The sequence below is a fragment of the Wyeomyia smithii genome, chromosome 1 (assembly GCF_029784165.1).
Source record: "Wyeomyia smithii strain HCP4-BCI-WySm-NY-G18 chromosome 1, ASM2978416v1, whole genome shotgun sequence".
In the NCBI taxonomy this organism is placed as follows: Eukaryota; Metazoa; Arthropoda; class Insecta; order Diptera; family Culicidae; genus Wyeomyia; species Wyeomyia smithii.
In genome coordinates, this window is record NC_073694.1 from 131,981,824 (window position 1) to 132,126,002 (window position 144,179).

The 144,179-nt window shown below is 38.2% G+C and overlaps 7 protein-coding genes across 35 annotated transcripts in view; 4 read left to right on the forward strand and 3 right to left on the reverse strand.

Annotated features, from left to right (window-relative positions):
- Nucleotides 1-269: 269 nt before the first annotated feature.
- On the forward strand, nt 270-1,879 carry LOC129718655 (electron transfer flavoprotein subunit alpha, mitochondrial). The gene is made up of 3 exons (XM_055669651.1): nt 270-461; nt 632-1,037; nt 1,155-1,879. The coding sequence occupies exons 1-3, from the start codon at nt 420-422 to the stop codon at nt 1,694-1,696; spliced, it is 990 nt and encodes a 329-aa protein (XP_055525626.1). The 5' UTR covers nt 270-419; the 3' UTR covers nt 1,697-1,879.
- Nucleotides 1,782-5,156, reverse strand: LOC129718656 (putative inner dynein arm light chain, axonemal). Its single transcript, XM_055669652.1, has 2 exons — nt 2,999-5,156; nt 1,782-1,929 (listed from the first exon to the last, which is right to left on the reverse strand). The coding sequence occupies exons 1-2, from the start codon at nt 3,710-3,712 to the stop codon at nt 1,894-1,896; spliced, it is 750 nt and encodes a 249-aa protein (XP_055525627.1). The 5' UTR covers nt 3,713-5,156; the 3' UTR covers nt 1,782-1,893.
- LOC129718651 (RNA helicase aquarius) lies at nt 1,782-67,514 on the reverse strand. Of its 3 annotated transcripts, XR_008726987.1 has the most exons (8): nt 67,275-67,514; nt 66,398-67,216; nt 9,035-9,575; nt 8,022-8,979; nt 6,129-7,875; nt 5,572-6,070; nt 5,171-5,288; nt 1,782-1,929 (listed from the first exon to the last, which is right to left on the reverse strand). XR_008726987.1 is itself a non-coding variant. In XM_055669639.1 (6 exons), exons 1-6 carry the CDS (start codon nt 67,365-67,367, stop codon nt 5,633-5,635), a joined length of 4,596 nt encoding a protein of 1,531 aa, XP_055525614.1. In that variant the 5' UTR covers nt 67,368-67,514; the 3' UTR covers nt 5,413-5,632. The 3 variants fall into 3 exon arrangements, 1 of the variants encoding a protein (XP_055525614.1); XR_008726988.1 differs by lacking the exon at nt 5,171-5,288; XM_055669639.1 differs by lacking the exons at nt 1,782-1,929; nt 5,171-5,288 and having other exon boundaries at nt 5,413-6,070.
- On the forward strand, nt 12,197-39,866 carry LOC129718654 (probable G-protein coupled receptor Mth-like 11). Of its 4 annotated transcripts, none has more exons than XM_055669647.1 (9): nt 12,197-12,347; nt 34,541-35,098; nt 35,222-35,520; nt 37,771-37,849; nt 38,190-38,335; nt 38,745-38,889; nt 39,053-39,157; nt 39,323-39,495; nt 39,553-39,866. In XM_055669647.1, exons 2-9 carry the CDS (start codon nt 34,782-34,784, stop codon nt 39,588-39,590), a joined length of 1,302 nt encoding a protein of 433 aa, XP_055525622.1. In that variant the 5' UTR covers nt 12,197-12,347; nt 34,541-34,781; the 3' UTR covers nt 39,591-39,866. The 4 variants fall into 4 exon arrangements, with proteins under 4 accessions (XP_055525622.1, XP_055525625.1, XP_055525624.1 ...); XM_055669650.1 differs by lacking the exon at nt 12,197-12,347 and adding an exon at nt 12,373-12,394; XM_055669649.1 differs by lacking the exon at nt 12,197-12,347 and adding an exon at nt 12,416-12,559.
- LOC129718653 (probable G-protein coupled receptor Mth-like 5) lies at nt 47,597-55,899 on the forward strand. 6 transcript variants are annotated; one of them, XM_055669641.1, is made up of 6 exons: nt 47,597-48,672; nt 53,329-53,843; nt 53,983-54,110; nt 54,172-54,527; nt 54,744-55,247; nt 55,311-55,899. In XM_055669641.1, the coding sequence occupies exons 2-6, from the start codon at nt 53,633-53,635 to the stop codon at nt 55,567-55,569; spliced, it is 1,458 nt and encodes a 485-aa protein (XP_055525616.1). In that variant the 5' UTR covers nt 47,597-48,672; nt 53,329-53,632; the 3' UTR covers nt 55,570-55,899. The 6 variants fall into 6 exon arrangements, with proteins under 6 accessions (XP_055525616.1, XP_055525617.1, XP_055525618.1 ...); XM_055669642.1 differs by having other exon boundaries at nt 47,597-48,517; XM_055669643.1 differs by having other exon boundaries at nt 47,597-48,341.
- A 42-nt stretch (nt 67,515-67,556) lies between the features above and the next one.
- LOC129718363 (E3 SUMO-protein ligase ZBED1-like) lies at nt 67,557-72,238 on the forward strand. 3 transcript variants are annotated; one of them, XM_055669078.1, is made up of 7 exons: nt 67,557-68,128; nt 68,218-68,448; nt 68,570-68,872; nt 69,143-69,395; nt 70,416-71,131; nt 71,323-71,498; nt 71,555-72,238. In XM_055669078.1, exons 1-5 carry the CDS (start codon nt 68,115-68,117, stop codon nt 70,710-70,712), a joined length of 1,098 nt encoding a protein of 365 aa, XP_055525053.1. In that variant the 5' UTR covers nt 67,557-68,114; the 3' UTR covers nt 70,713-71,131; nt 71,323-71,498; nt 71,555-72,238. The 3 variants fall into 3 exon arrangements, with proteins under 3 accessions (XP_055525053.1, XP_055525052.1, XP_055525054.1); XM_055669077.1 differs by having other exon boundaries at nt 71,558-72,238; XM_055669079.1 differs by lacking the exon at nt 70,416-71,131 and having other exon boundaries at nt 71,558-72,238.
- Nucleotides 72,239-95,612: 23,374 nt separating this feature from the next.
- Nucleotides 95,613-144,179, reverse strand: part of LOC129720631 (ras-related and estrogen-regulated growth inhibitor-like protein) — an 80,016-nt gene continuing 31,449 nt past the window's right edge. For 10 of the 17 annotated variants that reach the window (XM_055672204.1, XM_055672159.1, XM_055672148.1 and 7 more), the window contains 6 exons: nt 98,413-98,499; nt 98,093-98,351; nt 96,979-97,035; nt 96,827-96,903; nt 96,582-96,763; nt 95,613-96,525 (listed from right to left, as the gene is read on the reverse strand). In XM_055672204.1, the coding sequence (XP_055528179.1) occupies nt 96,267-96,525; nt 96,582-96,763; nt 96,827-96,903; nt 96,979-97,035; nt 98,093-98,153 (636 nt within the window). In that variant the 5' untranslated portion in view covers nt 98,154-98,351; nt 98,413-98,499 and the 3' untranslated portion in view covers nt 95,613-96,266. Of the gene's footprint in view, nt 96,526-96,581; nt 96,764-96,826; nt 96,904-96,978; nt 97,036-98,092; nt 98,352-98,412; nt 98,500-98,758; nt 98,959-137,009; nt 137,033-144,179 lie in introns of those variants that run through there. The other 7 variants (XM_055672243.1, XM_055672253.1, XM_055672224.1 and 4 more) reach the window with 4 other exon arrangements.

Here is a 144,179-nt window from a genome sequence, read left to right on the forward strand (position 1 = left end):
AGACCATATAGATTAGTCTGTTAAAAACACCGCACAAATCTGACCAAGCCTAAAAAGATAGCAATTACCTTAATATTTTTCTGTGTGTGCTCATTAAATGTAGTTCACCCAATCGCCATCATACTCGGAGGGGCGCCACATTTTTGCAGCCCGTATTGTTGGTTGAGTTGGATATCTATGTTTCAAAATTCTAAGGTTCCAGGTTGCTTTAAAAGGCTTTAAACACCCGCCGCTAGGTCCGGAGCGCTGCAAGCATAAAAATGAGTCGCCTAAGAAAATGTCAGTCATTCAAACGCTGCAAGACTAAAAAGTGGTATTGTGGTTGATTCGTTTTTTGGAAATCACGTCCGCAACACCGCAACACTTTCATTTATTTCAATTTAGTTAGCTTTAATTGATTGTTGTATTTACTGATCGAAATGTTTGCCAGATATTCAACTAGCATTGCACGCTCTGCAAAGGTAAGTAGTGCTGTCATGAACAATAGTTAGAACTTGCCATTATCAAGGTCAGATTTATTACGTTATCGGGAAAACAGATTACTGATAAGAGTTATTTTTTCTTCGAGTCTTCCTAGTCATTAGTTTTGCATATTGAAACAAACTGTTATATAAGTTTTTTTTTGCTTTAGTTATGCCGGTTCCAAAGTACACTGGTACTAGCCGAACATAATAACGAGGCTTTAAATCCAATAACATCTAACGCTGTAACAGCGGCTAAGAAGTTGGGCGGTGAAGTTACGGTCCTAGTAGCTGGTACGAAAGTGGGAAGCATTGCAGAAGCTGCTGCCAAATTAGATGGAGTTAGTAAAGTCTTGGTTGCTGAAGGAGATGCCTTTAAAGGTCTACTGGCGGAGTCGGTAACGCCATTGGTGTTGGCCACTCAAGAAAAGTTAAAATTCACGCACATTGTCGCGGGGGCTTCCGCTTTCGGTAAAGCGGTTTTGCCACGGATCGCCGCTAAACTGGATGTATCTCCAATTTCGGAAATTATCGAAGTTAAATCAGCGGATACGTTTGTTAGGACAATCTATGCTGGTGAGTGAAGATAAAATTTTGTTTTATGAATGTTGAAGTTTTGGCATCTTGTTCTAGTCAAATGTAACTTTAATATAGGGTTTTTGCTTTAATCAACTTTTAAAATGTCTATTCTAGGTAACGCAATTCAAACTATTAAATCTAAAGATGCTGTAAAAGTTATCACTGTTCGAGGCACAAACTTTGAAGCAGCTGGTTCCACAGGAAGTGGCACAGTAGAAAAAGTAGCCGAGAGTGATTTTAAAAATAGTTTGACCGAATTCGTGAGCCAAGAACTAACTAAATCAGACCGCCCTTCATTGACTGCAGCTAAAATTGTGATCTCTGGCGGACGCGGCATGAAATCCGGTGATAACTTTAAAATGCTCTATGATCTGGCTGACAAATGGGGCGCTGCTGTAGGAGCTTCCCGTGCTGCCGTCGACGCTGGCTTTGTTCCAAACGATTTACAAATTGGACAAACGGGAAAAATAGTTGCGCCCGAGTTGTATATCGCAGTCGGTATTTCTGGTGCTATTCAACATTTAGCGGGTATGAAGGACTCGAAAACTATTGTAGCAATCAACAAGGATCCAGAGGCTCCAATTTTCCAAGTGGCAGATTATGGCTTAGTAGCTGATTTATTCAAGGCAGTACCAGAGATTAATGAAAAATGTTAATCACTATTGCACAATACAGTTGTTACTAACACTGACTCTACTAGCAATGGGCAATTCGGAACATGCAATTGAATGGAAAAAATCGTCAGAAATAAAAATATTTTTTAAAACGAATGCATTTCCTTAGATTATTTTTGAAATAAAATGAAATTTTGTAGCGCTAAAGACTTCTCGTTACCTAAAGTGTTTTGCAGTAATTATTTCTTTGGTGCGATGATACCTTCCAGTTGAGCCTGCAAAACAAGACATGAATCAGTCTAGTATATTAATCTTATAATGAAGTCATGAAGTTTATCGGTTTCTTCTATTTTATTGGTTCATATGTTTTTCCAAAGAAAGTCATGCGATTAAATAAATTATACATACTTCCAATTTACAATATTAAGTGTTTATTGAAATCGTTTTAGTTATTTTTGTTTCATTCATTCGCACTGGTTTCATGCGGAAAAGCCAAGTTAGTTCAATAAATTGCGTAGAAATAATTGATTCTATCTCGTATTGTTTGATGTACTGGGCCATCAAAGAAAAAGGTTTACCCAGTGCCGCCTTTAGGCGGTCTTCAGTTAAACCTCTAAAAAGCTTCAAAAAATACTTAAAAATGTTTATAATGATTCAGTTTTTTTTTAAATAAATAATGAGTATGTGTGTCCAATTACAAATGGTGACTTCTCAATACTGTTAGAAAAATTGTAATTTGAATTGTTAGGATTTGTTTGCTTTCGCAATTCATTTGTAGGGATTTAAACCTACTTGTCTATAATGATTCATAGTGATTTTTTCGAAAGCCGTCTAAAAATAATTTGTGAACTAGGGGATTAAGCATTGACTTTCAGCTATGTTTCAGTGACATTTACTGTAGAAAAATACTTTTTTCAATCGAATGCGGCGGAAAATATGCTGCGCTGGATAACCCGCGAGCACGGCATGTTTTCTAATATTTCTAATATTTTACAAAAAAAAAAAAAAAAGATATTAAAAATCATATTGTTGTGCTATCATAACAAAAATTTCAACGAACTTAGAGAATTAAAGAAAAGTACCTATGAAATAATAAAAACATGTCGTAGCACTTATTAATACAACGAAGCGGATGAAAAATCATTTTATTCCGTGAATTGTTGCGAAATAAGTTTAAAAGCACAATTATAAGAAGGTAGGCTTTAAGGGTATAAGATTTACTGTATTATTTAGTAACGCGGTAAATTTGGCTATTTATGTAATGGTCGGTTGCATAGAAGTTTATCAAAATCGAAATAATTGAAAAACACATTTGCAACCAATCAATATCTTGCTCATGTTTACCTTCAACTGTGAGTTGGTTTTTTTCAGGAATGCAATCTCTTCGGCATGTTTTTTCTCCTCGGAAGCCCTAAGTTCTGCATTCCTTCTCTCTGCTTGATCACCTTTTATCTTCATGTCACTGATAGAGTTTTCTAAAGTTTCTTTTTCTTTCTCCAGCAGTATGATCCTTTCCTGCAGTTTTTCCTTGCCCTCCTGGGCTTGCAAAGCCTTTCGAATACCAAACGAAACCGAACTACAATAAAGAGTCTCGTATGCTTCCATTGACATGGCTATCTCATCTCGCACTCTTAGCAATAACAAGCCTCGTTCTGTGCAATTGATCGTAACCTGCCTGATCAGCTCATCGAAGCATTGCGTATATAACTCCCTGCGAACGGGACAAATGCCTGTCTCACGAGCTTGCGTTTGCTGGAGCCTGGTATCTAGCATTTCTTGGAGATTGATAACATCCTGTCGGGTGGCAGGTGTGCTAGAAACCGTTTGTGTCCACAGTTGTCCATCCTCTTCCCATGTTTTAGGAGGAAGAATACAGTTGAGTATTTCTTCTGTCTCGCGCGGACTGTCCACGATAACAGCTCCGCCGGATCCGGGACGACCAGTTTGCTCCTTTGACACATCAGGCGGACTTTCTTTCTTTTCGACATGTTTGACCACCAGCACGGGATTGTTGTAACGAACTAGTGTGGTTTGAAGCTCGAGGTTTCGTTCAGCCATTCGAATCTTAATGAAGGATTACAAGTAAATGTAAAGGAAATTCCTTTATCGTGCACGATATTCTTCACGGAAAGGCAAGAAAGCAAACAAACAATTTACTTCTTTCCATCACTTCGGTTACCGAACGATTTCTGGTTGCTAGGATGAAAAGCCATTAGTGAAAGTCGCATAAATGCAAACAAAATAGCAACACGTGTGCAGAAAGGAAAATTAATGCCGAAAAGTTTTAATGGAATGCACTTCTGTATAAGTTACCCCTTCACAGGAATTTGATAACGCTTCTGTTTGACCTAGATACGGTTGATTGTGTCAGCAACGATCAATGTTGTCAGGTTCAATGAACTTTGGTGGTACGTGTGGTAGTCGTACAGTTCTTCATACTGGTAAGACAAAATTGCAGTGGATGAGAAACTGTTAAAATTAATGTTAGTCATATGATAAACTATCGTTATATATGAAAACTTGGGAATTTATGAAATGAGCTAGAAATAACGAAATAGAACGATGTTCAGTTATAGAAATTAATTATTGAAGTAGTTAAGTTATGAAAATGAGCATGTATTGATAGTAATTTTAAAAAGTTTTGCTGATTTCTGCTGAATTTTTATATCTGCAGCAAGAACATTAATTGTTTACTCTGCGGCATGTTGTCAATGATTTGTCAAGTGCAAACAAATGTCACGGTACCTCTGGCGGAGAATCTCATACAAAAAAAAGTAACGCTTCAACACTCGTCATTCGGAAGCTTAAGGTGTCGTATTCAACCCTGGAGAGATAATCTGCATCAATTTGACTCCTCGCTTTCAGCAAAAGTCTCCAGTCGATTTGACGCATGGTTATCCTTTTACGGATATTAAAATATGATTAAGATAATCAGGGTTAAAACGCTACCAAAATTAAAATGTTCTATCGGCGGGTCTGGAGCAATTTTTTTTTCAGACATTTTTTGTAATTGAGAAGCTAGTGAAATGGGAACAAATAATGTTTCAGTACTACGAAGAGTTATCAGGGTTCTCCGATCGTACTGAAACGCTCAGGGTTTGTTTATTTGTATAGCAAAATTTTGCATTATATCAGATTTTTTGAAAAATCCCTTCAATACTTGGAGTCTAAAACCTGCAGAAAACAAACTTAATTGTTTTTTTTTTTTAATTGACACGGTAATTTTATTGTAATTGTCCTCAGACTATTCGTACGTTTTAGACAAAGTCGATGAAAATAAGAGAATAATGAGTCTAAAGGAAAAAAATCAGGCTACGAATGAACCCACTAACTCAAACACGTATCAGGTGTCTTTACACACACTTTTGAATACTTTGTTTTAAGAAATTGTTAAAATAAAAGTAAGTCGGTTTGTACCATAGCAAAAATGAAAGTAAGTTGCTCCCATATAAAACGTCATCGCAAGTCATTCCCACAGCCACAACCAATAATAATTATAAAACATGTGATATTTACCACAGTTTATGGTCTTCTGGTTTAGAATTACTCCTGCCCATGTGATATTTGATAGGTAGTTCGATTGAATTTTTCTCCAGTTAAACATTAAAAATGAGAAAAATTAAAAAGGCACCTCCTATAAGAGAAAACGAACTTTTAGAATCATTTGATATCACTAGTTGTTGTGTCGTTGTGTTGTGCAAAACGCTCAAGAGGGAATGTATTTCACAATAAAGTATATTAAAAACTAATAACTCGAATGATTTTCGGACAAGTGTTTCTTGCCATTGTTCTTGCCTCTTGTAAATTTTTAATTTAAGAGATATTTGAATTAATATATAATTGACAAGCACTGAAGTTTCTAGTACAAGAATGCTAAACTGGAGGTACAAAATTGAATAAAGAATCAGTAATAATACCTGTAGCGAAAATATTACTTCTAACAATTGTATTATCCGTCGATATTTTCTGTTTTCATTTCTAATTTGCCTCGTCGTTTTCCTCCACTTCCATCTGTTTAGATTCTGCTGTCAGTTCTTCCAGATTCTCCTGGTTCTCCGTAATCGTTTGCCCAACTGATGCCTGTACAGATTTAGAAATATCTTCTTCTGTTTGTTCAACCTCCATTGGCTTAGATTGTACTAGCTGCTTATGTTCTTCCTGTTGATTTGCTTCAAGATTCGGTTTTTCGTGTTTCGGAGGAGCATGTTTTTTACTTCGTCTAGGAAGCTCATGGGATTCATCGACATCAACTTCATTACATATTAAAGCTGGTACGAATTCTTTCGACTGCTCATTATTTTGTTCGACTGCGGTGCGTTTCCGTTCGGCATCTTTTTCGATTTCAGTTCTCGTAGATTCAGATTCATTATCAGCCTGTTGTGATTGCTGATGTCTATAAAGCTCTTTCATTTTTTCCTACAATAAAAGAAAGATTAATTTTGTTACGAAAATCGCAATCCGAAGCGAATCTCACCATTTCTTCTCGAATTACGTTCACCTTTTCCATATAATAATTGTACACATACTGTGCCATCTCAGTCATATCTTTCATAACGATTGGGTTGTTTTTGATACTGTCATCTACCTTCCTCACCCCGGGATATAACTCCTCCGCAACAAGGTGCAATTGTAGAGGACGTTTTGTCAGCAGTTTAAAGGCCGGTTGTAATTCCACGCAGTTTTTGAAAAGTGAAACGCGCCCGAAAATGTAAAGCCCTAGACGTGCACGACTCATAGCCACTACCAGTCGACGTACATCTCTTATGTGTCCAATGGCCTTAGTGCGAACCAATGACAGAAGAATGTAATCATTTTGCTGACCTTGATACTTGTCAACTGTAGTGACTTTGTGTGGTTTTCCCACAAAAGAGTTTTCCGCGCAGCGTGCTTCTATTACGTCCCGAATTAAATGCTTTTGGCCGTTATAAGTTGTTAAAATAGAAATTTTTTCTGCTGGATATCCAATCAAACGCATGTACATAAAAACTGCTACCACATATTCGGCTTCGGCAAGGTTTTGATAGAAATATGGATTTGGCTCCGATTCCCCGACTCCGTTGAAATCTTCCACATTTATCAATTGATAATCATATGCAAAACCTGGATTACAATTAATGTATTCAGTATATTTAGTGATATGTTCCAAATCGCCTAGTTTGGAATAGCGCCACTTATAAAGTTCACAAATACTAGATCTTGCACGTCCTTGACCATCCAAATCGATTGTAGGGACTCCCAGACGAACTAATCTCGTGAAAAGTGATTGTTCCATATTGGAATACTTTTGAAAAGCCATATTTTTGATAACTGGAGGCAACTGATGATGGTCACCAATCATGATCCACCGTTTTAGGCGATTGTAACCATCCATCGGGTTTTGAAGCAGTAAAGGAATAAAAGTCTCTATTTCCAAAATTTGTGCCGATTCTTCCATCAGAATGTTATCGTACTTGAAACCCATATTAACTAACTCCTTTCGTTTCAAAGCGGCATGAGTACAGGTCATAGCAATAACTTTGGCTTCTTTCACCAGTAAATATTTAGAACGATCTAGACCACTTCTCAAGAGCTCGAAGGCTCTAAACTCTTCTAGTTCAGTAAAAATATGCGTAATGTACCGATAGCAACTCTTAGCTATTTCCATGTTTTCCTCGAATGTACTTCCATAAAAGAGCGGTTGTGGGGCATCGTGGAAAAATTTAGTAAAGGGAAATTCTTCTTCATAAGCTGTCGCATTCTTGTATTCTTTACTAGCATTAAAATCGTTCAAAAATTTTTCCCATCGGGCAATAATTTGATACAAATAGAAATGTCCAGCCGTTTCGCAAGTGTACGCTACATCGCCTGCAACACCGAGCGAGTCCTGTAGACGTTGAACTTGCTCCAATAAATCAATACGTTTAGACAGAACGTAGTTAACCCGTCCGTATCGGCTGTAATCTTTTTCAGTTTCCAGTGATTCCTCACCGTGACCCAAACGTAACAAATGACGTTCGTCTATATCGAGTGCCATTATCTTTTCAAACAGCTGATTCAACGCTTGATTGGAATGTGTCACGATCAAAGTACGCTGCTGAGGATGATTGTGATATAGATTGGAAATAATTTGGACAGCCACGTCAGTTTTGCCCGTGCCCGGGGGACCTACAACCAGTGTTAAACCAGGCTGCATCCCAGCTCGGATCGCTTCAACTTGGGTTGGAGTAAAGCGAATCGTGTTTCTGAAAACATAGAAATCGATATTGTACCAGGTTCGAGTTTTTATGAAAATTGTATTTATAATAGAAAGTTGCACGCAAAAGTGTTAATTCTATTATAAAATTCCAGAAATCAGTCACGCAATTATATTTGTCCTCCTATTACTTACTTTTTTGGCTCATTATACTTATACGGGCCTCGCTTAGGGATAACATACGGCTCGATAACAATTCTTTTCGGTAGTTTTGTCTTTTTATCCTCACTACTATCCTCGTCATCATCACCGGTGTCAATTTGAACAGGAACATCTTCGAATGTTAATCGGAAGGGGCGTATAAGTTTCGCTGGTTCCGATTCTTTGATCACTATTTCGTATTCAGGAAAACTGGTCTTTGCATGGTTTATATCTAAAAATGTGTCGTTGAAGTCCAATACGCGTGCTTGCTCAGACATCCGGCTGTAATGAGCTGCGCCCGGATCGCCGTATCCCAGCAAAATATCGTGGAGCCACGGAGGAACCACGCATTCTGTATTCATCAAATGACGAATCGTTTCTAAAACTGCCTTGAAATTGTTTTCTTTTGGCTTACGGCGCATAATAATGTTGAAACCTTCATATACGTCATCACCGCCTGTCTGAAGGCCGTCCATATCAACTCGGTACTGATTCGAGTCCAACCACACCCTGTAAGTACGTTGTTCACCAATTAGTTGCGGCCTCTGTTCGATTCCATCTTCAATCACTCGTCCATTAGCGTCTAACATTCCCTCAATTTCACATCCGCGTACATGAACTAATCCAACTTGTGGGATGAAGTGCTCTTTATAGTCATATTTTGTTCCGATAGGCTGCGTTGGCTTAACGGTGATTAAAAAACAAACATCGTGTTTGCGCAAATTTTCCCATTCGTCCTGTATTTCCTTTCGAATATTAAGTGTTACGCTAACATCTGCTCGTACACGTGATGGTTTCTTCTCCCCTATATGTGGTTTAGATACTTCAACTACCGCAAATGACTGAATCGGTAGCGCCATTCTGGCCCATCCTCCGAAAACTACATCACCTTCTTCTGACTCCCAAGGTAGCATCCGACTAACTGCATCCTCGATATCCTGCCGTATTTCGTCTAAAATATAAATAACATTAGTGTAGAGTTTCCAAAGATCGATATTGATACTTACAAGTAGATTCCAGTCGAAATAGGTTGAAGTTCCTAAGAAGATAATCATGTAGAGTCAAAAACTGCAAATTCAATTTTGGCAATGCCAAGCAACCATCACCGGAGTAGTACTCTGTGGGAACAATATTTTCATTCCAGATAATCTCTTCGGTTGGATACAAAGGCATCTCGTTCAATGATTCTAACTGTGAGACTCGGCGCTCGTGCCTTGATATTAACAACTCTCGAAGAAATGGTTCATCCAACCTATGCCAATGAAACTGTGGTGTTAGCTCTTCTGGGACCAGGTTGAGGTAGCAGGCAATGTCTTTTAAACTTTTTTCATCGAGGGCACCGAAATGTTTTTCAAGTGACTCCCGCGTATCCACATTAGCCACATTAGAGAGTGCGAAAAGACGTAGGTCCGGAAATTTGGCAAATGCTGCCTTCTGCAGGGCCTTAATTTTCGAATAGTGTAGCTGAGTCATGTCATGATCAGTCAACGGGTCACCAGTCTCGTCGTTGATCTCGAAACGAGCATAGAACTTTAGCATATCCAGCAACTGAAACGAGAATAAGTGAATTGCAATAAAGAACAATTAACAATTGCGGGTCTTGTACATATAGTTGAAGTTGAAACGTTGTTGCTGTTACATATTCCTAACCAGGAATGTGCTGATGTTTCTTACCTTGATCTATGCACGATTGCTGAGTCTAAAGCCGAATAGTGATTCGAAGGAAAACTCAACAACAAATACTGTATGGACCGTAATTTATCCCAGTATCGCAAGCTTATTCGAGTTTTCGAGGGTAACAGAATTTGTTGAAATTAACTAATCAGTTTATTTGTTTAGTGGAGAAATAAATAAGGCATGCCGAACCACATTATCCGTTTTCTTATTCTGTTCATTTGTAAAAGTTTACTTGCAAATATGCAATTTTCAAGCTGCCCAGATCAAACTTATAATGCGGGAATAGTCATGTAAATTGCGACATACTGTAGAGAAGTAATAAAAGATATCCTCCCTTAGCTACTCCACTGGATACTCCTACAATTTCTTGGCATTGGCAAATATATTAAAAACATTGGAATAATCGTTCTTTTGCGAACTGTGTATAACGAACAGTAACTGATCTTTTCTAAAATTTGCTCACTGCAAACAACGCAGTAGACGATAATACTATTTGATTTAATTCGACTCAATTCGTCGCAATCAGACGTTTGTACGGGTTCGACTGTAATGCATTTCATGATTGTAATGCTAATGTGTTATTTAATTTATGCGTGCTCTGGCAACCAGTAAACACGCGCCTGTAAAACCTCGTGGCGTTGTTTGGAAACAACATTTTTACCTCTCACTCGCAATGTTACGCGACGCATGAGAGAGTTTGACTATACCCAAGAACCGCAATGCACTAAAAGAGAGTCTCTCGGTACACTGCATACTGCCGGCCGCAAGTATCTAAAGCTGCATAAGAGTATCGGTTTGCGTAGAGTATCGGTGCCTAGATTGGTGTAGGTGTTTATTATCGAAACATCGCCCGCGCTCTTGTAAATGGGTAATAAAATTGAATAAAAGAAAGTTGAAAAGAAAAATATTACCAGAAAAATACTAATTAGGAAAAATATTAAATGATAAATATTAGGAATGCAAATGAGCTATCGGAAATAAACGCACAAAAAACTTCTCAACACTTTTAGAAATTTGTTATTTTAAATATTGGGATTTGTTTGTTTTCGCAATTAGGACTTATCATTCGTAGGAATTATAAACTACTTGTCAAATAGGGGAAATAAACTTACAACTAACTTAATTCCTAACCCATTGGCTATAAAGAAAGCTTATCGTAGCAATTGAGGATTGCAACGATTTTTGTCGAAAATTGGTGATAATTTTATTTGACATAGCTTCTAATGTTTCAATACCAGTAAGTCCATGTAAATCTTGTGTACCAAACCAAGGAGGACGTTCCTTGTTAAACAACAACTTGACCGGATTGGTACAGCTTGAATTTCTTTTTTATTTAATTATAGTGACTGTACTGCCGGTAACCGCAAGTCAGTCCCATCTTTAATTTTGTCAATTTTGAGTTACCAACGGATTTTGGCCTATCTTTGAGTGTATTTTCAGGTGTACCGATAAAAAATAGTGTAGTGTTCAACAAAAGTGGAAATCAATACCAAGTCGAATGGTCCCTTTATGAAAAGTAACCGCAAGTAACCAGCGAAAAATAACCGAAAGTCAGTCCCAATTGAAAAAAGGCATAAATCAATAAAATAGATGAGAAGTGGATAAGAGAAGTTTGATATGACCGTTTATATGAAAATAAGTTATCTAGTAATAATAATCAATTATTGGAATTATTTTTTAGTTTGAATTGGTGATGAATTTATGTGCAGCAATTTCCTGCTAATACAAATTCAAGTCCATTTTATTTTTTGGTTCGATTCTTCGTGGATCTATCTGGAAAGTCTTCAGTATTGAAAAAACTTCCATCAGAATCCAGGGAATCATTCCAAGATATCTCCAAAGGTGATGCTCGAACCTCAAATAGATTTTGATCATTTTGAAATTTGTTGTCGGATGAACCAATTGCAGTTTCGGCTTCAGTTTCTTCATTCGAATCCTCACCGGATGAGCTTTCCTCGGTTCCGTACATCATGAGATTTTCCAACGCCAACATTTTTTAAACTGTTCTCATGGACATACACTTCCGAACTGCGAACGAATAACAGCATGTTAACACGCACTATAGCATCAACATAGCATCAACACTTGCGGTTACTTTTCTCTTCGATGTAGAATGTAACGGCAAGTCAGTCACACTCAAGGTTTTTATCATGAAATCAATGATTCCAGTGGTTTTTACAACGTAATTAGTGCAGGCTAATATGCAAACTATATCTTAGCATAAATATTGTTCAAATAATTCATTTTAAATAAGTAACTGAGTGTGAATAAAATATCTTTCGAGACTGTTTTCCCGATTTCATATTTTTACAGATGGGACTGACTTGCGGTTACCGCCAATGTAGCACTGTGTCAATTGTCACTAGCCTACCATATTGCCAACAATGTCAAAACGAGAAATCAGAAGAAATAAATCACTCTTACTCCGAAACTGGTGCACGGCTTTGCATACCAAAACACCGCTGCTCAGCTATACGAAAAACCCTCCAGCACCAGTACACGCTTGTGTGGAAATGGAAACAGAATGAAACGCGTTTGTTTTTCTCAGTTTAGAAACAACGATCGAAGTGTATGGTTCGTTTTTTTGCGAAGCGCGCGCGGATGAACTTGTTGACTTGTTGGTTGTTATCTTCGGAACACGTGGTCAGTAGATAATCATTTTACCGCCAGTCATTAGAACGGCATTTCGGGTGCGTGGTGTATGCATCTGGAATAGCGAGATGCTATTGTTTTAGGAAATGATTGTTCCCCTGTGTGAATCTGAACATACTGAAAAGAGTGGCAATACTACGGGAGCGCGTTGTGCATTTGTTTGCTTGTTTCCGTTTGTGGGCAAAGTTTAATCTTATCTGCAGGTATTTTTGGATAGCTGAGGAAGGATTGCGACAAAATACGCACAACAGACAAGAGCTGTTTACTTTGTGCATAGCGAAATATAATGGAAACAAGGGCTACAGTAGAAATTCCAGGCCGAGCCTGTCAAGTGCACGATGTATTGGATAAAACATATTTGCTGATAATGATAAAAGAATTAGTTCATGGCTGCTGTGATGTGGAATAACAGGAGCGAAATGTATAAAGTTTGTTTTTCAGGTTAAAAGTTTTAGAATAAAAAACAACCATCCGACAAACATTTACAAACACTGATGAATCTAGAAAACTGAAAGACAGCAAAAATTCGTGAAGAACACCAATATTTGGTATTGACTTACTAACATGGATTTAAGATCATACTGTTTCGGTACATTGACCAATTCAATACAACAAGCACAAATTAGATGTATCGTGGTTCAACTGAGTAATTTGCTTCAATTTCATTTTGCGTTGATCAGTAACTGTAATAGTATGCATTATTTACATTTCAAACGGATATTACGTACTTGTATGAATCTAACGAAGCCAAAAACATTGCCTTAGTAAATACTCATGAAACAGTGTCTAGTCGCCAGATGAGTCTAAATTTAGATGGACTCACTTCACTAAAAGAAGACTTCACAAACCTATTTTACGACTGGCGTCGAGCGAAATGTTTTCTTTTTCTAATTCAAGACCATAATAAATCAACACAGTTACGGAGAAATTCGATACATGATTTGAAGTACTTTCGAGATTATCGACTGGTAATCATTTTTGAAACAGAAGGAAACTGCTATGTGAAGTGGGAGTCAAGCTAATAAATAGAAACACTATTACACAAACAATCGTGCCTTGTCAAATAAACTATTTAAACTAACTATTACACAAACAGCCAAACGAATAAAACAAAGTACCTTTTTGGTATCCAAGTAATGACGAAGTTTTTCCAAATAACGCGTTTTTTAACACGATTTTACGTAGAATCGTGTAAAAAATACTTCACTGTAGTGTTAGAATTTCTTGTAAAATATACTTGAGAATATAAAAATGTAATCGGGAGAAAATCCACAAAAACATTTACGGTAAAGAAAACTGCAAAAGTTTAGCAAAAAATGGAGTGATGTGATAATTAAGATAAAGAGCAAAAATTTTTAAAACGAAATTTAAAATACATATTCATGTCTTAAATAATCATGCCTGCAGGGACTAGGTATGCTAATAATTGCAAATCCTTTGAAAAGTTATGCCATCAATCATTTAGCGTCTACTGGGAATTTTTTTTCCATAGTTTTAATCTTCGTTCATAGTTTGACCTGCCAAAACTGTTTTACAAACTTCTGAGACCAGTCTGCCCACAAATGTACAAGACATAACTGCGAAACATAGAAGCAGATATTTTCGTTGAGATAACTTTTAAAGTAATAATCAAATTTTGAGATCGTATGTTAAATAGATTTGTAAGATGATGAGAAATTTTAAAAATAAAAAAATATCAAACTTATTAGAAAAAAGCAAAAAATCATTTGCAAAACGTGACAGTACGACATACTACACTTTTATATCTTTAAAATATTTAAATACGTTGCACTGGCCTACAAATCATATATTGACTGTACTGATAAAGTATTCCGGTTAGGGGAGGCGTTTTGAACGCTATTATCTATAACAGCAACTATTCAGCTCCAATATTATTGCAGCTAAGAGACCCTTATATACAACAATCAGCGGTTAGGATACAACTCGAAATCAACGTAAAAAATGTAATCATTGTTATACATGACCTGAAGTCTATAGAAAATACTATTCTCATTTGTGACGCATTTTATCACAACCAAGCTCAGAATAAAAACGTCACAAGTGGAATGGCATGGTGATAAAGAACGAATGATGATAAATGAATCATGAATCTTGATCGCGAGAGGCTTGAGAATGTTAACGGCGATTGTTTCTGGCGTTTAATGAATGACGCCATTGTTCTGAAGAACCAGTGTTGTTTTTTCTATCTTCATCATATTCATTCCGGTATTTCTGTATGTATTCCAATTAGTCACAGAGGATACAAACTGCTCTGCATTCAGATCCCGCGGATAGCGAATGCTACGACTGGCAATGCGCATTGTCCGCATAAGCCGCACTGTTGAGTAAACAAGGCAAGGTTCCGTATAAAATACAAATTAGTTATTGCGAAAATAATAGTCGCTTGTAAATACAAAGCAATTAGACATATCGAGATTTATTAAAAAAATACGTAATAGTTAGTCATATTCTTACTATTTTGAATAACTATAATGTTATGTTGGGTTCTTGTTGAAAATGTCAGTAGGTTATTCGAAAAATAAAATAAAATTTAACTCTGTGTGAAAATAGAGTTTAAAAAGCTACTTAACTGTGGTATCGATGAATGGTGATATAATTAGCAAATTTTATTTGTTTGTGTCCTTGGTACAATACATGCAGAAAAACGACAGCGATTTCGGAGTTATAACATGTTTGTTGTTTTGCTCTCTATTATCAAAACCATGAAGCAACGTCAATCGTTTGTGCCAGCGAACCAATTTGCATTATTGCATTTGCAAATGATAATAAATTTGTCAATGTCATCACAATATTTGACACCTTCCATATTGCGAATGAAATTTTCTTCCTTGCACGCTAGAACACTAGAGTAACAGTCGGTGCTTGTCCTCTATACAGCGTGTCATACATACAATATGTATAGTAATTGATTGTTTTTGTGTGCCATTACGACAGGTTTCAAAATAGAAAATATTTTGCAGAAAAATTTATCAATGCTAGATTTTCAAAACGATATTCTGTAATTGAGCAATAACTCAAGAGACGAAGCAATCGATGAAATTAAAATTTCAGTTTTGAGTGATACTGACCATGATGTATAGAGACATGCTTTACCAATATGTCAAAAGCAGAATCTTTTCAACATGACGAATTCTGCTTTGATTGCTGACAAGTTTGTTCATAAACAGGCACTGAAAAACAAATTTTCGAATCGTCACATATATCATTTCAATGCAGTCACATTTTATATCTGGCAATGCCTACTTTCATTATTCATCCTTCTAAAATGCGCCTCACAAGTTAAACACTGAAAATTGAGATATCATGATACTGATGATTTTGGTCAAAGCCGTTTGTGCAGTTTTGTGATGAAATGTGACGAGGGGGAGGGGGTCATGCCAAGCTACGCAGCAAATATGAAACTAAGAGTTCTTGCTGATACCGTAATTGATTTGTTCTAGTTGTTTTTTTTTATTGTTTTGTCTGTTTTGGGTCGTTTTCAATACTAACTTGTCATTTCTTGTTCATTGATGATGTTTTTGATAGAATTAGCAAAAAAAAAACTTGTCATGGGGGGGTTGTTGTAAAGCTACGTTATTGATTAGGGGGGCCGGAACTTTGTGACGAGCTGCTACGATGGGGAAGGGGTGGGGGGTCTTAATTTTCTAAAAGAATAATGTTAAACTTAAATTCGACAAAATCAGCTATTTCGAAAATACTCACAAATTAATTTGTTTTTGTTATTTGCTAAACATATTAGTTGTTTTCAAAATTCACAAAAAGAATCGCGAAGCCCAAAAGATCATGAAAGGGTATATTACAATAACTTATAATAATTTGGTGCATATCTCTCAAGAAAAAAAGTTCTTTCTGGGAGACTATAACATTTTAAGCAATTTTTCAATAAAATCATCGTTCGGTTGATAACAATAGTTTACGCAAGTGACACTAGCACCATCTGCTACACGCTCGTGAAAAGTAACACAGCGAATGAATTAGTTTTGATTCAATTTCATAAGTTGCATGGAAACGTCAAAAAATGAATACCGCATTTGGTGATTCTGTGTAATTTTTACACTGATTTTAGATTAATCTAGAATAACTCATTTTTGAATTTACCACTATAACTCAATTTTGAGTAGCAAGCATGAAAAAACGACACCATTATTTGACACGAGTGAAAAGGCGGCACCATGATTCAACATTTGTGCGCCATTATTTAGCCTTTGCGGCCGTGTTATCTATTCTTGTGGCTATTTGAGTGATTCCAAAATATGAGAAAATCGCTGGGAAGGTGGTCACGGACATTTTAAAAAGCTTTAAGGTACACATATAAACTTTTTTCATTATTTGTTCTAAAGAACCAAAAGTTTTCAGGTTGTTCGTGTCATCAGGAAAATTGTGGGAGAGTAAAATATCAAGTGATTATGCATCACAAAAAAAAGAGCAAAATATACTTAAAAAATAAATATAATTAGACACCGTTCAGATTTTGTTTGTTTTGTTCTGACTGTTACCGGCACAAACCTCCCTCTCTACGCTAACATCGCATTTCAAACTGAGTGGTTTTCAATTCTTAAACTGAGTATTTTTAAATTCTGAAAATGGTTAGTTTTAAATTCAAAAATAAATATTTCTATATTCAAAAATTTGATAGTTTCAAAATCTAAATCTGTGTAGGTTTTAATTTTAAAACTGAGTAGTTTTAAATTCAATAAATGGATAATTTTGTACACATAAACTGATATTTTTTAAGAACTAAATGAGTTTTATTAAACACAAAAAATGAGTTCAATTGTATACATCATTCTGAATAATAAATACACAGTATTTGCCCATACTATGGTTACACAATTTTGAATAACAACAGAGTTACTCAATTTTCGTGTTGTTTCACTTTTTATGAAAATGAATTGTTTTCTAATCATTTTTGAATTCATTTTAGGGAGCGTGTACCCTGTTCCCGCTTCGTCTTGTATTTCGACAGTAGCGCTAGCGTACCTGGTGGTGTCGAGCGACGACTGTTATTTGACTAGAAATTTGAAATGATCGTTTTTTGTGGCGATGGAGTTGATTTCAATGTTACGTCTGTGAGTTTGTTTATATAGTTTAACAGTGATAGTTGTTAAATAAACTCATGGCATAAGCATCGGTAATGTAACTTAAGAAATTGCCAGAAAACATAAAAGGCGCAAATCACCTCATTTTTTTAGGGCAGAATCGTGAAGTACTTCCGTTTCAAATAAAAAATCAACTTATATTTTTGAGTTTTCGATGTTATTCACACTCAAAATTTAACAAGCATATGAATATAAACTCACAAAACTTCGATTATTAGACAGCTTTACCTATAATAGTGAAAGTAGACGATTTAATGTCTGTGATTTTCAACATAATACGTTTATCTGTAAAAAATTAACCGAATTTCTCCGAAGACTTCGAGCAAATCATCATTGATAAAAACAAAATACTTCAACCAACGCTATACACAATATTCGACATTGACTAATGGTATTCACAAAATAAAGCCAACATGACATAACCAGAGTGATTTAAACAGAAACAGACTCAAAAATCGATATTTTTTACGTACAATAATGATAGACAGTAGGCATACGGACACGAGGCATATGGACAGCCTCTGTTTGTAACATGTCTCAATTCTCAATTGAAAAGTAAGCCACAGACTAGCAGACATAACACTTTGAACAAAATATCAATAAAATCATCGTACGGATAATACCAGTACTTTACAGTACTTTACACTAGCACCACCTGCTGTCGTATTTGCGCTGCGTTGTGTATTTCAACATCAGCGCTAGCGTACGTGCATGCACCAAATTTGGAACTACAAAATATGTAAGTGATTACTTGACAGCGCCCCATCGTGATCGTTTTATGTGTGCGATGGAGCTAGGTTCCAGTGTTACGTCTGTTAGTCTGTGGTAAGACACTAGCGGCCTTTGGCCTTCTTTATGACTAAACTAAGCGAAAGAAAATATGTTTGAGTAGATCTAGCAAATCAGTAGAACAGTCATTGGTGTGCGAGAGGCCGCCGCTTCCAACGGCGGGTCAGCGGCTGACTCAGATTGCGGAAACTACTATGCCCTAAACCCAAACTCTATCACTTAAACTACATACGCCGAGTATAATTCATTGAATAACGCTTTTGTTAATCATCAAACGTGCAACATATTTTTCAATAGACATTCTGACGCAAAACAGATGTGCAAATCCGGAATATATAGTCACGATACTTAGATCTCAGCCAATTGTATAGTATCGGATTCGACCTCGCGTATTTTCGGCTTTGTGTCCCTTCAGGCTCGCGTCTATTCGGTCCCGCGTCCGTTATGCCTTGTGGCAGCATGCCTCGTATCCATTATGCTTCACGTCTGTTATGCCTCCCATCCGCATGTCTGGCATATTGTGCCAAACATCTATGTGCCTCGTATCCCGTCCCCGCGCAAAATACAAATGTTTAAAACTAACCGTCTGCTGCGCAGATAGAATTAAGTACAGTCACTCCACAATTATGAGTCTCTTTTACGGATATATAGGATGGAGCAATTTTTATTAGTCGTTGCATTTTTCATAACTCAGTTGTACCCAGAGCCTGACCAAGTCATTTTCAAATCTCCGGTTTTAGTAAGGCTGTGGCCTGTCGCTTTCAATTGAGAAACATTTGTTCGATTTTCGAGCACTTTCTGATTCAAATGAAAACTACTCGCATGCTCTTGCTTTGATTTTTGATTGAAAGGGGAGACCAGCGTCACTGTCATTTAACGATTGTCATTTGGAAATGAAAATCAGAGCTGATGGAGACAGGGGGCTTCCATACAGTACTTTACGCATATAGAAAAAGGGAGAAAAAAAATCGTAACGATATGAAACGGAGCAAACCAAAACCTCCGAAATATTGATCGGAGCTTGCGTGACGTATTTATTTGATGCTATTACCGTTCCAACTGCGTCTTGCGGTGTCATCAAATGACATGATGCGGTGCTAATTTCAAATGACACTGGAGGGAGAGAAAGTGTCAAAAAAGCGTCAGTGTAACCGTCAATTGAGACCAGGGGGATGGCAACATGCTATCTCTTTCTATGTTGAATGAGTGAAGAGTCTTCGTGACTAAAGTGATAAGTATGTGAAACTTTTGCTGGGCGCCTGCCTCGTGCTTTATTTTTAAATAAAGCCCCGATACGTTGCCTACTGTTAAACGTATCAATATCGAAATAAAAATGGACAGAGTCTCCTCGTCCCAATAGGTCAATTTGTTTTTGCTTCCATGAGCTTAGACTAATATAATGTCTCGAAGGTAAAAATTCATTCCATTCTTGAACAATTTCTGAACCTGCTTTCAGAACCTAATAAAAACTGATGTCTCGAAAGAAAACATGCCTGTAAAAGCAACAGTACCAGTGGAGTAAAGAACCGCAGGTCTCTCGTCGTCTATGATTGCAGACTCTTCTATTCGTACATTTCAGCGGTACACTTCTATTCGTACTGCAGCGGTACTATTCGTAATGCAGTGGTACACTTTTGTTCGTACATTTGTATTCGTGTGCAATCGAGGAAAAACTGCAATGCTGCTGCTGATGGTATTTGAAAGTTTATCTCATAAATATGATAACCATAAATTACTCAACAAGAATTGTAAATTTTTGCAACGGATATTTATTAATTTTTTTCTTCGACATTCACTAAATAATCGTGACCGGATAGTATCGGAGGAGTAAATTCCCAAATATATACATTCATAGAAGAGTAAGAGCCTGCGAATGCTTGTGAATTTTTTGTTTATTTACTAAGATTCATTCAGAATCTCTTTTTACATTTCAAAACTGTTAGATGATATATTATTATTCTATGCTTTACCATAATAAACGTATATTAGCTGTCTTCGTAATACAGCGAGTGTAGTTGTAGGCAAATGAAAAAAAATTGTCAAGCAAAAAACAAAAATGGAATTGTTGATTGCTAGGATTTTTTGCTGGAACATGTTATTAATTTTGTTTAACATATCTTCTTATGTTTGACAATTAAGGAACTTTTGTAAGGGCTTCCATATTATTTTGAAAGTAAGATCCATATTATAGATTTGTTTTAATCAGAGTTAAATAAGACAAAACCATTCATTATGATAACGTTAGTGTTATTGGATTTGATTTCTGAGGATATAGAGTTAATTCTGACTTTGACGCATTGCGAGAAATTCATGGTGCTTCTTCAACAAGCACGATATGCTTGTGCCTTGTCAAATACATGTTGTTTGCACAAAAAAAAATACTACAGGCATAATACTGCCAAATATAAACGATATTCTTTCGAGTGTTGTTGAATATACTTCAATAATTGATTTCCAGGGGAGGCTGAAAATAAAAATACGTACAGTCGCTGAGCAAACACATTGATTCTGTCTGCAGACTCTGTATATTTTGTAACAACAGTATTTAGTCCCACGTCACCATTTCATACAACCCTAGGGCTGTATACCTTGTAGTATTTCTTCATCTAAAGACGACAAAATCTTGATTGAAAAAAAAATCTTGATAAAGTAACCCAAAATTATGACAATCAATAATTATGAATGAAACTGTTGGCCAGTCAATATTTTGGCAATATTGATACTTGCGCAAGGAAAACTGAATGAAACAACTTATTTCCATGTTGTCACAACAACAAATAATTGTTATGTAATGAATATTGATAATTTAGATTATAGACTTTACATACTATATTGTCTTCTGCTGTGCTGAATTACGAATCGTTTTACATAAATATGGACATTGAACATTTTTTCAATTTTGAGACTTCGCGTTACCTGACCTATAATTGTATAGAGAGACTGTGAATCTTGTTATATTTCTTAGTCAGCAACGGCAGAAACTACATCAGATTGCCGTGCTGATGGAAGGCATATGACTGGCTTGAATAATATGTTTAAAATATTCCTTTGTTTGTACAGAAATGAGCAATGGTCCGTCGTACCCGCTCCGTTCATATTGCCTACTGTTCCCCTACACATACCGGTTGTGCTTCGAAATAAAATCGGGAACTTTTCTTTTCGACCGGACTTCTGGTGGGACTTTTTCAAGTCTATTGTTTGAAACTGAGATCAAAACGTTTATGGCCAACAAAATGAATCATTCGGTTTTGTTTTTCACTGTAATATTTAGTAAAACTAATATGAGTTAAGAAAGTTATGATCCAAAAAGGTAACATTTCACTTCGAAGGTCGGCGCTGAAATAAAATAAATAAATTTCACACTACTAAATCGAACATGTCATTTCTATGCCCTCGACCTTTATTGAGAAGATATTGAAACCAACAATATTCAATAACCAATACAGGATTTACGCTGACACTAGTTATTATGAATTACACAGTTCGCTCAACTTAGTAAAAATCTCACACGGTAGAGCAAACGGTCAAGGACGGCAGACAGTATTGTATAATTTTTTCTTGCTGGTTCGCTCGCCTATGCACATTTGTCGATGTATTTCTTCCTGTCTAGTTATTTCGCAAATAAAAAGAAACGATAAAAAAACAACTAGCATGCCGCCAACGGCATGTTGTACAATGCACTATGCTCATTCGTATATGTATATGGATACATGTTGCATGGTTGTTTCTTTGCCATCAAAGTTCTTTTGATTCCAATTCAATTTCCGAATCTGTGTTACCACATAAAATACAAATCGAAGAACACCGTAAGCAGCCCGACCATGAATTATTTTGTTTTTGATTTCGATGGATTTACTTTATATAGCGAAAAATGCCTTTTTTATATTACTCGCTGGAATTCGCTCAACGCAGCTACGCGTTTAAATCTGTCATCAAAAGCGAGTAAAGTTTATGACGGTATAAAAACAAATAGAACGAGTTTAGTTAGTCCATCAATAACGACTCGATTACACTTCCGATGAGTGTAATAAGCCAATAATTCCATTTTGTATTTCAGACGCCCGTGCGGCGCAGTGGATCGAATTGAGTACCTAACAAACTCCAATGAGTTAGGTTGGATTTATTACATTTAAAACATACATATTTTAAGTCACGTGAAATAGCTGATACTAGACATACTGTATAACAGAAATATAGACAACAGCTACACTGAATGATATATGGGAAGATAAAAACTATTATAGACATAACGGGTGACAACTAAAAATTTAGATATTTTTAGAGGCTTTTTTACTTCATTACAAACACGCTCAGAGAGAAATGAGAATATGTAGATGTTTATGCTAGTATTTTTTATTTTGTTTATGCATGCTCAGTTCTGTTATGAAGGCGTCGAAACAAGGAGCATCCCACTTCTTGGGGCGGGGGCCTTACGTGGTTGGTAACGTATTCGCCAACCACGCTCAACACCTGGGTTCGAATCCCACCGCCGACATAGGTGTCGATGGTTGTGGGATGGCGTGATCCACTCACAACCAACCCAACTGGTCTAGATTCAATCCTAGTCGACACCGGGAGATTTTCTGAGGTGAAAATTCTCTGGGCTCACGCCTTCCATCTCATGAGGAAGTAAAGCTGTTGGCGCCGGTCCGTTAATCAACGGGGGTCGTAGGTTGGGGTCCTGGGTGGAGTCGCCTCCTCGGGCGTCGGTGTTTGGCACAACAACAGTGACGAAACTAGACCGACGGAAAATAAGCGAGAATAAAAAAGGAGCATCCCGCAAGCGCATTGTACAGTTTGCTCTGAATTGCACAACAATTTTGGCAAAAGGTTCACGGTAAACCATTTTGAAAGCGAAAATCTTCCAGTTTCTATTGTGTATGACTTCCTGCATATACCATCAACTATAACCCGCCAGAAGGGTGGGTGACCGACCAGAGTAGTAGACAGAAAAGGACTTTTTCCTTTTCGTTTAAATTATGGTTAAAGTCTAGTGGTTTGGCTATCAATCATAATGTATACCAGAACGAATGTTTAAACAATATTAAGATTCCATTTCTCCCGAAACATTATACCGATGAAAAGTATGTGTTTGGCCAGATAAAATATCATCACATTACGTCCAAAAACACAAACGTTTCTGAATAACCACTCGACTCCATTTGTATCCCAAATACTTAAATCAACGAATCTACCGCAGTGTCGTCCAATCGCAAATTTCTTTGAGATTTGGAGCTCCTTTGGTGCAAAAATAACGAGATTAACTGCCATGTCTGCCTTTTCTGAGAAAAAGAAAACTTCAAAAATACTTGCCTACAAGCAGAGTAGGCAGTGTGACTTTGCACTCGTATCCAAGTGAGTTTTAAAACTTGCTTGCACATTTATTTTCGGTTTGCACGTAAACCCTACTAACAGTGCATTACACTTGAGTTAGATTTGAGTTTGAATCCTGCATAACAACAATTGCATAAAAATCGAATTGCGATGGAATTCGCGCCGCGTCTGCTGCAACAGTTTGTTGCATTGTCCTTTGAAAACATAAATTCGATCTAAAAACAAAACTCATCGCGTCACATTAACGCCTGCATCGTCAGATACATCGTGCACTGCACGCATTGCACGCATTTAAACTCAATCGATCAGAGTGTGCGGTGCAAAAAAACTCAAACTATCGAGAGGAAGCAGATTCAAGTTGGATTCAAATCTGGAAAAGTGTTACTCAGTCCAACTTTGCACGAGTTCATGCCATCACTGCCTACAAGCGTACAAGAATAAATTGTTTTTAAAGGACAAAACCAACTCAAGGTATGTTGCACACCATTTGGCCAGAAGTTTCGAAGACATCAACTTAAACTTCATTTTTTTAAATTTTTATGTCGATTTTGTTAAAACTATCTTAAAAATATATCTTTTTTTGTATATTGCTTGTTTTTGATATCAGAAAACCTAGAAAACCTCTTACACATAGCCCAGCAACGTGGCATTGCCCCTTATTCCATTATTTTGGCCTATTCAATAACGCGAGTATGAACAGTCGAATTGTTTTGATGAATCAACAATTCTTTCTTTTTCGCCAAACGACCTTGATTCCGTCCCCGGTTTTGAATCGATGTAACCATTCATGTCTACGAAACCCTGTCAAACACTAATGAAAACATTCTCATCATGCTATTTCTGAACCAAAGTGAGCACGCGCGACGTGTCCAAATTTTCAATCAATACGAGATCCACACAACACTTTACTGTTTGCCTATAGGTGAGCTAGCTCGTGCACTGTCAATCGACAAGCATCAAACATCATTTTGTGATTTTCTTCACCACTCCTGATGTGGTCACCTCATCTGGTCCTTCATTGCGAGATTCGCTATCACGACATGACTCTCGCGGCCTCGTTTAGGTTTAGCACTCAATATTTCACCGTTTCTAGCGAAGAACCAAACTTTTTGAATCACATGACGAAAAAAATGTAAACAAACACTATTAATGGCTGTCAAATGTTTAGTAATCGTCGAAGCATCTTCAAACTTAAGCTTCCGAAGGTTGCTACTTTCAAGTAACCAACAAGTTGTCAAACAACCGTCATAGCTTTTGTGAACACCCTCATCAGTGGATTGTTCTTGACAACTGATATACGAAGTTATAGCATCATGAACCCTTATCGTGAGTGAAATAACTGCATTCCAAATTCGGACGTTGCTACCAAAAATTGTACTCCAAAAACATTCACGTTAGGTCGGATAAACCACCCTGATGTTTTTTCATGAAAAGCTATAATTTTTCATTTTTTCTTAGTTTGACCTTCGAGGCAACATTTGTGTTGACCAGTGTAATCGGACTTTTATTTTATCCATTACAAGGTTACACGACTTGTTAAAAGAAAACAGGTGTCGCAAATTCGGATTTCAAAATGAAGTATGAAGTTGATTCCTGGTCTTTGAGCATCATCCCGGGTACTAGAAAACTCACATTGTGTAATTGGTTTGTCTCTTTTAGACTGATAGAAACCGGAGGCTACTGTCTAGAAATTTAAAATGCCGTCTGAAGATAATTTCTGGCCTCAGTGTATCATACCGCTTCCCCAAATCGTATTGGATGATATTTGTCACTTCAGGCTGTTGATCGGAAACTGTCGCCATCTTCGCCATAGAAATACCCAGATTAGGCAGTTCGGCAATTTTATGATGGATTTTATGATTTTTGATTATCAGGCAACCAGAAGTGGTCATCTGGATTGAAAATTGGGTTTTAGGTCGGATTCTGGCCACTGGGTTTCAGGTTTCAAGAACCCATATTGATTGGTATTTGGCCATTCATTGGATGCCTCTCAGAAACGATCAGTAATATCAACTGCGTAAGAATTTCAATTTCACTGATAAGATCATTCAAATTATTGTATAAGGAACAACATTTAATTATACATTATTTGAAATCTACTGATTAACGTTGAATTAAAGAATCTGAATATTTATAGGTAGTATATGAGTACAGATCGATTATACCACAATCAAAAACAAAATCGCATCATATAGTTCAAAGAATTTAATGTTATTTTCATGTATATGTGTTGATTTATATTCATATCGTCGGTTTCGTGCAACACTGGCACAACTCTAAAAACATAGTTTCAAGAAAAACGCGTTTGAAAATTTGCGTCAAAAATTTATTTTTCGATTTTCAAGAAAACTTTGAAGTTTAAGATTACCAATCCTTATTAAACATCTTTGGGTCTTTTATGCACATATGACGTGCTCACGTTGTCCAAGTTAAAACCTTATTTTTACTAACTTTATAGAGAAATTTCGATTTGTGCAGCAAAGGCTCTTCTAATCATAACTCTGGAATTTTTGTGATTTTTTAAATGGGATTTCGTGTGATGAAACTTAACAGTATTTGGCATCGTTTGCCATCAAAAACTCAAATATGCAAAATTTTGAGTTGTGCCAGTGTTGCACGAAGCCGATGATATGTTAAATTTTAAATGTTCGGTATAGTTGTGCTGTTGGCTACCAAAAATTTGTTGTTTAGAATGAATAACAAATCCGGCAGAAATAATCAAGGTGTATTTTTTAAGTGTTGGAGTAAATCTATTATAACAAATTATAAGTTCGAAGGAGAAAGGCTGGGTCTCACCGCTAGGTGGATTAATTTAGGTTTTTTTATAAATATCAAAAATATGTTGTTACGAAAACAGATGAAAAGTTCCTAATTATCCTTATTTTAAATAATGGTGGCCCCTCAGAGCTCTGAAATGCCAGTTTCGCTTTGTTCAGAATATGCAACAGTTTTTAAATACTCCTAGTTCTAATCCATTTATAAATGAAGCTTATTCTTGTCTGAGGATTGTGTGAAGGGCACTCACTTCCGCTTACTAGTTGCAAGTAAACATTGTAAGAAGTCTATCTCACTCACAACCTTGCATAAATCCTCGGTGTATCTTTTTGGCACTGCTTCACATTTGTAGGGGCGTAAGATGTTTTTCAACATACCCAAGAGAAGCACAACATAGTAAATTAGTCTGGCGACTATTGGGCGGCGAAACGGAATCTACCTGTTGGGTTGGGCATGATGTAAGACATTCTGATGGGGAAACCCGAAACAGAAACCTTACGTAAGAATGAATGTGTAATTTCACAGAGCAAATACAGAATTCACTGGGGTCTTTTTTTACGCGGTTGGTTGTACCGCGTTGAAAAAATTCGCGTAAAAAAAACCGCGTTATTTTAAAAAATCGCGTTAAAAAAAACTTTATTTAATGAGAAGACTCGATTGAAAATAATGGCATGTAAGTAAATTTAAACTTGGAGAATGATATAAAAGTGGTAACAAAACAAACAAAAAGAGTTTATAGTGCTTCTAAAATGAAAATTCATCGAAGAACATTCCATATTTTTAAGCTTTCGTTGCTTAATCGAAAGTTAATCGCAGCAACCCTGACTCGTATCGTTATACAATGTTTAATTTATTTTTGTTTCTTTTTCCCGAATCAAAGGAAATTGCCAAAAATTTGATAATAACAGCAAATAGATTGAACATATGCATTATTTAGATTAATAAAACTGAAAATCTTACTGTCATGGACCATACGATTGATTTTTTACTTAATTAAATTTACATATGCTAAACATATTTAACACCGCGTAAAAATAATCTTCCAAATCGCGTAAAAATAATCCGCGTTATTTAAAAAAATCGCGTAAAAATAATCCGCGTTATTGTAAAAAAATCGCGTAAAAAAGCCGCGTATAAAAAATCCGCATAAAAATAACCCGCGTAAAAAAAGACCCTAGTGTACAACACACTATGCCATCGTAACATATTTATTAGGGATCTCAAATTCAAAACTTGTTTTCAATTACGTTTGTTACATAACTTACATCATTGTAATTCTACTCATTGCTAAAGTATAAATGCAATTGCGGTACTGACTAAAACATTATTCTTTGTTCATTGCATTCGGAACCAAATCAACAGAATAGGTCCCAAAAAAAACGGGCAACCATTTCAAGCAATCATTTTTTATCTGACTGACACTTTGCACAGATGTTCCAATCGAATAAACATGCTATTTTGTGTTATAGGTTTTTTTTTTAATTACGACATATTTTTGAGAAAGGCTTATGTAAAAAAGATTTCTGTGTGGCGACTTTAGTAAAGTTGTGGATAATATTTTTTTCTTTTCGAAGAAATACCTATATGTAATTTTTTTTCCTTTTTAAAGAAAAATAGATGAAAAAGAGAACAACACATTTGAAAAAAAAAACATTTTTTAAGAAAACTACATAAGGTTAACTAAATTTTCAATTTCAATTTTTTTTGTATGCCTGCAGGGCCAAAACACCTTGCCGGAGACCAGAGGCGTCTCGTCCACCTGTTCAACCTGTTCATAGGACAGGTAGACAATTTCAGAACAATTACTCGAATTATTTCTCATTTGTAGCATGGATCTGACATCATTAAGTTTTCTTGTAACCTTAATGTTATTTCGAACATTCGAACATTTTTTTGATTTTCAATTTATTTCCACCAATTTCAATTTCTATTTATTTCTCCACCGTGAAGAATATAACCTGGCTAAACTCACTCTACACTACTCAACCCACCCGCAACACAGCTCACCCGTAATACAACACAACACAACGAGATAAGCAGTAATGACTACCGTTTGTTCAAATCATTTATCTGAACTAGCATTCATTCAAACACTCCTCTGCATTTTCAAGTACTATAGCGTACGCAGCTAGTTATGTACATAAAGCGTGCACCACTACTAATGCGCAGCCTTGCGTAAAAATGACATTTGCGGTTCAAAAATTATGTTGAACCAAGCCGATGGAAACGATACCGCCGACGCCGACCCCCACGCCCACCATTCTTTGATGTTCGTTCATTGAAATTTGAGAGAGGCCGCGAGAGTACACAGCTCTCAACGCTCAAGAGAGCGTCAGGTCGATGCAAAGGCGAGAGTGCAGCGAAGGGTTTTCATGTATTTCCTCATTGGTGACATTATTCTTCACGTGAGAAAAAAAGTGTCGCGCAGCGCTGAGTGCGATACAAATGAAAAATCGAACAAATTCATTCATGGTTATTGTAGATGTAGTGGTGTTTTTTCGTTGATGTGTGGTTTCGATTCAAGCCATTTTTCTCGATGTTGTTCATTCAATAACTTGAACCATAGTATGGTAACTAGAATGGTATAGTACATGTTTGACTGCTCACGTTACGGTTGCTTTTGATTTGTTTGTGACGGCTAAGACTACCATTGCTCCATCTTTCAAATTTCTGTTGCTTTCTTGTGTGAAATTTCAATCTCGTTTAAGGAACGATACGTGGTGAGTAAAGTTTAATTACTTCATATATTTCAATTAATCATCAAAACTACCATATACCTACTGGAGATTGTTTGCGTGGATTTCCAGATGGACAACGTTATGGATCATTGCATTATTGAGCAAATGCTAAAGCGCCCGTTTGCCGCCAGAACCATGGAAGAAAAAGTTAAAGTTATTGGACGTCCGGTTCCTCGTCCACCTTTCAATCACCTTTCTGCGTCAATTAAAACGCATTCGAGCTCTAAAGATCACATAAATAATTCACTTGCCTTATCGATGTTCGGGCAAATGAGGATAGACGAAGCACTTGACCATAGCCGGCAGATCACCCGCAATAAGCATAACGAAGAAAACGAAAAACCGGAAGGGTATGCGAACTTTAATTGAGATCACCTGTTTCCTTGGCACTCACGGTCTCGCCTTTCGCGGACATTATGAATGTTCCGATTCCACGAACAGAGGAAATTATAAGGACCTCTGCACGTTGATCGCCGCCAGGGATCCAGCATTCCAGGACTTTATAAATAATAAAGTTTTCAGCGGAACGTCGGGAGGAATCCAGAACGAGCTTATAGAATGCATTGAAAGCTACATGCTTCAAACAATTAAAAGAGAAGTTCTTGATGCTGAGTTCGTGTCCATTATGAGGATGAATCAACAGATACGGCTCGGTTATCGCAACTATCTTGTACTCTGCGCTACTTACGGCCCGATGGTAAGAAATATTCATAAAATATATTTTGCAAATATGTTAACAAATAGTTGATTTTTTTTCAATTCAACGAGGCTCAAACATTTTTTTGTTCATTAAAATTTTAGGAACACCAGTTGAAAGGCTCGTTAGATTGGCAGACGTTAGCAGTGACAAAACCGCCGCTGCGTTGGCCGGACACGTTGATGAAATAGCAGCGTATTTTGGTCTTGATGGTGACAAAGTTGTAGCTCAGAGCTATGATGGAGCTGCTGTAATGTCCGGGGACAAATCTGGAGTGCAAACATTGGTGAAGCAACGGTTTCCAAAAGCTGGATATATCCACTGCCGCGCACATGTGCTTAATTTGGTGCTACTTCACTCGTGCACAAATAACAAGAAATCAGCAAGGTTTTTCAACACGATCTCATCACTCGCGGCATTTTTCTCGCAGTCACCTAAACGCAGCGAGACATTAAAGCAATTTATGGAGACCCACATACCAAATGTTTGCAAGACCAAATGGTCGTATAATTCGCGTATGATCAAAATAATTGATTCGAATTATGCAGCGATTAATGAATGTTTAGGTGAGATTTATCTTAGCTACAGTGTCTTTGATGCTGAAACTTGTACTACAGCCAGAGGTCTTCACGCATTCATGCTTGAATTCAATACCGTATTCTTGCTCAAACTTTTTGCTAATATTTTTGCACATACAGATGTTCTGTATCAAATTTTGCAAACAAAAGAATTGGACGTAGTAGAATGTTTACGTAACGTCAAGGCTTGCCTCGCTTCTATCGGAGAGCTCAAAGCAGAGCATCATTTCTACAGAACGCTTAATGATGCAATTGATGTTTCTGGCGAAACGGTCACTGATAGCAACGGTATCAATTATCGTCCCATAAATATATTGTATTTAATTTCGTTTATCCTTGGACAAAACCTGCATCAAACTTTCTCCGAAACGCTTCGGCTGGCCAGAATGATACTGACATTGCCTATCACAACGGCGTCCATCGAACGAACGTTTTCGGTTCTCCGACGGATCAAAAATTATTTGCGCTCTAAATCGGGCCAGAATCGATTATTTGGTATTATGATGATGGCTGTGGAGAAAGATTTACTCCATGAGATGATGCTGACGCCATTATTTTACGACGATATTATCGACAAGTTTGCGTTAAAAGTAAACCGAAGGATTCCTTTGTTATATAAATAAATGTTGATAAATAGAACTTTAAAAATCTGTTATCGCAATACTGTTGTTTTAATGTTGCAAATGTCGATTGAACAGGTGGCCCACTTGGTCACGCGTCGCCTCTGCCGGAGACAACGGAGATTGCGGGTTCGGGTCCCGTCTGGACGAGGGAAAATTTTTTCTAATTCTAGTCACACCTTCTATTCCCGTTCATCTTCGCATTCCCGCGAAACTACATACATTGCCCGCTTTACTAAACGTAAAATGTGAGTCAATATGACAAAAAATGAAATTAGTTCGTAAAGTAATGCGACCGTCTTGTTGATTACAGTGGTCAAGACAGGTGCACTTCAAATTATAGCTATTTAACCATTCCTGTGAATTTTGGTGTCCCTAGCCACTAACTTTTTTTCAAAGACTTAAATGAGTTCTCTCGTAGACATAACATTGAACCGACGAACCCGGCGAGCAATTACTATGCGAACTCTCACGTAAGTTGACGCGTTTTGGTAATGGCTAGGGGCACCAAAATTCATAGGAATGCTTGAATAGCTATAATCTTTAATTTTTTTTTCTGTTTCAGCTTTTGGAGTGATTTTTTTCCATTTTGTCGACCAGTGTTATATTTTGTGGTTGGCCCCGATTAATGTACACAAATTACGAGGTACCCGTACTCATTGGTGGAGCAGGGTCGGTTGGTAGTGACCGAGAAGGCTCTTGGTTATAGCAGGGTTTGAAGGGATAAACTGCTTAACTTGTCTGCAGCCCTGAGTGTTATTACATCGATTAGCTATTTCTAGCGTTTCCCATGTTTGAAGTTCGCGCTTGACAGCGAATTTGGAAGTACCCAGAAATGGCTCAGGGCCAATGAATGGCTGTGCTGATCCTTGTCTTGCGAGGTAGTCAGCACTTTCATGCTGCAAGCACAATTGGCCGTTGTAGCTTTTTTGACTGCGTAGTCAATTTAGGCCGTCCAAATTCAGCTTACTTTTTTATTCTCGCTTCTTTTCCATCGGTCTAGTTCCACCAAGGTTGTGGTGTCAATCACCGACACCCGAGGAGGAGACTCCACCCAGGATTCTTCATTACGACCCGTTGATTAACGGATGGAATTGATGATTAATGGAATGATTAATGGATGCGATGGAAGGCGCTATCTCAGAGATTTTTCGCCTCAGAAAATCTCCCGGTGTCGGCTAGAGTTAAATCTAGACCAAATAGGTTGCGGGTTGATCACGCCACCCCACAACCATGGCGGCGTTGCGATTCGAACCCAGGTCACCGGAGTGGTTGGCAGAAATATTACCAACTACGCTAGGCCCCCGCCTAATTTACCTTACTGTTCCGAATAATACCCAGGTATTTAACTTCTTTACAGAAGCTCGGTAAGCACCCATTCAATGAAGGAGGAGACAAAGTGTGTTTCCTCCGTTTGATGAAGGGTACAATAACTGTTTTAGCGGGATTTATGTTCATCCCCTCTTGAGTGCACCAACTCAGCGAAATGTTTAGTGCCGTCTGAAGGCGGTTCGACATTGTTGCGTCACATTTCCCGCGAACTAAGAGGACTACCTCATCGGCATAGACAACAATCTCATAGCCATATATCCATAAACTCTCTTGTTTTTTCTAAGACCCTCCAGTCCAGCGGAGTAATAAAAAATCTTTGAGACAACTAAAAATTGATCAGGATTCTAAGAATGTGTTGCCAATCTAATAAACCAGGTAATATTGGTCACTATTTACACAGAGATCAATTTACGTATGTTCTGTAACGATCCAAACGATCTGAACAAGATGGTCAGTTGAAAACTCACTAATGGAATAATCATAATAAACCAATTAATTTTATATGGTGCATATTTGACCCAAGCAGTGTTTTATTGACACCGTCCCTGAGTTAAACAGATTAAGCGGGTACATTTGTCTGTTGTTGATGCATATGTAAAAAAACAATCTAGGATAAGACATGGCGAGTAGGAACCAAGTCAACAGGGAATTCTTAAATGTATCTACGCACAAACGCTGATTGCGCTGTGTTACCACAAACCGCAGTTTTATTTGTAAAACTCTTTCTCAAAAAAACAGTAATTAAGCACTGAAGAATAATGGTAATTGATTCCCCCTATTCTTTACTCAACACCCACAACACAACTCAACTGAATTTCGAGACCAAAGGATTATTCATCGCTGATTTAGGTTCAAGCGAATAGTAATTGATGGTGTCAAAAGAATGAAATCAATCGGCCAATATTGTTAGTCGTTTTCAAGCAACCAACCATGGTGGCAAATTAACCATACAATTTCCCATTTGAAATACGCGTCAATACGTTTCCATTGAAATACGATGTGCGGCATGAATTATAGAAGAGTGATGAGGAATAAATGAATTGAAATTATAATAATCATAAAACAAATCATGTGCTTAAAAGTGTGTTCATGCGTTGATCGTATGCAAAGTTAATACGACGCAATTATGTATTTGTTTACAATATAAACTGTTTTGTTGGGCGGAAAATATAACCACAAACGCGTTGCGTCGAGCGTTAAGTGGATATCCTAATTCTGATTGTAGTGACTACACAAACAAGAAGCATGTAGAGGACCTAGCGTGCTTGCAACACAAAATGTGTTTAATAACCATTTTAGCTGACAGCTCGATTCGGTTTTATGACTTATCGCCTGCCGCTCGTAACGCAAATCGATGAGACTATGGCCAAAAGGCGTTTATTTTTTCTTTCATATCTTTTACCCGAATGTATTTTTTTAAATAATGAAAAAAAAAATTGAACAGAATGAGTAAAAAATACAACAAAAATAATTCACTTTACCAATGAGTTGTTCACGGTCGACGCTTTGGTTGAAAGAAAATCAAAATAATAATTGCCGGGCAGCTGGCCCTCGGTTAGGGGCCATCCACATACCACGTGGACAGCTTTGGGGGGGGGGGGGGGGGTTGGCTAATGTCCACGGTCCATACAATTTTTTTAGAATTTATATGGGCAGTTGTCCACGGAGGGGGAGGGGGGGGGGTCAAAATCATTAAAAATCTGTCCACGTGGTATGTGGATGGCCCCTTAACACTTTAGTTTTTTGCGATGCACAATACAACACAACGAAGCGTACTGCGCTGTTTTAGTTTGCTGGGAGGTGAATGATATATAATGATGCGGTTTATATTTGAACCAGATATGAAAGTGAAAAGCTTAGGTGTATAGATAGAAAAATAAACAAAAACCTTATCACACCAACGTGGAACGAGTGCTTTGAAGACTGATAAAAAATAGTATTATGACTCACGACAATAAGGTTATCATATCGTCCCACTAGAATACATACCCCCGTTACCTCTTTTGACTAAAAATTGAATCAACAATGATGGTCCTATCATTATGCTTTTTTATGATCAGTAACGTTTGCCTAATAAAGTAGGAAGCAAAGCACCATGCTGTAAATCATGCACCATTCCGTTACTGCAAAACCGTTCCGTCAGCCAACACTTGGACGTAATCAAAAAGATATAAATAATAATTTACTTTTTCTATACATAGCCTAATCGAAGCAAAACGAACACCTCGTAACACCAGTTGCGATGTTTGGCAAGCGTGAGCGATAGCATTGTGCAAAATGTGAATCTGCAAAATATGTAGGATACGGTTACATTTTTAAAAATACGTTACACCTACGAAGGCAGCATTCTATATGACAATTGAGCAAGAATTTTTTTTCGTGAATCGGACTCAGTGCAAACAAACAGTGCCAACACAAGATTAAGGATAGTCAGGAATCAACATGAAGTACAAATTTTGCTACCGAAGCAACCATTTGGTTGTGTTTATTGGTTGCGTTTTAGCAACCATAGTTAGGGCGGATATGACCTCCGAAAACATCCCGACAGCCCTCACGGTGAAGGAGCAAGCCTGTTGCCTAGACACAGATGTACTATCTACAGCTCATCATGGTTGTTTCAATCAAACGGCAGACGTTTCCTATAAGGTGGTGCTCAACTGCACGCAGCACTACCTGATATATCAGGAATTGGAAGTAGAGGTGCATGTAAACCCTAAAGGTGCACTAGTCGACGGAAACTACGAAGTTGAATGGTCAGAGTGAGTAGAAAAGAAACATTGTTGGTGGTATTATTTAACAACAATATATGAGTCTATAGATCAATCGACAGATCATATTAACTATTTATCGTTATATTACAATTATCTTATCATTAAATTTAGCTACTGCACGGCCACTCTGCTGGATGGAGACGAGAAACAACCGGTGTTTATGGTGTGTTTCAATAATGATGGCTACGCTTCGAGCATATCGTTCTACTTTAGTAAAGGGATTATGATGCTAATATCGGTATTCTTCCTTGCTTCAACGCTCTACATCTACTACCTGATTCCGGATCTGCGGGAGACCCAGGATAAGGTTACATCGATTGCAGTCACCTGTCTGATGATGTTCATGCTGCTATTGAGTGTGGTTCAGCTGCGAACATCCATTACCTACAGCTCTCTATGCACGGTGATAGGTGAGTGTAAAGAATTATGTAGGTATGCATTGCGTTCTACTATATAACAAGACCATCGAATAACGCTGTTATCAACACACGGGACCCGCGATTGTTGGGCGCTTTCGCATGGTTGAATGGTTGCTCTGTAACAAAGGTTATGAAACGGGTCGAAAACTAGCAAACCAATCCAAGTCTTATGCACCATTGAAGTTAGACAAACTTTGCAATGCGTATGTGAGAAGTGTATATACTTCCCAGTTTACTGTAACTGTACCATGGAACGGGGTGAAATTGATCAAATATTATAACAATTTTCAATTAACTAGCTTCATGTACATTTTTCCCGAAATAGTATAATCTTAAAACAAGTACTGGTATGTGCTCCAGTAAACCTCTATGGCTATTGGTGAAATTTCTATCGTCTACTTCATGAAATAAATTCGATAATCCTTTAAGGTACTAGAAGGGTAAATTGGGGTGAAATTGATCACCATTGAAATCCATACATTCTTTTGGCAATGTGCTTTTTTTTGATATGCTAAAGATAAAAAAAATATCATTTACAGCTAGTTTGGAAACGAAAATAACGATATTTCAGGTTAAAATTTGTTTATTTTGGTTCACGAGCTGCTTGTTGCTAAATTTGCCCTTATTTGATCGTCGTTAGATCAATTTCAATTCGGTTTGTTGCAAAAGCTCAAAAACTGGCACTGAAATTAAAACCTTTGTGGTTTCCTGCGAATTCATCAGTATTTATTGAATGGTATGGAATGATCATTGTTGAAAATTACATTTTTTGAGCTTTTGACAAACTTTACTCACTTCTCCAAATTTAACGTAATTAACCCTCAACTAAGATTACTTTAAGTTTGATCAAATTCGACTGAGTTTTGACTGAGTTAGAAGAATTTTTCAAAAATATAAAAAATTCCACCGGGCATGCACAGTGTTTTATTTTGCTGATTTCGTGCGCAAAATTAATAGCGTCTTAATCACTAAATCGTACATTCTAAAAGAAGCACAATAAAATACATGGAAACTTTTCCGAATGAAGTATATCACTAAGATCAAATTTGAAGACGCTATTTATTTTGCGCACGAAATCAGCAAAATAAAACACTGTGGCATGCAAGGGTTAACTTTGACAGGTATGTGAATCATGCAAAAGTTGCGCTTAAGGACACGTTAACATTGCCTAGTATTGTAAAAGCAATATCTTTTGATTAGTATTTTTTATCACGAATTTTCAGGTGATTAATTTCACCCCACTGATCAATTTCACCCCATTCCACGGTACGATGATTGCCTAACAAAATAGTCTGCAGGATCGTAATGCTAATCCTGCCAATAGTTTACCACAATACAGATGATTACAGCTAGAGCTAGGCCCATCGATATGCTTCTAGCATCGGTTTCATAACAAGCATCCATTCAGATTCCGATAAAACTTTGGGTAAGGGTTTTATCTTATCAAACTGATTTGCAAACTTTGCTTTTCCCAAGAATCTCCCAGCTGGTCTCGAGGTAAGATGCTGGCCTATCAAGCCAGTCGTCGTATGTTCGAGTCCCGGCTCGGGAGAGACTGTTAGTGTCAGTAGGATCGTAGCGCTAGCCCCGCAATTGTCCTGTACACTTAACAGTCGGCTGCGAAGTCTGTGTATAGTAAACCAGAAGGTCGATTTCCGATACGGAATGTAGCACCAAGGCTTTGCTTTTTGCTTTTCCCAAATCAATCGAAACTAAAAACTAATGAGCCAAGTTTTTCTTCAATATCAATATCGCACGCTAGCCTGGGGGGCCAATGCGGTCTCGATCAACTAGATTTGTTGAGGGAATTCGTTATCGATATTGTTTCCGGCACATTTTGTATGTTGTAGGATAAGTACAACGATACACCGTGCCCCAGTACTGAGTCGAGAAAATTTCCAGCTCGAAAAGATCCTCGACCTGATCGGCAATCGAGCCCGATATCACAACCGTGTGTGAGAGCTAGCCGACCGACATCGCTAACCACATAACTACGGGGATAACATTTGCCTTTTTTACGAAAAAAAAGCACATTAATTATCTATGATGAATAGGACCTTCTCGGCCTAACGCTTCGTTAACTTGTATGCAAAAAAGTTACAGTATTTGCAGAGATTCCTAAAATGGCGAAATAAAAATATCAATTTTAAAACTGATTTTCAAGTGTTGACTTATAGAGCTAGAGCTAGAACGTACCTATAGAATAGTATATAATTGCTGTTTAAAAATTCTACTTCGCAGCGTTCCTGATGTATTTCTTTCTGATCAGCTATTTTGCCTGGCTCAACACCGTGATGGCTAACGTGTGGAAGTTGACAGTGTGAGTAATAGCCAATGTGCGCAATTAAGTTGTTAAAAAATGATGATCTATTCAATCTGGATCAACTGCGGTGATGACTGGTCATCAGGCAAGCCACAAACAGTATCAATGACGTCTTTTGTAGTAATTCACAGTATAACTACGGGAAATCACAGACTGACGCATAATTCTTTAGTATTCACACGCATTTCCTTCTATCATGATAGAAAAAGCAACGTGATTCTCTAAAATAAACGGGAGATGCCATAAACTGCGATTTTCTCATATGAGGATCATAGCTTTGCATCGTGAAGCCAGCATTCCAGTTCGCTTAGCCATTTCTTTTTTATTTTATTTGCAGAGCACGACAGTGGAAAATTAAAGAGCGTGCTTGGTATATCCTCAACCACATTTATGCTAATACGGTAGCGCTCACGTTGACAGGAATGGTGTATGTTTACCATATGAGAAATGCTACCTTTGGAGAAATATCCTGCTGGTTCAGAAGTATGTAAAAGATATTATAATATGAAGCAGCTGGCCGATGCCGCGTGAAAAAGGAGCTTAAGAATTAACCATAGCGATTGTTGTAGAAAAATTGGTAAAATGCTGAGTCTGAAGCTGCAAATTAACTAATTTCTAGAACTAGTTCAAATTAACTATACAATCGGAGAAACACACCAATGCATATACCTACATGACAATTTAAAACGAAAGTATAATCAAATTTTCCAAACGCAAATGGCCTAGCATTAAAAATAAGAAACTGATATCATATTTAAACCGTGATACATTCTATTCAAAATAGCCGATCACCAGCAAAGGCCAGCAATAACTTTTTCACAAGACAGGCATTTTTTATTGAAGCAATAATATTTCTTTTTTGAACATGTGTTTATTTTCGTGCGTTTTGCAGCCGAACGAGAGCAATCGTACTTCGTCTATCTACCGTTAAGTGTGATGTTGAGCATTAATATTTTCCTATTCGTATGGACTAGTTACCATCTGCATTCCAGCGGAGACGATATTAGTCCCGATCGGAAAAAGGCACTACGATACAAGTAAGAAGGCTGCTTTTAATAAGACAACAATCAGAACTTTTCTAGCGTTCGTGGCAGAAGATTATAGATATATCATGCAACTGATTGTCGGAAAATCTCTCAAGCATACCTAAAGCACAAGCTATCATTCATAATGCTCTGTATTTTGATTCGTTATTTCCAGATGCATGCTTTATTTGAAACTGTTCTTACTAGCCGGCCTAATCTGGATATTCGAAATTATCTCGTTTCACGTGGGGGATGGCCATCTAGGCCGCTCCTGGTTCTGGTGAGTATATGCTGCTCGGATTTTGTGCCGACACAAGCATAATTGATACATTGAGTGAAACTAATAAATTATTTCGTAATGGCTACTACATCCGTGGAATTGGAAACGATCGTTCTACTTTTATGTGCATTTTCATTTTCACCACTTGAAAATCCACTTCACTAGGATCTTCATCGATTCGATAAACTGCCTGCACGGGGTGTTGATCTTTTTCGTTTTGATCGTCTGGCGGCAGCGTATTAAGAGGGAACTTTCCGGCCGGCGGATATTATGTTTCCGGGGCCCGGCAAGCTGGTCCCAGTTGAAAGACGACGAACAGGAACAGTTAGCAGACGAAGGTAAGATTGCATGGTGTCGGGTTATATATTTTTTTGGTTACATCTGTTATATTTCAGATCGAGAATACGGGAAGTATGACTTAATAATCAAGTAAACAGGAAACTAACTGACAATATGCAGATCGAGATCACATTTTTTTCGGATGCAACGCGATAAGAATTCATCAGAACAAATGATTAACATTGGCGCAGTGACTTATTTAGCAATAGCTTTACATCAACATGGAGTGAATTGTTACGCATTCACATAGAAAACATCAGCAGGTGTTTTAAGGCTTGAAATTTGAATTTTAAAAAACGTTACAGTTAAGAAATCGTTGAAGAATTTGTTATTTTTCAAGACAGTACAGATATAGTTATGCGGTGTTCAAGTATAAACGGGTTCTACATATTTGATGACATGCCAATAAGTACAATAAGTACACAGCACTTGATAAAATATTATCTCTTTTTTACAACAATTTTTTCAGACAGACTGACAAGGATAAAATTATTTTATTAATTCATTTAATTAAACGGTATTATTATTATTCAATGACTTGTTCGAATTCTGCCTCCTTGATAAAATACAGCCTAATGAGCGTTTAAAGAGCAAAAGAGCGAAACCAAGCATGCTAAAAGGTTCACAAAAAAAGTTTACATCATATTTGAACATTAACTTTGTTAGTGATACCAACATAGGTAAAATGCTATTTTTGTGTAAAAGATTTTTGGAGAAATGATAGACGGGCAGTGAGTGTGCTTGAAAGTGTTGCAGCATAAACGCTGTACGTGGTTATTATTAGGAAGGGATGTCTGTTCTGCACTGGAGTTGTTGATATTATATCGATACAAATCGATACCAATGCTTCGAAATGTGGTATTAGCAAAGTCAAGTTCAAATACTAACATCCCGCTGTTGGGACACGACCTTTCTGTTTATTGGCACATACCTTGCAGTCATCTATTAGTACTCAGAAAAATTGTCAGGATATGATTTCTATGTAATAGTTCTATGAGATTTGAGGAGCAATTTTGAAAAGTATGAGCTATATGGTTATACAGTCCGCGAAATAAATATACCGTACATGCGAAAATTTTAAATATTTTTACTTTTGGAGTGAAACCATACAAAACATAATATGAAAGCGGTTCTCCACACTAAAATACAAGCACAGAAAGTTATTTTTCTTTATTCCAATTTCAGTATGCTATTTAATTTCAGTTTTTCGTAATCAATCCATACGAAATAAATAAACCGTACAATTCAATTTGACTGCGTTTCCTCTACTACTCATTCGTAAAACAAGCGTTAATATTTTGTACGTCTACCTCTGACTTTAATAACATCTGCCAAACGTAGGGGCATAGAAACAATCAATGATTGAAGAGAAGTAATATCGATATTGCCCATTCTTCTTGACTAGCAGTCTTCAATTGTCCAAGTGATTCATACTGACGTCCATGTGCATAAGCTCACTGTGAAAAGATCCTCCAAAGATATTCGATCGGGTTTAAATCGTGGCTTATAGCAGGCCATTTCAAAACAGTAATGTTTTGGATGTTAGAGATGATGTTGTAAATTTTGAACAGTGGATCGCCGCGTTGTACTGCTGGAAAATCAAATTTTCACCCCACAAACTATCACCAAAATTGATTAAAACATTGCCCAGCAGATCAACATGCTTCTCCGAATTCATTTTATGAGAAACAAAACAAATTGGTGTCTTTCCGAAATGCCCGAATGCGGCACACACCTTGACTGAACCTCCCTGAAAGTTTTTGGAATGACGAGTTTCGTGTTCTCGGCGAATATCCCTCCAATACATTTGGCAACCATCAGGACCATCCAGGCTAAGCTTCTTCTCATCGGAGAAGAAGCTTAGCCTGGATGGTCCCGTTCCGCAAACTCAAATCTCGCAGTTCTGTGTTGGGGTAGAAGCCTCGGTGTTTTTAAACGTTGCTGGTATTGAATGTGAGAATTTTCTTTCAAAATCTGTAGTATTCTTCTCGTAGACATTGAAAGAGACATTTAAGTCTTAATCTGGCTTGTACTCTAGTTTTTATCAACAGTCAGGCGAGATATTTGTCGTTTATCTCGAAGATTCGAAGTAGGTGGACGCCCGGATCGTTTGTTGACACCATAGTTTTCAGGATCTTTGAGATGATTCACTATGGTACCTTTATCACGGTTCAATTTCTGAGCTATTTTGCGAATATTTAGTCCACATTCTCTGAAAGCCGTGATTTTCGCTCGCTCTTCCAAAGATAATGATTTTCCTCTCGGCATTTCCAGCAAATAAAACGAACAGCGATACAGGAATTTATGAAAACTATTTCCCATAGATGAGAAAGATTAATTTCAAAGACGGCTATCATTATATACCATGCAAACATACTTATTTTTATACTTTGCATGGGTTAAAGATGATTAAGGCACATGTATTTATTTCCTTCTACAAATTAAATTTATTTTAATTCACCTTAAAATTCACCAAGTACAAACAAGTAAACAAACATTGCTATTGTTTGTTATTCGCGCAATCCACTACTGTACCGAATACCATAAAATGTTGATAGAAATAACCTTGTGCATTATTGTAATAATACATGATAGTTTTGTACGGTATAATTTTTTCTCGCACTGTAGAAGCGAGATGAAACTTCATGACGATAAAGTCGATCAACATATATTAATTTTTATGCTAGAGTTTTCACACAGTAACAATATTTGTTCTATGTTATAACTGCTGAACTATAGCCATGCTCTATAACGTTCTAGCTTAGTTTTCTATTGAAAAATTTAGACACCTTATTAGTATGAAAAATGCCAAAAATACTCTAATTTTAAAGCCTTCATAAACTCGAGCTTTCTCCGATTGATAAACTGTTCGAGAGATCTATTCTAAACGAAATGATATCACACATCAATAATAGGTCAATTTTTCAGATGAACAGCTTCTATTTCGCCATAGGCTTTCCACAACTTTTTAATCGCTCAGAGTCAAGGTAAAGGGAGTATTTTGGTCCACCCGGGAACATTTTAGGCATTTTATCTATAAATTCAATGAATATTAGAAAAATATGTATGCATCATTGAAATTTCATACCTAAAAATCATACTACATTATAGTTTTCTGCAAAATACTGACTCTAGGTATCATTATTTTGAAATTAGTTCACACTTATTTAAAATTATGCCAGCGTCAACCCAAAGTCATGAGGAAGCGGTAATATTTAAGCCAACTGTCAAAAGTTTTGTAACATTGTTCATTCAATTACCACAACTTAATAAACACCTTTTCCGGCACGTTATTTGCACAAGTTGATAGCGGAGGGATCACTCTAGCCTTCTGAACGAAAACCACACTTGGGAGAGTTACTAAAGCTGAGCCATTGCCAAAATGAAATTACGCTTCGGAAAACGATGAAAGCAGATAGGACCTTTTGAAATGTTTGTCGAGAAATATGTACGCTTTTAAAACAATTTATTCTTGTAGTAACATCAATAAAATACCATTGAAACAGTTTGTACACTCCTACAAGTTGGAAAAAGTTAAAGGCATGGCCGAAATATGTTTGTCTCTGTCTAGAGCAAACATATTTTTACCTTGCCAAGTTTTGACAGCTCTTCGTTAACCATTCTGCCGTTGTGCGCTAAACGGAGAAGCCGCTTGTAGCAATTTACAGATAATAATTCCTTAATTTATAACATTCAACGATATATTCAAAAGCAAAAGGATGTCCACCCCAAATCTGATAGTTCTACGCTAAAAAGATTGGCGATGACCCAAAATATCATTAGTCCGAAATATTTCCACACACGGTTCTGAAGAAAGAGGTGGACCAAAATAGAGACTTGGTGGTCCAGAATATGTTTTAGTACTTCGCAGAAATTTTTATATTTATTTTGGATAATATTCAATAAATTGCATTGTTGAAAAATGTCTGTCATTGTTGAAAAATGTCCGCAATGGACATTTTGGACACAACTCATCTGATAAACTCAAAATGAATGGAAATCAACTCCTGGAGTGATTTCATGAATTTTTATGCCAATGTTGTTCGGGTTTATTGACAATTGTACTAATTTGTCTCACCGGAACATAGTCTCACAGGAATCAGATGTGGTCTCAGATTCCTGTCTTCCCCGGATTCTAGAAATAGACAGATTTTCCAATCGTTCGACAGGCCAAGATCGAAAATCGATCAAAAATTGAAAAAGTAAGAGGCATTACATTTTGCGGGTAAAACATCGAAGCCACAAGACCAACACTGTTTCATGCGCTAGTCCAGCTGTTGTTTAAAAAAGAGAGAAATGCCTGCTGAAATTATATTCTGAACATGATTTTGAAGCACTCTGCTTAGTAACTAAGTCAAATTATCACCATTTTTCAACAAAAAACGTTTACAATCGATAAAATGCTACTCAGAAAACGAAATGAGTGTGGGAAAACAAACATTTAAACAAAATAAACTGAGTGAATTTCTTTCCCCTAAAAAGTTTTTACAGCGTTTTTAATGTTTGTTATGCAGAGGTCTTCATTGAACTATGTTAGTCCCGAATATTGAGTAAAAAAATAGTATGGTGTTTAACGTAAGAACGTGTAAAAAGGAAACTCAGTGACTTTCGGGTTGAAGGGTGTCTCAGGTAAAACAGTACTCAAGGAGCCGCTTTGAAACGTGTTTTGTGGTTTTTTTTTTTCAAATCAAATTATCTATGAATTATTATGAATATTGAAAAAATTACATTACTTTAAAAAGTGAATTCTTTATACTTGAGCGAAGATAAGTGCAGCAATATTCAAAAAATTTATACAGATTTGAAAGTTAAAAAGGCTAATAAACTAATGTTTTCAATGGATGAGACTGTTTTTGACTGAGAACAGGGCTTGACACTTTTGAATGAATTCTCTTTTTTTCTCTTATTTGAGGAGATTTTCAGTCTTCGGAAATGATTTCTCTGAACAATTTGTTATCCTGTAAAATATAAACAAATTTTGTTGAATAATTATTCTTATCATCCATCATGCATTTTTTGCTGGAGTTTTTGGTGAATTTTTTATTTTTAAATTTTTAGTTGAAAATTACTAGTTTTAATGTTAATTAAATTGCTCCTTTGTGTAAATACATATTATAAAAATTGACAGTACACTGGTGTCTTTTTCTACGCGGTTGATTGTACCGCGTTGAAAAACTCCGCGTATAAAAAACGCGTAAATTGAAAAAATCGCGGAAAATAAAACTCCATTCAATATACAGATCCGATTAAAAATAATAATACGTAAGTGCATAGGTGCTGGATAAATGATATGAAAATGGGAACAAAACCCACAAAATATTTTTATAGTGCATCCAAAATGAAAATTCATTGAAAATCAGGTTAATAACTTTTTCATAATGATTTTGCTTTAACATTCGTTCCTTAATCGAAAGTTAATCGTAACAACCTTGACTCGTATCGGTATACAATTATGAATGTTTTTTTTTTCACGAATCAACGAAAATTGCCTATAATTCGATAATAACAGCAATTTTGAAACAAACATATTAAAAATATTCATAAATTACATAGAATCAAAAGAAAATCTAATTTTCATGCACCATGCGATTTTTACTTTATTTTACTTCTACTAAACTCAGGGCCGGATTTAGACGGTGGGGGCCCGGGGCAAATTTGTTTGTGAGGTCCTCTTTTCTAAAAACATTTAGAGGTAACGTTCTGAAAGGTGACGAGCAAAAAAAAAAAAAGGTCGCCCAAGGACTAGGGGGGCCCCATGAATCGGGAGGCCCGGGGCATTTGCCCCCTTTGCCCCCCCCCTCAAATCCGGGCCTGACTAAACTTCTACTTCTAATTTACTTCTACTAAACTTCTTTGATACCGCGTAAAAATAATGTTCCAAACCGTGCAAAAATAATCCACGTTATTCTAAAATATGGCGTAAAAGGAATCCGTAAAAAGAAAACCTCATGAAAAAACACGTAACAGAATCCGAAGGAAAGCATGCCCACAACAGCATTGCGAGCGTGGGCTGAGGTGTTAAAACATCAATTTTGATTCCGTTGAATGCATTAGGGAGTCTCCTCATCCGCAGATTTCAAAAAAGGCAGTTTCTTCTTTTTTTTTTTTTGAGTTTGAAAATGCGATACAGGGCAATGCACTCATCTACAAGTAAGTTTCGGCAAGAGAAAAAAAATGAAGAAAAACACAAAATGGCAGATTTATCTCGAATCTCGTTAATTTTCCCGATTTACCCAAACATCATTCCTACGCGAATTCATAACTCCTACACCTGAAATCGCAGAAAAGCAGTTTTAAGCAAGTGGCAATTGTAATATTTCTTACACATATTTTAAAATTTTTTCGTAAGAATTTTCCTATAGGCTAAAGACGTCATTTTGTACCATTTAGAAACATTCCATTGAAAATAAATATAAAAGAATTTTGTTTTTCAGAATGTCATGCCCGATTTCACTAAAATTTTTCTCAGTTGTTCCTTTTCGATAAAGAAGTCATTATATGATATCAGTTCTTCGTGTAGACTCACGAATGTTGTATTGAAGGGGCCTATGTGACTGATGAATAAAAATTTCTATATCAGAAAAACGGCTTGTTTGATTGAAATGGTGTCTCTTAGCAAATTTCGACTTTTTCACTTATTATTTCTCTAGATTTGAACAATCATCAATGTTTAGCTTATATTTTGTAATTTTCAAAAGAGAATAGATTCTTGAAAAGTGCGCTTTTTGAGAGGAATTGCTCAGAATCAACATTAGTATAGGGTATCGACTCTATCACGGGCGACTCGTCCATAAGTGAAACCTGTGCATTGCACACGGGAACGCCATGCAAAAAATATATTTCAATCGCAAATTTATATTATTATTTAATTGGTTTTTAGTTTCACTTTCAAATAGTAACAAATAGAATAGACTTGCGAGATTACGCGGACATGATTGTGATTACTTCCTCAAACTGCGATTTTCAAAATTTGTAGTTGATCAGGTAGGTTCAAAAGCCACGAGTCGCCCCTGGACTCTATTATCGTCTGGTTTGTCCTATTATTGTCCGAAGGGTTAATGAAATCAAAGAGAACTAATCTTTTGCAGGAAGATGCTCTGCGATATGAAGAACCGTTATTCAAGTATCTAACGCTCTAGGACATGACGATTATAAGACAAATCTGTCGATAATAAAGCCGATACCTCATATGATTTTTCCAGTACATTTTCTGCGACTTTTAAGTGGATGATTTCATTTAAATTTGCTGTAAATATTCTACTAATTACGGTTTATTAGTTAATTTTTTGTTTTCATTTTCGATTAATATCCGAATAAATCTGAAAAAAAAATCAATTCTTTTTCGAGCTTTTATTTTGTTCGCAGAACTATAAACTCTACTTGCAAAGAAAATAAATACTAAAATAGTTCTGCGACCCTTTGCACCATTATATACAATTATACAAAAAAGGCCATATGCAATCCATCTAAAACTTTTAGAAAAGTGCAGAAGTTTTGTGCTAAACCGAGAATCTTCAAAATATTAACTATGGAAAACTGGCAGATGTATCATTCTGTCAACAATGTAGGAAAATGTTTGGCGAACATCGGAACACCCCCAGAGCGAATCTAAACTCTCTTTTCAGCTCTCGGTCACCTTGCTACCGGCACCGTCTGTCGTAGCTAGTTTCGTGTAAACTATTACTGCCTGCCCGCAGCGTTGCCAGGTATCCAGATTAAGCTGGATTATCCAGATTTTTAAACATGTATCCAGGTAAACAGCTTTGATGTCCAATTATCCAGATTTTTCATGGATGATCCAGATTTTATTTTCTCTGTTCCGCAAAAAGGTCATCACCTCAATTTTGGCGCGAAATTTTGCAATTTTGTCACCTCAAATTTTGCGTACCCCAAAACTTTTATCCGAAAAATTAACCTTTCACCCCACGAAATGACTGCCAGATTTTTTCCAGATTTTTATTTTGCCTTTTCCACAGTTTTAAAAAAATGACCTGGCAACGCTGCCTGCCCGGCAGACCAGCAGTGAGGCACCATGAGTTAAGGTATTCAATCTTGATGAGTCGAGCACGACTGAAGCAGGCAGGGAGAAATAGAGAAGGGACGAACGCCGTCAACCGGTCCCATTCCATTCAGTTCGAGTCTGTCGGTTGTTCGGGGCACTCATTTTGAATTTGTGTTGTATTTTGCAGCGTTATGTTTCTACTCATCTAGGACTAAATTCTCTGATTAACACTTTTTGATTGAACCATTATTTCGAGAAGATAACTCACAAGTGGACAGTACAAAAGTTACGCGCATATATGTGTAGTTAAGTCAAATGTTTCGTAGTTGGAGAACATTGGCTAAAAAATGGCAGGACTCTTATGAGAATTATTGCCGGATCACAACTGTGATTGTCGCATTCACGGTTGATTGATCGAAGTTACACTAATGCTAAATCCACGAAAATCAATTTATGGAAACGACGAGTGAATGAGTATTCGACAGTTATAATAGCGTGTTCAGTGTACTAGATATGCGTGAAAACATCAATTGAAATAAATTGATTGTTTATATTAAACATAACGCATTCTAAAATATCGGTGTCGTAAGCGGTGCGGTACGTGAAACTCGATCTTCAATGTTCCAGTAGGGTTATGTGGACTTCTAGAGCAAAAGAATAACGCAGCATAATATTATCTAGAATCACACTGACACAAAACAGAGGAAGCAGTCAGCAGAATACAACAAAATGTGAGAACGGAAACTTTGATTGTGTTGTGTGGTAACCGAATAATCTCATGCCGTTTGTGGTTGTGGCAGCTAAGAACCCTCTGCGAGGAACTTAAAAACGAATAATCGTAGAGTAAGACTGCGCATACAGCACTTCTGCATACCGTGTAGTTAAAAAAATTAAATTTGTGTACCGAAAATCGGCAAGAGAAATAGAACATTTGTCAAGTGGCCAATCATTATTATTAAAGCTGGTATTTTAATAAATTACAGTTTGGAAACGGTTTCCAAACCTTTATAATATCTGTGGTACGGTTCGTTACAAAAACATAACATGTCTAAGGTTAACGCATCACTAAAAACAACCAGTTTTAGACTGTTTATTTAGCTTGCGCATGATTGTGTGTCTAGTGAGGATGTTATTCTAAGAGATATCCATGGTACCTCCGAATAAATCTAAATCGGTAATCTTAATTTTCTGCAACGTTATCGTAAATAAAGTAAGCCACAAAACATTGACACTAGTCGTGTTAAACTCATACAGATGAGTCTGTACCTTACTGTCAATATAAGAATGATCGTGATCTTTGCAATGAATCACTATCTGTATTGGGAACCTCAATGTGACAAAACTTCTAAGAAAAAAAAAATCATCGAAGATATCTCATATGTTGAAAAGCCCAGAACAGTTCGTATTATTTTAAAGAATTTAATATATACTTAAAAAAACGGCTCTAATGAGTCTCTAATAGTCTCTCGTTTGCGCTGTTCGATGTCCCGACTTTCTGCAATCTGGATATGCCAAAAGCTAACACAGACAACCCGGAAATGATGCCATTCTCGATTACAGATATCATATTTTGTAAGCCGCAAAGCACATTTTGAATATATTGCTGATATGGTCGTAGATTTGGCAGTTTCATCCAAAATAAACCTTTAGGATATTTTATGCCACTGAATTGTGTCAAAGTTATTTTTTATCGTTCATAGATATCTTTTAATACAAAATACGATGAAATATGAATACACCACTAGCGTGATTAGACAAATCTATTACTCATTCTTGAATCATACCATCGCTAATCAGTCCATGGCGTCTCACACATTGTACAAAAACATATATCGTGCTTAGATAAATTTTCACATAGTATCGATGCATTGATGAACAGCTTTCATTGAAGAAAAATTGGACGTTTATTTTTTAACAGTTGCGTTAAATTCCTAAATAAAAATGAATATCGGTACTGCTCTACGCGCTACAGTGAAAAATATGCATCCCTGCTAAAATTACAGCCATTTGTTCTATTTAAGAGCTTCATCAATGAATCGCTCCTGGTTTGCAGAATTACCGTCGACAAATCTGAGGTAAATTCAGCGTTTTTACGAAACAAAATCTGCAGCATGAACTGCCAAACAAATTTAATTGCGTAAAGCTCCGCTGACAGCAGCCGGATATAGGAACTTAAAAACAACTAGTGGCAGAACCAGTTCATTTAACGGACGATCACTATTGCGCAACAGTAACTGTATAAACATATCGCAGTAGGACAGTAGCAAGATGCCACAGCTCACGTGCCACGAAAAATCATTTTGATTTTTATGTTGCCGTGAAAGTTGAAAACTTCGCACATATAATGATGCAATCGGTACTATCAGCGGAAGAAAGTGGCTGCTCTTCGGCGTCGTCGGTAGATGATTGCCACCGGCACAATTTAAAGTAATATTTCACTACTTTCCAAAGGTGTGCAACCGTTAGTCAGTATTTTAACAGAAAAATAAGTTACCGATTAACAGAGGCGACTTATGGCTCCAGAACCTACCTGTTCAAATATAAATTCTTAAAATCACAATTTGGAAAATCACAACCATATTGCGAAAAAACTAAAAATTATTGAAATAAGAATATAAATTTTGGATTTGCCTGACGTCCCCGTCTGCAATGCACAGGTGCATTTTTTTACTCAAAGCTTCTTTTTGTTTTAAATTAAATTTGAACATTCATACTCTTGCCTCACCCCTGTATATTAAAATTAACTATTTTTTATCAACACATTTTTCAATTGACCTGTTTTTCGTTAAAGGCAGTATTTGTATTTGCCATTAATAATTTATAATCTTTGGACATCTGGGTCTTCATGAAATAATCTTATTCTAACTGAAAGTAACATGGTATCAAAAGCTGACGAAAAGCAACAGTTGACGAGTTAAAATTAAACAAATCTTATTCCTTCTGAAATCTTATAGCTCATCTTATACTTATAGCTTTGATGGGATCATTTGAGCCGTATCCCGTATTCTTGGTTGTGGCCAATGTTGCCAGTATGCCAGATAAATCTGGATTTTGCCAGATTTCTGTTAGCACGCCAGACAAACAGATAAACCTCAAAATATGCCAGATTTTGTAAATGAGCCATATATTCACCAATTTCATCCGCGTCGTCTCGCATTATTGCGAGATGGGCCGTGGCTGGCCTTTATTTACCTACACACGGCAAGAGATTTTTGCCAGACTTTTTATTTTCGTTTTGCCAGATTTTAATTAAAATTCATTGGCAACGCTGGTTGTGGCTTGAATGCGTTGCCTAAGCCGAATAACACGTGTGGGTGCATAATGTCGCATACGACTCAACAATCCAGCACTGTCCAAAAACTGCTTGACTGATTACACGTCTGCTATGAAGTGGTTCGATACCGAGCAATGCACACCGACTTTCATATGGCGGGAGAATTCAAAAATCACACCAGGTTACGAATCATCATCAAGTTACGAAGAGCACTTATGTTGCACCGACTCAATTCGCGCATTCCAAACCGCTTCGTAGGGACACCACACAATAGCTGCATATTCCAGGATTGGTCTCACTAAAGAGCAAAATCAAGCTCGCAAACATGTGGGATCGTTGAAATATTTGGCAAATTTTCATAATGAATCCCAACTGCCGATTAGCTTCGTCAATCATTGCCAAATAGTGGGACTTGAAAGAGAGCTGCTAATCCAACAATTGTTCACTTTGAATCGTATAGTTAAATGTAAAGGGTTGTTTACACATAACATTACGCAACACTCAATTTAAAAAAAATTAACCAATGCTCAATACGATCTTTTAGTTTCTACATTGCTGTGCATTGCTTCATCTTCAAATCATCGGCATAGATGAATATACCACAATTTTGCAGAAGAGTGTAAACAACAGGGGTCCTAAGTTGCTTCCTTGGGGTAAACTAGAATATGGTGAAAAAGGAGCTGATTTTCTCTGACCAGTTTTTACGCATAGAAATCTATCGCTCAGATATGAACGAAGCCAGTTGGACATCTTATAATAAATTCCTAGCCGATACAGTTTATGAAAAAGTATATGATGATTCACAGTGTCGAATGCAGCCTTAATGTCGGTGTACACAACACCGTTATTCATAGCTACGATACAAGTCGTTGTGAATTCGCATAAATTACTTTCAACTGATCACTTTGGGAAGAATTCGTGCTGGGATGGACAAATGGGCGTATATTAACAGTCGGTGGCACACTATGTGACGAATAAACAGCAAGTTCATGTCCGGAGGCGAAACACCCAGTTTTTATTTTTAAATTCATTTCATTTTTAGAAGCTTACTAAAAAAGCGGTGCAATCAAACTGTTTAGTGTAATATATACAAATAAAAAGCAGCTAGATAAAAATACTCGAATTTATATAGTAAAATTGCTGATGCTTTATAATAATGAGTAATCGATAAACGATCTATGCTTAAAGCTTGTTTAGTTCCCAATCATTCTTCTGTTTTTTTTTGCCTCATAACCGTTTTAATTATTCACCGCCATATGTTCATGTCAATGTAGACATACTTTTAAGGATGTCTCATATAACGCTATTAACATTGTTATCGTTAATAACTGAAGTTTTCAAACAGAATAATAGAAATAAATTGTACATATGTTCTCTTCTGTGCTGTGCTGTGAAATTTTTCCTCTATTATTCTACTATTATTTAGATAACTTTTCTTTTTTGAGGTTCATGATCTCGAATCAAGTCAATAATATTAATTGATAAACTTAGAAGTTATTAATCCTTCTATGTATCTCCACATTATCCATTTTCTAAACATTGTTGATGACAAGAGTCTAACTCATCTTGTGTTTTTGTTATTTGTGTTGTTATTGAGTTTCGATGGAAAGCAAACTGGTCTAAAAAAGCATAAGCCTGGACCTGATACTACTAAGAAAACTGAAAATTCAATGTGAAATCAATGAAACTGTAACACACTAGAAATATTTCAGATGATAACTCATTCAAATAAAAGTTTGACAATGTAACCTACATCACAAGAGAAAGTAATTTTTAAACATGAAGAATTGCCACAAATTTAAAAGCTTTTATTAGTAAACATCACCATAACATTTCCATCAATACTGTAATAAAAAATCAAATTCCGATCTAATGGAAAATTATTTTTTTATTTTTGTTTTTTTTGTGCTCTTTAAGCCAAAGAAATCCGCAACAAAGGGTGATTAGACAAAAAGATCTAAAATATTTTATCGATGATGCTACGCAAACAAAACCTTAGCGTATTGGCGCGCTGAATTTTCAAAAACAGCATTGATTCTTGCTTTGTCCGAAGGAAATTCAAACAATGTTTACTAGGTCATCAACTTTGCTATGCCAATTTAACCCAGTAGTGCACGGCTATAAAAGGCTAAGTATCGGAAGCTATTTTACCACTATTTGAAATAATTAACTCATTACCCGAATATGAACATTAAGAATTGTTGCATAGCAAAATCATTATTATGCGACGATAATTCGAAATGGCAATTTTACATTAGTTTATTTTTCCATACCAAAACTCATTGTCTCACTTTAGCGATACGTCCACTGCATCGTCGCATTCATTACATTTCGTAGCTTCACTGCTCTCAACGAAGGATGCTAGACTGGAATTAATTAAAATTTCACTGCTCTGTCATATTGAAACCACTTTCCATTATTAAAGTTTTAAGGTAGAACTCAATTTCGGTTACCTTTTCAATGGGTTTGGCAATTAGAACTGGAAGTGCATAAACTCGTTCGAAGTTTAATTTGCAATGAAGAATTCAATTATGTACTCTCTCTGTTACATTTCAGATACCAAACTATTGCTGAATACGCTAAACGCCAATCTTAAAAGTTTATCTACATCTAGCTCTACATAGCTTTGTCAAACAACTTCTTTCATCAAATGAAATCGCACAAGCTGGAAGGAGTGGCAGATATAGGCAAAGGATACAGTCCAAGCAGTCAAATTTACCACAAGCCTCCTCAACCTTCTCCAACCTACCGTCAACTATCCCAATTGCTCCGAGTAGAAAAGTTTTACGATTCGATTTCGTCTGCGACCCATTGTTGACCGCATCAAACCACGGACCAGTGAGCAAAAAAAAGAAGAATCATGCTGCAAACGGTACTGGGTTCGTCATCGTCGGGAAGAAGACTAATTCCGGTTTTGATGTTCGAGTTAGCCACACTAGCCGTTGGATATGTCTCATCGGAACCCTCCCCATCAAAATATAATCCCGAAGTGGTGCGAATTAACAAATGCTGTGAAAAGTTTGAGGTAATGCTAGATGGAAAGTGCACCGTGGCAGAGAGTATAAATGCAAGTGAGTATTCTCAAATACACCTGACGCACAACTGATAAACTTGATTTCAAAAGTTATTTTTGTTGCCTGCTTGAAAACAAGATTGTACTTTGTATATTTGCATTATGGGTAGTAATTTTTTTGTTCATTCCAATTTTAGCTGCGTGGAAGCCAGAGTTTACCGGTCGTAATGGGGAACAAAACGTCCGAGTAGATACATTCAAGTATATCGTTGGGGCACCGGACTGTGGTACTATGCAGAAGTGGCCTATTTTCCACTATGAAAAAGTAAATTTAATCACGTTGAAAAACTGGAGTCCTAGTTTGGTAACAATTTTTTATTTGTTAGAGCGAAGATAAACTAATTCTGTTTCCCGATGGAAAAGTGCGACATTTAATACTCGACCCACACGCTCGAAATGAGCCAGAAGATGAATGGGACCATATCTACGCGGCTAACACTAGAATGGAAGCTCCTTTTCAGTACGACTATGAACAGGGCCAGTATTGTTTGGATAAGGCACTCAGTAGCAACGAAAAACAGCCGGAGGGTATCTTCGCAACTGTCTGCTCACCGGAAAAGGCGAATCGTTGGACTGATAGTGATTTTCTGTTGCGCAAAATAATCAACCCCATCTGCCATGGAATTGCAATGATTATTTTACTAGTGGTGGCGATAGTATATTTTGTATTACCTACACTAAGGTAAGAACAAGTTTCCTATTGCAGTTACTAATAAGTTAAAGTCGTTAAAGTAGAGAGTAAATTTTGTGATTCGGATAAACGTTTGCGCTCGTAAATAGATCTTTTCAATGTCCAAACTTTGTCCAAATTTCAGCTTAACTGGAGTAGAACGTTCACATGAAAATGATTATACATAATATACATGCACTTTGTGTTAAAAATAACCCTTCTTTGCAGAGACCTTGTTGGCAATATTGTCACTTCTATCACCGTGTGCCTTATCATCAGCCAAGCAGCTGACCTGGTTCGAATATTCACTGAATTCAGCAACCACGTGAGTTTTATAATCGCCGACTCGTTCTTCTACATTAGTCTGCTAGCAGCATTCTTCTGGCTCAACAGTATGGGTTACTACATATGGAAAATGTTTCGAGCTAGAAACGTTTTCCTTAGAGTAACTGATGGTCGCAAGTACTGTTGGTACTCAGGATACGCCTGGGGTGCAACAGCAACCATGGCAGGAGTGGCGATCTTCTCTCATTTTTTCTTAGATGAAGCAAATGGAAAAAAAAGCTCAAGTATTTTTGAAAATCAAGAAACTATTGGATGGCTTGGAATTGCCGTTTTCTTCACTCCAATTGCATTCATTATTATTACTAACATGTTTTTCTACGTCACAACATTAAAGTTCATTAACCGGATGAACACTTATGGACGAATACATCATAAACTCAAGTGCAAGTGAGTGGTGCCTCCTGATTCGTAAAATAATCAAACATAAAAGTTTTATTTCTTTTCTTATAGCTTCATCATGTTTACTCTAATATTCCTCATCATGAGTACTTCTTGGCTTTTCTTAGTTCTCTCATGGCTTCACTATGATGCATTGCTCTACATGCACATTGTTGTAAATGCACTACAGGCTCCATGCATCTTGTACGTATGCGTTCTGCGGCAAAAACATGTAACATTCTTACTAAAAAAGTCCTGCTGTTACAATGAACCTCCACAGACATCTGATTGGGGTGACGAAATGACGTACATGAATGGAGGGGACTACTGACCTCACTATCGGATAGAACTAATAAATAAGTTAGGAATTCATAATAACGAATCTCAAAGGTAAAACCGTGGTCTTCCACGGCAAATCCCTGCCGGGCAGCAGAAATGTTAACATTCCTGAATCTATAAGATTCGTAGCTAACAAAAACTTAAAACCACGTTCGAAGCATTATTTTCGACATCAACTCAACAGAAAACGTCCAGTTGTATTTATTAGGCTACTGAATGAATAATAAATTATTAACATTAGTTTATAAGTGCACTTCTAATGTACGCATACTGTTTTAGAACATTGTCAAGGACACAAAGTAAAAGAGATTTTGAATATCAATACGGTGTTATTCTTTTTGAACTGGAATTTTGCATGGCTTGAAGGTAGAGCATTACTATTGGTCAAACTTAGAATAAAACAAAGGAGAGGCTGATTAGATTTATTTGGAATATAGAACCCCCAAAGTTTAATGCTTCAGATTATCTATGTGAAGTCTATTCTTTGAAAGCATTTCTTTCTGAATGTAAATTCATTTGAGATTGGGGATTTTCACTACATATGATACTTATCAAGGGAGTCACTTCACGGTGAAATCAAACCTAGATGGCTTGTTTAAACCGACCGAAGGTTGCAAAAATTACCGGCAAATCGACTGTTGAGCAAAAAAAAGGTCAGCACTTATGCAAAATGCGGATCATAATCACCAGTTTTTGAATGTCTTCACATATTTTTCAATGTCTTCCATTTGTCTTCACAAACAAGGATGTCTTCACCGCACCGCGGTAAATGTCTTCGATTTGAAGACATCCCTTACTAACACGCAGAGAATCCTGAATAAGAATCCCCAGGATACCGATTAACACGGTGACGGAATCGTAAAAGGAATCGCAAACACGATCCGGAGGATTCCCACTCATGATTCTTATTCAAGAATCCTAGAGCCATATACAGGGCATTCCTGAGGATTCTTTTTTCAGGAATCCTTTTCAAGGACGCTCACGAATTCAATGTGAGGAATCCTAGAGAATCTATGCGAATCGTATGTGTTCGTCCGGGATGTCTTCCAATCTGACATCGCTGCTCGCGTAAGTGAGAAAAACGTCGCAAAGTGACATCTGCCGTGAAATCTGGATTATTATAAGTGTCACATCACTGGAGGGAAAATGGAATAAGGGAACATTCATAAATGACGTAGCATTTGAGGGGAGAGGGGGGGGGGTTTGCAGTTTTGTGACGGAATGTGACGAGGGGGAGGGTGGGGGTTCAAGCCAAGCTACGTAGCAAACATGAAACTAAGAAAAAAAATAGGATTTTTTCTAAATGTTCTTTTTTATCACTGTTTTGTCTGCTTAGGGTCATTTTTATTCCTTCCTTGTCTTTTCTTGTTCATTAATGACTCAAGGAATGTTTTGGATAATAAAATTTGCACAAAAAATTATGTGGGGTGGGGGGGTTGTTATAAGCTACGTAATTATCTAGAGGGGGTCCTGAATTTGTGACGAAATGCTACGATGGGGGAGGAGGGGGTTTAAAAAACCCTAAAAAAAAGCTACGTCATTTATGGATGTTCCCTAAGCGACTTTTCGCGTGGAATTAATTCACGATCATTTTGAACGGTGTAATGATTCCACGAAGATGGAATAAGGCTTGAGAAGTGATTGATTTGTGATTTAGTGATAAATATTGGATTTATCTTCCAGCAACGAAACGAATAAGAATTCGATCCATGTCTAAAGCGGTCAAGTTTTTACTTTTTGACCGATGAAAAAAATGCACACTAATTCATGAACTTTTCGATACCGAAAAAAAAAATTTTTTTTATGCCAAATGAGAAGTTAAGTGAAAATGAGAATAGGACAGGTGAAATGAGGGAGTCCCAGAAAGTCGATTGATTTGAAAATGTGTATGAGGACATTTTTCGAGAAGACGAAACTTTTGCGCTCTAGCGCCAAACGCAATTCGAAGGTCAATTTTTTCCTTTACGTTCAATTGGTCGCAGCTCAAAACTTTGTGAGTCCCAGAGAGTCGAAACGTCACATTCTCCGTTTTCACTTTAGTGATATGACACTCATAATACCCCGATTTCACGGCAGATACAGCATAACCACGTGAAGGATAACGAAAATCAATATGTTGTTGAATTGATGAATATTGTAATACGCTAGTTATCATTATTATTTCATTGCACAGCGGTAAAAATTGATAAAAAGTTTCTAGAGTGAATTTACGCGAACAACGAACAATCTTCAAAATCGTTAAAAAACTATCCACGAGGTATGTGGATGGCCCCTTACAGTAGACATGAAGTAGAGCGCCGCCAGTTTATCATTGCAGTACACGATTTCTACTCGTGTGCAATCAAGGAAAAACTACAATGCTGATGGATTAACAGTTTATCTCATAAAAATGGTTAGCATAAAAACCATACATTACATAACAAGAATTGGACATTTTGCAACGGGTTTCAGTTATTTTTATTCATGTTATCTTCGGTGTTCACTAAATAATCGTGACCGGCATAATATCGAAAGAGTAAATTTCTAAGAAGTAAATATACAAATTTTTAGAAGAGTCAGAATCCACGAACGCTTGTGATTTTTTGGTCCATTTACTAATTCAATAGTAAATTAGTAAATTTATCAGTAATTATTATTTATTCAAAACCTTTTTTTTACATTTCAACATTGTTAGATGATAGTTTTTATTTTTAACTTAACAAAAAATGTTCATATTATTAACTGTCTTCGTACAAACAGCAAAATGAATCTTTTTAAACTTCAACTTCGTTATATTGATTATTGATTGCTACGATTTTGTTGATTTATTTTGAGTGACATATCGTCTTTGCTATGATTTTGTTGATAATTTTGTGTGACATATCGTCTAATGTTTGAGCCTGCTTGTAACGGCTTCGAAATTATTTTAAGATTCATATAAAAAATTTGATTTAATCAGCACGAGATAAAACAAAACTATTTATTATGATAACGTTGGATTTGAGAGATTTAGTTGGATTTGGTTTTTAGGGAAATAGAATGAATTCTGATTTAGACGCATTAGGAAAAAATCTTGGTGCTTATTCAACAGCGATGCGCTTTAACCGTGTTGAATGTTGTACAAACTAAAAACACTGCAGGCACAAAATCGCCAGGTATTGTTGAATATATTTAAAAAAAAAAAAGGAAAAGGTTGAGAATAAAAATGCGTATGTCACTGAACAAACGAATTTATTCTGTTTGCGGACTCAGTAACCTTTGGAACTGAAAATTGCAGTGATTAGTCCCATGTCATTATATCATTCAATCCCTAGGCCTGTATACCTTCTAATATTTACTTTAGAAGCACAAAGTGTTCCGACATATGAGGCCCCCGCCTTGTTGAATGTTCAAGAATTGCCAAATGAGCCGTTGAGAGCAAAAGTGGTACATGTGCCATAAAAGTAAATTTTTCAGGAGACGCGATAAACGAAAACACTCAGATAGTAAACTATTTTCAACAATTTTTTCCAACATAACTGCACTAAATCATTGCTGGAAAGGTTTCAAAAGACGGTACATGAAAGCATGACGAGTTCTGGTTGAGAAACTTACACAAACTTCGATGGAAAAACATGTACCACTTTTGTTCTATGGGAAAAATAATGACAACCAGAAAACGTTGAGAGCAAAAGTAGTACATGTCCAGTATGAGCATGAAGGATGCATTATAGCTCTCTAATCTTAGGACATAAAACATTCATGTCTTCAGCAGAGTTGTCCAAGTGATTGAGTACTATAGAATGATGATCTGTTTGTTGAGCAATTCTGTCTCTTCGTGGCGCTGGTGTATATGTATTTGGTAACAGCATACGAGTTGATACTGAAATAGGTAAAATGCTTTCTGTTACAAAATAGTCACGGGTACACTAGCACCACGTAGTGAGAAAATTCCAAACCAGACAGCATAGGCGTAGCCAGAGGGGGGGCAAAGGAGGGGTGTCACCCCCCCCCCCCCCTAATTGTTGGCATTGGTGCAGAATTTGGTTTTCAATAACTCTAATAACGTTTGCGCTAAGAAAATGGACAAAAATTGCCATTTTTCATGGGTTTACCTTTACATACACTGACGAAGCGACGCATGCAGCATCAATCATATTAACCGATGAGTCATCAGAAAAAATTTGATTTGCCTGTTTAAATAACGGTGCCCACGCCGCGTCGAAAACAGACATCGTGCGGCAGTTCGTGGACACCTGATTCGCCCGTTCCGGCATCAACAACATCTTGGCACTATTGAACAGCAGAGCATTGAAAGAAAGCCCGGTTTCGGACGGCCGACCCTGAGCGACAAGAAGCTCGAAAGGATGCTGAAGAGGACCGAGGGAAAAGTGGCTACATCGCTGCCTGCGCTTGGCCTGGAGGTCGGTGCAACCGACCAAACAGTGCTTGACGAATATGGGCATACACGTCAGGAAGCACTCCCGTTCACTAGTCTCGGAGCTGCAAGCATTGACGCAGCGGCAGCGCCTGAATAAGATGGTTAAATCGATTTTCCCGGCAATTCACGACGTGGCGGTGGTGATGGGCGACGAGACCTGTCTCACTCTGGATGGCAACGACTGGTAAGGCACTTTGTATTTTCCTTCCCCCACGAAAGAAGTAAGCACTAAGGTGAAATTTTTTTCACACATCAAGTTTCCCAAGACGGTGTTGCTGTGGCTGACAATCAGCGAGAAAGGGATGTCAATGCTGCTCTTCTTTCACTCCGGACAGGCCGTGAACGGGGGAATTTATAGTACGATGAACCTGCCGGAAGTTGCGTCGTTCACCAAAAAATACCATAATGCCGAAGACACGGTGTTTTGGCCGGATCTGGAGTCGGCTCACTATTCGAGGCGACCCACAGTGGGGAATCGCTGGCCATCGACCCAAAAATGAAAATACGAATTTGATTTCAATTGTATTTTTCCTATAGTTGTACACTATTGAAGTGTCAGAATCCAAATTTTTAGAGCATTACGACAAACTTTTTTCACTTTTCACTTTAGTGATATGACACTCATAATACCCCGATTTCACGGCAGATACAGCATAACCACGTGAAGGATAACGAAAATCAATATGTTGTTGAATTGATGAATATTGTAATACGCTAGTTATCATTATTATTTCATTGCACAGCGGTAAAAATTGATAAAAAGTTTCTAGAGTGAATTTACGCGAACAATGAACAATCTTCAAAATCGTTAAAAAACTATCCACGAGGTATGTGGATGGCCCCTTACAGTAGCAATGAAGTAGAGCGCCGCCAGTTTATCATTGCAGTACACGATTTCTACTCGTGTGCAATCAAGGAAAAACTACAATGCTGATGGATTAACAGTTTATCTCATAAAAATGGTTAGCATAAAAACCATACATTACATAACAAGAATTGGACATTTTGCAACGGGTTTCAGTTATTTTTATTCATGTTATCTTCGGTGTTCACTAAATAATCGTGACCGGCATAATATCGAAAGAGTAAATTTCTAAGAAGTAAATATACAAATTTTTAGAAGAGTCAGAATCCACGAACGCTTGTGATTTTTTGGTCCATTTACTAATTCAATAGTAAATTAGTAAATTTATCAGTAATTATTATTTATTCAAAACCTTTTTTTTACATGTCAACATTGTTAGATGATAGTTTTTATTTTTAACTTAACAAAAAATGTTCACATTATTAACTGTCTTCGTACAAACAGCAAAATGAATCTTTTTAAACTTCAACTTCGTTATATTGATTATTGATTGCTACGATTTTGTTGATTTATTTTGAGTGACATATCGTCTTTGCTATGATTTTGTTGATAATTTTGTGTGACATATCGTCTAATGTTTGAGCCTGCTTGTAACGGCTTCGAAATTATTTTAAGATTCATATAAAAAATTTGATTTAATCAGCACGAGATAAAACAAAACTATTTATTATGATAACGTTGGATTTGAGAGATTTAGTTGGATTTGGTTTTTAGGGAAATAGAATGAATTCTGATTTAGACGCATTAGGAAAAAATCTGGTGCTTATTAAATAATGACAACCAGAAAACGTTGAGAGCAAAAGTAGTACATGTCCAGTATGAGCATGAAGGATGCATTATAGCTCTCTAATCTTAGGACATAGAACATTCATGTCTTCAGCAGAGTTGTCCAAGTGATTGAGTACTATAGAAAGATGATCTGTTTGTTGAGCAATTCTGTCTCTTCGTGGCGCTGGTGTATATGTATTTGGTAACAGCATACGAGTTGATACTGAAATAGGTAAAATGCTTTCTGTTACAAAATAGTCACGGGTACACTAGCACCACGTAGTGAGAAAATTCCAAACCAGACAGCATAGGCGTAGCCAGAGGGGGGGCAAAGGAGGGGTGTCACCCCCCCCCCCCCCCCCCTAATTGTTGGCATTGGTGCAGAATTTGGTTTTCAATAGCTCTAATATCGTTTGCGCTAAGAAAATGGACAAAAATTGCCATTTTTCATGGGTTTACCTTTACATACACTGACGAAGCGACGCATGCAGCATCAATCATATTAACCGATGAGTCATCAGAAAAAATTTGATTTGCCTGTTTTAATAACGGTGCCCACGCCGCGTCGAAAACAGACATCGTGCGGCAGTTCGTGGACACCTGATTCGCCCGTTCCGGCATCAACAACATCTTGGCACTATTGAACAGCAGAGCATTGAAAGAAAGCCCGGTTTCGGACGGCCGACCCTGAGCGACAAGAAGCTCGAAAGGATGCTGAAGAGGACCGAGGAAAAAGTGGCTACATCGCTGCCTGCGCTTGGCCTGGAGGTCGGTGCAACCGACCAAACAGTGCTTGACGAATATGGGCATACACGTCAGGAAGCACTCCCGTTCACTAGTCTCGGAGCTGCAAGCATTGACGCAGCGGCAGCGCCTGAATAAGATGGTTAAATCGATTTTCCCGGCAATTCACGACGTGGCGGTGGTGATGGGCGACGAGACCTGTCTCACTCTGGATGGCAACGACTGGTAAGGCACTTTGTATTTTCCTTCCCCCACGAAAGAAGTAAGCACTAAGGTGAAATTTTTTTCACACGTCAAGTTTCCCAAGACGGTGTTGCTGTGGCTGACAATCAGCGAGAAAGGGATGTCAATGCTGCTCTTCTTTCACTCCGGACAGGCCGTGAACGGGGGAATTTATAGTACGATGAACCTGCCGGAAGTTGCGTCGTTCACCAAAAAATACCATAATGCCGAAGACACGGTGTTTTGGCCGGATCTGGAGTCGGCTCACTATTCGAGGCGACCCACAGTGGGGAATCGCTGGCCATCGACCCAAAAATGAAAATACGAATTTGATTTCAATTGTATTTTTCCTATAGTTGTACACTATTGAAGTGTCAGAATCCAAATTTTTAGAGCATTACGACAAAATTTGAATTTTCTATGATTTTTCAAAGTGTACTGAGTCAGCGTTTTTTAGCGTTTTTCTTGAAAAAAATGCAATGTTGCGAAATTTGCTGGAGCCTAAAGGGTAACTTGTATCTTGATGACGTCTAAGGAAAAGTTGTCTGTAAAATAGTGGAGAATAAATCCTCATCATTGGATAATGTATAATCTTATTGAAATACTCAAAAAAATTAGGCGGAATTAAAAAATTACGTATTTTTTGCATAAAACAGCATTTTAAGTTTAGACGGCAAGGTTTGGCACTATTGGCACTAGTTTTAAACGATAGCTTGGAAAAAATGCTTTCGAAAGCATCTAGTCCGATCCTGCGCAGAGTTGCGCAGAGTACCCTTCTTTCGAAGAGAAACAACAAGTGTTCAGCACATATCGGATTTTAAAAATGTAAATTTGAATTGCACACTGCAAACAGTCAACAGAATAACGAATGGCTCGTATAAGTCTGATAATAACAGCGTTTTCAAACATGTTTCAGTATGATTAATCACACTGTTTTCATATTAACAAGTTTAACCCATCCATATTCCGATATTTAACGCAGTATTAAAAACTAATCATTGATTATGTTTCGTATCACCAGCACTGAATACCAAGCACCAGTACCAAAATCATAATTTAAGTTTGTATCATACCAGTCACATGTAAAAACAATCGTGTAAACACAAACCATGACATAATAAATCGCCTGCTAATTTCTACAGAACAAATAGTGAATTATTATTTTGACGTTAGAAACTGCATTTTGAAAATTCTCCTTGAAGATATGAAAACTGTATTAAAAATGAACACAAAAATGAAGATGAAGGTGGAAGTGAACAAAAAAAAGAATGCGATAAAAAGACGCAATTTAATATAGTCTCTTTGAAAAAAAAAAACAAGTCAAAAGTAATTTTCATCACGAAGCATATTTTTTAATTGATATTTTTTTTATTTTCTTAATAACTTAATAATATTTTTATGTTTTTTTATGGCATATGGAAGTCTTTCAAGTATCATGCATTTTGTTCTCCAAAAAATTGAAACCGACGTAAAATTTTCCTCATATAATATATATAAAAAACATAAAAATTCCCCTGGCGTCAAAAATACACATTTTCATGCAAAAATAACATCAAATTCGGACTCAGCCACAATTATATAAAAACCATGCATTTTCCATGATTTTAAGACATTTTTTTGCTTGGCCAGCATTTGTATGGAGTCGCCCCACTGTGCGATTGTTTGAGGAGATGGAACGGCTAAATGTCGATGTGGTACCCAAGTTGGCGAACCCGCCCAACGTCCCCAAGTTGCGTCTCATCGAGAATTTCTGGCAAGCGTAAGATCTACTCTAACAATTTTGTTGCGAAATTTGAGAAGGAATTGATAAATAAAACGAAAAAAGAATTTAAAAACATGCCTACACGCATGTTTTCGTCCACCATGGCGAATGTTCCGGTTAACTGCCGAAATTCCGCACGCAAGTTTTTTTCTGCAAGTAAGCTAGCAAGCAATTATTACCTTCCATAGGAAATTTATCAAACCTAATTATCTGTCTTAGTTATTTTTTACCACCATCCGAAAAAAGTCCATTTTTTAACGCATAAGTTAGCACAAAACGACATTTTTAGCCTATTGAAACATCTGTGTAAAGTATCAGCCAGATCAAGAATAATTGATTGAAATGCTTGCCCTATGTTACGTGCAATTGCACAGGTTTTTTAGTTGATCCACTAAGGACAATGCAGCGGCAAAAGTACCGGGCAAATCCGCCTGCATCAACTAGCTTGGAGTATTAGAACCGAGCTGTGACAATTCTTTACCTTGATTCTTCAATTACTTCACTAAAACACGGCTCAGTGAAGATAATGCACCTGCCTACGCGTTGTCCTTGTTGCATCCTGCTAACGTAATACGCATGTCGTTGGAAGAGTTCAAGTGCAAAACCGGAGCTTTCGTAATTTTTTACGAAGTTGAAATTTTGTTGGAGAGGTGAAAGCCTGGTATCAACATTGCAACAGCATGAGAGCAGACGGCAAGAACTTGGAAGACCGGCATCTTATAGACCTGCTGGCTGAAGCCCGTTCTTTCTTCCCCGCGAGTGAGAAAGCAATTAAAATTGCGCTTGCTCTACCATATGAAACATGCACGATTGAATTCTCGTTCAGCACATTACGTCGGGTGAAAACCTGGCTGAGATCAACAATGGCTGAGTGCTCTCTGCAGAGTCTCTTGTAGAGTGTTCATCGGCAGATGGTTAACAACAATCGTGGAAAATTTACTGAATTAGCACTGGAGCGATTTGCGGAGCACAAAAGGAAGATGGTTTTTTGTTAACGACGTTATTACTGTTATCTTTCTACGGTAGATTTAGTGTGAATTAAATTACAGTTTAGTTTAGTGTTAATAAAACAATGAAATTTTTTACTTCTAAAATTTTGAAGAACTTGCCCCCCCCCCCCCCTGTTCGAAGTTCTGGCTACGCCCATGCCAGACAGATCTTCATCTGAAAGTACTCAATCACTTGACCAAATTTGCTGAAGACATGATTGTTCTATATCCTAAAATCCTCGACTTACAATTCATCTAACATGCACAGATTGGACATGTACCACTTTTGCTCTCAACGAAATGGTGATTATGTTCATTACCAAAAATTGTGTTGGCTATAATTTTGGTTTAGGTTATCAGATCTCGGTTTTTCTTGGATATTCTAGTACATTATTGCGTTCTGCATCAATTTATGCAAAAACCCAAAAAGTGTAAAAATGGCACATGTACCACTTTTACTCTCAACGGCTCAAATGGCTTTACTGCGGTAAGTTCCTAGTTTTTTAGGCTTGAGCTTGAATGCTCCTCCGTGATGGACCCACGGTAAGATGGCTCATTTGCGATGAATTTACCATCACCACTGTACAAGAATTCGGTAACATTCGCTTTGTATAAGATCGATAACGGCGCTGGCTACGTCCACACGGCGTTTAAGGAAGAAAATAACGGAAAGGAAAGTTACTGTGTCACCATGGTAAGGGACATCAAAAATGTTATTGAGGTATTTTTTTAATTAAGGTAAAATTGCAACGTGTGTATTTATGAAATAAAAATAAAGCAACATATTTTTAATAGATGGATCAGGGATTATAGAACTGGCACCTTTATATCGATTCAGGGGCGACTCGTGGTTTTTAAACCTACCTGTTAAACTTCAAAAAACATATCTGATTATCTTTGTTAATATTTAAGAATAAACTGAAACATAATAAAATATAAATATACATCTGGATTTCAAATTTATTTTCTGCCTAACTTCGCTTTGTGTAATGCATAGGTTGCACCTATGGACGGGTCGCCCCTGTATCGACTGGACAAAATTAAATTCAGTGCAATTTTTCGATCACTTACCTGAGCGAACAAATTTCCCTCGGGTCTCTGAAGTAATGGAGCCATCGAGCACCGCACAACAACGTGGCAATCATCCATAACTGTGTTGAAAAACCGCCTCGTCGGCAACAGTGCTTCTAAATCTATTAAAAATTCAAGAAATCTTTCACAGTACTTGATGGTTTCTTCACAGACTTCTCCTATTTCCGGAATCAATTCAAGAATGTTCATAAACTTAATTACAAGATTTTGTAAGAAATGCCTCTCCCACTCAAGCTTCGGCGACATTTCTGGTTTGTCCCTTTTCTGCAATCTTTTCCAGAATTTCCTCCATTCTGGGATTTCTTTCAACTCTTGCTCACGCCGCTTTGGTTGCAAGCACGACCACATCGCAAGTGAGACTAATCTTTTTGCTTGATTTCTACACAATTCAACTTCCATGCTGTTGAAGCAATGATTCAAAAACACTAACAATGCCGTTTGTTCGCGCATATTATATGGTGTAACCGTCGTCTCTTCTAAACAGGCTTCCAGCACTTGCTGAAAAAATATTGGAAACTGATCCGGACGCTCATCGAAAACTTTCCACACTTCCACTTTTTCCCTAAACTTTTCATTCAGCATTACTACAATTGACATTAGATGTGACCGGGTGGAATCTTCTCCGGCGTAATTGGGCCATAAATAGTTCTCCAGATACTGGCTGAATTCCAGCATCATAATTCGGCGCATTGAATGACGCGTTTCACAAATTTCTCGGCGATAAATTTCTTCAATTACACTCGGGTTATATCCTTCATGACAATTACCAGTATCTGGAGCCCAGAAGCGATTGGCCAACTACAATATTAGAAACAAATAACTATAGCATCAAATGACAACAATACCATATACTTACGAAAGTGAGTTCATCTGCGTTTATTTGAGAAACGGTTAGCGCTCCTTTTCGAATCTTGATGGGCGACTCTTCACTGGACTTCGTTTTCGTCATTTTAATCTTTAATTCACAATACGTTAAATAAACGTTTAAACGCCGGCTTATAGAGCCCAATGTGTTTCCGATATCGAACAGATAGTCACAAAATTCCGTCCAAAACAAAACAGAAACAAACTAGAGTCAAGACATCAGAAATTGAGGTGCAGATATTTTTAGTAGGGATGGGAAACCTATCGATAATTATCGATAATATCGATAGTTGCCAGCTATCGATAGAATCGTTAAGCTTTAAGCGTTACCGATAGTTATCGATAATCATCTCGCATGCACCCTACGCACCCATCCGCAGCGATGCCAAAACAGCTAAGCAAATTAACCTTACCAGCGCTGAAAACGATTCTGATGCCTGTTCGCACTTACACGTAATCCCCTGCAAAACTGCACGAATATTTCAATTTTACTTTATCTCACGCAAAACCCAAACAAATATCAACAACGATGACAGGACAATTTGGGACTACGAAGCTGCTGATATTTGTTTGGTTTTTCGCATAAGAGAGTAAAGGAAAGAAATATTTTTGCTTTTGTCAACACGCATACTCTGACAATCTATACGAGAGTTTACGGGAGTGTGAGCAGCCTCTAAAATCTTTTTGAGCTTAGTCGCGAATTGTTTGAAAATTGAGAAATATTCATGTTTGCTCACTTTAACTCGTGATTTCGCGGTGATTCTAATCTTCTTAAAGTTGGCAGCAGTACGACAAAGTTGTATGTAACGAAAGCAACTTTTTTCTTTGAAAAATGTCACAGAATACGTAAGTCTTATAATTAAATGTTTTAATAAGTTGAATAAGTATTATAGTAAATACCACAACGTTATGATGGTGAATATTTTTTTTTGCAGAGCCCAAAAAAGAACGAAGAGGTCATTTGTATGGGGCTTCTTCGAAAAAATTAACAAAGGTAATAGTAATGTATTTCGTTGCAAAGTTGCTGGATGTAAAACAGAGCTCTCATGTAGTGGAAACACTACTAACCGACGATATCATTTGCAATCGCATCACCCGGTTGAATTACGTGAAGCACAATCTGGAAATCGAATGTCATCTGATTCAAGTTTTAACGATGATGAGAGGTAAGTAATCGTTACTTGTAGTATTTTTATCACTTGTTTTTATTTCAGTTCATAAAAGCTTATAGATCTCATGTTTGGTAGAAGTCTTAAGAGTGAAATTATCAACTCCATTCATTTTCAGAGACAATGCGGAAGGAATGCATCACCAAAAACAAACATCGATGAGAAAATACATCAAGCAAAGCGGCATTTCGTACAATCCAGCTTCTCAAAAAAAAAAGGAATTGGACAAAGCATTAGTTCGCTTTATAGTGAAAGATATACAACCGTTGGCCGTAGTTGATGACGACGGGTTCGCCGAGTTCGTTCATGCTCTCGATCCGCGGTATTGTTTACCGAGCAGGAGACACCTACGAGACGTTTTGTTGGAGCAAGCGTATCAGAAAACTGTACAACATATAGGCGAGATCTTAAAACCTATCAAGTAAGTTTTTTTTTTTTTTGATTCGCTTAGTTTCACATGATTTGTTGGAAGTACATCAGGAACAATTTTCTTGTTTCTACTTCCAATGATAAACTATATGTGTTAAATACCACACACATTTATTTTTGCGGAAAACCAGAAAAATTTCGCTGGATTTTGCCAAGCTGTAAGACCAGCAATTCAGCCAGCGAAATAAATTTTGATGTTTATCCAGCAAAGCAATGTTTCCCTCGCATGCATTTCATTTTTTCTGTATTCTGTTTATTGCAGATTTATTGCCATAACATACGATGGCTGGACTAGCCGTACAACACAAGGATACTTGGTGGTAACTGGACATTTTATTTTCGAGGAAAAGCTTTCAACTGCGACATTAGGTGTGATACCAATACCGTCGCGTTCGACGAGTAAAAATTTGAAGGAATTGATTTTCTCAGTTCTCAAGCGGTTTCCGAGTGTAAGCGTCGTATGCGCCGTAACAGACAGCGGCAGTAACATGATTTCCGCATGTGATTTAATGAAGGTAAAAAAAATTTTTGACAAAAATACAATTCTGAATTACTTGATGTTAAGGGCGAATCGTTGTCTTGCTTTCCTATCTAGTTTCGCCCTAATAACGAAGTAATCCGGAATTGTTTAGTTCATGTTTTGAGGAAATTCGAGGTAAAAATGTTTCGTCAGAGCTGGGAACGTGCCGTCACTCATACTAGCACTGAAGTATTATTTAACAATATTAGCATTACACACTAGTATACTATTTTATTCTGAGTTCTAATTTTCACCTCGGTATTAGTAATGAATTTTTATTTTGAATTGCAATTTAGTTTAATTGGTGTCATATTGATTTTATTTATTAGTATTAGTATTTTTGTTTTATTAGCGGCGAGCTCCGAGATAGATACTCTTCAGAATCGCTCTCAACCCGGACCGTAACAGATATTTTTGAATGTCATATATTCAGATGTTGAAATCACAGTTGGTTGGTATTTTGTAATTTCACAATGTAAGGCTACGGCCACAGTGAGGTTTGACAAATCACGTAATGCCGCGTTACCAACCTCCGTACATTTGAGCAAACTCAGTATGCCCCAGTAAACGCGATCATCCCTGTCACGTTTACTGTGGTATGCTTGGTTACTGTAGTATACTTAGGTTACCCCGAGGACGAGACCATTTCTGAAATATCTCTCGAATCTGACTTGCTTTAAGTTTTTCCGACACAAGCTCACTGGAGAGAAAGAGATTCCGATAGTGCCCACTTCCGCGGGAAAACGCGGTATTCAGAATGGGTCCAGGATTAATGAATTTACCACATGGAGCTCCAATGAACTTTTTCAAAGAATCTTGAAGTTGGACACGTTGCAACCAAGGTTTTGAAAACCAAAGATAAGTATCCGCTTTCCCGGAAAATTATTCACCAGCCAAGTTTCACTCGCGTTTTCTAAAACAACATTTTGCTCGCCTTGTCTTCTGTAATAGAGGCTATTATAGTTGTTATTGAAATAGTGACTCTACTTTTTATTGACTACATGAACAATTCCAGATGAGACACATGCCTTGTGCCGCCCACAAAATTCAGAGAATTGTAATGGTTGGAATATCAAAAACAGAACGATCCTTTTCTTCAAAAGAAACTGAGGATTTTGTTGAAAAAATTTTCTGCGATGATAACGATAATGTTCAAAACTGCGATGTCTCCGTTTATAATGTTATTGTCAAATGCAAGCGAATCGCAACATTTTTCCATCATAGCTCTTCAGCAAACCGAAGCCTTGAGCAAGAATTGCATAACGCCAAGCGTCAGCTAACCAAAATTAGTCAGCCGAACAACACACGTTAGAATTCCGTATACTATATGCTTGAGAGCATATGGAAAATCGGAGAAGCACTATTTGCCGTTCTATCGAAATGTGGCAAGTGGGAGTTGGACCTTACACCTGCCGAAAAACACCTTATACCACAAATTCTAGCCATATTAAAACCATTCGTCAAGGCCACCACCAAGTTAAGCGGTGATTCTTATCCTACTGTAAACCTTATTATACCCACAACCAAACAAATTCTTACGGAACTGAACAGTTTACTAAGTTTGTCAGACAATGAGGTAGTAGAAGAAGAAACGACGGTATTTGAAGTATCAGAGAACAACAAAGACGCTAAGGTCGTCATCGACAGCCAGGAGGCAATTTGTTTTCTAAAGCAACTGGTTAGTTCAACGAGAGAAAAAATGCTGGAGTATGAAACTCGAACAGCATCAGGGTAAGTTTGCGAGGTTCTGGTAACGTTTTATGTCACGTAGGCAAACTAATTATTAATTAAATCATTTAATTAGTTCTTAATTAGGTTAATTTGTTTTATGTTATTTATTTTTTAAGTGTTGAGTATTTGTAATAATTGTTTTTGAATGTTTAATCAATATGCCAATCCTATTTTTTTTTCTTTTCACACAGATTTAGTACTATACTAGATCCGCGCTTTAAAAAACATGGATTTATATCTGAATCTAACTACCGCATGATGGCTGAGAAATTAAAGGAAGAACTAAAAACAGTAATGGCAACACAAAATAGAACACACATTGAATGTACATCATCAATAGAACCCGTGCCGTGTGTCTCAAAAAGAGGTAAAAACTTGTTACGTACAGACTAAGTGTTATTTTAATGTTTTACTTGTTCATAGCAGAGTACACTTTTTTGAATAACATTACGTTCACAAGACATGATCGCTCGATCCACTCAACAGCACAGGCAATCGTTCATTTAAATAAATACCTTGAAGATCCCATAACAAATGAAACCACCGATGTGCTCTCCTTTTGGACCAATTATACAGCTTGCGAAGCACTAAGTGCAATTGCTCTACGTTTCATGATAATACCCGCATCGTCCGTTCCCTCCGAGAGGGTAAATTCGACCGCAGGTAACACAATAACTGATAAAAGAGCGAGATTGACTCCAACTTTTGCAGAACAGCTAGTTTTTCTTAATGAAAACTTCAAATTTTTGCAAATGTAGTGCAATAAGAAATTTTATAAATTACACACTCACACTGACACATACATACACACGCATACATACACGCCTACACACTGACACTTCTGACACACACCGACATTTCTGACACACACACCGACACTTCTGACACACTCACACACACCGACACACACACGAGAAATTGAATACATCATATGTAATGTAATTTAGTACATTATATGTAGTTAGAGGGAGAGTTGTTTTATAACTGTTTTAATGAATAGATTACTATGATATTTTAACACAGTGATTTCTTAGATATAATCTTACTTATGTCTTATACTTATGAGTAAAAAAGTTGTACTTGTGTACGTTGAGACGAATCCCAAACTACGAAATATACTTGTTAAACTGTTATTCGAAGTATTCTCTTAATATTTGATTACATTAACTTCTCAATACTTTAGGTTTACGCTTTAAACTCCAGTTTTATACAAGACAGTGACAAATCCATTCACCAAGTTGAAAAAAGCTATTAAAACACAAATCGCAATGAAACAAATGGAACGTTCTGCGTATCGGATCACTGTTGAGAATTTTTTATCCAATAAACTTTGAAATCGTCTCCTCTTGCTTTGGAAGTCATCATTGTTGCCACAATCTTTGTTTATCCAGTTGAAATTATTTTCGATGCCACTAAAAGCATTGTCCTGTTGCTGTGGTCCACCGCCGCTTTCTATTGGTTGGATGATCTGTTGTTGTGCCTTGGCGACTCTAATCCTAATGCATTCCGCCCAAATTGTTTTTCCTCCACCATGGTCATTTCACGTTCTACAACATTCTGCTTGTAGAGTCCTTGCATCGAGGCATACGTTGGCCATTTTATGCTTAAAAGAACCAATTTCTGCAAGACGTAAACCTTTTTCGGTTTCTGAAAGACCAGCGTACACATATTATTTTTATACTGAACATTTGTTTTTTTTCTGCAACTGTTTCTAGCTGTCAAATTATCGATAATTATCGATAATTATCGATTGCGGTCGCAAAATTATCGATAATTATCGATAGGCAATTTTTTCGATATTTCCCATCCCTAATTTTTAGACAGTTGAAGCGTTGAACTCACACGGAAAACAAAAACTACTCAATTTCATGTCGATTTCACTCAACGGAGTCGTTCCGTGCAAAAAGTTTTTAGCAGAGCCTATGATTATATAAAGTCGTGCAAAAAGAAAATCTATCGTTCCGGCAACACAGTTTTTGTACCGATTTTTGCTAAGAACTATATACACGCTGCTTTATTTTAACTCTAATTTGATTAGGATCTACTCAGTTTGGTATTCTTATGCAAAATGTCAAAAAGTGAGTTATCGGGTACTGGATAATTGAGTAACATTTACCCAAATTTTCATAATTACCATGTTTACTCAGTTTTGAGTTATTATCCATGATGTTTACTCACTCCTGAGTATATGTAAATGTCAAAAGTTTTCAACAGCGATATTATCTGTTTCCGAAGAACAATTGGTGTCGCTTTTTATCCGTTTGCTAGTAGTAAGTATTTGATCTTTCATCAAATCAATAATTTCCTAATCAATTACATTACAAACAACATGTAACAATATTCCATAACAATTTCAGCCCAACATCATTATTGCAGAGGATTTAAAAACTCTTCAAAATGAACAACCGCATGTTGTGTGTCCTGCGATGCCGCATAAACAGAGTAGATTCTAATCAGTTTTTGACGTATGACGCCCTTACTCAGAAGTGAGTAACCGTAAAAGTACTCAAATTAGGGTACCTCCACTTTTTCAAAAATGGGTCATATTTAACTCACTTTAGAGTAACAAATAATGAGCGTGTACAATATTGTTTTTCACCCTGTATAAGCGAATATCGTTTTATGAAATTCTCCCCAAGGTATACAGTTTTAGAAAATTACACTGGTGATGCTTTGTTAAATGTCACTTAATCAGTTTACTTTGTTAAATGTCACTTAATCAGTTTACATATATGTAGTTGAAACTTCGGAAAAACTCATATTCTATATCACGTTCAATTACAACACTTTTTATCTAGCAATACTCAGAGGGAGAGATGAGCGAAGAGAATAGAGCTTTCGGACAGCTCAGTCAAAAGCAAAGCAAAGCCTTGGTGCTACATTCCGTATCGGAACTCGACCTTCTGTTTATTATACTTAGACTTCGCAGCCAACTGTTGAGTGTACAGGACAATTGCGGGGCTAGCGCTACGATCCTACTGACACTAACAGTCTCTCCCGAGCCGAGACTCGAACATACGACGACTGGCTTGTTCGGACAGCTCAGTCACGCACACTAAATTCGGGTTGTTTGCCTCGTAAATGACTCGTGCTTAACTCTACAGGGATTAAGCAAATCAAAAAATATAGTCTTTATTGAGTTGCTAGGTACTGGAAATCAAATTTTCATTTTGTAAGATATTGTGCATTTAAATAAAAATTATCAAAACGTCGCTGATAAACTGGCAGTCAGGCTCACTTCCGATGCTTATTTTTGTTGTTCTCGCAACACTGCAACCATCTCAGCCGCCACTGCGCTGTCAGTCCGGCTTACAAAAACAAATACATTAAAATCATTCCCGCAGTTCATGTTGTGTAAACACGCAGTTGCTTTATGTGTTTGTAAAGTCGGAAGAAAGTTCGGAAGTCGGAAGTCCGACTTCCGAACTTTAATTTAGTGCTGGCGCCACAATACTAACCATGAACAAATCACACAATTCACGTAGGAATAAATTTACTTTCAAGTCAGCGAAAGAAAATAAAATACAGCAGGTAATATGGTCGGTGTGCGACCAGACCAAGCCAAGCGCCATTTTCTTTAAAATTGAGTTATTAGCACCAGTGGATGTGCAAACTGATAATCTATGTTCCATTAAAGAACCAAGTGCATTTTATTTTCATTTGATATTTTTCAAATGAAATTAATTTTTTTCTTGTAACAAACGTCAGGACTGGGTTAATATACGTTAAATAAAAAAAAAATAGACAATACTAGAGGTGGGCAATCCACTCACGAACTGATCTAAAGAGCTGGTTCTTCAAAGTGAGTGAGTGATCTATCGTTCTTTTTTAAAGAGCGGTAACTCACCCCTTACCTCAAGCAAATAGCTGATAGCTGATTTTGTTGATCAGACACCGCAAGCAAGAGCCCAATGAATGCTTCACCCCAAGCGCAAAGCGGCGCGCGACACTGCAATAAAACTTCCAAAAAAAAGCTGCCATCGGCTGCCTGCTCTCCTATGTATAATCATCCACCAGCCACGGGAATAAAAAATAAAATCTACTTGCCAAAGTTCACACACAGGCACACGGACTGGCTAACGCCGAGAACGCACACGAAAGGATGGCAAAAGTGGAACGAAAAGAGCGAAAGAACTGGTTCACTGATCTTTTGAATCTGTTCAGACAATCCGCTCCCGAGCTGATCAGAAAGTCAGTTCTTTAAAAGATCGAAATCTTCTGATCGCGAGCGGATTGCCTGCGAACTGAACAGAAGAGCCATCGGAAGAATCAGTTCTTCTGAGAGCTAAAGATTTCGCTCTTTCAAAGAACTGAGTCTTCCGATCAGCCTACGAGCGGATTGCCAGAAGATCAGTGAATCAGTTCTTTCGTTCTTTTCGTTCCACATCCATTCGTGTGTGTACTTGGCGTTAGTCAACCCGTGTAGGTACCTGTGTATGAATTGTGACAAGTTGATTTTTTGCAAGCTCTTGCGGCTGGCTGGTGGGTGGGTAATGGGATATGCAGGTTATGCATAGCAGAGCAGACATTTGGTGGCAGCTTGTTTTTGGGAATTCTATTGTAGTTTTGCGCGCGGCCTTGCGTCTGACAAATCGGGTGTAATGCTTTCACATGCCTCTCACTTGCGGTGTCTGATAATTAGCCACACTGATAGTCAACAAAAATTATGTATGAACGAAAAGAGCGAGTGAGCTGTTATAAAGAACTAGTTTACCTTAGTGAGCGGAACCGCTCTGATCCGCTCACTATAGTGAACCATTTTTCCCATCTCTAGACAATACCCGCTTCAAAATACCAGAGCATTTCATATTGATACCAAAAACATCATATCAAGAAGACTGTCATCTCTGGATCGATCCCATACAAATGACAAGCGTCAAATCAAACAGCGGACTCCATCTTTTAAAGGTGGAAGTTTGCATCGCTGCGAAGACAGAGTGGGCGTATGTGGTGGTCCAACCTGTGCGAGCGGCTTGCATTCGCATCGCCAGCACACACACTAGCATGCCTCAGTTCCACTTTTACTTGTAAGACTGCGCTGCCAAAACTGTCGCTCAGTCTCAGGCAGAGTTCCCAGTCTTCTTGATATGATGTTTTTGTTGACACTATCTTCATACTTAGCACTTGGTGCGCTTTGGCACCTGGAAATAGAGCAACAGAAATAAAGCTTCGCTTGTCTATCAGCTGTATAATTTTTGATATAGATTGGGCTGAGAGATAAAACAGCGTTGATATCTATGTATTATGTTTGACTTTTGAGAAAAATTTGCTTGTTTAATAGTCAAGTTGATATGTTGTAAATACGTTTGGCCAGACCGAACTGAAGACCATTTTTTTAAATTTTTGTTCGACCAGCTTGAACTGACTGCATAGGTGTCAAAAATAAAAACCAAATATTTTATCAATTATTGCTATTTTTCGTGTATTTATGATAACAGGACATCATAAGCCTTGTTCATTACGTGTTAGCATTGAATTAATAATTAGTTCAAACACGGTTAATTTATGGGTGGTCAAACTTCAAATGCCAATTACTCAAAATAATGTGTTTGGCGCTTGGTTCGGTCTGGTCGCACGGCGACCATATCAAGTACAGTCGCCGTTCGATAACTGCAAGACTTTTAACTGCAACGTTTTTCAACTGCAAGACCGATAACTGCAACAACTTTGCAGTTATCGGACCGCAATCCGTCAAATCTGATGTTAAATTCATATTTGACATTGAAGTGACAGATCTCACGGGGGGATTCTAAATGCATTCGAAAATGAAAATTGTTGAATCAACAATTGTTGAAACAAACAATATTTTGTGACCTAGCGTTAAATAGACCATTTTTCAAAACTGACAGGTGTCACTAATCCTCCTGACATTGATGTTGCTTTTACTTGCGTTGTGTCAGCGGTTCCGAGCTTTCTGTCGAAATTTCATTCATTAATTGAGTTCAGAAACGTCTCGTAAATCGGTCTATTGTAGTGATGAACTTTATTTTCGCCTACATTTTGGTTATGAAAAGTAGCAATACATTATGATGCGGAAATATGGATATTAAATTGGTTAATCGAAAAGCTTGCCAATTTTAGTTTTCTGCTAGTTTTTGCAACTATTCCATTAAAAAAATACATATCGACATCATTGAAAACACAAATGGTAGTGACGGACCCCTTTCTAAGTTTTGGCATGTGTCAAGTGTTGCAGTTATCGAACGGCATTCGCTAACTGCAATGTAAACATGTTGCAGTTATCGAACGACAACTGTATTGAATTTTACAATGTGAGAGTTTCTTATATTAGGTCCAGAATGTCCACTATCTGGTTGCAATACCTTTGTTACAGAGAATCGCGATTCTGACAATTGGGTTGTTTAGCTCACGCACTTATTTTTATATATCAGGTAAAAGAGTGGAATTTTCTGAGCAAAACGTGATTTTTTAAGATTCAAGGGCATCTTCAGCCGTGGTCCATTTTTGAAACAACTTTATACTAGATTTACACCAGTGAAATCTGAATAGAACCAGCTAATATAGACCAACTTTTCGTTCTCCGCACCGGTGTTGTATATCTTGTTGTTTTAAACCGCTAACATCTGTCACACTGTCAACAATTTAATACCCCATGCTATCAGTTAATGAGACTTGTTATTAAAAAAAGCACTCGATATATAACGAACGGAAATTCGAGAATTTTAACGTACATTAAACGATTACTTTGGCAAGACACTTTATATCCACAAGACTTCATGGTCGGTTTGACGGTTTGACCCGAGCGTCAGTGTCATTTCTCAGGATGGATTGGTATGATCGAAAAATTTCTGCTACAAGTTATTAGTGGGGGTTACCCTACACACTAATATCACCAACTGCAGAAGGCAGTTGGCTACTTTTCGGGTTGCGGCGTGAACCTCTATCGGATTTCGGACTTTCACTAGAACACAAAAGGAAAACAAAATAAATAAACAAAATAAAAACTTATCGCTTTTTATTCCTAATTTCCTCTTGCTGTCGGTGGTGGGGGTGCTGCGGGTACGTTGCTTCTCGTTGTCGGGATGGCCGTTCCCAACAGCTCCTGCTGCAACGAACTCCGGCGGGGTAGTGTTTACAACTCCTTGGCACTTAGCCGGGGGTAGCAAATCGTGTACCTTACCCACTCCGGCGAACAAACACAAAAAAGCTCTCAATTCACGGGCCAACGGGACAACCTTCGTTGGTCTTAAAAAAGAGCGGAACAACCTTCGCTCCTACGGGACACAAACTGTAAAAATAAAACAGTTAAAAACGCGCACTTTTATGACGAAAACAAACGACGCGTGTCACTTTTACCGTGATCGAGGCTAGACTGATCATCCCGCGATGGCTGCCGACCACAATAAACCCGCCGAGACTGGATTCAGCACCAATTTTTTGCAGCTAGAGGAAAATACCGGCCTATCTATCCTTAACAATTATTCCACAAACATGACATAAAAATTATCGAACCTATCTAACGCGACAATATCGTTCACAAACGGAAAAACGAAAGAATTTAAACGAAAATAAACAAATTTATGTGAACGATATTCAGCGCAAGTGGTGACAGTTGTCATGTTGGGTACACGCTGCTGCGGGGGTGTTCAAGTGAGGGTAATTTTTACTCATACACTCTCTCGCGGTAATACCCAAAATTAGGTAAATTTCCACTCGATGCTGAAATTGCAACCGCGCAGGTTACAATCTCGCCCACACCGATTGAAAAAAAAATTGAGAACAATTTTTTTTACTAACCTAACACCAAACACCGATAACAATTATGAACGGGGAATGAATAAGTTAATGGACAAATAAATTAATAAATTAATAAATAAATAAATAAACAAATAAATAAATAAATATGTACAAAATCTGCTATCCCTATCATTCCTTCCGTAATTTACAAGCAAACAATTCCAAAAACTAATCGACCGGAGTTCCGAATCGTTGAAATTGTTTGGTCTTGGTGTGGAGTGCTAGTTCTTAAAGCATTCGCAAAGCGAGAAGCAGTCAGCTATCATCTGACCCAATCAAGGCCTGAACTTGAAATCCAATTCTAATCCATTCTTCAAGACAACTCATCTTTCCAAAATACTGCAAGTCCCAGTACTAATTTTGTACGGTTCTGACTTGCAGGGGAACGGTTGTCGGTTTTTTATCGACTGTCCAACTTTCGTGTTCTTACGGTGCCAACACTCGATACCTGAGCTAGAGTTAATTTCCGAACCACTCATTCTATTCTCTCTTTCATAAATACCTTTTCATTCCAATCGCCATTTGCAATTCGACTCACCTTTTGAATTAACTCTAGAACATTGTATCTCACCCACCCACGTCAACTTTTATTCGTTCACTCATGCATATCCAATCATACATTCACGCACTCCGTCCGGCACTCAGCCCACGTCATCGTCAACATTCTGGACCATGTCTTTCTGTCCCTGTTCATCTCAAAAGCATCTCCCATACTGAGACGTTTGAGAGGGACCAAAGAATGTCTCTCGCATAATGCGGTAAATAATAAAAATATTCCCTAAGGAATTCAATTTTATCACCCTGGTGGTTAAAATCTGAAACCCCAGTATTATACAAGACTCCGAATTCACAACATTCGGTTCCGATGACGCGCATTCATACATATCCACATTCGGCCGCACCGTACATACATTACATTGCCTTACCACAAACGATCAGTTTCTAATCCGAATCCATCTTATCGTTTCTGGCAGCACGGCATCGTTTGGAGACGTCAACCGGCGATGACGTCATTCCTATGCGGAATGATCAATGAATATTTTATGTAAACAAACCGGAATGGAAACTCGCCGTTCACATTCCGGTTTTCGCGATTTTTTAGGTTTTCGCGACGGTTTCTCGCTGCGAAAATACGTTGCGCGTGCGTGTTCCCCATAGAAAAGGGGAAAAGTGTTCTGTGCGAAAAAGAAACGCCCTAACAAGGCAAAAATTCGTAAAAAGTCCCCGCTGAAGAGGGGTGAAAACTAAGTCAATGGCACCGAACAAGGCGAAGTGATATGTTTTCGGTTGTTTGCCTTCTGTTTCCAAGTGCCAGTGCGTGGGTGTTTTTCCAAAAGGCGCGGAATTCTATTCCGGCAATAATTAATCTTTACACCGTCACGACTGATTTTGGAACAGAAAGCAAAACTTCAGCGGAACGATTTATTACTCCGCCACTAGTGCGAAGCACGCAAAACGTTAACGAAGGTAATGATGAACCTTCTAACAGCAGTGTAAGTCTCCCTTTTTACTATTCACTAGAAGAAGGTAGAGCAACGCATAAATGGACCGACGGTCCAAATGTAATCCGGCGGTCGCCTTTGAAATGTTCTCAAATGAACAATCCGCTTAAAGGCAGGCCGCCGGTACAAAATTGTACCAGTTTATGCTGGTTTGAGAAGATTTGCTGGCCAGACACCAAGATTTTTCCCGGTAGAATCAACCAGCTCGTAAGACGAAGACCCCTTTTTGGCGAGAACTTTCGCCGGTAAGTATTGTGGTCCAATTTTGGCGTTATAAGGCTCGAGAGCGTTCGACAGCTTCATGTTTCGTCGGTAAACAATTTGAACGACGGCGAATGGCTTCGTAAGTTGGCGATGTCGCCCGTTGTATTGCTGTCGAGCACCCTCGGAGGCCTTACTAAGATTTTTAACCACAATACCCCGAATTGTCTCTAATTGGTCCTGTCTTGATTTTAGATCACCCTCCCTGGAAATCCTGGAGTAGTCATCCCCTGATGCCATTTCGCAACCATGGACGACGAAATGAGGACTAAACCCGGTAGAAGAATGAACCGTTGTATTTAGGATGCGTTCCACATCAGAAATGCGGACATCCCAGTTGCGCTGGTCCGTGCGGGCGTACGCGCGAATTGCCGTATTTATAGGACGATTCGTTCGTTCTACCGGGTTAGCCTGCGAATGATATCTCGAATTCAGCCAATGTGTAACATTTGTTTCTTTTAGGAACCGGCTGAATTCTTTGGAGATGAACGTCGAACCATTATCGCTCAACAGGATTTCCGGACTTCCATGGCGGTTGAACCATTGTTCGCGAAGGGTCGCATAAAGTGAGGCACTGCAAATTTTGCGAACATTACGTACTTGCTGAAGACGTCGAGGACGACTAGCAAGTGTTGATTGCCCCGTTTGCTTCGAGGAAGTGGGCCTATGTAGTCCACCGAAATCATCTGCCACGGTGCACCGGTTGTGCGTGACTGACCTATTTCTGGTTGGACTGAGGTAAATGGTGCTTTTATCTCTTTGCAGGTCCCACATTGGCGAATATATTCGCAAACTTCTGGTCCCATACGAGGCCAAAAATAGCGTTTTTGAACCTCGTGAATCGTTTTATCATAACCCACATGAAGCAATTCATCGTGGGTATGTTGCACGATTTCTTCTCGACACTCGGGAGTTGGGACCAATTTCCAACTAAACCGAGAGTCGAATGGTACACTTTTCGAGGCCACGTATTTGAAAAGTTTACCATCTTTGACTTTAAAGTCAGGATAATCATCAGGATTAGCTGAAACTTTAGACTTCATGGAACAATACCAGTCTGAAGTGGACAATGCCGAAATGGCAGCTACAGCACGGGATAAGGCATCCGGAACGACATTGTCCTTACCTTTCCGGTGCTCAATGGACATGTCGTAGAGTTGTAGTTCCAAACTCCACCGACTCAGGCGCGAACTGGTCTTCCATTTGGGCTTCAGTATCCAGGTAATGGCTGATGAATCAGTGACAAGTCGAAAATGATAACCTTCCAAGTAACCTCGGAAGTGTTCAACCGACATAATCACCGCCAGACCTTCCTTTTCGGTAGCGTGGTAATTCCGTTGGGGAGTGGTTAGCTTATGTGAAAAATAAGCTACCGCTTTTTCCCCCTCTGGATGTTGTTGCACCAGAACAGCCGCGACAGCAGTGTCACTGGCATCTGTCTGCAGGTTAAACTCCTTCGAAAAATCTGGCGGGACAAGCACTGGAGGAGTGACTAAAAGTTCCTTTACCTTCAGGAACGCGAGTTCTGCTTCGGAGTTCCAGCCAATATTCTCGGCCTTTGTTTTCAAGAGGTCGGTCAAAGGTGCGGTTACCTCACTAAACCGATCAATGAAACGCCGGTAGTAACCGCACATTCCAAGGAATCGGCGCAGTTTAGTAACCGTCACCGGCCGCTCGTAATCGAGTATCGGCTGAATTTTGTCAGAATTGACCTTTAGACCTTCCTGATTCAACAAATAGCCAAGAAATTTTAACTCTGGAAACCCAAAACAGGATTTAGCCAGGTTTATCGTCAGATTGGCTTTGGCTAGACATTTGGCCACCTCTTTGAGTAATAGTAGGTGATGCTCGAACGTTTCGCTTACCACGATGATATCATCGCGGTAAACGAAGACGTACGGTTCCAGTTTTCCTCGTCCTAACACCTGGTCCATCAAACGTGCCAAAGTGGCAGGGCTGTTAACGAGACCGAAGGGTAGACGAGTAAGTGTGCCGGGCACACTGAAAGCAGTAAACTTACGACTGCCCTTAGCCAAAGGAACCTGGAGAAAAGCCTCCTTTAAGTCTATAGTAGACAGGTACTTGGCTTTAGGCAGGCTTCCTAAAATGCGCCCGGGATGCGGCAGAGGGTATGCATCACGTACTGTACGCTCATTAAGAGGCCGGGCATCTAGACAAAGCCGAATAGAGCCGTCTGGTTTGGTCAGAGCGACAATATTCAAAGACCAATCGGAATCTGACTCTTCAATAATACCCATAGATCGCCAACGGTCGATTTCTTCCCAGACTTTAGACAGTTTTCTTGGGCTCATTTTATAGGGATATCGGCAAACAGGCGCGGCACTTTGAAATTCTTCCTTTATTACGATCCTGTGCTCTGTTAGTGAGGTCATATTCAATTTTCCGGGCACTACCGCCTGGAAACAGGTCGTAACCTGTTCGATACAGGCAATCTGCTCCGGAGTAAGAATAGACTCACTCGGAGCATCAATCTCTACTTCTTCGTCCCGCTCCGAACCTGAGTTCAACAGAGCACAAGTTTGCAACTCGGGTGTTATTCCAAAGGCGCGCAAAAAGTCCATACCGAGTATTGAAGAATCTGTTAATTGCTCCACTACAAGGGTGCAAATAACCTTTGTCTTGTTTTGGAAAGTGTACGGAAGATATATTTGTCCAAGGATCGGTAAGGTCTGTCCATTTGCTGAACGAAGTTCAACTGGCCTTTCCAAACCTTTCAATGGACTTTTGGAAAACTTTCGATACAACTTTTCGGTGATAATGGTGGCATTACTACCACTGTCGAGCAAAGCCTCGAAGGAATGGCCATATACTGCGACAAAAACGAAAGGACGATTATCGGACGGATCATCGAGAATGATGGTTGCAACAAACAGCGGATCACGATAATCCTCATCATGAGCTGGTCGAAAACTGTTGTAAATTTGGGGGTCTAATTTTAGGCTTTCTATGGGGCGCACAACCTTACACAACTGCGACTTTAGTTGGTACGAATCCCGTTTTTTAAGCAGTAGGGACAGCGAGAGACATCGAAACCCTTGAATCCACACAAAATACAGAAGACTCGTCTAGGATTTCTACACGCCTCATGCTCGTGTCCAGTACCACCGCAGTTGTAACAGACTCCGAGACTAGGAGATCGATGCTGTTCCAGCAGATAGTCGAGACAAATCACCGGTTTTTGTTTGGATTCCGGTTTCGAATTTCTCTCGACAAGATTCTTTTCCGTCTGAACACCTGGCTTTTTCTTCGTGTTTTCAGACGGCGTTTTGGAAGCAAAATTATCCTTTTGGGAATTTTTGCTCCAAAATGTTTTGGTTTCCACATGGCTGTTATTCGAACCACCTCCCTTTCTGTTTGGTTGGTCCTTTTTCGAGGTGTTAATTGGTGGATTTACCGAATAAGCAGCGACTTCTTTTTGAGAACCGAACACTTTTCGGTAAATCGGTGTTTTGTACGCGTCAATTGATTTACCTAAAGTCATCAATTCTGCAAGCGTACTCACTGGCTTCGAAATTAGTATTTGCTTATAGTCCGGCCTGAGGTTCCGCTTGAGCACGTCGAGTTTTTCGCTCGGTGTCATGGGAACCGTCATAGCCAAGGATGGAAAAACTCGTATCGCATAACAATCATTTGGGTATCATTTCTGAACGTGCTATTTGAAAGCTTTCAATCCTAGCAAACCATCGCTATTAAAAGTTATACATTCTCGAGCTTGCAAGAGACAACTAAGAGCAAAGAAATATATGGTAGCTTTCTTTGATGATTTTGTTTCAGTATTGCCTGCTTTAGGCGGAGCGAGCAACATATAGCGAGTGATTCACGAAAGAATCGTAAACGATTGCACTCAAGCGATCGCAATGATTCTTTCAAATGTTGGTTGCTTGTAGGCGTAATTCGGCTACTCCACGTCGTGCTTTCACCGTGATATACCATGATGATTCTTAGTAATTTCAAGTATCAGATGCTAATGCACCATGCTACAATTTCCGTAAGCATTGATGATACATATTTGCTCCGACAAGCAAACAATTGAACGCAATCTAACGTTCATTTGGATTCATAATTTTGTATCACTGGCGATAATATCTCAAAGCTTCTCGCGAAAATGTTGAATGCGAGTGAACTTGGATACAATAAATACTATCGTGTTTGAATCATTCAGTCTCCTTCTATGGTATTCGACACTCTTAGAAGCGAAAAACAATCAGCAGCGTTTCTATGGAAAACTTGTACGCGAGTGGAAATAGTTGAACGATAACTGATAAATCAAAGAACACATTTGCATGAAATATTGCTAGTGAGTGAACTTTTCCATGCTTGGTCATAGCACGAAATATTTTTTCCATTTCCTGGAAATAATCCAGGAAACACTCGTTTCGCATCTGCAGGCGCTGGGAAACTTTTGATTTGAGAGCGGCGTCAAGTTCCGGATGAACGAAATTTGCCTTAAGCTCACAAACCAAATGGTTCCAGTTGTAAAGCCTGTTTTGCGATCTCATAGCCCGATACCAAGTAAGAGCATTGTCAGTGAGTAGGTGCATTGCAGAATTGAACAGCTCCTCCTCTGAAATTTGCTCCACTGAGCATAATTTTCAACGGAGTCCAGAAATTCATTCAGTCCAAGCCCATCATCTGTCCCAGCGTATTTCTCGATTTTCCAATCGGAAACACGCTGTGGTCGACGATTGTAATGGTAGCCCGAGCAGGATGGTATTTCATTACCCGTTTGATTGGGCAAAGGAAAACGTCCACCCGTCGGGCTTGACCTTCCATTCCCATGGTGTTTTGGGGCCTAGGATTGAAGGACTGGTACAGCTGGTTTCGTGTTCTCAATCGGAAGTGCCGGACATCGATCTTTCAGCAAGTCCAGGAGTAACTTTTCCACCACGGTTTGGTTCAATGTGGGCGCCAGTGGTGGATCATGTACTTCCGGTTCTACTGGCTCGTCGATTTCGTCCGTCTCACGTCTTTCGTCCAGATCGGTCTGCAGATCAATCTCGGGAACGCCAGCTGGTTTAGAATGTACCAGCGCCCGAAGTTCACTGACGGATTCACGAAGTGAGACAACTTCTTGAACCGTCTTTCGCAAAACTGAAGCAATAGTGTTCAGTGAAGCAATCCCGCCCATTAGCGTCTGAGTAGCTTCCAAAAGGCTATCAGACCTCTCAGCCGCTAGAGCTCTATCTCGTTGGGAATGCTGACGTAAAAGTCGAATCTCGTCCCTTAACTCGCTCAAGACAGACCCAACGTCTTCTCCCACGAGCGGACCAGATCCTACACTTCGCAGGGAAATGGGTGCCGTTTGTGATGGTGGCACGTTCGTGTCCAGCAAATCTCCCAAACCTGCTCCACCTTCCCCAGTATTTTCAATTGGAGGAAGCACTGCCGACAAATCAAAATGTTCCTGATATGTAGCAGAAACTTCCGCCAACAAACCCAAAATTTCCTGGCTGACCTCCCCTGCTGTGTTTTTGTGGATTATCTAGAGTCTAGACCCCAGATGGAGTAACCTTGTTCGGTAAACCTCCTTGTTTGGGCATCTTTAACGGAGATCTTCCTTAATGGAGCTCAACTTCCCAAGGCAGATCTCCGTTTCTTCAGCAGCATCCCCATGAAACACGCGCAAGCGTTCCACCGGAGAAGACCGTTCTTCGGCCAACAATCCCCGTAAACGACGCTGCCGCTGAACCCCAGATGGATCCGAATCAGCCGAGATGACAACATTCCGCGAGCTCAACTCAAAATCTAGCTTGTCGAAATGCAAATGGTCAACCCGCATCAACCAATAAGCTCTGTTGAGCTCTTCAACCATCATTGCCATTTTCTCAATGTCCTTGGAAAAGAACTCAAAAGCACACAGCATGAAGTGTTGACACGGTATGAAACTTTGTATTATTTTTTCCCGCCCACTAACGATTCCCTTATATTTCAGGAATTTGAGCTAAATTAAAAAATGTTTCGAATCGGATTAAAATTTTAGGGTTGGCAACCACCTTGACTGGGAAAGACTCAAGCTTTCTACAACTCGTCTGGCAGTTCCACCAAAACCAACGCAAAATGCAAAATCACCGAAAAACAAAAATAAATATATATATATATATATATATATATATATATATATATATATATATATATATATATATATATATATATATATATATATATATATATATATATATATATATATATATATATATATATATGTATATATATATATATATATATATATATATATATATATATATATATATGTATATATATATATATATATATATATATATATATATATATATATATATATATATATATATATATATATATATATATATATATATATATATATATATATATATATATATATATATAATGAATATTTAATAAATATATAAATAAATAAACAATACGACCGCGAATAATATTGCGGAAGAAACCTCACCACTTGCGTAACAAAAATTTTAGCAAAAATACAATTTTCGATAGAGGTACCCCACACTTGAAAAGAAAAAATAGTTTTTTTAAGAAAAATATTTTTTTCAGTGTGGTTTTTGCGCTGTGCGTCAATTATTAGTGTGTACCTCTATACACTATCAGACTTTTGCTAGAACACAAAAAAAAACAAAGAAAACAAATAAATAAAATAAAAACTTATCGATTTTCCGTTTTCCTCTATATGTTGGTGGCGGGAATCTCCAGTTGTGGTCGTCTGGTGTTGCTTCCAAGCTGTCCAGATATTGGGCAAATTCTTCTATGGTCCTAGGCGGGCGGTGTTTTTTCCTCCTTGACGATTAGCCGGTAGCGAACACTGCCAATCCGGCGAGCAAGTAAACACCAAAACTCGCGCACTCGATCGTGACACAACGGAACAACCTTCGTTGTAAAGCGGAACAACCTTCACTTTCACTACACACAAACTGTAAACAACCAACAGTTAAAACGCGCACTTGAACCGGACAAAAAAATGACGCGTGTGTACTAGATCACGATCGAGGCTAAACTCCTCATCCCGCGATGGCTGCCGACCACAATAAACCCGCCGAGACTGGATTCAGCACCACTTTTTCGCAGCTAGAGGAAAATACCGGCCTATCTATACCTAACAATTATTCCACAAACATGACATAAAAATTATCGAACCTATCTAACGCGACAATATCGTTCACGAACGGAAAAAGGAACGAATTTAAACGAAAATAAACAAATTTATGTGAACGATATTCAGCGCAAGTGGTGACAGTTGTCATGTTGGGTACACGCTGCTGCGGGGGTGTTCAAGTGATGGTAATTTTTACTCATACACTCTCCCGCGGTAATACCCAAAATTAGGTAAATTTCCACTCGATGCTGAAATTGCAACCGCGCAGGTTACAAAGTAGGGCTTCGGAGGATAGCGAAAAATTCCGTTTTCGTCTCATCAATCTTTCAATATCTTGCAGTTCTTCAAACTTGGGTTGAGTTTTGAGGATATTGGGTGGCATCGCGCAGCTCGATTCGAACGATTTTCGCTTTTTTCGAGTATGTCACATACTGCCAGTTATGCTTCAAGCTTAAAAGGAGCAATCATTGTCATTTGTCCTGCAGCTCAGCTAACCCGCAAAGTCGAAAAAATACGAAAAACAAAACATAACGCACCCAACGATCATTTAGTTTTGTTCGAGTTGCTCGAAACTAATTGCGCAATGTCACCCCAGCATTTTGAACGTTTCCAGTTCAGTGTCTTCGAGGAACATTTTTCTGGCCTCTCAAGGTCTCCTCTAGTCCCACCACAATTAAGGCGATCAACGAATAGCCAGCATATTTGTCATCCTGGTGGCTGATGGTTACGAACCAAGTAGTAGAACCTACGGTTATGGTCTTTCAGAATTTGCTTTTGCTGGTCGGTTTCCTTGAAGCCAAAAACGACAAACCTGTCGATATTCTTCTTCAGAAAAGCCACAAAAATGAATTGTGAATTGTCATAAAAAATCTTTGTTTTGTTTATTCCCCAACACACGCAAAACGCTTATATGGAAATAGCTAAAAATGAGGTATTCAATTAAAATATGACATTTTACCCACCTATTGGCAGCGTACGAAGGGTTTTAGAACGATGCTAACGATTCTTGTTCCAAAAAGTGACAAAAATAGACCAAAACGTATACCAGTTTCAAATTTTTTCAATTTAGATCTGGTATAAAACTAAATTTACATCACCGGTGCAGCAGTGAATTTGAGTTTGTTCCAAAAAAATAGAACAAAACAATGATTTGGACCACCGCTGAAGATGCCCTGTCCTTCGATTTTAAATGAAAAATAAAAATTTGCCTAAATCGCTACAATGACAGTTGGTATCCCACGCCTTTCATTCGCAGACGACCTGAAATTATTTTTCAAAATTGTTAACACCTCAGACGCATCCTCTCTTCAGCAGCAATTGAATTTATTTGGGAATTGGTGTGCAATTAACCGTATGACGCTGAACCCCTCCAAATGCTCGGTTATAACCCAATGAGTATAAAAGAGAGGTGAGGAGAAAACCTACTAACACTTGCACGCGCCCCTCTGCTTGCCCCCTTCTGCCCAGAGATGATGCCAAATAGTGACGTAGCTATTTGAGTTTACCATTGAGTTCGTCTAGTTGTTTACATTTGAAGCATTTACTAATACTAGGAAAATGCACTCTCCTCCTCACCTCTCTTTTATGCTCATTGGTTATAACCTTCACTCGAAAAACGCATCCGATACTTTTCGATTACAGCCTTAACAATCAATCGATTCAACGTGTCGATGTTGTCAAAGATCTTGGTGTACTTCTCGATGTCAAACTTACCTTCAAGCAACATGTTTCTTTTATTATCGCCAAAGCTTCCAGACAGTTGGGATCAATTTTTAGAATGACACGCGACTTTAGAGACATAAGTTGTCTGACCGCATTATATTGCTCGCTTGTTCGTTCACAGCTCGAATACTGCTCCACGGTTTGGACACCACACTACAACAACGCTGTTCAACGCCTCGAAAGCATCCAGCGCCGGTTCGTCCGCTACGCACTTCGCCTCTTGCCATGGAAACAGCCTATGTGGAGCACTCCTTATGAGGGTCGTTGTCAACTTCTCCATATTGACACCCTGCAAGTTCGGCGTGAAACTGCTCGTGCTATGACTGTGTCTAACGTGCTGACAGCACGGATCGATTGCCCTGACATTCTTCGCCAGATCAATATAAATGCTCCATCCAGAACCCTGCGGAGAGTACCTGCAATGCACCTACTTTTTCGTCGTATAAACTACAGCTCCAATAGTGCAATCATTGGCCTTCAACGAGCGTTCAACAAATTTTCGTCAATGTTTGATTTTCATCTGTCGATTGAAGTGCTTCGTTCTAAATTTGTTGCTATGTTTAGACAATTGTTGTAATTATGTTTAGTGTAGTTAACTAGTCACCATTTGGACAGTATATGCCTGTTGGTTGAGAGCAAATAAATAAATAAATATATGCGCGAACTGTCATTGTAGCGATTTCGAGCAGTTTTAATTCGTGATTTAAAAATTGTATTACAATGATAGAAAATTTCTGAAAATCCCGTTTTGCTTAGAAAATGCAGCTCTCGCAGATGACATGAAAATCTGATATAGCTAAACAACCCTATTGATGATAGATAAAATACTCCTGTATTCGTAAATAAGAGTCATTTCTATACATTTGCAAATAAATAAATATGATTGAATTCCTTTTACTTCTTTTCACAATCACAAAATTTCCGTTTTTGCATGGATACAGGTTTTATTTAATAATGGGTAAAATTTCACCCATTTTTTTGAGAAAATTCATTTCTCAAAATGAGTGAAATTGTACCCAGTTTTTGATGTTTGATCGGTATACACGCTCGTGAATAATATCTCTAAAATGAGTAACATTTGACGCATTTTCGTAAAAAGTGGAACAACTCTTAAATTGAGTAACTCCACAAATACTCAAAACTGAGTAACACTAGGCGTCTTTAAAATGAGTCATTATTACTCAAAATTTGAGTACGACATTACTCATTTTTTGGGTACAGTTCAGTTTCATTACTGGCTAGAAATCCGCCACGAACAATAAACGACACTACATGTTCATCAATAATTACCTTGTAATAATAGTAAACAGTTATAATGCCTTCTGAGGCGCACACAATTAAAAAACATATGTCACAAACTGAAGCACATCGTAATCATCTTTCAAAATGGACGTCGTTATATGCGACGTTACTCAGAAAGAAGTTATATGAAGGGAACCCAAAAAGTGAGTCAAAGTTACTCAAAATCAAAAAGGACTTCTACTCATATTTTGACGTCTACGAACATCGTTCTAAACTGAGTCAGAGCTGCTCAGTTCATGAGTTATTATTTACGAGCGTGTACCCAGACCAATGGCATCGCACCATGTTTCAAGGGCTAACACCTTAACGTATGTGTAAACGAGATAGCATATCACCGCCACTTTTCATACACTTTTATCTGACAGCTGACGCTGGGCACAACGAGTTTGGGCCCAGGACATGAGTTCATTGTCATTCACTGTTACTCGGTGTAGGGATGCCAATGGCTCGGGTATAGACCATTTTACGAACTTAAAGGTGTCACGGATCCTGCTGATGTTGATGATGATTTTATGTTCGTTATGTCAGCGGTTCCGTGCTTTCTGTCAAAATTTCATTCATGAATTCAGTTCAGAAACGTCTTGTAAAATGGTCTATACCCGTTAATGGGTAAATCAAGTTTACCCATTAAATGGGTTGGCTCACTTTTTGGCGAAATGGTTGAAAAAGTACCTATTAATGGATTTTCTTTTCCTATTGTGAAATTAACTTTGCGCTTTGACAAGAGATCTGGCACCTCTGACATGTGAAACCTATACTCTGAAACAAATGTTGTAGTAACATTAAACAACAAACTGTTTTCATAATTACTATTATCAAAGATTATCAATATAAAACACTATTTGGTTACAAATATAGCGAAAGTAATTGAAATTACTATGCCCCAGGCTGACCAGACGTACCGTTTTGAACGGGACAGTACCGTTTTTTCAACTATTTTTAACCGTCCCGTCTTTTTGCTATTTTGTACCGTTTTCGGATACTCCTTGAAAAATTCTTAACTAAAGCTTTGCATTGAAATTTTCCTGAATTAAGAATAAGTTTTCAAGCAGCCAGAATTTTTTTAACATTCCTCCTAAGTACATTTTGTGCCTGACTAACGATACCGCACCACTGGGAAGGACATCCCCTATCGTGAACTAACGAAAAAGTCGCGATTGAAGATGAGACGATGATAATTACACAGTGCAACAAAAATTTACTTTTTTCTGCCTTGGCTTCTATATATATTTTTTGTGTATTTTTATGCAAAACTGAATTTCCCCGAGTTTGAACATATTTCAACTTAAGGGGCAACAATGGCGCCATTTTGAATTTTTGAGAAACCGGTAATTTTTTGGTTTTTTCGACACCATTTTGTTTTGAGGCCAAATATCAAAATTCTAAGAGTTTGTCCACATATCAGCATCCTTTTACCCATCTTTTGAAAAAAAAAAACAGATCTTAAATCGGACAAAAACTGAGCTTAAAACGGTGATTCTACGAAACCGGGTTTGGCATAGTTTCAGTATATTTTTCACAAAGCAAAATAATATCGATTATTTTTGAGCATTAATGGTAAATCGCTAATATCTTAAAGTGGTAGTCAAATTATATCTTATTTTGAGTAAAAAAAAGTCTCAGAAATCGAATGGTAGGTGCTGATCTACGTTAAATGTCAGCAGATAAACCTATTTTAGTATTGTAGGGGAATTGGGGCAAAATCGACATTTTGCTGACATTTTACGTTGATCAGACACCTACCATTCGATTTCTGAGCCATTTTTACTCAAAATAAGATATAATTTAACTACCACTTTCAGATATTAGCGAATTACCATAAATACTAAGAAATAATCGATATTATTTTGCTTTGTGAAATATACTAAAACTATGCCAAAACCGGTTTCGTAGAATCACCGCTTTGAGCTCAGTTTTTGTCCGATTTAAGATCTGTTTTTTTTTATTTCAAAAGTTGGGTAAAAGGATGCTGATATGTGGACAAACTCTTAGAATTTTGATATTTGGCCTCAAAACAAAATGGTGTCGAAAAAACCACAAAAATTACCGGTTTCTCAAAAATTCAAAAGGGCGCCATTGTTGCCCCTTAAGTTGAAATATGTTCAAACTCAGGGAAATTTATTTTCGCATCAAACTTCATCTAAAAATCATACATAGGAGCCAAGGCAAAAAAATTGTTGCACTGTGTTATTAGTCGAAATCTCGATCATGCAAGTGACAAACTTTAGGAACCTATTGCAAAAAATTACACTCTTCTACGCAAATTTCATCAGAGCAACGAATAATTGTTCGCATACTTTTGTTAGTAAAAGTTTCCAAAAATCAATTGTATCATGTGTCCCGTTTTTTGAACCCATTTGTCCCGTTTTTATCCTGTGAAAATCTGGTCAGCTTACCCAAGCTATGTTCTTCACAATTATTTGCATTGAAAATAAAAACCTTTCTGCAGTGTAATTTACTATGTCATGCATTCTGGTCCAATACATTTTTGTCAATGTGACTGTTTGCGCAGTAAAAATAAGCTGACATGAATAGTAATTTGGCCCACAGTTTTTTTGACAGCCAAGAACGGCGGTAAGTGAAACCATTTCTGTTTTGCAACTTAACCGATCCGATGCGATTCGTGTTATGTTGCATCATGTTTTTTATTTATGATACGAGTTTATAATTTATCTTTTGAAAGAAAACTACCGAATTCTCAGAGATTGGATTTCACTGAAAAAACGGATCTTTACTGTGCCGAACGTTCAGCTTATACAACCAAAAGGTCGTTAGATTGGTTTGCTGCCTCTCGGCTGGATTTGCCGAGAGAACAGTCAACTGCGTACGGCGATTCTCGGCATAAAATGACATCTGTCTAATGTAGGTTTTCAAAGATTCTCGTGTCTGGAGAGTCTCCAAATGGATCACTCGATATCGGCTCTCACAACTCGGTAGACGGAAACGGTTTCGCCATGGTAAAGGACGAAGAGCAAAGCGTAAGAAGCGGCGTAGAACCGATTCAATTCTTACCACTCCCTTTTGGTAATGTGGATGCCAGACAACGGAACAGTATTCGAGCGTGGAACATACAAGTGAACAGTACAATGCTTTGAGGCAATACACGCTGGTGAAATACTTTTTTATGCGAAAAATGAATCCTAGAGTTTTGGATGCCTTATCCAAAATGTAAGAAACATGCCGTTTAAACGATAGTTGGCTACCCAATATAACGCCTAGATCCTTCACATGGTCGACTCGTTGGATTTTGGTACCGCCGAGCTTGAAATTAAAAATAACAGGCTGACGGATACGGCTGAAGGAAATTACCGAGCATTTTTCAGGATTGACAACCATGCAGTTTAAGCTGCACCAATTCATAAAGGTGGTGAACTCGCACTAGAGGCAAGTGGCAGGTATAACTTCAAATCGTCAGCGGAGAAAAACGGGGAACTTTCAATACACAGCTGACGTCATTAAAGTAAAATAAGAAGAATAACGGTCCCAAATGGCTGCCTTGCGGGATTCCAGACGAGGCCTAAAAGGGGTCTGTTTGAAGATCGTCGATAGTCACGATCAGTTGACGACCAACAAGGTAGGAATGGCACCAACGCAACATACTGCCGCTAAAACCGAGCTTTTCGAGCTTAGCAATCGTGATGGCATGATTGATTTTGTCGAAAGCCGCAGATAAATCGGTATAAATTACGTCCGTTTGGGCGCGATCCACCAGGCTTTCCGCAACATGTGACGTAAGGCACAGTAGATTTGTATTGGTTGATCTACCCAAGACGAACCCGTGTTGATCATCGCTCAGATATTGTTTGCAGTGAGACAGCAACTGAGCCATGATTATAAGCTCAAACAACTTGAATATTGCGCATAATGACGAAATTTCACGATAGTTATTGACATCCCTCCGATCTCCTTTCTGTGAACGGGGAACATAAATGCAGTTTTCCATGCAGGCGGGTTCAGCAGGTTCTCAATGTGCTTTTTTAAAAACGCAGATAGAATTCCATCCGGGCCGAATTTTGTCGATGATTTTAATGCGGCACTAGAGATTATTGTTTCATCTATGTTAAACCCACTCAGAGCATTCCAAACCGTTAATGGTACGTTGCTAGCAGCCAGGGTAATTTGCTCGGGATTACTTCGTCGCAAAAAGTTAGTGCAAATTTCTTGGCAGATGTTTGTCGGTCCAAAGGCGACTCTACCATTCCGGGTCATGGTTGAAGGAAGAACCGGTTTTTTACGCTGGACGTCAACGTACCTCCAAAATGTTTTTGGTTTAGCCTTCAGGTTGAACTGAATACTTTGCAGGTGTCTTCTGAAACAGTCCTGACTATGTCCTTTTGTATACTGTGCTCAACCTTTTATAACGATCGCGCAACACAAGTGTACCAAACCTAGAATATTTCCTAAGCGCAATTCTTTTTTTGGTCCTCAGCGTGCGCAGCTCACGAGTCATCCAAGGCTTACTGTTTGGCGAATGAACTGTTTTGGGAACGTGCCGATTAATTGCATGCGATATCACTTGCGAAAGAGTACAGCGTTGTCAACTACTGACATGACAGACTTAATTTCGCAATCAAACCGTTCTGCCAAATATTACAGTTGTGCGCAATTTGTTTAAAGTCTGTGGTCAAAATTTGCAAGTAAAGCAAACCAAACAATAATAAAGTTGAAAGGTGTTGAAAAGATGAAAGGGGTTATTTTAAATTCGTCTGGCAAAACTTAGTGCTTGGGACTAACAATCAAGCACAAGTGTAATAAATATATCAGATGTGCATATTCTCTCATCAACAAAAAAAATCGAACTTCGTTTAAAGAATAAACTTTTAATTTACAAGCAAATTTTTGAACCAGTAATATTTTATATAGAACCGAATTGGGAAAACTGTGATGTCAGCTGCACGCTTTCCATCCCTGCGAATGGTTAACTTAAATTTTGGAATTTCATTGAAATCTTAACAATTCCTGCCAACATCTCTAATAGCATTGGAAAGTCACTGTTTGTGATTGGTCACTCAGACTAATTAGCTGATAATTTGTTACAAAATACATATGTTACCAATAAGTTCCACGCTTAAAGTTTCTTAATCATTTTATGTGTTACTGATACCTACGTTTCGAAATTTCAGTCAACGAATAATAAGTCAACGAATAACTGCCCGGAATGTGTTGTATTTGGAGACCTTGAATGGTATAAATATTATTTATTATATATATGTTCAAGACCTATGCAATAGGAACCTGCAGGTTACATTTATTAAAGTGATCAATTACAGAATTGAAATCTATTTGTACAAATCAAGTTTGATTTAATCTTTGATCTTTATCATGTTATATTCTACTATTTACAGTTTTATTTTCTATCTTCAGAAATGGTGTTTTTATAATCTTATTCAAACTAATCAATTACTTCGTGTTACCAACATTATTCTCAACGCATTTGAAGGAAACAAATTTTTAACGTAGAGTACAACTCTGAATTTTATATACTCAAAGAGGGCCTTTTCTTTCTTTCACCTTTGCTGTTTTTACCAAAAATATTTCCCAACGCTTTTGAAACACTATTAACACCGAGCTTGCGTCGAAGCGGGAGTGCTCGAAATAACTGCGTTGATCGAGCTTCCCGAATGAGCGATTGGAATGCTAACGAGACTCCGGCAAAATTTTCTGCTGCAGAAACTTCATAAAATTGGCATGAGTATCGAAAGGAGAGCTCTTGGCCGTCATTCACTGAAATTTCTCTAAAAATAATATTTTACATTAAAGTAAATACGTTAAACAAATTAAATATTGTTACCTCGCATGGTCTAGATCACTTTTATTTCCAAGCAGGAGTATAGTGTAGTAAGAAGGAAGTTTGAGCTTGGTCAATTGTTGCAAGTAATCGGCAGCCTCCTCGAAACTAGCCTTATCACAGATCGAATATACTACAATGAACGCGTCTCCCCAGCGCAAGTGTTCGTAGAGACATCCTCGTTTCTGTAAACCAACAACATAAGCAAAATTATTATTTATGCATCTAAAAATATTTTAACATCTTACATCACACTTGGATGTGTCTAGAATTTCAACGTCAGTTGAAGTATTATCATATATAATACTATGTCGGTAAAGGAAATCTGTAAATTAAAAAAAACAAATCTCACATTTCAACAATCTATCAAAATGCAACAGGAGAGCCAAAATGTACCAACCCCTTGATGAACTGTATTCTCCGATATAACGTTTTGTGAGGTAACGGACCGTGACAGCTGAAAATATAAGAAATAAACTTGTAACCTGCATTCAGTACAAAACTTATTCATGAATTTGTAGCAGACATGATAACGAAGATAACTGAAGCAAGATTAGTGACTTCCAATTTCTTCATACATATGTCAGCTCCATCGGCACAAAAAAGGATCATTTCAAATTATACCAATCTAATAACAAATGTCGCGCGACAAAGTCATTTGCGGCGCTGTCATAATATCACACACATATTTTGTGGTTCCCGATTTGCCACATGCACGTACGCTAGTGATGTTGAATGACACGACGCAGCGGAAACACGGCAGCAGATGGTGCTAGTGTTACTATCGTAAAGTACTGGTATCATCCGAACGATGATTTTATAAAAAAAATTGCAAATGTGATATCTGTTAGTCTGTGTATGAAGTTTTGTTATCATTTAAACGGTTATTTTGTTGGGAATTTTTCCTAAGTGTTACGTGAATTAGAATTTTATGTATTGAACTATGGTTTATTATAACATCATTAACTGACTTAAGTTGCATATTTGGACAGTAAAATAAATATCTTAAGATGGAAGTGTTTGGAAGCCACAAATGGCCAATTTCGAGCCACCACGTGGTCGACTTCGAATTTTTATCGGCATACCACTCGGTAATAGTTAATGCGGAACATTTGAAAACATATTCTTATGTTTGTTATGGTGATAAAAACATAAGACAGTGTTTCATAAGTAACCCATTAACTATTTCCGAGACTTGTGCCAATGAAAATATGTAGTCAACTACGTGGTGGCTCGAAATTGGCCATTTGTGGCTTCAACACACTACATACTACAACCTTAACACCTGATGTAGAAGTGTGCAATATGTACAATAATTAATATGTTACATTGTTTCAATTTTTTTTGTCTATGAAAATCAAAAGGTAATCTTGTTTCGGAGCCGAGCAAAGAAAATTTTATGATGAGTGAAAGCAGATTGAACTAGTTACCCAATTTAGATGCAATGGATGCTAAATACAGTGTGAACACGTGCATGGCGATAACAATAACAATTAACATTGATGGGTACTTACCCGATTTTCCTACTTTGGAACTGCCAATAACGACCACCTTGAGCTTGTTTAGGTTTGTCATTTTCCAGATGCGTCAACCGTTTTAGGATTGGAATATAATCGAATCGACTAGATGCCGACGCACCACACTTGATCTCTTAAAGGAAACATTTTGCACGCTTGCACAACTTTGAAATGATTCTCGTTTTGATTATTATGTCGGGAAAATCAAAACTATAGTTGAAGTGAACGCTTAGCTAAGATACTGTGCGTTTACTGTCTGGAAGTGAATTTTAGTGTTTAGTATGATTGATTATTAATTCATGCACATATGTACGTACGCATTTTTTATGATGTTTTTCAATAATATAAATTTATTATTCAATGAATTGTTCCATTATTGAACAGCAGCTGGGAAGAGTCATAATCTGGAATGCGAAATGAAAATTTTTTAAAATAACTAACGAATATGTTTAACGAACAATTGCTCTAACATTGAATATTAAATAACTCTTACATAATGGAGTAGAATGAGGCTACTTAAATTATGCTTTGAAAATGATTTTGTATTTTGTCTTCAATAAAAATATGTGAAACTGCATGATGACAATCCGAAATATACGAGTAAACGTGCTAAGACGTGATTTAAGAAGAGTAATAGCGAATTTCTTAATTTTCAGGGCTCACCTTTTTTTTTCCACGCATCCAGTGGAAGAAAGAAATTCGATATAAGATTTAAGATTGAGTGAGTCGCTAGCGCTGTCTCTGCTCTTAAATCTAGTGAGAATCTATAAGGTGATTTCAAACAGGCTATATCTGAAGCACAGAACGGAAGGTCATCTGTGATACGAAAACTGCTAAGTGCTCAGTGAATTTTGCAGCGCTCCCTAGGGGTGGAAAGAACGCTTTTTACACGGAAAATAAACAAAATTTATAATACTTTTATCGAAATCAATCAAACACACTGGTATAAATCTGTCGGCGAAAACACTACAGGTTAACCCTGCTAAGCATCTGTAAGAAGGAAAACACATTATTTCTAGGGGCTTGACAACTTTATTTCATGAAAAATATTTCGGTAATGGTTGATATATATATTAATATCTATCATTTATTTATCACATTAACTTCCCAACCATAGCGTATAGGACATGGTGAAACGGTTTGATCAACAAGTAGGCACGAGCGGGGAAGCGTTTTTTTATTTTGTACGGTTGAAGACGAGGCATCACCAAGCGACAGCAAAAAACTTTTTCTGATTCTTACTGACTAAGCAAATGAAAATCGCAAATTCATGTGTTTCAAGTTGTGAATTGCTTCTAAAATGAATGAATATCAGTAGCAAGGTATGTAGCTTTACCGGATTTATAATTTGAATGCATCGAAATAGTATATTATAAGATGCGATGAATGTTTTAATAAACAACTTTAGTCTTTGGCATTTTTTTTGCAATATAGCCGGTTGTACTTTTGACATACCGTTTTACTATGTTTCTATACACCAACATCACAACAACGATAATATGACTTCAAAGAGTTTTGATTTAACTAGAGGAGTGTCTGAAAATGCAACGAAAAACACTTAGTAACAATGAATACAATCGAATTTTGCTCGTTGCACTAAATTCGTAGTCCAACTAGTGAAGGACTTTCACGCGTTGGGTTGAGCTATCCAGGTTGCAAGATGACACCGGTTGTTTCTTTTTGTTAGGATTATTAAGAGATTTGCCCAAAACTGAACGCGGTCTAATCCAAACACCGCGCTTGAATCAAAGGCCGCGCTGAGTTGCCAGATGTATGCTGTTTTCATTTGCATCAACCTTCATTGTTAAAGTATCGGGAAAATCTTTGAAGAAATCACTGCTGGAGACAGTGGAGACTAAAAAGGATTACTAATCACCAGAGGAAAATCTATCGCATCACATACTAACTTTATGGTTTCTGTTTCAAGCATTATGATATCAATTTATGTTAGATTAATCTGTAAACCTGGCACCCCTGCTGCCGCCTTCAGTGTGCTGCCAGAATCGAAGTTTGTTTTGATTTTGGAAAGGGTTGCCAAAGCAGGTAGACTTAATTTTGGCTGTTGTTTAATGTCCCAAAGAAAATAAAATCGACTCGGCAACCAAGAAGGGCATTTGGTTTCAGAGTTGCGGTTTATAGCGCGGCGAACAAGTTTCAGTGAAACTCACAATACTAATCACCTATTGGGTTACGCAGTGTCTTGCCCCTAGCATTCTTCAAAACAGCTGACTCAGATACTGGCATAGATGATTGTAGAACTGTTCCTTTATTGTTTTTCAGTAATCTACTCCTTTTAACTGAAAATAATGAAGATTATTAACACGAGTTACATAAAGTGAGAGTCGCATCTTTTGTTTCAAGTTTTTAATTACCATCTCGTTTAGAGTCCTCTTAAAGAATATTAGTATATTACGTAACGTGAAATTTGGCAATTTTCAAAACCCCCATCAACTAAGTAACGCAAATTTGCATGGTGGTCTTATGCAGTGTAACACTTCGCTGGATACCTTTCCTCCACCTCTCCCCTGAGCGCGTTATGTATTATACAAATGTTTCCATATATGAACGAACGCTAGAGGTAAGGCACTATTGATATACAATGGTGATTCGCTTACCGATGCTCCTTAGTCGGGGGTTTGTTAGTTGGGCCCTCATCCATCTAAAAAGCGCTCTTATGTCAAAATGGAACGACATTCAAATGCATGCAAGAAACCCGAAAAGTGAATAAATAATAAAATAAATTTTTACAACTCGTACTTGAGTTTATTTGTCATTGATTGTTGATGGTTACCTTTGATTACTCGAAAAAAATGACATTGATTACTTCGGAGTATTCTCAGGTTGCGACGCATTTCGAAACCCCTTGAAACGAACCTCTTGGGATCCTTTTTTAGTGTTCTGTAAGGTTGTCACTTGCGATTGTCAGCAAAGATACCAGATTTGTCAGCAAAACGATGATTTGTTTTGAATAGCAGGTATGTGCGGTTTTTTTTTCAATCTCCATCCCGCATAATCAATAACCATAAACGGATGATAATCCATATGGTTTAACGATACCCCATACAGTCGAAACTATATCCCGAACTAGTTGTTAGGCACGTTTTATGGTTATTGATTATGCGGGAAGGTTAACTTCATTTTTTTTCCTTATGACTTTCTCAAAATGTGTGCAGATTTTGACTGATTTCTGCCTGCTCGAGCGCATTTTTTCGAATCACGATTAGATTTTTATCAGATTTAAAAAAAAAGACTGCACAATGAAACCGGTACCTCTTACAATCGCATTATTCGTTGCTCTAGAAGCTAACCTGATTTTATTTAACCTTATTCAGCTTATTTTTATTTAAATGGCATGTCGCATGTCACATCTATGAGTAGAAAATCTATATTCTCCAGAATGGACTAGAGTCAATCGGCAAAACATTTAACATAATCTTATAAGAGGATGAAAATAGTTTATAAATTTCATTTTCGAATAAAAATGTGATTCATTTATTATAAATATTCGGAAAATTTGCGTTAAAAAATCCATCTGTGCCATGATTTTTAAAAACTCAAAGTACTTTCTTTAGTTGAAAAAAAAACTCATGAGCTGCATTTTAAATTTTAACAATTTTCAAAAATAGCCGTCTATGACACATGGTACAATTGTAAATGGAAGAATTGCAACATTAACGTTTTAAAACGCACGATTTTTCAATAACATTGATTGTTGTTCGTGTTTCAAATCAACATTTGTCGATTACAATAGCTTCGTTACACTATTGTAATATGACAAACTCCACAAATGTGAATAATTGCGAATTTTACCCAAAACGTTTTTGCATCGAACGTAATAGATTGTATTAAACGGGTTAAACTGTTGAAATAACCGTCAATTCAAAACATCGAATAAATTATGCCACATTATACCACTGGCAAAGCGGCATAAACGTACACGACAAATAAATATTGCCCGAGAGCACAGAAAATTCAATTGTCATTTTTCAGTCCTTTTTGTGTGCACTTTCTGTTCGATCATATACCTGAAGTTGACCTTCCGTTCTGTGTCTGAAGCCAAGTTGAATTTGTAACAGACATGAAGTCTATAATTCGTGATTCGTGGGGTGCGATACCTATTTCTCGCCGCCAAGCAATTATGGGCTCTATGCATAAACAATATGCAACTGTCACTAAAAACAAAGATTGCACCACAAAGTACTGAAGTCATAGGGGCCATCCACATACCACGTGGACAGATTTTTAACGATTTTGAACCCCCCCCCCTCCGTGGACAACTGCCCATATAAATTATAAATTCTAAAAATTTTGTATGGACCGTGGACATCACAAACCCCCCTCACCCGACAGAGCTGTCCACGTGGTATGTGGATGGCCCCTCGATATAAGGCAACCTCGATATAACGTAACTTTTACCTCGATATAACGTAACTTTTTTCAATTTCCCAAAATTAAAATACAATTATTTTTGAGGTGTATAATGTTCCGAATATATGTTTTAAGTAAGTTTTGAAACCAATAAGTACCGTAAAATGGGGTAAAATTAATATTTATTTTTCAGTGTTCTGTGACTGGTAATTTTGGTCTACGAAAATTGTCTTAAAGGGACATAAGAAGGGTTTATATATACTTTTAGGTGAAGGGAAATAAGTTTTTGTGCATTTTTGAGTAACCATAAAGAATTTTGCATCAATAAAAAAAAATTTCGTGCTTCGATATAACGTAACTTGATATAATGTAACGAAAATAAAAATAAAGTTGCCTCATATCGAGGTATGACTGTAATAATGTTATAGAGCGAATATTAAATGTTTTATCATGTCAATCTCGTATTATAATGATAACCGAAATAATGCTATTTTTTAAGCTCCGACTTTTTAGAACAAATGAAAACTTTAATGTATGATGAAATTAAATTTGAGAACAAATAGCACACACCTGGTCTATCGAGGCTCTCTCCACAATTCACTATAAAAATTTGAATCATAAAGCTGATTGCAAATTGCTTTCATTAATAAAATTTTGTATCACCGCTGCTATTATTTTGAACACAACTATATTATAAAAAGCATATCACTTGCTCTCTATTGCCAATAGTATGAAGTGGGGATTACAAAAAAAAACTGGAAAATTATAGATTAAACGTTTTCGATCGCAGTGATTTATCTATACAACAATAAAAAATACACACATACAGATTTGTGGGTTTAAATTCAGTCGCGGAATTTGAATAGAACCTTTAGATTTGAAAGCAAAACTCAAATATTCTTGGTGTGTCGAAGCGCAAATAACAACTTGACTGTGTAAAGGTATAAATAGTCTTCGGAAGCTACATTTGAACTTTATTTATTCTTCACAATTTTATAACAGACTAGTTTTTCGTTGACAATTTCGCTATCAACATTACCCGGACGAACACATACGATTCGCATAGATTCTCTAGGATTCCTCACATTGGATTCGTGAGCGTCCTTGAAAAGAATTCCTGAAAAAAGAATCCTCAGGAATGCCCTGTATATGACTCTAGGATTCTTGAATAAGAATCGTTAGTGGGAACCCTCCGGATCGTGTTTGCGATTCCTTCCACGATTCCGTCGCCGTGTTAATCGGTATCTTGGGGATTCTTACTCAGGATTCTCTGCGTGTTAGTAAGGGTAATGCTAAACATTATGTTGACTTTAAGTTCGAAAGTTAACCGGATTAAGCTGAGAAAAATAAAACAAGTTGTGCACTGATCTTGAATGTATCTTGCATGTATAAACATTTCCAGAACATTTAAATGTCTCTATTCTGTAATATGATCAACGTAGATTTCACAATTAGATTTGATGTATACTCTCCTTACATAAAAATAAAATTTTGTTTTCCCTGTTGGATGATTGCGGTTGAAATTGAAACAAAATGCTTAAGCATTACTTTTGCAACGCGTTTGTAAAAAGCGAATGCGTCGGTGTGATTGCTTTTGAAGTAGTAATCCTAACTGACAGTTAGGATTCAAACAAATTGAATCCCAGTTCACAGGCAACTGGCTATTCACACTTAGCGGTGAGATTTAAAAAACATTACAAGGGTTGTAGTTCAACACCTTTGTTATGCTGAGTTTTGTCTACTGCACCGATGAAACCTCTCATTACTGTGTCCGGGATAAGGATCAGGTGCTCCGTTGCACACGATAGCTGTCTGGTGATCAGCTCCAGTTGACATGTAGGGGAACTGCTCCATTATTCATCTAATTAAGTCGATATTTACGAAGAATGCACCGATTAAATACCATTTTTTTACGAAATCATTGAACAAATAAACCCAATATGCTTACGTGCTCTTATGGAATCGTTCAGGATTGTAAATTTAGTAAAATTAGCTAGATTTATCCTGAATTTTGTAAAACAAACCATTTTTCACAACGCTTCCATATCCATCTCAAAACCTAAATCACTGCTCAATAATTCATCTCACGACGCCCCCATATTCATCACACTGGTTGTCCGACTTTTCCTAGAAAACCATTTCCTAGAAAATAAAGTGTCGAAGGATTTTCCCCAGAATGAACCATTCTCCAGAAAACCAAACCCCAGAATATACTAGTTAACAGAATTCTAAACCCCTGAAAGTACTAGTTACCAGAAAACCGTTCCCCAGAATGCACTAATGCCCAGAAAACTATGCTCCAGCATAACCGTAACCAGAAAAAAAACATTAGTATTCAGTTATTATACTGTTAACATTCTAAATTATTTGACATTTTTAATTAACACTTGCGTACCTGATCCCTCCAGAGCCGAAAAAATGAAAATTCTTTTACCTGCCATTCCGCAAGATCTGAACCGAATTTGATCGAACCTTTTTCAAAAGATCACAAATTTATCATAGTTCTTGGGACAGTAGGGGACATTTATTCCGGATTTATCGAGAAGAACCGTGGGATAAGTGCCCTTCCAGAGACACAGGCTAAATTAAAAACGGTAGCGAAGCCTTGCTTCAACATATCAAGCTTTAGGTTTTTGCAAAACAACACTATTAACTGAACTGACTGTTTATCGATGACTGCAGCCCAAGCCGGGAAGCGTATTAACCCGGGAACGACGGGCGAGCGAGCGCACCGCACGCCTGCGCGAGCGGACGGCCCACGGCACCACACGGCCGGACGCCCCGAAGTGCGTTGAGGCAGAAGCGCCGGCAGGTCCACGGCGCGACACCCGCGCGAACTGAGAACACGCGCAGACCCGCGACCCGGCAGCCCCGTAGCCCGAGACAACCCAGTCTTCAGAGCCAATCCTTATCCCGAAGTTACGGATCTAATTTGCCGACTTCCCTTACCTACATTGATCTATCGACTAGAGACTCTAAACCTTGGAAACCAGCTGCGGACTCGGTACAAGCTGTTGATAGTTTACGTGCTCCAGTCTTCGATTTTCAAGGTTCAAGAAGAGAATATCGACACAGCAATTTAATATCATGCTCTACCAGCCTGTCCAACCACATCTCTCTATGAAAGACTTCCATGACTGTTCAACAAAAAAGAAAACTCTTCCGATACCTCTTTTTGGCTTCTCGAAGGAAAGGTTTCATGCTCATGCCATGATTACAAAGGCGCTACAGTAGTTGGTGTGCACGCCAATGCAAACGTATACTCAACAAGCTCCGGAATTGTAACCGGATTCCCTTTCGCTCGTTCAATATATGTATACTAGTGGATGTTGCATCAACCCAGGAAAACAAACGAACCTGTACAGAGGTAATTTCTGCAGAGGGGCTGCCCCCCATGTGAACAAAGAATTAAGATAAGAAGGGGTATTTTAGATTTTTGGTCAAAGAGCTTCAGAAATCAATTTGCTACTGGGTTTTTGTGGTCGACTTGTGATGTTACTCCAGCCAAAAACGATTACTGAAAGTTCTCTGATAATATGACTAGGGCCTGGTATCAAGCGCTTACTGATTTACTCCATGAAAGAACAAATGTATTAGTTGACAATAAGTTGATTCAAATGATAGAATCGTTAACACAAAACTTCTCAGCCTTTCAGCTCGATTTTCAGTTTTCTATGATTAAGCACATATGTTATACATTACAGATATACAAAAACTCAGTTTAAACAGATTCTCCATGTTAAAAAAGTAAGAATGCATACCTATTTCTTCGTTTTAGGATAACAGTTTTCTGGAAAACGGTATTTTCTGGGAAATAGTTTTCTGGGCATTGGTTCATTCCGGATAATTACTTTCTGGGGATTAGTACTTTCTGGGTAGCAGTTTTCTGGTGCTTGGTACATTCTGGGATTTTGTTTTCTGGGGAAAAGGCTTCGGCGTTTTATTTTCTGGGGAATAGTTTCGAGGAATTGTTATACAATCCATCACACTGTTAATCATGAATGAATCACATTATCATGAATGAACGTAGCCGCAGTCCGTTGTAGTAGGTTACCTAGAAATCCGCTGTAGTTGTTTACGTGCAAAATGGGTAACCTAGGTAACCACTACAGTGCTGTAGATTTATGTCAATTATGTCGGAATAATTCAACATTTTCAGTAAGATTCTTTCGAATTAACAGAAACTGATTTGGCAACTTTTGATTTTCTTCAACGCAGTGAAAACAGAAAATACATACAGTTGAAATTCAGGAAGTCAGTGACTTCTAAATGTATGGGAAAAATGCCTGAAAAATGCTGTTAAGATACATAACAACCCTCCTTTTTACCCCCTTCATAGTAAAAATGACAAAAACAACGTTTTTCTATTGTTTTGGACAATAATATTCAATGTTGAATTGATGTATTTACATCAACTTTTAAGGTTTTTTTGATAGTGTATTTTCGGGTACTGAACGAGTCCCGTTGAAGCCGTATAGAACAATGCGCGGATTATGTTTTCTGAGGTAGGTGATTAAATTGAATGAGTTTTCGAGTGCAGATACCCGACTATAACATCAAATTTAGTGCTTTTAAGTGAGTTTTTGAGGATTATACTTTATGAGGAATCTAAAGTGAGCTAAGAAGATTCCATTCCATGGATTAGCAGATTGGTTTAGGAAGAAAATATGCATTTTTTTCCTGTTTTCAATTGTGTTTTCATGTTGTATGAGATGAATATATGGGCTGAGATTAATAACTTTTGAACGAATAATTTTTAATGTAATTTTTTTGGAAAGGCCGAATTATTATCTACAACTTTGTCAAAGACGTCACACCAATCAAACGAACCGAAGTGCTTTTTTTTTATTTTATACTCATTTTTACAAAATATTATGAACCACCCTATGTCGAATAAATGAACCACCCTAATGAAACATAATGTATTCGATGCTAGTTATAGTGTATATCATTATACAAGCTATTTCGAGAGACTAGTGATCAATTTCAAAAGATAAATTCTAAACATTTTGAACTTCGCTTTCCACAATTGAAAAAACGACTAAGTCCCAGAGAGTAAATTTTTGCAAAAAAAAATTTTTTCAGATGACACCAATTCTCGACGTTTCATGCGTTTTTAAGTCATATGGCATCAAAAAAAAATTTCGAAGACCGAAATTTCACGTACCCCCCCCCCTCATTGGGTGATTTTTCAGTTTTCAAAAAAGCCAAACTTCAATCGCTTTGCGCCACCCCATTTTAAGTCCGATTGAGCTGAAATTTTGCACAGGGTGTTTTTTCGAGCAGGTGATCATTTTGTATAGGGTTTTTTTTTTTTTAAATTTTCTGGTCACTTTTTTTCCATACGATGATTGGCGCCCTAGTGGTGATACTTAGAAACAAGCGCAAAGAGGGCATTGACGGTCAACTAGGTATAACAATCTGTCGAACGCGTTAGGGAAAGCTTTCTGTGATCAATCAGAGGCCAAAACCTTCGTTTCAACAACGTTTGACAATTTTCAATAAAACATTAATAGTCTTTATAATCAAATTACAATTTTATGCGTGGATAATTTTCTAATCGATTGCTGCAAGAACGAAGGAAATCCGTTGAAAACTAACTTTACTATAAGTATTTGAAAAGGAATAAATTTTGTCCCATTTTCCGTTTTTAGATTTCCATTTTACACCCCTGTAGCGGAACTTTCTGAGAGATATTCTACATTTTTCTACATCGAAAACACACAAACAGATCCACGAATGAATTTCATGGGCAAAATCACCTCGAAGGGAAAAACAATATGCTAGGCTTGTTGAAGTTAGGCCTCAACATTTTCTTAAAACTTAGCATAACATATGAAGATTAATCGCTAGTATTTTGCATGCGAGTAATTGAAATCAACTGAACTTGCACAAGGAACCTCTAAAATGATTTTTAGGAGAAGAAAATCTCACTCTTTTATTGTTTTTAGATGTACAGTAATGTAAGAGCGTGTGTGCAAAGTTGAATAGAGCAAGATTCGTGACTCTTGTTGTACTTATGTAGGAGGTAGGTACGAATGTCGCTGTACTGCTAAGAATTGAGGAAAGTAAAGCAATTTCTTTAATATCTATTAATTTATTTATTTATTTATTTCACATTCCTTTTGTTTCCTTGTATCTAGTCCTACAGGGGTTACCTAATAAACGAACGACAATACAAGAATGTCAAACTATAAACATCATAAGTTTTTTAACATTAATAAACCGTTATACTCGGATCATCCTTTTAAATTGATTAAAGTTCAGAAAGATGTCCACGTCGTTATAGCTCTCGTTGTAGGTCATGCATAAACGAGATAAAGGCGCTGATTTTCCAGTGAATAGTGCCATGGACCAGTGAATAGTGCCATGGACCAGTCGATGAAGCGTCGACACGTCGAGAATGCGCCGACGATCACTTAATGATGTCAGTTGCAGGCGGCCTATCCTTGTTTTGTACGGCTCATAAGGGTAATGAAATTTTCTGTACAAAAAGCGTGTGAACGTATGCTGTACAGTTTCGATTCGTGCCACATACTGCGCATAATAAGGATTCTATGACGGTGAGCAGTATTCTAGTATAGGGCGTACGATGCGATTGAAAAGCGATATCATAGGTTCAAGTTGGTTGAAGTTTCTACAAATCCTCATCACGAAACCCGATAGTCTCGTCGCCTTTCGTACGATCATGTCAACATGTGAATTAAAGCTCAAACGAGTGTCAACTATGATACCCAGATCGCGTATTTTAGATACCTTCTCTAGCGATACTCCGTCCACAGAATATGTTGATTCGACAGTACGTTTCTGGCGCGAGAAGGTAATTTGCTGGCTCTTCGTCACATTAAGAGTAAGACCATTAGCCGCACACCACTGTGTAATAACGTCGATCGTCTGCTGCAGTCCCAAGGTGTCGTGGACAGTCGCGATGCGCTTAGCAATTTTAACATCATCAGCAAACGCCCAACACCAGTCTGCTATCCTGAATAGTAAGTCATTGAAAAATAGTAGATAGAGTAAGGGACCAAGTACAGATCCTTGGCCGACTCCTGAAGTTGCGTAGATGAGTCGAGATGACACACCGTTGAGTCTAACCTGGTAAGCTCGATTGAGGAGGTACGTACGCAGTAGGGCAGTAGGTTAATAGTAGCACCAGAAAGTCCGTAGGCTTTGCATTTCTCGAGTAAGAGAGAGTGTGGAACTTTTTCAAATGCTTTGGACACATCGAAGTAAACTGCGTCCACCTGGCCGCCATCATCAAGCACATCGTTGAACTTTTGTACCGTTTCCATCAGATTCGTTAGAGTTGATCGATTTTAGAGAAACCCGTGCTGACTGGGGTGCATGAACTTCAACATGTGGCTCTGTAGTTGGTCCCAATCCGTTCTGCACCACTACACCACGATAGTTCTCCAGGTTCATTGTATCTCCATCTTTTTGAATCGGTGTCATATTCCCCAGTTTCCATCGCTCTGGATAGAGCTCTGATGATATTATTCTGTTGAATATAAGTGCGAGTGGTGTCGAGAGTGAGCGAGCAGATTTTTTCAAAAAAAAAAAAAAACATTAAAGATCCCATCAGGTCCCATCCCTTTGTCCTCTTTCAGAGATCTTAATACACAAAAAACGTCTTCACTGGATACAGTTCCAAAAGAGAATGTGTCCGAAACAGAAAAGTTATGCTGAAAAGATGGCAACTGTTGACCGGGCGCCGCGAACGTGGTGGTAAAGAAATCAGCAAAGCCTTCGACAATCTCGTCTGTGCCAGTGTAGTTTTTGCTACCATAAAACATCTCGTTGGGCATCGAGTTTGATTTCCTCATAGACCTGGCGTACGCCCAAAATGGTTTGATTTCACTTCTACATTTACGCTGGAGATCATTCAGATATGAATTTTCACATGTACGCAGCAACTGTTTCGCTTGCCTACGAAGATCGCTGAAAGTCACATAATCCAATGGGTGCTTCGTACGTTTGAATTTCTTATGCGCCTTGTCTTTCCGGCGTAGTAGCTTCGTGAGTTCATGCGTGAACCAAATCGGATTTTTTGGATGACGAGGAAGAGTCATTCGAACATTACGATAAATGATATCGTAAATTACGTCATAGAATTTATCTACAACAACATTAATATTGCTATGATCGAGGACTTGGTGCCAATTTACAGCTGAGATCTCGGCACCAATAACGTCATAGTTTGCCTTCCTGAAGTTAAAGTAACTCATCTCTCGTTGAGGGGCATAACGTACTGGTTGAAATGATATCTGAATCTGCAATGGAGGATGATGGGGGTCAACTTTACAGAAAGGAGCAGCATTTGTGACAGCAATGTTTGACAAGGGCAGATCTGTGAAACAGAAATCAAGTGTACGACCAAGTGCATTAGTTATTCCGTTAAACTGGACTAGTCCACTACATTCCATGAATTCAACTAAGCTTTCAGCATATCGACCTTCACACGATGATGATGCATAGCAATTGTTCTCGAGTGTCCATTGATCCATATGTGGAGCATTCATGTCTCCTAAGACTAGCAAATGAGTCCTATCGTCTAACTGGTTCTTAATGGCAATGACATTATCGGTAAATTCGCATAGCTCACGCATTGAACTATTTGGTTTAAGGTATACGACGCAAATCAAAAGCTAATGCCATACAACCACCTCCTCCTTGCATTGCAGTCGCTATCAAATCCCGATCTCTTCGATGAATTATAAACTTAGAGTCTGATGGACAGATCGCAGTATCGAAAACCTCGTTCTGGATCCTCGATTCGATGCCACATATTATATCGTAAGACGAAATTAATTGCTCACGTCTAATGTCGCCTAGTTTACTGCGAACGCCGTTAAAGTTTTGGTAAAACAGATTTATGTAATTCCCGAACATTTTGAGAAATTGTCAAGACACAAACAGAAAGGACTTTTACAAATGCAACAAACAATATTGTGTCTACTGGTCAGCATCAGCGCTTACTTGTCTAAGAGCATCAATGTCGCTTTTTGACTTGATCAAGGATACCATTTCATTCTGTGCCGAACACGCATCAGTATAGGACGTGTTTGGTGATCGCTCCGATAGAATATAAAACAAAAGACGCGCGAGCAAGTGTTGGCATTGTTTGCCTGGTCGAGTGAAGGTTCAAGGTCGCCCGCCTTTGTGCAACTGTTTCGCATCGTGGCTGTTTGCTGGTGCGTAAGCCGATTTGGCTGCTAAGTGATTTGTGCTACAGCAGTGGACGAGAATCTCAACACAAAGGAGGAAAAAGAAGAAGCCAACAGTTGACAGCGAGTTGTGTCGCTGTGCTGAGTGATCTCACACCCGGCTCGCTGCTGGTGGCTGTTTGGAGCTGCTGTATTGGTGCTGCTGGCTGTAACGGCTGCAGCTTCGACCATTCGGACAACCAACCCTGCTGAAAGGAGAAGTAAAGAGGTACGTGTTCTGTCGGCGCTAGTGCGTTAGATTTAGCGCGATGGATGTAGATCCCTCGCCTCCCGTGCCACCATCCCCGAACCCCTCCGACCCTGTCCCTCCTGCCAACCCTTCCTCTGTTAATTCTCCAGTCCCCCTCGCCCCAGGCTTTACCCGGACGGATCTCAGGGCAGCTTTTCTGTTTTCTTTCGGCCAAAAGCAGGACCGAAATCGAAACCGTTAAACATCCTGCAGATTTCGAAAGACCTGACGGAGGGGTACAAGGCCGTGACCGAAATCTCCAAGGTCAGACCCAACAAGCTCCGTGTCGTGGTCAGCGACCTAGAACAGGCCAACGCTATTGCTCGCTCCGAGCTTTTCACACGCGAGTATCGCGTTTATATACCCGCACGAGACGTGGAGATCGACGGTGTCATAATCGATTCGAGTCTGTCGGTCGAGTGTATCTTGGCAAGCGGTTTTGGCTGCTTCAAAAATGCTTTGTGTCACGACGTAAAAGTAAAGATCATAGATTGCAAGCAATTGCGGTCTGAGTCTCTTGTCAACGGCACAAAAGTGTACACTCCGTCAGACTCGTTTCGTGCTACGTTTGCCGGATCTGCTCTCCCTAGCCACGTCTCGATCGATCGGGTTCGTCTGCCTGTGCGGTTGTATGTACCCCGTGTTATGAATTGCACCAATTGCAAGCAGCTAGGCCACACAGCCGCCTACTGCTGCAATAAGGCACGATGTAGCAAGTGTGGAGAAACTCATGCGGACGATTCTTGCAGTGTAAATGCTGAAAAATGTATTCACTGCGGGGAAAATCAGCATGAGCTCTCCACATGCCCGGTGAACATGCAGCGCAGAGATAAAATCAAGCGGTCACTTAAGGAGCGTTCAAAGCGATCTTACGCTGAGATGCTGAAGAAGACCGTGACCACTTCTACCATAACATCGAACCCCTTTGATCTGTTGTCCTCTGATGAAACCGATTCTGACGATTCACCAGCAGGAACAACTTATGCCAATCCTGGGGCGTCTAGAAAGAGGAAAAATATTTCCTCTCCTAAACTTCCCCGAAAAGGTCCTAAGATTTCCCAAAGTGAAATGAAAGTTACAAACAAACCAAACAGTGCTGCGGAAAAACCGAAGCAAACTCCTCCTGGGCTTGCAGAAGGAGTTCCCAGCACTGCCAGGAACATCTAAAACCCCAGTTGTTCCTTTTGCACTCCCAGTTGATGAAACAAACTCTGGATTAGTGAAATTTTCTGACATTGTGGACTGGATTTTTGAAACTTTCAATGTAACCGATCCAATTAAAATTTTTCTTACAGCATTCTTCCCAACAGTTAGATCATTTTTGAAGCAGTTGACTGCCCAATGGCCCCTCCTTGCAGCGATTGTATCCTTCGATGCCTAATTCATCTGCGTATACGAAGGATTCCATCTCTGTCTTACAGTGGAATTGTAGAAGTATTTTACCAAAAATGGATTCATTTAAAGTTTTAATAAATAGAAACAAATGCGATGCATTTTCCCTTTGTGAAACTTGGCTTACTTCAAATATTGATCTCAACTTCCATGATTTTAATATTATTCGCCTTGATCGAGACACCCCATATGGAGGAGTACATTTAGGGATTAAAAAGTGCTATTCTTTCTATCGTATTAACCTCCCCTCGATTCCAGGCATCGAAGTTGTCGCATGTCAAATGACAATACAAGGTAAAGAGCTTTGTATTGCCTCAATATATATTCCTCCCAGAGCACAGGTTGGGCAACGGTTGCTCTTTGATTTGATAGAACTTCTTCCCTCGCCACGTTTGATTTTGGGAGACTTCAACTCTCATGGTGTGGCTTGGGGTTCCCCCTACAATGATAACCGCTCCTCTTTAATCTATAACCTTTGCGATGACTTCGACATGACTATTTTGAACAACGGTGAAATGACACGTATCCCGAAACCTCCAGCGCGCCCAAGCGCTTTGGATCTGTCCTTATGTTCGACGTCGCACGGTTAGATTGCACATGGAAGGTAATCCTCGATCCTCACGGTAGCGACCAGTTGCTTATTCTTATTTCAATTACTAACAGGTCAACCCGCATGCGACCAATTGACATCCCGTATGACCTCACACGGAATGTCGATTGGAAGTTATACGAGGAAATGATTTCAAATGCGGTCGAGTCGATTCAACATCATCCACCACTTGAAGAATACAACCTCCTCGCGGGCTTGATTCTCGACGCCGCGTTGCAAGCCCAAACGAAGAAATATCCCGGCGTAACGATCAAAGAACGGCCTCCAACTCCGTGGTGGGACAAAGAGTGCTCCGATGTCTACACGCAAAGATCCGACGCGTTTTTGGCCTTCCAGAAAGGAGGTATACCTGGCAACTATTTACGGTATTCGGAGCTTGATACCAAGCTTAAAAGCCTGGCTAAAGCAAAGAAACGCGGATATTGGCGTCGGTTCGTGAACGAGACGTCGAGGGAGACATCGATGAGCACTCTTTGGAACACAGCCCGAAGAATGCGGAATCGCGTAACGGTCAACGAAAGCGAGGAGTCTTCAAGTCGGTGGATATTTGATTTTGCCCGGAAAGTATGTCCGGACTCTATTCCTGCGCAAAACTTTGTTCGCGATACGTCTCCGGGTCACGACGCGATAGAATCACCTTTTACGATGGCAGAATTTTCAGTTGCCCTCCTGTCCTGTAACAATAACGCGCCTGGGTTAGATAGAATCAAATTCAACTTGTTGAAGAATCTACCCGGCAATGCCAAGAGGCGCTTGTTGAACTTGTTCAATAAGTTCCTGGAGCAAAACATTGTACCGCAGGATTGGAGGCAAGTGAAGGTGATCGCCATCCAAAAACCAGGGAAACCAGCTTCTGATCACAACTCTTATAGGCCGATTGCAATGCTATCCTGTATCCGGAAATTGATGGAAAAAATGATACTCCGTCGTTTAGACCACTGGGTCGAATCAAATGTTCTACTATCAGATACTCAATTTGGCTTCCGCCGTGCCAAAGGGACGAATGATTGTCTTGCGTTGCTTTCAACAGATATTCAGCTGGCGTATGCTCGCAAAGAACAAATGGCGTCTGCGTTCTTGGACATTAAGGGGGCTTTTGATTCCGTTTCTATTGACATTCTTTCGGGTAAACCTCACCGACAAGGATTTTCTCCAATTTTGAACAATTTTTTGCACAATTTGCTGTCCGAAAAGCACATGCATTTTACGCACGGCGATTTGGCAACTTTTCGCATTAGCTACATTGGTCTTCCCCAGGGCTCATGTTTAAGCCCCCTTCTTTACAACTTTTATGTAAATGACATCGACGAATGTCTGGCAAATTCATGCACGATAAGACAACTTGCAGACGACAGTGTAATCTCTGTTACAGGAGCCAAAGCTGCCGATTTGCAAGGACCATTGCAAGATACCTTGGACAATTTGTCTGCTTGGGCTTTACAGCTAGGTATCGAATTCTCTCCGGAGAAGACTGAGATAGTGTTTTTTTCTAGGAAGCATGAACCTGCTCAGCTTCAAACACAATTAATGGGTAAAACGATTTCTCAGGCTTTGGTACACAAATATCTTGGTGTCTGGTTCGACTCTAAAGGCACCTGGGGTTGTCACGTTAGGTATCTGATGAAAAAATGTCAACAAAGAGTGAATTTTCTTCGTACAATAACCGAACAATGGTGGGGAGCCCACCCAGGAGACCTTATAAGGCTTTACCAAACAACGATATTGTCTGTCATTGAGTACGGGTGTTCCTGCTTCCGCTCCGCAGCAAACACACATTTGATCAAACTGGAGCGAATACAATATCGTTGTTTGCGTATCGCCTTGGGTTGCATGCAGTCGACCCATACGATGAGTTTGGAGGTCTTAGCTGGAGTACTACCATTGAAAAACCGCTTCTGGAGCCTGTCTTTTCGCATTCTTATCAAATGTGAGGTCTTGAACCGTCCTGTGATTGAAAATTTTGAAAGGTTAATCGAACTTAATTCTCAAACCCGTTTTATGACATTGTATTTCAATCACATGTCCCATAATATTAACCCTTCTTCGAATATTCCAAATCGTGTCGACTTATCAAATACTTCTGATTCTACTGTGTTTTTCGATACATCCATGATAGAAGAAACTCGTGGAATCCCGGATCATTTACGCGTGCAGCAGATCCCCAAAAATTTTTCCAATAAATATCGAAACATCAACTGCGACAATATGTTCTACACTGACGGATCACTTCTTGATGGGTCCACTGGCTTCGGTATTTTCAATAACAATTTAACCGTCTCCCATAAGCTCGATAATACTGCTTCTGTTTACGTCGCAGAATTGGCTGCAATTCAGTACACCCTAGGGATTATCGAAAAAATGCCCACGGACCATTATTTCATCTTTACGGACAGTCTCAGTTCCATTGAGGCTCTCCGATCGATGAAAGATGTTAAGCACTCTCCGTATTTCCTGGGGAAAATACGGGAACATCTGAGTGCTTTATCCGAAAAATCGTATCGGATTACCTTAGCGTGGGTCCCTTCTCACTGCCCGATACCGGGCAATGAGAAAGCGGACTCTTTGGCTAAGGTGGGCGCAACAAACGGTGGAATTTATGAAAGACCAATTGCCTTTAATGAATTTTTCTCATTTGTACGTCAGAATACGATCATCAGTTGGCAAAATGCTTGGACCAGAGAGGAACTGGGAAGGTGGTTACATTCCATAATCCCCAAGGTGTCGACGAACCCGTGGTTCAAGGGGTTGGATGTAGGTCGGGATTTCATTTGCGTGATGTCATGGCTTATGTCCAATCACTATAGATTTGACGCGCATCTCCGTCGTGTTGGGCTCGGGGAAAGTGGTATCTGTGCCTGTGGTGAAGGTTATCACGACATAAAGCACGTTGTTTGGTCATGCCCTGTACACCGTGACGCCAGGTCTAAATTAATAGCTTCCCTGCAGGCCGAAGGTAGGCAGTCGGCTGTTCCTGTTCGTGATGTCTTGGCAAGCCGTGACCTATCCTACATGTCCCTTATCCCTAAATCCATCCACGCCCCAGTTTAGTCCTACCCCCTTCCGCCTGCATCCAGCCTAACGACAAGAACACGTTAAGACCCCGGATCCGGAAACAGCAACTACACCCGCACGATACTCTCAGGTCCCGAGGGAGACAACCCAATATGCCAGTCCGTAATATCTTGGCCCAGCAGCGGAACATGTGCTTACCTATGGCAATGAAAACCATCATACAGTAAACCAGTGCTTTTAATGCAGAATATTATAGCTTTAAGTAACATTTAGTTTCAGCTCGTAGTCGGCAGCGAGGATAAAAAATTTGCTTTTAGTTATTAAGATACTTTAGAAAGTAAGCTACCAGATATAATTGGCGCCGTTAAACATTAAATTGTATTTGTGTCGAGTCAAATAAATTATAGATGAACAAAAAAAAAAAGATACCATTTCGTCTTCGACCCTCCTGGCATAAACTTTACCTTGGTGTGCCCATATAAACTTATAGCCTGATTTTATCAACTCTTTTGCCTCTCTAAGCAATTTGTAAGATTGAGTAGGAAGGTTAAGTAATATCCTCTTACTTCCCTTTTTTATCTGGTGGACTCGATTTTGCTAATAATAATAACAGTTATTATTAGCATTTAAGCCATCAGATCAGATGGCCGCACTTACCATCGTGAAGAAAGTCGCGTCGAAAATGTATGAAACTGGATCTGGAAGTCACTAATTTTTATCTAGTCATCTTTGGTGTGTGTAATGGGGAGCAAGGTCACAGAGTCCGCTTTGACGAGATGCTGCTCGTGGGTCTGAATCCTAGTAGGATCCGACCATTTTGTTGTCGTAGGACTTTAACATGGGTTTATTCTCGGGCTCCCCACCACATACCCTTCTTTCAAAATAAATTCTACTGTACCCCTTTTGACTTTCGTCTGAACCTAAATAAGTGGTCTGAGAAACGTATGACAGTTCTCTTCAGGGCATTGTAATTATGGCGCGATATTGGCTGGATACACAATACATCAAATGTCTCTGGTAGCAGCGATGAGTCCACGCAGAAAAAAAAAACAGAAATATTCCGCATGTTATTCGAAACATAAGGTGAAACAGGACGGAATCCAAGCATTATTTTATCATTGTTAACAGTGGTTACCATATTTTGAATATTTTGATGACATAAAATTCAACAGAATTATAACAGTTTGAACATTTATATATACTAGCGCAGCCTGCTGCTGGCAGTGTTGACACACGGACGCAAAATTTGACACTAGCAGTCGTCTTGAAACTATAAAAAAGCAAAAAACCGGAATTTTGCGAGGCGCTACACTTTAGAAGCAAGTTTTGGGCTATTTCGGCCGATTTTTTGCGGAAATTAGTTACGATTGCGCTGTTTATTAGTGTAAAGAGAAAAGTATACTTCGTTTGAGTGGCTACGTGACGCTTATGTGTCGGTATTTGTGAAAAATGTTCTAGTCGCTACCGGCGCGAAAATATGAAAAATACCTCAAGAAATAATTGCAGGTTAGTTAAAAAATTAATGATATTCTATGACGACATCCATAAAGTACGTCACGCTTATAGGGGGGAGAGGAGGTTAAAAAAATCCGGACGATTCGTGACGTAGGGGGAGGGAGGATATAACGTTGTGTGACGTCACATGAAAAATAATTAAAAATAGAAAGTTGACTGAAAAATTATTTAGTTTGCGTACTTTTATTTAAGTTTTTTGATAAATATTCAAACTAACACTCATGAGACGAACATAATAATAGCGAGAAAAATTCTTCCGAAGCTGGTTGCTGCAAGACATAAGCAGAAAGTCCTGATCCCCCGAAAATAACATGGATATGAAAGGAGCTTCATTTGACATTTCTAAGGCTACTGAAACTTATCCGAAAACAGCAAGCGGATCCCTTTTCTAGAGTCCATGGAATTCAATAAGCAAGATGTTATTGCCTTTTTTGGGACAAAAAAAAACAAAACAATTGCGGGGCTAACGCCACGAAAATACTTAGATTAACAGTTTTTCCCGAACAGGGTTCGAACTTACAACGACTGACTTGTTAGGTCAGTATTCAAACTCAGGCTAGTAGGTCTGATACTGACCTAACACTTTGGTGCATCAGGACACTCACGATTCAATTTTTTAATTGAGGAGGGAAGTTGCTGTGACGTGACGTACTTCTCCTGGGGGGTCGTCAAAGTGTGACAAAACGTGACAAGGAGTAAAATTTGATCAAAAATTGCGTGACGTACTAAATGGATGTCGCCTATGAGGCATTCCCAAAATGCGGTAGTATGTAGGAGGAAGCCATCGGTACTCTCTAGCCAAGGGGCAAATTTGTTTTTCGCTTTTGTCGACCAGTATTCTCTACTAAACAGATCTTACAAACTTAATCAACATATTATGTTTTGTGATGATAAAAAACACGAAGCCTTGGTGCTACATTCCGATTCGGAACTAAACATTTTGTTTATTATACACAGACTTCGCAGCCAACTGTTTGGTTTGCATGACTATTGCGGGGCTAGCGCTACGATCCTACTAACACTAACGGTCATTCCCAAGTTGGGACTCGAACCTTCGACTACTGGCTTGTTAGGCCAGTACCGTACCTCGAGACCAACTATGAGATTTGTGATAGCTGAGAGCAAAAACACAGGCACAGAGATTAACAGATCGTGAAATTACAGGATTCATATGGGAATACGTCCTGTTAACAAATAATTACGAACTTCATGAGAATGGCCAGGTTACACCGGCAGTTGAATCGAATACCCCTTCTTTATTCAACATAAGGCTGATATGAGCACTCTGGACCGTATATTTATGCGCGCATCTCATTTTCCTATATCTGTTGCTTTGTACTAAATGCTTCGGTTAATTAAAATGTAGCTCATACAAATCAGAAATCTGATTTATATGGATTTGCCTAAACAGTAATAGATCAATGAAAATAAAAATTCAGTTCGCATCCACTCGATGAAAATGAAAACAAACAATATATTTCTTTAAATTATCTGTTGATTACTATTACTTCCAGACCAGTCCGACAAGACCTTCAAAGGGAGCGGTATGCTAACAGGAGTGAGGCCCCTCGTTTTTCTTTTTACCGGCACAGATTATCACCGATGACTGTTGGTGTAACATTTATGAGTAATAAATTTTCATTTTTCAACCATAACGAACGGCATAAAAAGTAGACTTACCCTCAAGCAGCAGAAGTAAGTTATTATGGTTGTGAGGATCCAGTCAATTTCACTCTCTGTTTGACCAAGAAAGTGATGTAGTTTGATCGAGAATTGGTTAGGCATGTTTGGAAATCATATTTCCGGGCACATAAGCAGCTCCAAGTTTAATTAAATAAAAGGAAAATAGAACGAAATTGTACCCGTATAAAATACCTTCAAGACACATCTTGATTTTTATCATAAAAAAGTGTCCCAACCCCCAGTTGGTGCCGAGATGGGATAGTTGTCTAATAGCGTTGCACCGAATAATAGGGATGGGAAAAAGTTTTTGCCTTTCTCCTAGAAAGGTATAGCAATCACTTGCATGGCATATATCACTCGACTCAGCATTTTCTGTATGTGTGTGTGTGTGTGTGTGTGTGTGTGTGTGTGTGTGTGTGTGTGTATGTGCAGATTTTTATTCTCACTTACTTTTCTCAGAGATGGCTGGACCGATTTTCATGAAATTAATTGCAAATGGAAGGTCTTGTTGTCCCATAAGACCCTATTAAATTTTATTGTAATCGGATTTTTAGTTTAGAGGTTATGTATCAAAATGTAAAAATCATGAAACATCATTATATCTAAAACCACACAACCGATTTGAACAAAATTGGTTTCAAATGAACGGGCTACCTGAAAAACCCTTAACTTTTGAATTTCATGAAGATTGAATTTGTGGTTCAAAAGTTATGAACAGAAACGTGTTCTGAAGACTGTTAAATTTCACTCACGTTTCTCAGAGATGGCTGAACCGATTTTCATAAAATCAGTGTCAAATGGAAGGTCTAGTTTCCCCATAAGACCTTATTGATTTGTTTTGCAATCGGACTATTACTTTGCCAGTTATGTCTAAAAATGTGAAATCCAGCTATGAAAAGAAACATATTCCGAATACTACTTGGACTCACTAACTTTTCTCAGAGATGGCTGACCCGATTTCCACAAAATTAGTGTCAAATGATAAGTCTAGCTGCCTCATAACACCCTATTGAATTCTACTGTAATCGAACTGTAACTTCGTCTGTAATGTACCGAAATGTGAAAATCACGAAACTTCATTATCTCAGAAACTACACAACCGAATATAACTAGTGTCATACGAACGAGTCATCTCTCAAACTTACAAATATCAAACTTCATAACAATTTTTTTTCTTCATCTAAATAACACTTTGATATGTAACTCAAAAGTTATGGAAAGAAAAGAGAATCAAAGACTATTTAAAACTGGTGGTGTCGTACTATTTGAACGTTCCAAAATCATTGATTCCTTGCGATGTGTTTCAAGTCTGCAAATGCACGACAAATCGGCCCTATAATATGATCAAAGTCAAATAACAAATCGTTTGAAATGATTGTTTTTATCGAAATGACATCATCCTCGACTTTTGGCTCCTGTAAATCGCCTTAATTTTGAATATATTCATATTGGGTGGTATTCGGTCATTTTTAGCAGATTTTCTGGCATCAATCTGACACCGGAAATACCCATATTGGGAAGAATTTAGTTATTTTGGATGTTTTTAAGAAACTAAAAGTGGTCGTCTTTAAATCCAAAATGATGTCCAGGGTCAATGTTTGCTTTCTATGCATCATCTCGATTACGGAAATATCCATGTTGAGTATTATTTGGTCATTTTCGACTATTTCTTAGAAGTTGCCATTTAGCAATTCAAAATGGTGCCTGAGGTCAATTGTTCAATTGTTATTTAAGCCTGTTTTTCACAAACCGGAAGTCGCCATCTTGGATTTCAAAATGGTATTTAAGATAATTTCTGGCCTCTGAGCGTCATTCTGGTTGAAGAAACACCCATATTGGGTCTTATTCGGTCATTTTCGACAATTTCCCAGGAACCGGAAGTCGCCAGCCTAAAATCTAAAATGGGGTCTGTGATTGATTTTAGCTGCTGTGCATCATTCTTGATCCGGAGATACTCATGTTAGATGGAAATCGGCCATTTTTGGCTGCTTTCCAGAAACCATAAGTTGCCATCCTACAATTTATAATGGTGTCTGATGTCAATTTCTAGCTTCTTGCAACATTCTGGCTCCGGAGATACTCATATTGGGTGGTATTTAGTCACTTTGGGCTGTTTTTCAAAAACCGAAAGTCGTCATTTTGGACTTTAAAATTGCCTGTCAAATCAATTTCTGTCATCTGGGCGTAATTCTGGTTCCAGAAACATTCATATTGGATGGTATTTGCTGATTTCCGGCTGTTTGTCAGACACTGGAAGTCACCATCTTAAAATTCAAGATTGTGTCTGTGATCAATTTTCAGCTTCTGAGCAGCTTTCTGGTTTTGGAGATGCTCATATATAATGGGAATCGTCCACTTCAGGCTGTTTTCCAGAACCCGAAGGTGCCATCTTTCAATTCAAAATGTTGTCTGAAGTCGATTTGTGGCTCCAGTGCATCATTACGATTCCGGAAATACCCATGTTGGGTGGTATTTGGTTGATTGCCGCTGTTTTCCGAAACCGGAAGTCGCCATTTCGGAATTCATAATGGTATATGTGATCGATTTTAGCTCCTGTGTATCATTCTAGATCCGGATATTATTATATTGGGTGGAAATCGGCTATTTTTGGCTGATTTCCAGAAACCAGATGTTGCCATCTTACAATCCAAAATGTTGCCTGAGGTCGATTATGGAACATATTTCTTACCACTAAAAACATTTACCTACCAAACCATGGTTCTATTTAGTTGATTATTCGCGAGACGTACAGAAATTTGTGTAGAAACATGTGCTTCCAGAAGAGGCAGGACAAATTTGTTACATCTAAAAACATTCACATACCGAATATGGTTGTATTTTCTTCATTGGTTCTTGAGCTGTGCGTTTCAAATTTGTGTTTCATTTGTATAGGACCCCTCCCTTATAGGAAAGGGAACGGAGTCAAACTATTATGCACATATCTGTTACCTCTAAAAACATTCACGTGCCAAATTTGGTTCCATTTAGTTGGTTAGTTCTCGAGATGTGCAGAAATTAGTGTTTCATTTGTATGGCACCCCTCCCTTCCAAAAGAAGAAGGGGTGTCAAAACATTATGGACATATTTTCTACCACTACAAACATTCGCCTCCCAAATTTGGTTCCATTTAGTTGATTAGTTCTCGAGATGTGCAGAAATTTGTGTTTCATTTGTAAGGAACCCTTCCTTCCAGAAAAAGGAGGGGTCTCAAACTATCATAGGAACCTTTATCGGCACCATAAACCCCCACATACAATTTTTCACGTCGATCGGTTCGGTAGTTTTCGAGCCTATATGGATCAGACAGACAGACAGATCGTACTGCATTTTTTTATGTATATAGACTACAACATCAATTTTTCAGAACCTAAAGAGTGAATATACATTTATTGGATTGAAGCGTTCATGTAAATCTATTTTTACAAATAACAAGTTTGAATGAGAAAGGCTGGGTCTGACCGCTAGCTGGATTAATTTAGGTTTTTTAGTTTGACCTTCGGGGCCACACTTGTGTTGACCAGTGTAATCGGACTTTAATTTTACCCATTATGTGTTAAATTGTAAAAATATTGAAAGTCTATTCTCTCAAAGATTTCACGACTTATTTTAAGAAAAGAAGTGTCAAACGAACAGGTTGTTCCACAAACCTACAAAAAAAAATCACAGGAAGGTTGTATGCAAAGCCACGACCGCAAGGTTGAAGTAGAATACTTTTACAAGAAAGATAACTCGGCTGCTTGCGTGTCAGTCATTTTTTTTCCAGTAAATAAACGTTGACCGTTCATTGGCAGTATTGTAATTTCTTTTTGTTTGATATTTTGAATGAAGTTCATTGAATATTTTTAAGTTGTGTGCAAATGAGAAATTGAAGTGCTGCCGAATTGTAATATGCACATTTAATACGCCATCATCAAACGGGAACGGAACAAAGGCTACGGTTATGCAGAACGTGAATGACGGCGCGATGCGATTCGCCTTACCGTGGTGAAATGTACAGCTCTTTTTAAGGCGAAGTAGACCTATACATTTCAACACATTTCGTCTTGCCGAATCGCATCGCGCCGTTATTTGCGTTCTGCATAACCGTAGCCAAACACTAAGCGACGCACGTAACGCGTAATAATAGTCAGAGCATGCATGTAGATGAAGATAATTAACTTTGGATTATAGCGCAAAACGAGAAAATATTAACTCTTCAAATATTCATTCAAATTTCTGTTGTTCAATTTAATATCCGATGAAATGTCTGTTTATTATCTGACGAAGTCCTTATATAGGCCAAATGATGCATTCCCAATTTACTAGGTCCATAACTCTGCCGACCGTGCTTGGGAAAGCAATCGTATAACGACCAATCAGAGTTCGAATTTTGTGTTTTGACAAGGCTTAAGGATTTTCAATAGTACAATAGTTCGAATGATAAAATTGCAATTAAATGCATCTGGATGGAATCTTAGAAGATTTTCTAATCGATTGCTGCAAAAACGATGGAAATCCATCGAATACTAACCGATTTATTAGCATTTGAAATTGGACATATTTCTCACTTTTTTCAGTTTTAGATTTTCATTTCACATCCCTATGTAGCCGAACTTCCTGAGAGAAGTATTCTACTTCAAAAGACAATTTCCACGTGTTGTAACGTGCTGGAGCACGAAATCTATGTCTGTGATAGGGCCCTTCACGTTCACGAGGCATGACTGGAGAAACGCGTCTGATAATGCGGTAAAATTTTTAATGTCTTTTTGTGCAAATTATTGTACTCAGTCAAAAATCCTGTTTTGGATTGGATGAATTTTTAGTGAATAAACGTTAACCGTTTGTTATTCAAAGTTGGTCATGATGATCGCAGCCTTTGCGCTGCCCCTACAGTGGAGGGTTTACTAAATAAAGTAAAAGTAAAAATTAGACAACTACAACAGAATTTGATTACATTCCGCACAGAATGTCTGCTTGTGTTGATGCCAGAAAATTATTAACTTTCAATTATTTGTTTATTTGCCTTGAAAAAAGCATTTTGCGGTTCAAAATCGGTAGCTGATTACAACTTTTGAGCTGCCGTAACATTGGGGGAATTAAGATACACGGACAACATGCACTGTGGAAGCTATTTTACATTTAGTAAATTCGACGGGTGCGACAGATTTAAATTGCTAGGATGCAACATAGAATGCTTGCTTGCGTTGACAAAAATTATTAACTTTCAATGACTTGTTTATTTGCCTTGAAAAAGGCATTTTGATTTCCAAAATTGGATTTCCTGATGGCAATCTTCATGCTGCCCCAACACGGGGGGAATAATGGCTGTCTGGCGACACACGCAGAGAAAAACCGCGCTGCTCCTGAGTCGTGGTGACCAACCACAGGGCTAGTGCTGCTGCTAAGAAAGGACGACTGCTGTTGTCGCTGTCTAGAACTATTATGAGCGGCTCCGGCTGAAACAGGCTCTTATATAGGCCAAATAGCATGTTTGATCCTGTCGACCGTGCTTGGGAAGCAAGCATATAACGACCAATCAGAGGTCGAATTTTTCGTTTTGACAAGGCTTGACTATTTTCAATAGTACAATAGTGTGAATAAAAAAATTACAATTATCTTCTTTTGGGAAGAATCTTAGAAGATTTTCCAATCTATTGCTGCAAGAACGAAGGAAATCCATCGAATACTAACCGATTTATTAGCATTTGAAATTGGACATATTTTTCACTTTTTTCAGTTTTAGATTTTCATTTCACATCCCTATGTCGCCGAACTTCCTGGGAGAAGTATTCTACTTCAAAACAAAACCCAAAGGCTGTTAAAAAGCAGCTGCTTTGATCAAAGTTCGAAATTAGGAGTCATTATGATAGAAAAACTATTTAATTAGTACAAACATTACGTTAAATTTCAAATACTATGCTCCAATTATTCCTTCAAATGCAACATCAATATTCTAAAATCCAAAGAGTGGATATACCTTTATTGGATTATATTTGGCAATTGATAGATGTTTTCCAGAAACCGGAAGTCGCAAATTCGGATTTCAAAATGAAGTATGGAGTTGATTCCTGGCCTCTGAGCATCATCCCGAGTACTGAAAAACTCACATTGCGTAATGTATGTCTTCTTTAGACTGGTTTTCAGAAACCGTAAGCTACTGTCTAGTAATTTAAAATGGCGATGATTTCTGGCCTCCGGGTATCATGCCGTTACCCCAAATCGTATTGGATGATATTTGTCACTTTAGGCTGTTGATCGAAAACTGACGCCATCCTAGCCATCGAAATACCCAGATCGGGCTGTTCGACAATTTTATGATGGATTTTATGATTATCATGCAACCAGATGTGGGCATCTGGATTAAAAATGGGGTTTGAGGTCGGATTCTGGCCACTGGGTAATCCAGGTTTCAAGAACCCATATTGATTGGTATTTGCCCATTCATTGGATGCCCCTCAGAAACGATCAGTAATATCAACTGCGTTAAAGAATTTCATTTTCACTGATAAGATCATTCAAATTTATGTATTTGAAACAACATTTAATAATACATTATTTGAAACCTACTGACTAAAGTCGTCATAAACAATCTAAATATTTATACGCAGTATATGAGTACAAATCGATTACACCACGATCAAAAACAAACTTGTATTATATATTTGAAAAAAATTAACGGTATTTGCATGTATATGTGTTAATGTTTGTTCATATGTGTGTGAATGATATATTTTAAATGTTTGATATAGTTGTGCTGTTGGCTTACAAAAATTTGTTGTTTAGAATGAATAATAAATCCAGCAGAAATTATCAAGGTGTATTTTTTAAGTGTTGGTGTAAATCTATTTCAATAAATAATAAGTTTGAATGAGAAAGGCTGGGTCTCACCGCTAGGTGGATTAATTTAGGGTTTTTTGTAAAAAGTATCGAATTTTCAGTTTACAGAATAGTGGTTTTAAATTGAGCTTGTCTAGGGTAAGTCACATTAAGTCAAGAATAATTTGGTTTTTATTTTTCTCATCTTATCATCATGTTTCGTTGAATATTCGGCCGTATGTTCAGCCGAATATTCGGCCGAACGGACGGCCGAATATTCAACAGAACATGATGATTAAATGAGAGAAATTAAAAATCAAATTACTCATGAATTAAAATGGATTACCCTAGACAAAGTTTGGATTATTCGATAATCCGAATATCCGGTAATTTTCAAAAATAACCTTTTCCCAGCCCTACTATTCGGTGCATCTCTATTGTCTAACATGCTAACAATAAAATTTCGTATAGTCGAAATATGGTAAAAAACACGAAGTAATCCACCCTTAAAATAGGTTATCACATGCAGTTAAATTTTCAGAAAAAATGACATCAATTATTTGAAGTGATAACAGTGTTTCAAGATGTGAGGTATGACATGAAATTTTTAATGTGAATTGTGTTTAAAAAGTGATCACAAATAAGTAATGATTTTCAATTTTGTAACCTTGTACCCATAGCCCACAATAGTTCACTTCCAATGATTAACGCCACAATAAAATTCGTGTCACTTAAAAAAAACTTAAATTCAAACAAAACTTACACAATACTTCTATAACCTTTCTTTAACTTAGATTTCTGTATGACATGTTCCTTTATTGAAATTTTGACAATGGAAAAACCTTAATCCTGTCCTGCTTGAACGCAAGTAAAGCCCAGTACATTCAACACATTTATAGCTAAAATCGTCAACTACACACGAACATACATGTTCGCACATACGAACTTACATACACACATGCGAACACTCACACTCGAATGCATACATCATCTTCAATACCCAACAAAACATGCATTCACGCAAATAAAAGCAACATTCATAGTCACACAACACACATACATAGTAGAGATGGTCGGGTTTCGGGTTTGTAAATTTTTGAAAGTGGGTCGGGTTCGGGTTTGTAAATTTTCGAAAGTGTCGGGTTCGGGTCGTTTTTTGACATCGTATTTCAATCACATGTCCCAAAATATTAACCCTTCTTCGAATATTTAAATCGTGTCAACCGGGTGACAACTAAAAATCTGCATTTTTTTCGGGGCTCATTTAATCGACATTTGTTCATTTGCTACACGCTCAGAGAAGAATGAGAATATGTATATGAAAGCTCTATCTTTCTTTTTATGCCAGTACTTTTAGTTTTGTTTATGCATGCTCAGAAGGTTCAAAATGGCGTCCAAACAACGAGCATTCCGTAAGTGCATTGTACAGTTCGCTATGAACTGCACAACAATTTTGGCAAAAAATTCTTGGTAAACCATTTTGAAAGCGAATTTCTTTCGGTTTTTATTATCTATGGCTTCCTGCGAACGTCAACTATAATCCGCCAGGAAGGTAGTTGAAGACCGGCCAGAGTAGTGGACAGGAAAGGATTTTTCCTTTTTGTCAAATCATGGTTCAAGCCTAGTGGTTTGGCTATCAATCAAAATATATACCAGAACGAATGTTTGAACAACATTATGATTCCATTTCTTCCAAAACACCATACATATGAAAAGTATATGTTTTGGCCAGAGAAACTATCATCACAGCACGTCAAAAAAACACTTGCGTTTCTGAACAACCACTCGACTCCGTTTGTACCTCAAATACGCAACCCAACAAATTCAAAATCAAATATTTCTTTGAGATTTAGAGTTCCTTTGGTGCAAAAATACCTGCAGATCAACGAACTGCGAACAGTTGATCGGTAGAATTAAGAGATGCATTCGAAAAGCGGACTAGAAGGCCGTACAACGCTCTTGTTCAGACTTCGTCGGGAGGCCGGTAACGGACCTTTTTCAAATGTTCAACATTTTTTGTTAGCTCACAATGAATGTATCTTCATGAGAAATAAATCAGTTTTTCTTTAAGTTCTTCCACCTTTTATTGACAGCTGTAGAAAAAAATTCCAAATTTTTAGTTGTCACCCGTTACTTCTGATTCTACTGTGTTTTTCGATACATTCGATGCATACGACACTGTGAAATATAAATAAACAATTATTCAAATTAAAAATAATAGAAAAAACCCGTGGAATCCAGGATCATTTACGCGTGCAGCAGATCCCTATTTTTTCCAATAAATATCGAAACATCAGCTGCGACAATATGTTCTAAACTGACGGATCACTTCTCGATGGGTCCACTGGCTTCGGTATCTTCAATAACAATTTAACCGTCACCCATGAGCTCGATAATCCTGCTTCTGTTTACGTCGCAGAATTAGCTGCAATTCAGTATACCCTCAGTCTCAGTTCCATTGAGACTCTGCGATCGATGAAAAATGTTAAGCACTCTCCGTATTTCCTGGGAAAAATTGATTTGAGTACTTCATCCGAAAAATCTTCTCAGATTACCTTAGCGTGGGTCCCTTCTCACTGCTCGATACCGGTGAAATTTATGAAAGACTAATTGCTATTAATGAACTTTATGCACTTGTACGCCAGAATACGATCATCAGTTGGCAGAATTCTTGGACCAGAGGGGAACTGGGAAGGTGGTTACATTCCATTATACTCAAGGTATCGACGAACCAGTGGTTCAAGGGGTTGGATGTAGGTCGAAATTTCCTTTGCGTGATGTCTCGGCTTATGTCCAACCACTATAGATTTGACGCGCATCTTCGTCGTATTGGGCTCGAAGAGAGCGGTATCTGTGCCTGTGGTGAAGGTTATCACGACATAGAGCATGTTGTTTGGTCATGCCCTGTACACCGTGACACCAGGTCTAAATTAATAGCTTTCCTTCGGGCCGGAAGTAGGCAGCCGGCTGTTCCTGTTCGTGATATCTCCGCGAGCCTTGACCTACCGTACATGTCCCTTATTCACGTTTTCCTAAAATCCATCCATACCCCGCTCTAGTCCCATTCCCTTCCGTCTACTTCCAACAAAACGGCAAGAACATACTTAGATCTCGGATTTGGAATCAGCAACCAGACCCCGCACGAATGCGATAGGGCCCACGGAATACAAGCCTTCGATGATTTCCTGGCTCAGTGGAACATCAAGACACCCAGTAAACAACAAACTAGCAATTAAAAAACCATGTTAGCTTTAATTCTGGAATTGAATTAAGCTCGTAGTAGGCAGCGAGAATAAATAACAGGAGGGTTGTGTGCAATGCCACGACCGCAAGTTGAAGTAGAATACTTTTACAAGAAAGATAACCCGGCTGCTTGCGTGTCAGTCTTTTTTTCTAGTAAATTGCGCTTCAACAAGGATTGACCATTTTCAATAACATACACGCAAAAGTTGAAGTCTTGTACAATCATTGTATCTTCCCGATTCGCACAAATGTTGCACAGAAATCGCACAATAAATGTGTGAAATGCATAACGCAACAGTTGTACTGCGAATACATTGACATAGAATGAAATCAGAATATGTATCATATACCGACACTTTATTTCTCACGTCGAGTGTATTAGTGACTGCTACTCATGGAGCAGTGCAAGCAGCAAACAACAACTTGTGAACTCACTAGATTTAAATAGCTATAATACTCGATCGATTTATCTCGATGGATTTGGTCATTAAAAAGTACCATTGAATGATTTGCAAAAAAAAACGAAACAAAATTCTGTTCACAACATTTTGTAATCAACGCTAGCTTCACCGCAAAACTAGCAAAACCCTTCATTCCACAAAGTCACAAAAGAGTTGCCGATTTTCATGGCAACACTTGTAAATTGTGAATAATTATTATTTGTCATCCTTTGCACGCGCTTTTTTTCAAGCAACGAGAGAAATTTCTCTCTCGCTCGTAGAATTTCCATGTATGTGCGACAAGACTAGAACCGTCATATACAATTTGCAGGTTGCTCTTTCGCTTCTCTTTCGGTTCGGATTGCGACGCGCAAGGCGATATCTCGTTGCTTCACGAAATGAGCGAGACACCCGTGCTGTACATACTTGATACCAATGTTGTAAGTCTCACTCATACTGTCGGTGCGTGCTTGCTGCTATTCAGAGGAATGCATGAAGAAGAAAAAGTAGGTATCTCGAAAGCGTGAAAAAAAGACTTGAAAAGCGTAGCATATGTCTCGTCCTCAAGCAGAAAGGAAGAGAATGGTTTTGCTTCTCGCTCGCTTTGCAATGCTGCTTGATACCAGTTGAAACTGTTTAGGTGTAGTAGTTTGGAGCTGCCAAATACATTGGAGAAACACTAGAGCATTAATTGCGTTATGCCCAACACGCAATCATTGTACTGGTTCCGAATTACATCAACAATTGCGCTGAGAACGCACAATTTTGTACTGGTTTCGCACCATCCAACTTTTGCGTGTAGTAAGTTGCTTGTCATGGTTGGGGCTTGACAATTTTTAAATTTTGAGATGAAATTTTTTCGGATGTCGTGCTCATAACTGAAGGAAGATATAATTCAGTACGTTTTGAGACACGGAGATGAAGTAAAATTTATAACTTGTACAAATTTAAAAATGTGAATTAACTCAATAGAAAATATTAACTCTTCAATCAAGGTTTTATTTCATCCTGAAAAGGACAATTTGTTGTTCATTTTAGTATCGGATAAGATGCCGATCACATCTTTGCGTTATAACTGACAGGATGAATAAAATAATCCTTGTGATAAAGTAAACAATGAAATACTGATATAACACTCAAAACTAGACGGCTCACGTGTTGTCACAATGAGTCAACTTTTCATTGAGCATGAGCATGAGCATGAGCATGATTGACCGCCCGCGGTTGCTACTCCGTTATTGCCAGATCAGCTGTAATTACACAGAGAACCAACAGATGATGCTTGGGACCAACATGCATCCTCAATGTGTAAAAACTGGTGACCTTAATCTTTGTATTAGGCAATACCAGCGCCGGCCGCATCCGAATGCAGGTCAAAGAAGGAATTTGTATAGGAAAATGTTGACGTGATACTCGCTTATTGGAAGCCGAGAACACCTCTGCACTTCCACGAGAAATCACTGGGATGTTGGAGAAAGGGCAAGGTACACAGCAGGGTTCGTTTTGGTAAACGATGCGCTGGTTTCGAGTGTCGGGTTCTTTAGAACAAGTATCGCGCGAACAAGTTCATTATATCTGCCACGATATTCATAATGCGATTCGAACTTATTCAGTTTGACAATGTAACACCGCAACAATAAATCGTACGCGAGAATACTAGACCTTTGATCAAATTGGGACAACTTCAAATAATATGGTATCTCCTCGTAAGGTGATCCTCTTTTCCTCTTTACACCGAAGTCAAGGGCGCGTTGTTGATCTAGCTTTAGATAATTCGACCTCATGAATGTATCGACGCGGAGTCTAGGGGTTCGTTCAACCGGACATTTCTACCTAACAAATCGACCAACGACGTTTCTCGTATACACTGTCTGCTCTAAAAAAAAGATACGATCCCGCGAAAAACACACCTGAAAAACAGAATATAACAATGATGCGCTCTTATTACGAAAACGAACCATGAGTATATTTCTTGCCAAACGGTCCGCGATGTAGCCTTTGCTACTCGTAGCCATCAGCTATTTGTCAATCCCGAGTACTTTCGAAGAAACGACTGCACGTCGGACGACGCGATTCTTTAGAGGGTATACATTGTGTTTTCGTTAATCGCGATATTTATCGACCGGACGAAATCTTCGGTTAAACAGTCACAGTGAGACATGAACAAGTATCTGGGTATAGCCCTCGAAATCACTATATTCTAAAAACGTTCATATAAGTAAAATGCTCCCGAGCCGGAAACGCAGTTTACATCGAAGCACTATGCACGACCGCTCTATTCCCTCCTACCGACGCAGAAACTCGGGGACACGACTTTTCACGCCGATTCTATCTTAGTTGTCGATGCGAATGTTGCCTATTAAATAAAAAAAATAAAAAAAATTGGCAAAGTTTCATGCATGCAAAGCCTTAATAATTTAAAAATGCAAATTTCCATATTGACCAATATATGGTCTTAAGTTTGTTAACAAAATGCCGACCTAGTCATGTTTGGAACATTGTATACAAAACATAAACAGCCCAAAAGTTAGAAAAATCGGAAAAGTGAAGCATAATATTTCATGTATTATCACTGCACCATACTCCCAGCTTCCATAAACCACACCATTGCTCTCGAGGTGAGAACATGTTTGCTAATAAAACCCTACTTGAAGCCTGACCGTGCAAAACCGTGGTCGATGACGGATTCAAAGTATACTATGCGTCATATTGGCTCATTACTAAGTTGAGCTACCCATTACCTTATAATGGGTGTGATACTGTTGGAAAGATAGAAAAATGGCAAAGCTTGGTGCATCTAAAACATTAAGTGCAAACATCAGGTGTAGATGTACATACTAATCAAAAGTCTTGAAATTATTGACAGGACCAAACCAATCATGATTATTTCAGGCTGACTAAATAATCCTCGAAAGTCAAACTCGACTCCATTGAATTTTCTATTACCTGTCATGCGAGAGTCAGTGCGTTTAAAAATTCATGGCACACGACACATCAGTAAATACAACTTAATTAATCTATTCTACCATAAATTCTAATAAACAACACTATTACACAAAACCACACGAAAAAAGTCTCCAGAAAAACATCTTAATTGCACTCTGTTTTCTATTTGGACAATCGAAACTGTAACAGTTAAACATTCATAACGGCCACAATCAAAACGGCACGCTACGTCGTTCCTCAAACTGGAAACTACGTGGTATCCGGTGGATCATCACATGATGTAAACCATATTCGAACGCGGACCAATTAGGAAAAAAAAATAAAATTCCAAAAGCGAATCGTGTATGTCGTATCGAGCCCGTTGATAAGTTAACCTACCTCACCTGACGATTCTCATTGCTTTTACTTGTGGGAGAAAAAAAGTAAAACATTTCAAGACTCATCGCGCAAACAAAAAAAAACCCTACTCGCAGCCGAAAAGCTACCACACCTCGTGCACCCAACAGATCACACATTCACGCTTCTGCCAAAGTCCAAAGCCCGCTAAAAACCACTACACACATAGCCTAACATTCATGAAATGTTTGATACAAAAAACAAATACTCATCTGTTTTAGTTTGGTTATGCCTATGCCAGCGAAACAAACGCCGACTAACACAGCGCTACGCTATTCTCTCCGCTCTCCAGGAAGTGCCGTTCTATTCGTTCACACCACCATATGCACTCCATTATCGCACGTTAATAATGAACCGCTTGTTAGCGCGACGCACGAAGTAGGCACTCACACTCACGCAACCTAACTGGCCTAACAATTTTCAATTTGATTTCGTGGATAAATTATAACTTCCACGCATAGAACACTGTGTTTTTCACAAAACCTCCACTTTTCTCACTTAAACAAAGCATCACAGATCACAACTGTACACTTTTTAGCAAGTTTGGCCCCTCATTTCACTTATAAATCAATAACTTTAACGGATTGCTTTCGGGGCACGTATTATCGGTTAGTCGTGTTGCCAGCTCCTCACAATGAGTCAACTTTTCATTGAATGCATTTACTAGTGCCCACTATCGCACAGAGACTGTATTTCACTAAAGTGCCCCACTGCATCAGCCGCTATCGATGCTGAGATCCGCTGCAACTGCTACGCTATCCGTAGTCATGCAACAGTTGTGGCCGCTATACGCTTCCATTGGTATCCACTGTTCCTGCATCAGCAGGCCCAGCTGCTATCGTTGCTGGAATCCGCTGCAACTAGTGCACTAGCCGTTGGTACGCCACAGCTGTGGCCGCTTTCCGCCATCGCTGGTATCCACTGCACTGCTAGTGCTGCTGCTAAGGGAGGACGACTGCTGTTGTCGCTGTCTAGAACTATTATGAGCGGCTTCGGCTGAAACAGGCTCTTATAAAGACCAAATGGTATGTTTTCAATTGCAAGGTATATGATTCTGTCGGCCGTGCTTGGGAAGCAATCATATAACGACCAATCAGAGGTCGAATTTTTCTTTTCGACAAGGCTTGACTATTTTCAATAGTACAATAGTGTGAATAATAAAATTATAATTATCTTCTTTTGGGAAGAATCTTAGAAGATTTTCCAATATATTTCTGCAAGAACGAAGGAAATCCATCGAATACTAACCGATTTATTAGCATTTGAAATTGGACATATTTTTCACTTTTTTCGGTTTTAGATTTTCATTTCACATCCCTATGTAGCCGAACTTCCTGAGAGAAGTATTCTACTTCAAAAATTTGCTTTTAGTACTTAAGATACCTCGAAAATTAGGACACTACACCCAACATAATCAGAATCTCAACCAACCGTCAACCTCAAATGTCTAATTAGAAACACTTTCGTTTCGTCCCCCAGTGTTTACTTGAAATGGAAATATGTAATACTGTCAGACCAGAGTCGCCGAAGTTGCGAATATTGTTCTGGATGGGCACGAGTTTTGTATTTCCAAACAGGCGCAAATGAGTTTCCATGAACCAATGAATATGTGTTTTAGATATCTTGCAAGAAAGCGAATGTTTTTGTTTTCTCTAACGCAGTTTACAGATCGTGATGTCATTTCAAGACGCATTTCAAGTCTTTGAAATCACCAACGTTTGCATACTCTATGACGGGGAAAATGTTGCTTATCAGCTCTTGTCATATTTGTTTTCTACTCCGTATGCATACAACGAGCGAACTAATACACGCACACCGGATGAATTGAAGATTGAAGAAACTTGTAACATATGTGACGGTGTGTGATTTTTTTTTTTGACTTGAGATGGAAAGGGAGCAGTTTTCGACAGCAAAAATCTTGCATGTGGTTGAAACGACCATTATTAGATAGTCGTACTCCCGTAACACGAGCTAAATATATGACAGTATGTGTTGTTACTTGACTGGGGAAGAATTTTATTGCCTTTTAAGTAATAGGTTTGTTACCTAAAAGCAGTGTTGTTAGCCTCGCTCGTAAGCAGCACACAACACCTCATGTGAGGTTCTCGGTGTCGCCGCTTTCACACAGTAGAGAATTCACCATTCAAGCTATTTCTCGTTCTTTCCTGCTTCCTTTCTTACTCCCGAGATTATATGCGCACAATCCCGTCTACTCTTCTCGTGAGTCGTGTGTACTCGTGTATACCTACTCCCCAACTCGCGAGAACGACCAGCCGAAGACAATTGATTCAAGATGCTTTGCGATGGTTGCAGAGGGAAAAAAATAGTTGAGGAGGTTGTTTCTAAGACACGATCGCAGAGTTAACGTAGAATACGACAGCCTGTCTTATGTCACTCAATTGAGGTTAATTAATTTAATAGTCTCTTTGCTCCAGATGACGTTTACCTCTGTAGCCGGCACCGCGGTTTCACGTGCTGCCGTATCCAAAACAAGAATGAAATTGATTTGTTTTGAGGCTGTCTTTTATATCAAGTTGCACTAAGATATCTTAATTTAGGCAGTGGCTACGAAGAGGCTATAGACAAGGGCAAATTGTGCATTCCCCATCTATAGTATAGGTAATAGTTCAAATAACAATTCTCTGCATTTTACGATAGAGTAGATAATTTTACAACTGATTGCTGCAATTAGTAAGACTTACGCGAAAAATTATGTGATTCAGGCTCACTAGCTCAGAAATTCTTCAGATAAACTTTGAGGTTAATTGTGTTTGTCAATGCCATTTATTGACAACTGAAAAATTTTTTTTCAACATGGCAAATTTTTTATTTAGTTTTGAATGATTTACAGTGATAATTAAATTCTACATGAGGTGATTTATTAGCAATTATATATGAAAATTTCAATCGCTATACTGCTAGCCACACACGCTATATAGCAAGCCACACATGCTATAAACATGCACAGACACGCTAGACATGCACACGCTATATAGCAAGCCACACACGCTACAGATATTCGCACACGTTATGTGCACACACCCTATATATATATACATACGCTGGATGATGGTGGCTTCTCAAACCACCTGGCGGTGCGAGTCTCTTTCAGTTTCGGGTTGTATTCACCCAACGATATCTCATCTCCTAGTTTTGTATTGTGCCGTGTCAAATAAATGTTGTGAACAAAAAAAAACATAGAGTTAAAAAACTTTCAAAAAGTGTCAAAAGAAGGCCCGCAAGACTGTACTGAAAAATACTTGATAATTTTAACGTGTACTCAAATGCAGTTTTTTCAAAATGCAGAATTAGGGATAAACTAATTCATATTTGAAGAACTGAATAAAATTTTAAAAGAGCTAAACAATATAGCTTTCAACCTTTATTGTAACATATCATTGATGCAATACCGATTATTTACCAGTAAATTTGAATTTTTTACCTTGTTCATCAAATCGAGTTGAACATACGATAATTGAGTTGAATGTTCGATAATCTTAGCATATCAGTTAACAACATTTATATATTTTTAGCTGAGAGTGCAGATGGTGTTGAGCGTGTTGAGCATCCATTCCCCGGCGGTTTTCAGTTTCCCGGGATGCGGGAAATAAAAATTTGATTTAAAATCATTCAAATTGATAAAAGTACAGCCTTGGTGCTACATTCCGTTCCGAAACTCGAACTTCTGTTTACTATTCACAGAATTCGCAGCCAACTGTTAAGTGTACAAGACAGTTGCGGACTAGCGCTACGTTCCTACTAACACTAACAGCAAAAACATCATATCAAGAAGACTGGGAACTCTGCCTGAAATCGAGGGACAGTTTTGGCAGCGCAGTTTTTGGAATTCGAGTGGATCTGACGCATGCTAGTATGTGAGCTGGCCAACGCGAATGCAATCCGAATGCACAGACAAGAACATCACATACGCACACAATGATTTCGTAGCGATGTAATTACCACCACTTTCATAACAAGCTACCACCTTCAATAGATGGAGTGCGTTGTTTGATTAGACGCTTGTCATTTGTATGGGATCGATCCAGAGAGGCCAGTCTTCTTGCTATGATGTTTTTGATAACAGTCTCTTCCGAGCTGAGACTCGAACCTACTGGCTTGTTAGGCCAGTATCGTACCTTGAGACCGTCTGGGAAGGCTCAAATTCAAATTGTTAAAACTGTTAATAAAAATCGAATAATCAGATTGATTCTTATACACACTTCATTTATCTCGGCAAACTTTCCAACAGCTGATTGATAACAAGCTACCACCTTCAATAGATGGAGTGCGTTGTTTGATTAGACGCTTGTCATTTGTATGGGATCGATCCAGAGAGGCCAGTCTTCTTGCTATGATGTTTTTGATAACAGTCTCTTCCGAGCTGAGACTCGAACCTACTGGCTTGTTAGGCCAGTATCGTACCTTGAGACCGTCTGGGAAGGCTCAAATTCAAATTGTTAAAACTGTTAATAAAAATCGAATAATCAGATTGATTCTTATACACACTTCATTTATCTCGGCAAACTTTCCAACAGCTGATTGAGCTCGGCGAAGTTTTTAACAAATGTCAGCAATATCTTTCGAAGAACATTCAGCAGATATATCGATTTCCCGTAAACCAGCTAGTATTGAAGTTTCGTTTGCCGAAGTTCTGCCGAAAACTTGTAGAACATTTCGCTGAATTTATCAGCTGTTGAGTTCTCGGCAATAAAATCTAAGTGTTTATGTCAGATACAAACTCTTGCATACGACACTGTAAAATATGAACAAACAATTATTTAAATAAAAAGTATTGAACCGGGCGAGTAAGTTAAAAACATAATTTTTCACACAACTTACGAATTAAATCTTGGACTCAAATATATTCAATAGTAATCAACTAGATTGTGACTTCATCCGAATGTAACTAAGAGCGTTCTCATCGGTCTAGTCGTTACTAGACGTTACTACATTACGTTACTGAGAAAACTTGTTAAGTTTTACTGTGACAGATTCATATTTTCCAATAAATTTAATCCAAGTGAATACAAAAAAATGAAACATTCGCTACCTGTATTCCAAACTAGACCCTGAAACATTGAAGCTTTCAGCGATTTCAAAACTTTTCTCCAAACAAGAAATACAATAAGGGCCTTAATATTGTTTCAATTAGATTTCAACAAGTTACACGTGTCAACCCTGTTGCACCGTCTCTAGTTAATCGGTATTGGCAAAGGAGCATGCAATAAACATCGCAATATTCCGCCGGTCTATTAATAGCGTTAGGTACGGAACAGATCAGTCCGGTTGAACGAGCTGCACGGTCACAAACGAACGAGAGAGAAAATATAGATAAACTAGAAGTAAACTTGTCCAACACCTAAGGGTTCTTTGAGGCCAATTGACCGGGTTCGATATGATCAAAAAAGGTTCATTGGTTGACTTTCCTCTGGCTAGCGGCTCTGGTCAGTTTTCAGCATATCGACATAATATGAGTGAAAAGTGTTCAATTTTATTACTATTGAGTTGTAGAAGTGTACAATTCGCACAATTGAGTGTAATATTCGATAAATCATTTCTGTTTTTTGGTTAGTCACTTAGTCACGCGGCATATGATGGAGGAATACAACGCTATTAAAGCAGTATACACAAATACCGTTTGAATTTATTGCAGAGCTTTACTGCTGAGAAGCTTTCGGATTGGTCATTTATTCAATACTCCGATACCGTTGCACAGCAGAACAAGAGAGGGTGATTATCATTCAGGTCTTGGAAATTTGTTATGGTGATCGGCGCTTAATCTTTGCATGTGCAAAGCGAAACAGAGCATGTTAGGAACGGTTGGTTATCCGGCGCCAAACTGTGTATTCGCGGCATGAGTCAGCACGTGTTTCGTTAGGCAACACGTTGCTGCTAGAAATGACATTTATCCATAATATTCTATTTCTGAATATTTTCAATGCTAGGAAAAATTGCAGCATGAAAATAATCAATTTGTTACTGACATTTATAGGCCCCGCATGGGTCTATGATAATTTTTTACAGCCTTTTCATGACTCGAGTTGGTAAGTTACCAGTGGTAACTGTTATTATCTATGCATTTTCATTATCATTATTTTACATTACAGAATATTGGACAACTTAATTAGTTTTTTGAGACCCAATGTTATAAGGAGTGCTCCAGTTTACTTGAAAACACATTTTAATGTCTGTTTTTATCAAAATCACATAGCATGTGTATCTGTAAAATAGACTAATACAGTGATTTATATCAATAAAAGTTCTCTGGTGATTGCTAAAAATTACATAAACATGAGAATAAGGGTGATGAAAAACTTACTTTTAGATCAATTTATATTATCAATAACAAGTTTCTAATGTTAGTAGGATTAACGTTTGCGTTAAAAAAATGAACATTTTTCAGATGGCGATAAAAAACTAAATCAGATAATTGAGTTTTATAATTTTCCCATCGAAGGTTATTATATTAGATTACTTGCAAAAATAATATTCTACGCTCTTGCGAACGGCCTTCCGGCAGATAACCGGAACATTCGCCATGGCAAACGAAAACATGCGTAAGGGTGCTTCTCAGTTTTCGGAACCAAATTGTTGGAATAGATCTTACTTCTTACTTCTTACTTCAGGTTTGTCTAGAAACTCTCGATGGGACGCAGCTGGCCGACATTGGGCGGGCTTGCCGACTTCGGTACCACATCGAAATTCAGCCGCTTCATCTTCTCCAACGAACGCTTCGAGTAATGGGCCCGGCCAAAACATTGCGTCTTCAGTGCGTATGAAGGTGAACCCACAAAAAACCAGCAATGTCTGTCCATTTCTTAATGCAAATTAAATGCATTGAGATGATGTTATAAGATTTTCAAATCATAGATCACATTTGAAAAGCGTACGTACTGCCGGTACCCAGATAACTGTCTCATAATGAAAAACAACATGTTGAGAAAACGGCGATTCAATATTATCCGGTAATTTTCTGATTTTCAGCTAATTTTAGCAATTACATCCGAACAAATAACCAGAACAGTTTCATGGCACTACAAGTTTAACGTTGAGAATAAAAAACCATGGGTGCAGTTGGTTTCACGTTATATAACAGGAAAAAAAACCCTCAGGGACAAAATATGCGGGTATATTTTAAAAGTATTCGCAAATTTCGTCCCATCACATGAAAATTCAATCAGCAACCGGCAGTAGATTGTACTACAGAAAAACAACATTAGTCTTCTTAATTGAATGACATAGGTACTTCTATATGCCTAAAATTATCCGATGTACACTAATCTGGAGCAAGATTATATGTTCGAAGTTTGTACCACTATGCAGTGGGACTGTAATGCGGGTACTTTCAATATGGGACAAACACAACTTGGTATTTTTTCCATGTTTTTCCATACAAAAGTATCAATTTTAGATTTTTTTCGGGAAATATGTTTTCGGGAAACAACGTGCTCTATGTCGTGATGATATTGTCTAGGAAAATGTTCAAAATTATTTTATCTGAGCCAATCCATTGCATAAAGTCGATGAAGTCGATAAGCATCAACATCATCAAACACATAAACATCGCTAAAGCAACACAGCGCGTGCGAAACCGCAGTAATCAGTGTTACCACTATCAACTGATTGAAGCTGAAAGTAATTTCATTTTCAGCTCGGTCGCGCTGAAATTGATATTCACTGCTTTTAATTTCACCTGATATTCTGTTGCTGACAGTGGAAATTTGCAGCCCTGTCGTTAGAACATAAAATCTCAAAAGACTTTTCGTTTCAAGCATTATTTGTCGTATCCACAACCCTTCTTCCTTTTTCTGCAGCAATTTAATGAAAAAGGGGGCCGAAGAAAACCACTGACGAAGACGTTCAATACCCTACAACATCTTGAGAACATTTTCACAAATTTTCATAAAGATCTGAGCAATAGGAAAAAAGTTAGAGCGATTTCAAGCGCGCCTCGCCACGGCCGCATAACATAAACTTGAAATTTTACACGCGATTATCTCGGAATAGTGTTTTCCGAAAAATGACTTTGCCGTGATCCTGATTGCGGGAAAACTTCTGAACCGATTTCCTTCATCTTTTTTTTAATTTTCGTTATTAAATTCGCCGGTCCTTGAACGATCGCTTTTTGAAACATACAGTTACATGTTGCCGCAAAAAAAAATTTAATGCAATTTTTTGCGCTCAAAACGTGTATTTTTCCCGTTTGCACTGAAAACAAAATACTCATAAAAGCGATCGTTCAAGGACACGGCACAATTCTAAGCTAACGAAATAATATGAGTTTTTTGATTTCGGTTGACCCGCTGAGTCTCTATCAGGATCACCGCAAGCCTCTGCAAAAAAATAGCGTTTCGGGGAAACGGCCATCACTCCAGTAATAATTGGTATATGTCAAAATCAGACGTATTTTTTGTTGTTAATAAACTGTACTTTCAGAAAAATACCACTTTGATGCAATGAAAATGGTGCTATGCACTTAAAAATAAATTCAAACTTCCCTCATTTTTCTCGACCAAAAAGGTATATGACCCCACAACACAACAACTGGGTATAGATTTGCATCCACTTTGGGAACCACTCGCTGATTGGTTGAAATTGAAAACCCCGAGTGCGTTAAAATTTATCATCAGGCTTGCTGGTAGTGTTTTTTTTCTTCATCTATAATTTATTTGACACGGCACAAATACAATTTAATGTTTAACGGCGCCAATTATATCTGGTAGCTTACTTTATAAAGTATCTTAATAACTAAAAGCAAATTTTTTATCCGCGCTGCCGACTACGAGCTGAAACTAAATCTAACTTAAAGCTAGAATGTTTTGCATTAAAAGCACCATGTTTGATGGTTTACCATTGCCATAGGTAAGCAGCATATTAAATTTGTTCCGCTGCTGGGCCAAGATATTACGGACTGGCATATTAGGTTGTCTCCCTCGGGCCTTGACAGTATCGTGCGGGTCTGATTGCTGTTTCCGGATTCAGGGTCTTAACGTGTTCTTGTCGTTTGGTTGGATGTAGGCGGAAGGGGATAGGACTAAACTGGGGCGTGGATGGATTTCAGGAAAACGTATATAAGGGACATGCAGGATAGGTCACGGCTCGCCAAGACATCACGAACATGAACAGCCGGCTGTCTACCCTCGGCCTGAAGGGAAACTATTAATTTAGACCTGGCGTCACGGTGTACAGGGCATGACCAAACAACGTGCTCTATGTCGTGATAACCTTCACCACAGGCACAGATACCACTTTTCCCGAGCCCAATACGACGGAGATGCGCGTCAAATCTGTAGTGATTGGACATAAGCCGGGACATCACGCAAATGAAATCCCGACCTACATCCAACCCCTTGAACCACGGGTTCGTCGATACCTTGGGAATTATGGAATGTAACCACCTTCCCACTTCCCCTCAGGACCAAGCATTTTGCCAACTGATGATCGTATTCTGACGTACGAATGCGAAAAATTCATTAAAGGCAATAGGTCTTTCATAAATTCCACCGTTTGTTGCGCCCACCTTAGCCAAAGAGTCCGCTTTCTCATTGCCCGGTATCGAGCAGTGAGAAGGGACCCACGCTAAGGTAATCTGATACGATTTTTCGGATAAAGCACTCAGATGTTCCCGTATTTTCCCCAGGAAATACGGAGAGTGCTTAACATCTTTCATCGATCGAAGAGCCTCAATGGAACTGAGACTGTCCGTAAAGATGAAATAATGGTCCGTGGGAATTTTTTCAATAATCCCTAGGGTGTACTGAATTGCAGCTAATTCTGCGACGTAAACAGAAGCAGGATTATCGAGCTTATGGGAGACGGTTAAATTGTTATTGAAAATACCGAGGCCAGTGGACCCATTTAGAAGTGATCCGTCAGTGTAGAACATATTGTCGCAGTTGATGTTTCGATATTTATTGGAAAATATTTTGGGGATCTGCTGCACGCGTAAATGATCCGGAATTTCACGAGTTTCTTCTATCTTGGATGTATCGAGAAACACAGCAGAATCAAAAGTATTTGATAAGTCGACACGATTTGGAATATTCGAAGAAGGGTTTATATTTTGAAACATGTGATTGAAATACAATGTCATAAAACGGGTTTGAGAAATAAGTTCGATTAACCTTTCAAAATTTTCAATCACGGGACGGTTCAAGACCTCACATTTGATAAGAATACGAGAAGACAGGCTCCAGAATGGGTTTTCAATGGGAGTACTCCAGCTAAGACC

Coding starts and splice junctions, on each gene's coding strand:
- LOC129718655 (XM_055669651.1), top strand. CDS start 420: ATGTTTGCCAGATATTCAACTAGCATTGCACGCTCTGCAAAG. Junction 462..631: donor GCATTGCACGCTCTGCAAAG/GTAAGTAGTGCT, acceptor TTTTTGCTTTAG/TTATGCCGGTTCCAAAGTAC. Junction 1,038..1,154: donor TGTTAGGACAATCTATGCTG/GTGAGTGAAGAT, acceptor TGTCTATTCTAG/GTAACGCAATTCAAACTATT.
- LOC129718656 (XM_055669652.1), bottom strand. CDS start 3,712: ATGGCTGAACGAAACCTCGAGCTTCAAACCACACTAGTTCGTTACAAC. Junction 1,930..2,998: donor AAACCAACTCACAGTTGAAG/GTAAACATGAGC, acceptor CTTGTTTTGCAG/GCTCAACTGGAAGGTATCAT.
- LOC129718654 (XM_055669647.1), top strand. CDS start 34,782: ATGAAGTACAAATTTTGCTACCGAAGCAACCATTTGGTTGTGTTTATT. Junction 37,850..38,189: donor AACGTGTGGAAGTTGACAGT/GTGAGTAATAGC, acceptor TTTTATTTGCAG/AGCACGACAGTGGAAAATTA. Junction 39,158..39,322: donor CTAGGCCGCTCCTGGTTCTG/GTGAGTATATGC, acceptor CCACTTCACTAG/GATCTTCATCGATTCGATAA.
- LOC129718653 (XM_055669641.1), top strand. CDS start 53,633: ATGCTGCAAACGGTACTGGGTTCGTCATCGTCGGGAAGAAGACTAATT. Junction 54,111..54,171: donor CTATTTTCCACTATGAAAAA/GTAAATTTAATC, acceptor TTTATTTGTTAG/AGCGAAGATAAACTAATTCT. Junction 55,248..55,310: donor CATCATAAACTCAAGTGCAA/GTGAGTGGTGCC, acceptor CTTTTCTTATAG/CTTCATCATGTTTACTCTAA.
- LOC129718651 (XM_055669639.1), bottom strand. CDS start 67,367: ATGACGAAAACGAAGTCCAGTGAAGAGTCGCCCATCAAGATTCGAAAA. Junction 7,876..8,021: donor AAGTATAATGAGCCAAAAAA/GTAAGTAATAGG, acceptor CTATGTTTTCAG/AAACACGATTCGCTTTACTC. Junction 6,071..6,128: donor ACGTAATTCGAGAAGAAATG/GTGAGATTCGCT, acceptor CTTTTATTGTAG/GAAAAAATGAAAGAGCTTTA.
- LOC129718363 (XM_055669078.1), top strand. Junction 68,449..68,569: donor AGTTTTAACGATGATGAGAG/GTAAGTAATCGT, acceptor ATTCATTTTCAG/AGACAATGCGGAAGGAATGC. Junction 68,873..69,142: donor GAGATCTTAAAACCTATCAA/GTAAGTTTTTTT, acceptor TGTTTATTGCAG/ATTTATTGCCATAACATACG.